At 40.4% G+C, this 144,179-nt stretch overlaps 1 protein-coding gene and 1 long non-coding RNA gene across 9 annotated transcripts; both read left to right on the top strand.

The window, feature by feature from the left end:
- The first annotated feature begins 28,693 nt into the window (after positions 1–28,693).
- Positions 28,694–38,711, top strand: LOC137466268 (uncharacterized). The gene is made up of 3 exons (XR_010995088.1): positions 28,694–29,616; positions 29,944–30,094; positions 38,513–38,711. It is a non-coding gene; the product is annotated as an uncharacterized lncRNA (long non-coding RNA).
- Positions 38,712–59,558: 20,847 nt separating this feature from the next.
- NRIP1 (nuclear receptor interacting protein 1) lies at positions 59,559–133,006 on the top strand. 8 transcript variants are annotated; one of them, XM_068180634.1, is made up of 4 exons: positions 59,559–59,773; positions 66,502–66,586; positions 110,026–110,074; positions 124,168–133,006. In XM_068180634.1, the coding sequence occupies exon 4, from the start codon at positions 124,526–124,528 to the stop codon at positions 128,012–128,014; it is 3,489 nt and encodes a 1,162-aa protein (XP_068036735.1). In that variant the 5' UTR covers positions 59,559–59,773; positions 66,502–66,586; positions 110,026–110,074; positions 124,168–124,525; the 3' UTR covers positions 128,015–133,006. The 8 variants fall into 8 exon arrangements, with proteins under 8 accessions (XP_068036735.1, XP_068036739.1, XP_068036737.1 ...); XM_068180636.1 differs by lacking the exon at positions 59,559–59,773 and adding an exon at positions 60,000–60,025; XM_068180637.1 differs by lacking the exon at positions 59,559–59,773 and adding an exon at positions 60,398–60,615.
- The last annotated feature ends 11,173 nt before the right edge of the window (positions 133,007–144,179 follow it).

The raw sequence follows: 144,179 nt of genomic DNA, 5'->3' as shown, positions 1-144,179 counted from the left end.
TAGCAGCCTTCCTGCCAACGAAAGAGGCTGGGAACGTGCAGGAGTTGGGCCGGGGTGGGAGATGGAAAAGGTGTGTTGAGGTGTCCCAGATTTGAGGGCAGGGAGGGAGAAGAAAAATGCCTCTCCACACCAGAGTGCCATCAATAGTTACCAGGAGAGCATGGAAACTGCATGGGGAAAACACTGAAGGATCAGAAACTGACCGAGGGCTCTATGGCAGAATGTGTATTGCACTTCTTTAGTCTCATTTTTCTTGTGGGAGTGTTAGTTATAAGCCTGTAGAAATGTTTGGGAATACCTGTATTTAGTGTGCTGCAGGACTCACTGCAGTTAAACCCCAATTATTCCAATGGTATTTAGGGGTCCGGTGTGGGTTTTGCAAAATTCATTTACATCTACTTTAAGGGCCCTTTGCACAGGCTGAACAAATGATAACACAAGTGGAAAAAAAGAAAGAAAAAAACAAGGAAAGGAGGAAAGATTGATCTCAAAAAGAAATGAGCTTCACATTTGTGGACCATTATAGCCAAAGGCACAATCACCTAATCTGACTCCTAAGGTAAGCCCTAAATATCAGTGTAGGCAAGTCCCTGGCCAGTTGCCAGTGTCTCAGGGCAGATAACATCAGCGCAAGTCGAGAAGAGGTCTCCAGTCTAGCCTGTATTTTAATATACTATTAAAATAAAATGAGACAGCAATTAGTTTCTCTTCAGCTATTCCACAGCATAACTTCTTTGGTCAATTAGTATGAATAAATAAATATAGGTCTTGAATTATTAATCTGCAAATAGAAGAAGCAACTGCATTTAATATTTCACTGTTCCTTCTCCTTGCTCCTTTGCTTTGCTTGGAGTTTTGACTCAGCTGGTATTATAGGAGTGCTATTGTCTATTCTTAACTTTATCCAAACTTAATTTTTCCAGAGGATAATTTTCTCACTCAAATAACACTTTTAATCTTGGCTCAAGACATATAAAGGTTGGATTATCAGAGGGTATTCATTCACAGAGTTACAGGGAGATCAGTGGTTTAAAAAAAGGAAAAAAAAAATCAGATCATTTAAGTGCCTCAGTGTGGGCTTACTAACTTTAGGTTCCCACTTACTAAAGCCTTCACAGAAACACGGAATGGGACCTTGAAGTTCATCTAGCTCCAACCACCCCCCCCCCACCCCGTCATGGAGGTTTGGCCTTAATCTTTTCTGCGTAGCTTCAGGGGAGTAAACAATGTCTGATTATCCCACCAGTTAATCCCTTTTCCTAGTAAGAGAGGCAGAAAGAGGGGTTGATCAGGGTTAGGATATCTTCTGCTTCTTTCCAAAGACCTGTAGCTACTTTGGTCAGGGAGTGCCAGTCTGACAGATTTGCTTAGGAAACTGGAGTGTCGCAGACTGTAGAAACCACCCTGAACCTTTGGCACCTCAGGTTTCATATGCTGTGTCTTTCCCAAATTTTATCAGAATGTGTGATGAGCAGAGATCAATCTCTTTATTTGCTGCATGGGGAAAAGGTCAGTCCCACCAAAAAAAGGAAAGCCTCATTTTAATTTTAGACTTTGATCATTTTCAGGAAACCTTCAAGAAGGCACTTCTGACTGTTCACATATGGTGGTGTTTCCCTCTTTGGCCACAGGTGCTGATTCTTACAGAAATGGGTCACTACAGTTCTGTACTCAAGAGTGTCTGGATGTCAGATCATGGAAATGGCCAAACAAAATCTTAAGTATTAGTAACATGTTTAATTTTTGTTGATGTAATGTCAATGCATATAAAAGGAGGAAGAAATGTAATGTAAGTCAATAAGCTGGAAGGAGGCTGAAAACTCTCAGGGTATTTTCTCCCTCATGAGAGCACCTGCCTTCTGACCTGTGGTTTTGATTTTGGACCAAATTCACACTCTTCAGTTTTCTATGCTGATGACAAACCTGAGCTGCTTCTGTATATACTTTAAATGTGTTATTTTTTTCCCCTTTGAAGTTGCTTGAGGCACGGTGTAAGCTGAATGCATTCTTCTTAGCTTGGCTCACTGCAGTGTATATTACAATGTTAATTTCAATGAGATTTGTTTTCTATTTTAGTTTGAATGTTGTTTTGCCTTTTTCTGGTCTGCTTTTATGTTCTGGCTTCCTGTATTGCTAGTGTAAGACCTTTGAAGAGCAGAGTTTGGGTATGTTAATAAAACTTTTCCATAGTGCACAGCTTTCAGGTAGAAATCATAAGTGGGTCATGGCAGCAGCCAGGGGAGGATGTGACATACAGTCTTGTGGTTATGTCTTACAGGTGCTGCTGTCTGATCTGCTGCAGTCTGCAGCGTTTTCCCCTGTGCCTAGCTGCCATGGTGATGGGTGACTTGGACATGCCATAAATAGACAAACTAGCAGGGCTTTCATTGAGGCTGGGCATGAGGACACTCCTCTGGCTTAATGCTCTCCAGCTTCTGCTTATGTGCATGGAAACTGCCACTGGAGGCTCTTGCCTACAAAGCCAATGAGGCAAACACCGCCGTGCCTGCAAGTGTATGAGAGCTTTTACTGGTAGGGCTAGAGACAAGGATAGCATACTGGATTCTGGTCAGCCTGAGGGATTTACCTCCTCAGCCCACTTCCAGGCAACATTTTGCAAAAGTGGCACATCTCCACAAGGATTCAGCTCAGTAGAGAAGTGCCACTGTTGGTGTCTCTGTATCCCTTCAAAGCAGAGACAGTGTCGTAGAGCTGGTGGTGTTTGTGGTCTCGGAGCTGAGATGGGCACAACCACCCAGCCCCTCTTTCTGAGCATGCCCCACAAGTTTCTGAAATCCAACTCATGTATGAAATGTGTGCCAGACTATGGGGTAGACAAGTCCCTCTCCAAGAGGCCAGGGAAGGATGGTCCCTGTGTTCCTGCAGGTCATGTAATAACAGAGGGCTTGCAGCTTAAAGCTGCTGCTAAAGCTTGTGCCTTTTTGTGTAAGAATAGATGAGGTGCAGAACAGGTCTTTGAAGAGAAAATTAAACCAGAGATAAAGCGAGGCAAGGACTGAAAGAATAAATCTTGGAATTGGAGCCTGAGACTCAACTCTTGTGTCTGCAGGGCTGGAGTAGTCCACAGCATCATCCCTCACAACATTCCTCTTCTTCCTTGGTTCGAGCAGAAGGGCTCCTTCCCTGCCCACGTGCAGAAGGAAACCTGTGTGTGCAGCTGGTGCTCCTGACCCAAAGCCAGCATGGAGGACTGGCAGCAGCATGGCCAGGGCACCCTGCAGGGACCACCTGCCCTGTGGTGCCACAGGGCTACGAGAGGAGTCCGTCCTGTGCAAGACCATCCCGTGCAGGCTGGTCCCTAACCTGGGAGAGACCACAGAACACAGGCCAAGGAAAAAGGGCTAAAAACAGTTCAAAAGATAGAGGGAAGCAAGAAAAGAAGGCTTTTAAGAAGGGCAATTTTAATGTTATGGAGGTATGCAGAATTAGTTCAGCAAGAGGGAAGAGATGCACAGATGCAATGAGTAAAGCAAGTGGAAGAAATATGGAAGAAGGAGGAAAAACTGGGTAGAAGGACTAAAAGCATTAATAAGGATGGGTGGAATTTTTAATCTATTACATGGGCTGTAAATATGATTTTTCAATAAAGTTAGCTATTATTTTTTTAATGTGTTAGATGAGCTCTTATATATAATTTATTCTGCTCTTTCACATATAAATCTAATTTTTAAAAAGTAATTCCTAAGGGAGTCAATAGGAAATTATCAGATCCAATTGAGTTGGATTTGAGTGCTACATATATGTCAAAATATTTGAAATTATAGCTTTTGCAGTTGTATTGGCCCTTTACAAAGCATAAACCTTTCAAGTATGTGTCAGGTGTCAGAGAAAGAAAAAGAAACCATTCAGAAATTCAAGTGCTTACAAAATAAGAATTTGTAGATGATGTCTTCAAAATGGAGGTGAAAATAGAGACTGTGTGTTTGTATGTTCTTATATTTAAGAGACATGTACACATAAAGTGTAGGTGTAATGCAGTTAAAGATGTTTTAACTAGTGAGATGATGATATATCAACCAAGCCTCTCCCTGAAAAGAAGACAAAACAAGGAGAATGGAAAGAAATATCACCATTACTCATACGCAGTACTTTGTTGTGTTGGGGAGAAGGCATTGGATAGAGCTCAGTGGCTAATTTGTTGCCTGTTAGTCCTTCATTAGTTTTGCTTCCACTTCAGTTTGATTTATGTGCTACATAGTAGGATTTGCTAAACAATTTCTGCAAACAAGTATTTGTTGGAGGAATATAATATTCAAAACTAAACCTACAAGTTAAATTACACAGATTAGTTACAGGCTCTGGTTTTGATCCCTAACTGGATTAATAGAAATTGGATTGTGGTTCAAGTACACAAAGCCAAGACTAGGTTTGAGTTTTAAAAACAAACAAACAATCCCCAAACTCCAACTTGATCCCTTCTCCTGGCAGTTCCTGTTGCTGCAGGTGACCTGTCTGTTGATGGGGAGAGCACACACAAGCACAGAGATGTTCCCACAACAGCTGTGTGTTGAAACACCAAGTGGCTCTGTGTGTGCACACTCGGTGCACTGATTTGGGGAGTCACTTCCACTTCCTTGCTTTCTGATATGCTGGTACTTGCAGCAGGATTGAAGTGCATCCTTATGCTTTCTGACATGGCACCTACATACCTGCTGGGTTTGTTGTTAGGACTTCTTGTTTCTTTCTAAATAAGTCAAAATAGTAACAAGAGGCTTTGTGACGAAAGAATTCGGGTTCTCTAGGGATCAACTGATTTAGCCTCATGTCCTTCAAATACTTTAAGCTGTTGTGCAGTCTCATTTGAGTTCATGAAGTTGACTCATGTTCCTAACTGCTGTATCTGTGTGGCCAGGCCTTGAATCCTGTTCTCACCACACTGGATGAGATTGCTCTGGTAGGGACAAGCTCTTCAAAATATGTTTTTCACAAGGTGGTCTTTTTTCCTTGATAAAAACCCACATATAATATTGTTGAATGATAAAACCGTCATTGCATTTTGCAATGAAAATGTTTCCCTTGTATGGTAGATCTGCATTCAAAGTGTGCTAAACTAAATGTAAATCCAAGTCACTTGATTCTTCTTGTATCAGTTTTGTTGTAATGGATCCCCAATAGCTCCTGCTGTTTGGACGATTTCTTTAATTTTTATTTTATTTTAAATGGCCAGTACCTAATTTTTTTTCTCCCCTAAAATTCAGTGAGAAATCTCCTTTAAGAGATTGGTTGGGTATCCAGGTCATTCTTCTGTGACCTATTTTTCTACTGGTGTTGACTCAAAACATAGATCTGAAGTGAAAATGAGAATAGCTTGTCAAGATCCACAACAGCATGCAAAGCCCTGTTAGTGCGTAAATGTGAGTCAGAAAGAGAGGTTCTCGTGAACCTACATGATTTTTCTTTTCTGTTCTATGTGACAGAATGGTGCTGCATATCGAGGTATTTTTGAGAGAGTCATGAACCCTGCACCCTCTATCAGAGCTTTCAGCAGAAGATGGGAGATCCTTTTAGCAAAGAGGAGACAGACTTTAAATGCGCAGTGGGTCAATTCTGTAAGCTTCATGCTTTGACTCTGTGTCCAGGGAGTCATCTGGGGCACTCTTGCTGAGCCAGGAGGGAACAGGCACTTCCAGTTGGGTTAGTTCTTGTCTGCTGTGGAGGCAGCAGAGGAGGTAATGCATGGAGATGTGGCACAACATCGCGGGCTGCTGTGAGCAGCACAGTAAATCACCAAGCCAAATGGAAGAACTAGCAATTGCCCATTCTCCTGTGGGTATGATGAAGTTCTTTCAAAAATCCATGCAGATGAGTGCTGTAGCAGCTCTCGGCCCAGGAGTGAGGGGGTGTGTATGCCCCTCACCTTACACAGACAAATTGTTCATGGTGTCATCTGCAGTCAAAGCTGAGTTTTCATTTGGCTGCTGTTTGAGTGCTGTCTTAAGCTTCTCTTGAATGTGGTGTCTCTGAGGTGGTTTTTTCATTATTTTTTATAGATACTTTATTTTTTCGATTCTATACCAAAAGCACTCATAAGGCATCTCCAGTGCATGTGTTCTTCCTTCTGTATCTGTAACCTCATGGCCTTTACTGTGTCTGCCACAATAGTCTTTCACTTTTTCACATGGTTTTCTAGCCCAGGTCTGTGTGATATGGTACTGCTGAAATAACCTTTCTTGATAATCCTGTGACATCTGTTTTGTAAAACCCAGAACATATTCTCTGATGCTTCGAGTATTAAATTCTTTCAGAAAAAGTTGTCCTATGCTTTCAAGAGTCTGTTTGACTCAGTTTATTGCTACATGCCAGATTTTTGTTTCCTTTTCTTAAGATTTTTTCCCAAGTCAATGACTAAAGCCCTTATCTCCATCAATTATTTTTTTCCATCTCTGCTGCTTTTCACTTTTGTACTGTATCTATTTAGCTACCATCACTACCTCACAAGTGCAAGTCATAAGTAATTAATATATTGAAAGCTGTTTCAACTGCCCTCCAGACCCCAGTCCAGCAAAGGACTTCTATATGAGAGTAGCTGGGAGTGCACAGATTTCCCCACTGGATTTAATGGCCCAGAGTTTTAGGCAGCTGTGAGCAGTGGTGCCACTACTGTCCTGGAAAAAAACAAGCCCCAGCAGAGCTGGATGCATGGCTGTGCTCTTCCCTACATTATTTGTTTAGCTTCTATATGTTTAAGCATTCAAAATTTGCTTGCCTGCTAGATCTGGGAGTAGGTTTGAAAATGGGAAAATCCTTGTCTGAGTCAGGTTTGATTAAAAGATCTGTGTCCATCTGGGAAATCACAGCAACATCAGTGCATGGCAGCTGCATGTGGAATGGGCCACAAAATAGAGCAACCCTTAAAGGAAGACAAGAAGATACAGGTTGAGAGTGCAGAAGATGGTGGTAGCATCCATATACCGGTGGTGAACTTAAATGATGGTGCCTCACTAAATGAGGTCGTCATCTCACACACCCTCCCCCCCATGCCCAGGAACAAACGCGTGGCTGAATTCTGATGAAATATTTGTCAGTCAGTGGCTGTTTCTTATGTTTACTCCTACAAGTATGGAGGCTAAATCACTTGTGTCAGGATGATATGAGTAAAATGAAGGTCACTTCCAGAATACTTTAACATGCCTTGGAGGCACTGCTGATAAGGAAAAAGACAAAAGGACAAAAAACCCCAAAATTAACTTTTAATTTCCCACCAAAACTATGGCTGTCAGAAATAAGAAGATGTGTGAAATCTCTTTGTAATATACAGCACAGGACTGTATATTCAACATCTTATCTGATTCAGCCTATCACAGAGACAGCACATGTAATTGTGTGTGTGTGTCTGTATAAATATAAATGGATCTGTACACATGGCTCAGAAAAATTTTGGTGAGACACTTCCATATCTAGTTTCAGTTTAAAAATCTTTCTGCCCTAAATTAGGTGAATACATAAACAAATCAGATATATTAATTTTCTGTTGAGAATGCCTTGGTGATTGCTTACAAAGAAAAGTTATTTACATGCTGATATAAGGCATTACTTAGCATAATGAGTGGTAATTTTCTCAGCCTCAAAGGTACTAGACTCCCTTACATGTTATACCCAGCTCTGTTACATGGTTGTGCTGCTCTGTGTGATCCCCTGGTGCATGCCTGGTGTTTGTCTGATGGAGTTTTATGGAGCTGGCGCAGAGCCCCAGAGCCAGCGTGGGGGTACCAGACAGGCAGTGCTTGCCAGCCTCCAGCCCTTACCCCCCACAGCCAGGGAGGCAGAGCCAGCTGTGCCCCAGCACCTCCCTCACACCAGGGAAGGGAGGCAGGGAGGTGCTTTGAGCACCTCCTGGGTGTGTGTTGGTGGGCAGCTCACCCCCCTGCAGGGGTCCTTAATGGATGGGTGCACTGTGGAGCTTGCTTTGGGTTTTGAAGCATGACTAATACCTCCCCTGAAGATACCTGGTGATCATGTTATGTGCTTGTAAGGGATAGCTTCCTCCTCACCCTTTCAGAGTACATTGTCTTCATATAATCACAGAATATGCTGAGTTGGAAGAGACCTATCAGGATCATCGAGTCCGACTCTGGGCCCTGCACAGGATCATCCCCAGGAATCCCACCCTGTGCCTGAGAGCATTGTCCAAATGCTTCTTGAACTTGTCCAGGCTTGGTGCTGTGAGCACTCCCTGGGGAGCCTGTTCCAGTGCCCAGTCACCCTCTGGGGAAAGAACCTTTTCCTGATATCCAACCTGAACCTCTCCTCACACAGCTTTGGGCCATTCCCTTCTGTCACTGGTCACAGAGAGAAGAAATCGGTGACTGCTCCTCCTCTTCCTCTCATGTTGAAGACTGCAGTGAGGTCTCCCTTCAGACTTCTCCAGGCTGAACAGAACAAGTGGTCTCAGCTGCTCCTCTTATGGCTTCCCCTCCTGATCCTTCACCATCCTTGTGTCCCTCCTTTGGACATTCTCTAATAATTAATGTCTTTTTTTTTTGTTGTTGTGTAAACTGAACAGAGTACTCAAGGAGACAAAATATATGTAGAAATGAAGAGTCACAACTGGTAATAGATGTAATGTCCGCTAATGACATTGACCCGGGGCTTTAAAAGAAGGTAGTTTCTAAAGAGAGATTTCAAAATCTTATCTATAAAAAATTATTTTTTTCTGGACTGAATAGTGGAAAGCCCCTTCACTTATTTTGAGGTTTACCAAACAATATGTTTGTGTTCAGAGTCCGTCTCAGCAACATGAGGACCTGTGTTCACACACCAAATAAATGAAGAGGACAGAAAACTAATTCAAATCTCCCTTGACACTGTTTTGGTTTTGCTTTGGCCTTGATGTGGCACTGAAACCACTTTGCCTTTGGCTTTTTGGTTTCTGGGTTTTTCTGAGCAACTTGATCTATTTGAAGGCATTCCTATTCACAATAGAGGGGTTGGAACTAGATGATCTTCAAGGTCCTCTTCCAACCCAAACCATCCTGTGGTTCTGGGGAGAATCATGGCAAGGAGATCAAGTGCAGTGGTGGGATCCATAATGTAGGTGAGAAATAGCATGAGACTTGCTGATTTGAGACAACCAACTTTGTTAACAGTTACTTGAATTCAAACCAAGAATGCTGTGAGCCCTACAGTCACTCTCAGTTTTTTGATCTTAAATTATGAGCTATTCAAAAATACATTGTGTTTTCTTCTTAAATAGTTTTGTCTGTTTACATTTTAATTGGCATGGTGTGTAGGCATCTGCACATGTGGAGGCCATTTTTAAATACTGTATACCAGAGGTGCCTTAAAAATGCATTTTTATTGTGTTACGAGGTAAGAGTTTGCTGAGAATCTTGCCAATCAACAATTAAGCCTCTAAGGCTTTTGCCTGTAACAGGTCTAGGTTCTGTTTTGTCAGTAAGAAATGGCAAGACTGCCTGCCAATGCCAAGAAGATCTTGCATTGAGCTACAACAAGGTTATTGTGCACATGACAGCAGCCAGAGCTTGCCCATGTTCCAAAATGGCATGACCTGGTCTTCCCAAAGTTCCTCATCTGCTCCCATACAGAAGTCCAGGGCACCCACGCCTTCACCTTTACAAAGCACACAGGAGTGGGAGTACTTTGAAGAAGAAAATACCTGCTTTGTCCAGAAATCACATCTCTGACGCACCAGAGAGAAGGCAGGTCTTTATGTAAACCAAAGCCTTGAATTTCCTTCTTTCAAAAGGGCCTTACAGGCATTTAGGTTGGGATGGATATCAAGAGGTCTGTTGTCCAAGCTCCAGCTAAAAGCAGGGTCACCTGTGACACCAGACCATGTTCCTCAAGCCTTTGTCCAGGCAGCTCTTGAAAGCCTCCAGCAACAGAGCCTACACAGCCTGCCTGATGATTTCTTCCACTGCCTGCCTGCCCTCATGGACAACAAACTGCTCTTTATATCCAATCTGACTCTCGTTTCAGCTTTCAGTTGTAGTGTCTCATCCTGCGAGATGCTGATGGGAGAGTGTGGCTCCATCTCCTCCATCACTCCCCTGACAAAAAGGTAGCTGGACATTGGATCTTTCCCCAGGCTGTGCCCCCTCTCAGTTCCTCCAGATATTCACAGGCTAAAAAAGACCTCTTTTGCTTTTCCTGCCTTAATGCCTGTGCAAGGAGGGTAGCTCACAGCTGTGTGACCACAGATGTTGGGAGGAAAGGAGGTGGGAAGGGTAGCACTGACAGGGCCTCTGAAATGGGACACCACCTGTGCTTCTGCAGCTGCGTGGTGCAGAGAACTGGGTGTCCTGGCTTGGGAGCAGAAAGAGGCCTGGGCTGGCTCTCAAGCTTTAAGCCAGAAGTTCAAAGTAAACAAGAGCTGTGTGCACTCAGAGGAGGAGCACAAGTGCGGGATGTTCAGCACCCTCTGCATCCTTGTGCTCCAGCAGCACAGGAAGGTGCTTCCAGCCTGTGTCTGGGAAAGGTAGAGTGAGTATCAGCACTGCTTGTTCAAGGCTTCAGCTCTACCAGGGCACTCTTGAGGCAGGACAGTAAGTGCACAGTACAATCTCTTTAGTTCCAGTATGAATACAAAGTTTTCTCAATGAGTAATCATTGGCAGGTGCAGTTAATAGAAAATCTCGAGAATCAAAAGGCCTGGATTCAGCACAGGAGTACCTGGGTGCTTCAATTTTGGCAAATATTACAGGTTCCCAGCACATTTGGATTTAGTTTCACTCTGATTTCTGTCATCATTTTTGTTCACTGAAGAAAAGGCACTTTCCCCTCCCTCTCCATTCCCTTTGTTTCTCTATTGAGTACTGGATATGCTGTTACCCTCTCACCTAAGCCATTGTAATGTCATTAACTGCTGGCAGACCGTGGAACACAAAAGAGATCTGTGATTTCCAAGGTTCTTTATTTATTTATTAATTTCTTTTTCTTTTTAAGTGGGTAGAGTTTCAATGAGTTCATTGAGGGAGGAAGCTTCTACAGGAAGTCTCTTAGAAGGGTTCAGGAGAAATCTATTCAGTATTCAGGTTCTGAAAATGCTGGAAAAAAAAAAAAACACATTAAAATGAATTGAACTTAAGTGTCTTCTGGCCTTCAACTCTAGAGGAGTTTGTTTTACACTTTTATCTTTCAACTGTGGACAGATGAGACCAGACAGCCAATTAGCAATAGTGCATATCTGTTGACTAGACATCATGGGACAAAGCTACATCTTGTTTAAAATGGTATAATTCCACTCCCTGCCCTGAGTTTTCCTCTGCTCTGGACAGGGACTCTGCCTAGTTAGTGTATGCAATAGAAATGTGGCCATAATTACACCTAGGTCTCCTTTAGAAAAACAAGGCAACCTCAGGAACAGAAACCTCACTGCAGGCAACAATTCTGTAAGAACTGGGACTCTTTGTCAAAGCTGTTGTGAAATAACATTGGGGATCGTGCTATAGCTGAATGTTATTTCTTTCACGTTGTGTGAGAGGCATTCCAGCTGAGCCTTCTCTTGCCTATATACTCTGTAAGGCATTGCCTCAAAAGAGCAGCTCATAAATTTGGAAAGGTGAATCTGTGAAGCAACTCCCACTGGATGTTTCAACTGTTCCTATTTATTTGTTTATTTATTAACTCTTTATGCACACAGGACCACAAAACCATTTATCTAATTTTTGCCACAATGAGCTCCATCCCCATTTCAGTGCAAGCATCAGATAATTTTAGCTATAAATTTCCCTTAAAATCAGTATTTTAAATAAAACTATGGAATTAGAGAAATAGTATAATCGATTAGCAGATGTTAAAAAGCTTCTGCTTTCCTCTTGAGGGATTTCTGCAGGAAAACGGACATATGCACAACCCAGTCTTCATTGAGACTGAGTCGAAGGTCACAATGCCCTTGAAGGACACGAAAGAGGAAGAACACGCTCAGCAGCAGACGGTTCAGGATGTAAAGGCAGACAAGAAAACCACAGTGAGACGCATGAAGAGGAAAAACTAACTAAATTAACTAAAAGCTTAAAATGCGTGCACAGAAGGATTTAACCAGTTGTGTATTAGCTTGAGCGCGTGAACAATAGAACACAGTATAAATATAGCTTACTTCTTGCAATAAATCGGCTTCACTTGATCACACTGATTGTGGCCTGATGTCCTACTCCTGATCCTCTGCACCTTCCAGCATTTCTCTGTTGATCAGTAAGTCAAAATAACAATGGGAATTGCTTGAGTGGAAGACTAACTACAATCATGCATTTAATTTACATCTTAATGCATTGTTGTTGTTTTTTCTGTTCAAGTAAACTACTTCTTAGGATGCACCTGTATAATGAATTTCCCTGGGAATAGCCCTATATGTATTTTTCCTTGCTATGTTTAGGGGGTCTTCCAGAGATTAGGTTAAGATTAAAAGAAATGTTGTCTTGAATACCAGGAGTGAAGTGAAATTTTAATCAAGAATTAGGAGTTTAGGGGTCAGGCCTCCCCTTTTGTTGGTATATCTGTCACCCTCATACTTATGCCTGTAACTGGGGGTTGCAGCAGCAGCAGCATCATCATACAGGCTTTGAGATAGTCTTAAGAGGGGGCCAAGATCCATCAATAAAACACATGCCAACCACAGGATATCACACCTAAAATCTCCTACCTGACTGGTCTCTGTTTGTGAAGTTCTAGGAGAGAACAGGTGAATTTATTTTAAATATATGAGCGATGATGACCTTTTTGACTAACACTGGCTACGGGTCTAATTGACCTTGGCAGCCTGAAAGGGTCATTTCTTGACATGGCTGAACTGTTCTAGAACAATTTATCCAGTGTGCTGGGTACAAACAGTCTTTTCTTCAGTATCAGGCATGCATGTCTTATCTTTCTACCTATTCTTTTTTTAAAGAATCTTAGCTATTGTGAAGCAGGCAAGGAAAAATGTGTTCTCTATATTGTTTGTTCTCCTCAGCCTCTACTATTCTATCTTGGACAATAACATTTCATGAATACCTATTTTTGCACTTTTTATTTTTTTGGTTGGATGATTTTAAAGGAGCCTCTTTTTCTTCTCCAGCACTGCAGAACAGGGTCTCAGGGCTTGTTTTTGTGATGCTGACATTGATGGACCCTTTCCAGTTGATTGAACTGGTTTTAATCAACATCTAACATTGTCTTGTGAATGTAAGGAAAGAAGAAAAAAAAAACAACTTGGTTTTCTTACAACAGCAGTTCTTGAAATAAAGTGCAAACAAGTGCTAATACCTAGTAAGAACACTCCCTTCTGCTTTATTTTTCAAGGAAAATTCCACCTTGATACTGGGAAGAGAGCAGAGTTTTGGAAGTCCAGAATGAAGAATCTAGTTCAGCTCTGCTTTCTCTCTTTGTGGGGGTCTTCAGTTTGATTTGGGGTTTGGGGAGGATTGTGGTGGGGTTTCTTCCAACAGAAGGGAAAAATGGTCATGTCAGGTTTTGGTTCAAGATGAAAATCAATGTTTTCTTCTCTGTGGGTTATCAATGATAGCCTCTAGAACAGACTTACTGAATTAGCCATATCCCAGTGTAGACAGTGACAAATTCAAGTGTGTTTACATGCAAGGTTTTCTTTTTCCAAAGGAAATGTTGTGAAGGCACTGCACATGAAAAATATCTCTGGAGAAGGAAAACATGGTTATGAATTTGAAGGCAGAGAATTAAATTCATATCCTCTCCCAGCCATTCTCCATTTCCCTGGCAATTCTGTTCTTGGTTTGTTTTGGGCTTTTCCCCTTCCATTTTACTGTTTCACTGATGGTTTGAGGTAATTCAGAAGCATATTTTTATTTATTTTATTTTATTTCATCTAGAAACCATCAAACGTTATAGTACAAGAGCTTTTAGATTTGTATTGCTTCTTGTTTTCCTGAGAAATATTTTTGTCCTTGTGATTAATTTAAAATTTTGCATTATTCTCTGTGTTTCTCTTAGAGAAATAGAAGATATAAGTGTTGCAGACAACATTTTAACCATGACATTTTAGGCCCCAATCTAAGGATGTGTAGTGCTAATTTTAATAACAATTTTGGTGGAAGACATCTAATTCCAGTGTAGAGCATGAATTTTAGAAGAAATATACCTGTACAGTCCTATTAGGATGTCCTTGTTTGAAAATCTGGAAAGTAAAGCATAATGCAATTGAAATCAGTTATGTTATGAATAATGTAGGCTCTCCATTATCCTTTGTAAAAAGTTGCACGTGCTTCTCAAGCCTACCTGGATACATCCCTGTTATGTGACCCCCATAGCAATGAGAACCGTGGAATGCCAAGGAGACCACAGAGGATTATGTTTTCCTGGAGTGTTAAGTCAAAACTGCACCTAAATTACACCAGCGTGCCGCTGTGTCCTCACAGTGAGGAGCTTCTTCATGGGCTGTAACTCTTCTCTCTGCAGGTGGAGGGGCACAGGGCTCATGCCTGTGGAGAGGCACAGGGCTCGTGCCTCACTTCCCATGGCTGGGTGTTGGAGCCCCACACCCCCAAAGAGGAGTTTGTTTCTGAGCACAGGGTTTGGCTCACAGAGCTACCACAAGCCTGCATCCCTTTATTGTTTCCCAATAAAACAGCCTCTTTGGCTGAAGTCCTGCAAAGATTTGTGCACATGCTTGATTCTCTACTCTGAGATTAATCTCACTGGTTTCAGCAGGACCACAGAGAGTGTGTACATGTAAATCATTGTGGCACTAATTTCTGAAAATCAGTGTAAATAGAAAATAGATTTAAATGTATATCTGGTTATTCAGCCTTCTTCTTTAAAGGGAGAAGGGACAAAAAGTATTTTCTCTTGATAACAGAGCTTGAAAATCCTGCAGTCAGGCATTATTGCAAAACTGGTATTGGAAGCTGCTTTTAAACAAATTTTGCTGCAAAATAAAGTTGATTGTCTTCTCATCATAATCTTATCTTCTCAGTGACTAGTAGTAGACACTCAACAAAAAAATTATTTTAGTGAGAACTACTGACTTTCTCACTGAACCTGTCCTAATTTTACTGTGCCCTTGTATCTTGTTGTGTAAGATCAGATCTTCAGATTCTTTAGAGAAAGTAATCTTTCCAATAATCAAAGCCCAAGAAGGTGGATTAGGGCAAATATGCCATGGCACTTCTTTCTGCAGTATGTGCTTTCCTGACTAGGATTCTTTCTCATTATATTCTCTGCAGCTTGGGATGTTGTCTGAACACTTCAGCCACTTAATAAGATGCTTTTTTTTTTTTATTTTGTGTTAATATTTTCATTTCTTGGATAAGAAATTTTTTCCCTCCCTTAACTAATTTTCTGTATCTTGCAAAGAGCCAGAGACTGGATTTTAGTAAAGAGCAGACACATCAGGCTTCAGTAGGTCAGCCAGCCTTGGTGAGAGCCTCCTTGGAGGGAAAGAGAAAGCAGGAGGGGAAACACAAACTCATCCAAGCTGCATGTGACTGGGAGGCTACAGAGGGGTTTGGAGTGTACCTGAGGATGCCGGGGTTAGGCTTCAGCGAGGACAAAAATGTTGTTTTCTAATTATCTGGGGAGAGGAGGAGGGTAGGGATCTTCATGGGGCAAGTGGGGCAGGTAGTAAAACTGAGATAAAGAGAACGAAAAACCAAATGCCCCATGTTCCTTTGGACTGCATCCCTGCTTCCTCAGCATCACTTCAGAGTTTGTCTCTACATCCTCTTATTCAGGACTGGTAGAGAATTAGATAAAGGAAGGGAGTTAACCAGTAGAGGAAGGAGGGGCATTGACCTCAGTGCTGGTTACTGAAGGGCTTCTGCTGTTGTGGTATAATCCTTTGCTGGAATGAGCCAAACTCTGTTACTTAATTGGGCAAAGCTCCCATTGCCGTGTGCTTGATTAACAGCCTGGGATCTGGCTCTGTGAAGTTGTGATGAGAGATGCCTCAGCATTTCAGCTCAGCCCGCCAGTGCTGATCCCCCCAGCTGCTGCTTCCTAGAACTCCCCAGCTACTGTGTGTGTACACTATTTGAGGAGGGAAGTTTCTCTTTGAGCAGCTGTAAAATGTTGGTAGTATGCATGCTGAAAGGCAAAGCTATCAGCTGGCAAGAGGGAATGAGGGTTAAGCAAATGGCAGAGCAGAAATCTCTCGCCTTTTCTCCTTTCCAGCCCATGTGAGGTGCCCTTGCCAGAAAAGTTTTAGGGTTGACTTCTTTCTTTCTTTCTTTTTTTTTTTTTTTTTTTTTGTTTGTTTGTTTGTTTGGTGGTTTGTTTTTTTTGTTTTGTTTTGTTTTTTGTTTTAGTGTGATTGGGTTGCTTTTGTGGTTGCCTTTGGGGATCTGTGCAGTGCAAAGGCCGATGGTATTTGGCATTAGCTAAGATCTTCTATGGGTCTGTCTTGATGGTACCAGAAGATGCAGACTTAGGGGGTTGTTTGTTTGCTTGTTTGTTTGTTTGTTTGAATGGAGCCAGCTGACCTGCTTGCAAGCAGCTTTTAGCATCTTGGCAAGCTAGAGACCACCCATGGTGCCTCTTACAGGTCTGTGGTAGAGTACTCTCTTCTCTAAGTAACAGCAGGATTAGAAAAGCACTAGGCTGAGCACACACATGTGGGGCTGCCTAAAATTTTCTTCTTCAGACAGATTGTGAGGTTTCTCCTGATGCTCGCTGTGCATGGCTTTCTGATGGATGCACCCAGTTTGAAAATCTGCATGTGAGGCATGTGCAGCCATACTGTACTGCTGCAGTGCTGCTACCATGTGCTCCTACCATGTGCAGGAGTCACTTTTTGTAGAAAATAGTCTGATCAGTACTGTCTTTTAAAACCAAATATTTGGCTATACTTGTCTCATGAGCACTGGCCGTGTTTTATTGTACATAAACTCAAAGCACCATTCATCCCTTCAAAAAAATAAACAGTCAAACTGTAAAGACTGGGAAAATTAGATTGTGCACAGGGCTGTTATTAAATCACCTCAGATCCCCTATCAGTCTCTGAATTAAGAACAAACAAACAAACAGAAGGCCTGCAGGCTGCCTGGTGTTTAACAAAAGGGGGGCAATAAATGAATTGGGTGTGAAACTGCATTATGATTTTTATGAAAGATTTTGGAAAGGGCGTTAAACTAATGGAATCCACAGCATTTGGCACAGGGTTTACCGGTTTTAATATCACAATCTTCATACATTCTTAACTGTCTCATGGACATCTAATGAACAGAATAAACTTTGTGTGTAGCATTTTCACAGTATCTTCACTTTGTTGTATAAATATGAAATGGTTAAGCACAGAAATGTTAACTATATATAATTTTATTTCTATTACAGAATTATTAATGATATGGCAGATGTAGTGTTTGCATATTCTACTTTGTCATTAAAACCTTGCTGTGTATCTCCTTGATGGTAACTCCTTTTAAGCTGAGCAGTAACGTGGCTTGAATGAAGACTTTAGGGTTTAGCAAATGAGGAATACACAGGCTTGGGATTCAGAGGGGCTGATGCTCTGTCAGCTCTTCTGTGTTGATGGTGATGTGCTCCTGTCATGTTCACTCTCTATGCTTGAGAATTGCCTTTTGAGAGGCAACAGCATCATGCTGGCTGAAATTGCTCTGGGATCAATATCTTTATCCTTCTTTGGGGAAGGAACGTGGATCCTGCCATCCTCTCTATGGACCACAAAGTATTTCCATTCCTTTTAAGACTGTTATTCCTATTGTTTGTTCAGGTTCTTTCCAGTCCAGAAAGTGGTAATGAATAGGACATGAAATGAGCTGCATAAAAGGTTGGACACTAATTCATGGGACAGAAATAGGTATAAACAATTGGATTTCTAAGTGCACTTATCTATTTGGTTTTCTAGGTAGAGGGGCAATATCGCTAGGGAAGTAATGCTGATTTGTTTTGTTATGAAAAAAACCCTGATATTGTGGCCTAATTATCTGAATTTCTGAAGTTATATACCATCTGAAGAGTGATTTATGAGAAAAGTAAGGAATACTTCTCCTTTGTTTTAAATTGGCATCCCCAAATATGCAGCTGTTGTACACACAGAGCCAAGAAAAACAGATGTGGGAAGAAGAAACTGGAGAACATAAGAGCATACAATAAAATAGATTATCCCATGCCCAGAAACTCACATTTCTCCCATATATGATGGATATATAGCTTACACCAATATATAAAGACAGTATAAAGAGAAAGGGAGGGACAAGTGAATTACAGCAGTGCAGTCCCTGGTACTCCATGGCTTTTATGGGGCTGCTATGCCTGGCTGCAGAGGGATTCTGTTTTACAGCATCCACTTCGTGTTCCACTTTCCTGCTGAATTTTCAGGAGTGTTACTTTGATATTGATGTTGTTGGTGAATTGTGGTTTTAATTGGTGGAGACCATACGTGGGGAAAAGAGCTTCTGGTGCATCTTCGTGTCGTTGTCACGGCTCTTTCTTGGTGCCTTTCTACAGGAAATCTACCCCTACACTTCTGACAGTGCAGCTGTAGCAACTGAGCTGATTGATTACATGTAGGTTCACACCAGTCTTTCAGAAAGCAAATCAATTTACATTTCTCAGGGAATGTGCTCTTTTATTATTTTTTTTTAACTTTTACCAGTAGCTGAAATGACTCTAAGGTTTAATGATACCAATGCTATTTTACGTATTGTATCTAGTCTTTGATACACAGGGCATCCCCAACAACTAATGGATTCAAGGTCTGTCCCTATGTGATTAATTCCTCTATTTATGTTTTTACCTTGGTGAAATAATGGAAAAGCATTTAATTAAAGGTATATTTGTGAATCTTCCCTGAGGCTGATTCATGCATAAAACTTAGAAATTATGTGCTGCTCAGCTAGTAACTTTTCAACAGGATCCTTTTCTTTCAGCAGAGAGACCTCTTGATTTGAGGTAATAATTGTCTCTTTCAGATATTTGGCCAAATCAGATACTGGTGGAGATCAGTATCGCTTCATTGCCTGTAGCAGATTAATGTCCATTCCCAAAGCCTAAGGCTTTGACTGCATAAAGGCAACCTTGTCACAAATTAATAGGAAAGTTACACTTGATTTTATGTAACTGGCACTGGTTGGTTATTTGGTTGGCTCTTTTCCAGAATTTAAACCACTTGACAAAATCTTAAAATGTGTGCATGGCACTGTTTTTTCTTGTGTGGGGATTTTTTTCCTATTAAATTCTATTAAATCTTCTTGATATCTATGTTGAGAGACTTATTAAAGTGGTGTGCTGAAAGAGAGGTAGACACAAAACTCTATGTCATTTCCAAAACTTAAAATAAAATAATGGTTTTATCTGATTTACCCTGTTGATACACATGGTTTTGCTTAAGAGAAAAAAACCAAACCCAAACAAGAAAAACATACAAACAAACACAAACCCCCCAAAGCAGAGAACAGGGAAAATATTACAGCTCAGTGGGAGGCACAATACAGATTTGCTTCATGTAGTAATGCCTTTGATTTTTTTCTCTTTCATGTGTGCTGCTATCATTTTTAATGCTAGTTTTTGTTTGCATGTCTCTAACTATGGTGTTTACTCCCAGGAATTGTTTTGTGATGGCTGATTGCCCCAAATAAAGGATGGTTAGATAACCTCATCTTTAGCTAAAAGAGGTTGGGTTTTTTTCAACAGACAAAATACAATTATTGTTAGAATACAAAAATCAAATACAGTTCTTCACCCAGTAACCTGCAGAGAGAATAAAAAGAAGTGAGACTTTCTGTAATAATTTGTAGCCCAATATTCACAATTTTTTTGAGAGATGTGATACTTTTATTGAACTGCTGACTAAAATTTTAGAAGCATATACTTCTGCTTGTTTTTTCCTACTTACAATTATTCAGAGACCCAGTAAAACACTATTAACTTAGAGGCTAAACACCTAATAAAAGGCATGGTTTCCATTTTACACACCAAAATCTTGACTCAGAATAAAAATTTGGGCAGGTTTAGGGAAATACGTTGGCGAGTGAAAACTGACACCTGCCAAAGATGTGACTACTGTCATCATTTTGATGTATATTCCACAATAATTCCCTCTGGTATCCTGTATGTACAGCAAAGATTGTTCTAGGCCAAATCCCTGATAAAAACATGCATAGAGACAGCTGGAGGCATAAAATCCAAGTAGAGATTTTGTTGTTAGACCCTTCTCTAATTTCATCAGGTATGTGTGTTTTCATTGCAGATTTGTTAAATTACTGTGTCACCCCGTTCCAAAGTTGGTATTTATATAAAAAACCAGTGCTGATACAGTGCAAAATGCATGTTTCTGTTTGCCTGAGATTCTGTAATTTTCAGGATCTCACAACTGTAGGAAAAAGAGTAGTGCCGCAATGAGTAAAAGTTATGCAAACTGTTTTCCTGTAGCTTTGTGCTAAATGTGTGAATCTTCTTGTGTCCAATAAACTAACATAGAAAATTTCCCTCTGCAGGAAAGAAAGGGACATTATCTTTCCTCTGTCCTACCATCCATACATGTACAGAACTTGATCAGACAGTATTTTTATAACTGCTACCATTCTGTCAAAACCTCATTGAAATTGCCCTGGAAAACTGGAAGTTATTTTGCAAGGCAGACAAATGGATAGAAGCACCTGTGCAGGCAGCTGTATGAAGTGACTTCCTTGGGAAGGTGGACTGATAATAAAAACTGACTTGCTTAATTCCAGCTGTTCTGACTATGCTGGAGCAGATAACCTGTGCCTCCGTTTGTCACGGAGGGAGGAAGCGAGAGCAGTCCCCTTATCACCAGATTTGATTTGCTGCAACTCAGAAGTGTTATTCAGCTTCCAGGAGATCTCTGAATGGATTTCATTCTGCAGTGGTATCAGCTGGAGGGTGATTGATTTGGTTGTGCTCTTTTTCTTCCCTATTGTGTAAGAGTTGTGGAGATTTAAAAAAAAAAATGTTTCTTTTACAGCATTAGCTGAAAGGGCAGGAGAGAAAAATAAAAATCAACAGCATGTCCCCTCTCAATCCTTTTCATCCACCCACCAGTAAAATCCAGAGAAGCTGATTTGCTGTACTTCAATTTTGACAATGTAATTTTTTTCCCAAATTGTTAAGCTTTCATAGTTGTTTATATTGCTTTAGAAACGGAAAATGTAGTATTGCATTTTGAAACCTCAAAATATGCATACAGTGGAAAATTTTTGAATTAAAAAATATTCCACAACTTCAAGGGTGGTCAAAATGCTGCCTTCTAGGGTGATGTGTTGTTCCTTTGGATCCATATTTTCTGATGTCTGGTAAGGTTCTATAGCTCATGTGGTCAGAGCCTGCTGCTAATAATGCTAAGGTCATGGGTTTGATCTCTGTATGGGCCATTCACTTAAGAGTTGGATTTGATCCTTTTGGGTTCTTCCAGTTGGAATACTCTGTAATCCTAATTATGAATAAATGCATATATATAAATGCTTGCCTGTTCCAGTATTCAGGCTTGGCCAGCCCCTCTCTAAGGAGCATCTCTTGGGAAGTCTAGAGAGGAGTGTGTATCAGGATGGTTTTCCCTTCCTCTCCTTTTCCTCCTTTGCTTTCATTTCTCTTCCTGTAAGGGAACATTTGAGGCTCACAGGACTGGGGATATTTGAATAAATGAGCAAGGTTGACATCACCATCTTTTCTATTGACTATCTACATAAACCTAAACTTCTAGAGTGCTTAACAATCAGCTAAGCTAAACAGATTGCCCAGAGTAGCTGTAGGTTGTTTGAAATAGCTTTTTATCCATCATTTATACATTTGAGTAAGTTTTTTTAAGTGGAGTTGGCACTGCAAAAATTGGTTTAAATTAAAAACAAACAACAAAACAACACCAGCCTCACAGTAAATAATTTCATCCCCCCAGCCTCACAGTAAATAATTTCATCCCCCATATGTACATATCTGTAAAATGTATATTTCTTCTCCCCACACATCACCCTGGCTACAAATATGAGTGCTAGGAGGATAAAGTTTCATGTTGAAACCTTGGCTCTTGGTGACATTGCCCAAGTGGGATCTTCTGAGATGAAAAGCATTTGTGTGTGAGGCCTGATCCATTTGATCTGGCTGGTTATTCAGCAGACTTATGGAAGGAGTGCACAATCTAAGAGAAGCTGTTCATGAACAAAAGAGAAGAGAGATTTATACTCAGTCTTTCCTCTGGGGCCAGAGGAAAGATACTCTATGTGTGTCTTGACAGGAGTCCTAAAGCTGAAATTTCTGTGGCAATACACGGGTGCTGATGGGGCCCTTCAGAGCCATCCTGGGTACTCCCACTGCCACCACCCCTCTTGCCCCTCCACTGCTGTGGAAGAGGGAGATGCCCACTCAGCTGTGTTTCTTCATCTCTCTAATGCTATCCTGCTGGTTTGGTCAGCTGGCTTGTCCCCCTGCTTGAATTAATTTCTGCTATAAAACTGAAAAGCTGGCTATAAAATCTTTCAGGATCTAGCTTTTGTTTCTCCTGTTTAGAGCAGCCTCTCAGGTAGCTCTTTCTCCTGGTGGTTCTGACTCATGGCACCTCTGGATCCTGCTCCTGTCTCTGCTCCACAGGGCTGGGGAACAGCCAACAATAATCCTTCAGAGACAGACGGGGACTCTCTGAGGCTTCTCGCGATGAATAATCTGTGTCTGATGCCTGTGATGGCCTCAGGCAACTCTGGTTGCTTCTGGGTCTTAGAGCTGCTTGAAGATCTTTGCTGGAGCTTCTGAGCCCTGCATTAGACAGCAGCTGATCCCTTAAAAAGCTGCCGTTTATTCAGGTCTGTGGAGCTGTGACGGACTTAGGCAAGCCTGTCTTGCTCTTGGCTAGGGGGATTGGTGTTGTCTGACCAGCAGACACCTTGCATGCATGCAGTTGAAACTTTTTACTGGAGCAGATTTTTGGGAATGGCTCATTGACAGCAGCAGCTGCTTCTGTCTTGTTCCATTGAGTGAAAACTGCTGGTGTGGTAGAACAGCATTCCCGTATCAGTGAGGAGGTCTTCTGGAGCTGCTTCAGACTCTGTAGATGGCTTGCTGGAAGGAGTTGGCTGAGGAGAAGTTGTCCCAAGCTGACTGTAACAGCTAGAGCTGTTCTGATGGATGCTTTGTGCAGCTCTGCATCCGTGGGGCTGAGCCTGGTCACCTCCACGACCTGCTGTGTGCAGGGTCAGGATGACACCTCCACACCACCAGTGATTTTAGAGATTTAAGCAGCAGCAGTTAGCTCTGGAGGATGAGGTACCACCAAGGTTCTCATCTGGTTTGTTTTGTTTACTTCTGATGCTAAAGTACTAGAGATGAGAATCACCAGGAGCTACCCTAAGCATTTCCTCTAATAACTTTCTTACTGTATCTAAGCCTTGCAAATGTTTTCCACTCCATTCCTGTCTTGTCTTCAGTCCTGTAAGAGCTTTATGCTTCACCCAGTTAAAACCTTTCTGGGTCTCATGTGTGGTAAGAGTCCCTATCCAAAAAAATGCTTTAGACTCACAGGCTATTAGAGCATGTGTGTATCAACTTCAGTTACTTGTGTGCCTTTCCATTTAGGTTATCCTAGGCAGCTAGGGAAGGTTCCCTAAAATGGGCTCTTGGTGATAAAAATATTAAAAAAAAAAAAAAGCTCAGAAAATTTGCATGAAGAGTACACTAATCGAGCTGTCCCAGTTAATGACCTCTCTGAGAAGCTTATCAAGCAAACACTGAAGAGTCTTTGAACTTGCCCTTAACACAGGCATTGATATTGGGCTCATCAGTGCTGCAGAATTACAGTATACTTCAGGGAATTGTTTATCACTGCAATCCTCAAAAACAGGATAACTGGCATAGTTAGAGGCAAACACCAGCCATTTTGTTCTGGCATGGGCTGGGCTTTCAAACACTTGAGATGATGAAAGCTGTATTCTGTCTTGCTTTATGGATGTTATCCTGCCTGCTATCATCTTGAAGCATCTGGGAAATAGCATTGCATTTAGATGGATTAACTCAGGATTTCTAAATAAAATAAAAACTATTCCCTGCATTTTATTCTGAAATTTTAAAATTTTTTATTTCCTCTCAGAGTTTGTGGTTGCACATGAGAGGTACATCCAAACTGATGTACCTCGTGTCTTGGTTTCTACTACCTTGGGGCCTCTTTGGCTCTAGACTTTTGTGATTCCTTTACTGAAGTGATCATTTCAAAAGTCAAAGCGCTGAACTTTGAGTTGGGCTTGTTAGAACTTAACAACATCACTGTATTCTTCTCTGTAACTGAACAGTAGTAGGAAGAATACTTATAAAATGCTCTCATAAATTGCTTTTGTTTTCAGAACTTTCTGAAATTAATTCATTGATTACTGATCCTTCAACAGCCAGAGTGCAGCAATGCTGACAGACAAATTTTTGAAGGCAGAACACTGGCACGCTTGCTGTTCACACTTAGGTGCATAAGATGTTGTTGCTGTAAGTGTTGTGGCTGGGCTATTACAACACAGACCTGGAAAGACAAAGAGAAAACAAGAGGTGACATCAGGAGGAGCAGTACCTTCCTCTCTGAAAATGGAGAATTTTATGATCTCCCTCCTCCTGTGCGATTAGTCATTGGGAGAGCAGCTGTTCACCATGTACTGGGCAGCTTTCCAGCAGAGTGACATTATTGACATGCCCCAGTCATCACCCATTTCTGCCTACACTTCTGCCTTACAAGCTTGAAATGTTCCTTTCATCAGCTTTTGGGTCCACAGGAGGCTGGAGCCTGTGTGAAAATGAGATGAGGGTACCTCTACAACAAACAAGACTCCTCGTTTCACGCGTCCTTACTGCGCTTCTCTTCTTTCACTGGGATTACACTTGAGTTAATAAAGCCAACAAGCCAACAAGGGGCTCCCTCATCCTGGGGATCAAGTTGCCATGTAAAAGTTTTGGTTTTTAATTCAGCAATTCTGGGTTAAATAATCTTCAGCAACTAAAATAAAACTCATGTCTTTTTTTTTTTTTTTCCAAGAAGGTGGATTTCTAAGTGCTTGGGTGCTGCTGAGCTACTGAAGGAAGGATTCTACAGATAATCTTAACATTTTTGTATGGTGTCCTGAAAAGATATCTCTCATCCCTTCCCCCTCCAAGGGGGACATAATTTCATCTTAGTGGAAGGGTTTTTGGAAGGGTTGCAAAAATATCTCTTACACTCACTGAAATGTGACTGACTCACTTGGAAATAAAACCTATGCTAGGAAGCCATAAGAAACAGATGATCTATGGCTGTCCCAGATTTTGGATATGCTCTTTGGTCCTTCTTTACATTTCAAAAGCATTGTGTAATTTTCAGAATTAATCAATGATTTACGCTCATATGGAGAAAACTGAAACAGAAAGGTTAGTTGCTTGAGAGCAAAACCAAAAAAAGAGCAATAATCCTTTTCTTCTTAGTCCCACAGACTAGACATATTTGATAGTGTTGTGGCTTTTTCTTTTCCTTGTTATTCCAAAGGAGGGGGACGTCTCTTCATCCCTGGTGCTGCACTCCCACAGACAAGAGTGGGGCTGGCTTCCTTTGTGGTCAGAGCCTGAATGACCCTCGGGGTCGTGAACCACTGGCAGGGGAGGAGCAACTTATGACCTCGTGGGGAAAAATGGAGATAAACATTGTACTCCAACTGCTGGTTATTCTTTCATTGCTCCCTTGGAAAATAAGGATTAATAAAACAGCAGAAGGCTGGCATATTTAGGGTTTGGGTTACCTTGTTTTTCAGCATCTTGGCAGCTCAGTAGCTGCTCCTGAGAGCTCCAGTATCAACTGGACAATCAGTTCTCAGAGAAAGGAGCTTTATGTTTCCTTCAGTATTAAAGGACGAGAGCTACCTGCCTCGCTGGTGAATGTGATTAATTGTCACTTGTCTGGAGGAGAGGAGTTATGGCCTGCTGGCTTTTCAGACTGCCTTGTCTGCCTTGTCTCTCCTACAAGGCTATGGAAAGGAGTGGAGGGGAGGATACTGTAGAATTTGTCAGTATGATGCTGATATACAGTGAAGTGCATGAACATAAATATGCTTCTCCTTTTTGAACTGTTCTGCATCCACAAATAAGCAGATTACAATAAAGCATGGGGTAAATATCTTAATTTTTTTCACAGAGAAGAGCAGTCATGAAACACAGATCAGCTTTCCCAAAACTGCTCCTTTGCCAAATGCAACATTTCTATATATACACAAGTGTGGTCCAATACTGACATCCTAATAGCAATGGAATAAAATTGTCTTTTAATGCCTGTGCTTATTCCTTGTTCCCTCAATAGCTGCTCAAGACATGACTTTGCTGATAAGCTTTCATAAGACTTTGTTTAGAAAAATTGTTTTCTATGTTGTCCCTGAAAGAGAGTCTGGGCAAAGAGGTTCTTGAAATAGTAGGGCTTCCATTTTCCTGAAAATCTCAACTTCTTCTTTTTTTTTTTTTTTTTTTTTTTTTTTTTTCTTTTTTTTTTTTTGTGCATTTCATTTAAAACACCTGTAAAAATAATGAGTTTTTGTTACTTATTTGAAAAATGGAAAGAAGACCTGTTCAAAGATTCTCATCCTCCTCATCATTTGAAATTCTTATTTTTGCTCCTTATTTAAGCACAGAAAAGTCACAATTTTTATAACTAGTAGGTATCTGGCTTATGCCCCAAGAAGTCAAAAATGTAGTCCTAGCTGTGTTATGGGCCTGTGTCCAGATAACAGTGATGATCATTGTCCTGTTTTTATTTGGGGGGTTGTGGAAGACAGGACTGTAGTGAGGCATTGTAAAACCAGAGCTAGGCTTCCCATCGGGTCTTCCCCACTCCAAACTTCTCTCCTGCTCTTCATTTTTACATTATGATTGTTTTTTTTTTTTCTGTGTGTCCTTCTTAGCCTGCTCTCTTGACAGCCCAGCTGGTACTGTTCATAATTGGCAGGCCATTCAGGGCTTAGACAAAAATAGCTGTAAATTAAAACACGATTGACTGACCACTCTCTCCCCTGCCTTGCACCTTCTGTAGATACTTCTATGTGTGGAAAATGAGTGGGAAATTATATCACTTTGTTCTACTAAGATTTTATGCATGCTTTGCAGGGATGTAAAGTAGCACAGACTGGTATTGTTTAGACACAGAGCCACTAATTTACATTAAGGCTTGTGTGCTAGTTCCTCCTTTGGTTCACACTTTCCACTTTTCATGCATTTCATTAATTTTAATTATTTATAATATTAATAATAAATCAGTTTTCCTTCTACTCTGTCCCAGGGGAACCCTATCATGAAAGTTAAAAATTAGGTATGTTATTACTGCGTCTGCTAAGCATTAGGAGCCAGATTATTCTAGATAGTGATATCTGGAGAGTATGCTGATAATTTTAGATAGTCATTCACCTAGATAGTGAATTGGAATTGAAAGAGGGGTGGAGGGTGTCAAGCTATTACAAGCTCTGTAACCACTTCTGGAAACCTCAATGGTGATTTAATAATGAAAAAAAGATTTTAAAAGCATTAAAAAAATAAAAAATCCAAAGCTTACAATGGTCCATACCTGTAATAAGACTGATTAATAAAACAGTTTTGAAATGCTAATTCTTAAGATGAAAGGCTAATAATTAGTCTGTGTAATTATTAACCAACTTTCAGAACTGACCTGACAGCTGCTTCCTGTGTTTTGGAAAGGATGATGGGCAGAGGGAGAAGGCTGCCACAGTGATCCACCCATCTTTACTGACAGACACACTGGGAGGTGCAAAGCCACAAGTGGTACTGCAGCTTAGATAGAAGGAAGGCAGGCAGGTAAGCAGGCTCATGTAGAGTGAATGGGAGATATGCTTAGGTTTGACTTCATCTAATTCACCTCCTCCACTCAAAAATGAAAAGTTCTAGCAAGTTTTTGGCATGGTTTTGGCATCTGTTTTGTTTGCTGTGTGGGGTTCAGAGCCTGTACCTTGCTAAAGGGGCAGTTCTTCTTGTAGCAGGTTTACAAAGGAGTCCATGCCCAATGTTCTGGTCTAGCATCCATAAATGGGGTCACAGCTCTCCTAAGTCTACAGGCTGGTAGAGCTTTTGCAGTAATGCCTTAGAGCAGGCATCCAATTTCTTTTAGTCCCTTCTAGGTCCAGTTGACCCAGGAGAAGAAATTCTTAGCAGGAGTTTTCTGTTCCTCCTCCATCCAGTCATTGTACAAACAAGAACTCAGCCTCTATGAGTAAATGACTGTGTTTGGTTTAAATGTCTTCAGATTTCAGCAAGTTCAAGATGTGCAGCCAGACTTGTTTTAATTCTCTCTTCCCCTCTCCCATGAACTTTTGCTCAGAAAAGACTTTCTGGGATGAGTTTTGACTAGCTTCTGACTTTGCATATACTTTTTTTCCTACTTGCTTTCTGGCATATTTGTAATGTTCACGGGGTAATTGCTGTTCTGTATCACGTGGAGACCTTGATCTGCCACTGAAGCAAATACAGTTCCTGTGCTGAAGGCAGAAGCTTCCTTTTGAAAGTTGTCACAAAGCTCCTACTCTTGCAGAAGATAATAAATTTCAAAGACATCCAGAAAGCTGTCAGAGGAATCAGGCTGAATATCGCCCTAAGGCACATAGATATCTGTTTAATTTTTTTCCTTTTTTAGTTAATTAATACATATTAAAGCTTCTCAGGACTTGGAACATTAGGAGTATCTTCGAAGTGGATTTGTTGGCAGAGGCTGGAATGCAGGATCAAAGATGCATAATAGATTCTTTACTGCATGGCCCAGCCTCAAAGAACGGGGTCTCATCTCACAGTGCGGAAGTCGATGGTGATTTTTTGATTTTTTTGTGTAATCTATTGTGAACACCTGTCAGAGCTCTGTTGTACTGGTTTCATTGAGCAGTGCTTAATGCCTTGGTGACTGACTTATCCTAAGATTGAAAGTATGCATGCTATGTTTTGGTTTTTTTGAACGAAAAGCCCATTTTAGGGTGTAGTTAGCTTCACATGCTTTCCTTGTTGCAGAGGAGGACAGAATTTGAAAATGTGTGCATTTTGAATGGAAAAAGAGAGTTTTTATGTGTTGGACAGTAATTGTTTTCACATAGAGGAGTGCATGCAAGCGCAGAATATGAGTGTTGTGGGACTGAAACAAAGGGTGGAGAAGGAATTAGTGTTTTGCAGGGTGCTGTTGTAAAGCTGATGACTGACTTGCTTTGCAGCTTTTTTTCTTTTCACAGTTTCTGATCCTGGGGGAACCAACCTGGGCTCTCCATAGGGTAAACTGGAACAGAACTTGAAGAGCTGTCCCAGAGGAATGGGGGGAGGGATGTGTGAAAATGGATGGGCAGAGGAACTGGAGGGAAACGACTCCTGTGAGTTCCTCATTACCGCTCTTCTGCCTTTTATATATATTTTAATGGGTTGCTCTTAGTCCTGGTGAGCCTGCTGTATTGGCACTTTTGCCTTTCCCTGCATGGCAGGATGCTTGCTGAAACAAGGATGAGAGATGGGAAAAATATGTTCATGTTGTTTGGTAGTGGGTGAATACCTGAAGTGATTCCAGGTGAACCATCTTCTAGACTGCGGCCACACCTGAACTAATTATCTTCACAGAGATATTTTTATTTACCGTGAGGAAGTCCCCAGAAGTTGTGCTGTCTGTGTAGGAAGAAGAGTTTAAATCATTCTTGTAACACACTCGTTTTCTCACACTCGTTTTCTGTTGGAGTTGTTGCTGTCTGTATTTTCCAGGTAGTATTGAGAGCAAACTGATAATTGTAGCATTGGTAAGCTGTTGGTACAATCACTTTTTTTCTAGGTTAAATGATTTATGATGTTTTACCACAGTCTTATAAACAGGAAAAGCCAGCCTAAAGACTGAAGAGAGATACTAATTAGAGAATGATAGAAATACAAATTTAAAGCAGCCACAGTAAAGCAGAGAATTTAAACAAAAGAGCGTCCCTTTTATTACAACCTAAGCCTTAATTACATATCCTAAGTCCTCTATTATATCCTAAGTTTAATTGCAGAAAACAGGGGATGGGAAAACTAAGCCTTCACAGCCATATTTGGCAGGAGCTCTGGAATAAGATTTGCCATTAGAGGAGAAAGTAGGAAGTGAGCCCTCATGAGGAGAACCTGAGAGACATCAGGATGCTCTAATTTGGCCAAGAGATGAGAAGAACCTGGAGCTTCTGCCACCGCGGAATGGGACAGAATTAAGTTGGTGAGTGCAGGCTGAATGCCCCCTGAAGTAGTTAAGGAAGAAGGTGATGGTCAAATATGACCTGGTCATGTACTTTACTGTTTTGTTATTTAAAAGAAAACCGTTTAACTGTACATTGCTGGTGTGAATTTGTCAGAGGATGTCTTAACAGGCTCCCAAATTGCTTATCAGCCACCATGATGGCATTTTCTTGAGCAAATGTTCAAGGAATTGTAATTTTGGGGGATTGGTAGCATCAGTTGTTCATCTTGCAGAAAGAACATATTTAGTAAATCGTGGAAGTTTGCAGAATGCAGCTCCTTGACATCTCAGTATTTAATGACAGCAAGGTTTCTCTACTATGTGTGTGGACCCTCTCCTGCAGACTTGCTTTGTTTCATTTCTTCCCATCCTCTCCAAAGTGCTCACTGAGGAGGGACATGCCCTGCTTCAGGTGGTGTACAGGGCTATGAGCATCCCTGCAAAGCTGGTCTTTTCTTACAGGGAATCCTGGACTTCATATGTTTTCCTAGTTTAGTTTTCTTTGTTTCCAAATATACTGGGTTGTCTAGCTAGTCTAAATTGAGTGTGTTCATTAAGTCTGAATAATGAAAGCATCCCTTTTTCCTCTTGGCTTAGTACAGACAATACAAAAAAGCCATAACCTAGATAATCATGGAGGCTTAAACTCCCCCTCCCCCAATTCATTTACTAAAAGTAGATTTCTCAAAGTTTCAAGAGTTAGAAAGGGGATTTTTGGTTTGGGTTCTTGTGTGCGTGTGTGGCTTCTGAGACAGAGTCACCTATTGAAAATAGGTGGAATTTTTTTCCTAACAAAGAAAAATGCACTTATTTATCCATAGAATAGAGTCCCATAGAATTTCTGAATAAAATCATTAAGTATTTTGCATAAGAATATTTTCTAATTGCATTCTGTAACCTGAAGTTAAACACCCAGAAAGATGATAGCTATTAGTGGACAGTCTATATTAAAGACTTAATATGTGTCCAGAGTATCTTAATATTTCAGTGCTTAATGTTATCAACCTATATTATCTCTGTAGTCAGAAAATTGTCATCTGTTTTCCCTTTTCCAAAGATGAAGTGACACACAGAGACAATTAGATATGTCTCTTCCCACTTGTTTTTAAAAGCATCAGGACCCAAGTTCATGCAAAAATAATATGGCAGTGTCAGGAGCTAAACTTCACTTTTATTCTTAGATCACATTCCTGTTCCCTCAGCTGAAGTGACTCCAAAGGGGATTTTGAAAGCTTCATATCATGAGCAAAAGCTTCCTGTGGATGCTTTCCCTCCCTTGCTTCCAGTTTAATTTTGGTAGGTGTTCTTTATGGTCCCCTTTAGTAGCAGCTTATGTGAAGCATGGAATTCCTCAGGGAGAGAGCAGTTAGTGAGAAACACAAAAACAGTGTGTGTGGAAATGGAAGAAGGTCTCTACCTCCATTTTAAGTTCCGTGGGTTGTCGTGGGCTCCATTCCCAGCTGACAGAGGCATTGGATAAGTCTCCATGCTACTCCATTCCCAACTCAGTTTCCAGTCTTTCTTCCCAGCATCTGACCAGGAAAACAGGTCTCCATTGCTGCTATCTATTCATGGACATTCAGAGGGTACAGTTGGATTTTTTTTTTTTTTCCCCATACAGAACTAGTTAGGACTTGGGCTTATTGTAGATAAAGAAAATGATAAATTCTTCTATGCTTATATTATACAATTTCACATCTGTAGTGTAAAATACATCGGCAGCTGTGAAACGGCAAAACCTGGGGTGTTCTCTTCTTCTGCCTTTTTTCTTTTTAATGCATAGGTTTGCCCTCAGTATGGGATTTCTTTGTCAAAAACGTTGGGGTGAAGAGCCACGCAGCCCTCACCCTGTGAAAGAGCTTTAGAGCAAACTGCTGCCATGTTCTCCTGGACTGGGAGACACAAAGCTTTCTGGCTGACACCTTTGAGAAATGAGAGTATGTCTCCACATCTCTACCTCCTTTGCATAATCTGTGATATCTGAATTAAGTTTCATGACATATTAACACTTTGAAGTTGAGTTAATATACTGTTTTTGTATAATACATTATGTATGACTTGGGCATCAATTGTGCTGGAGCATCAGCAGCCACAGACTTGAAAATGTCTCTTTCTGTGACAGAAATCCTAAATAATACTGAAACCTAGTTCTGTTGGCATTACTCTATTTTGTATTCTTTGTCCCATCACAGCATCTCTTACTTGCAAAACCACTCACATTCAAGCCATCCAGATTCCTCTTCTCTCCTCCATGTACTTGTCACAAAGTCCCCGTTCCACATCTTTCATATTACAAATATTCCCATGGTGTTGCACGGTTAATTTTAATTTGTAATATCAGAAGTGCTAGGATTATGTTAGCTTTGCTGAGCCTGAGCACTACGATGTGAAGAGGAACAATGAGGGGCATTAACATTTATAATAACGATGTGCTACAAAGAAGAACAAGACACAGAAAGAAGACAAACCCCACTCTGTTTTTCTCTTCTTGCATATTCACATATCGTGCTCTCAAACTGAGCTAAGATAGAACTTGTTTTATAGTCATCTTGTGAGCTATTTGTCAGACTACACTGGTCTGACATTGGATACAGTATATACATATATATATAGGCAAATATGCAGTCACTGGTTTATTGTTCTTAATATACCTCATCTTAAGCCTGATTACTTTTGTTTCAAAATTAGACTCTCAGAACATATTAATTATGGACATATCCCCAGACAACATGGCTGGTCATGGGGGATTTCTGCCCTTAACTCTGATTAGTGTTAGTAGGAGCTACCCATGTAAACTCCTAGAGGACCAAAAGAGAAATAATGTTCTGCTAGCTGTGGGTTTTTGTTTAGGGTATAGAACAATGCTAAAATGTTCCAGGAGGGAATTGGTAGAGTGCCTGATAGTGCCAGTCCGAAACCTTTTCTCTCTTTACATAAATACTGTCAATATTCCTATATACAGGAGCGTGTGGGGACAGAACAAGGGGGAATGGGTTCAAATTGAAAGAGAGCAGGTTTAGAATAGATTAAATATTATGGAAAAAATCTTTACTGTGAAGGTCCTGAGGCACTGGAACAGATTTCCCAGAGAAGTTCAGGATTCCTCATCCCTGGCAGTGTTCAAGGCCAGGTTGGATGGGGCTCTGAGCAACCTGGTCTAGTGGAAGGTGTCCCTGCCCATGGCATAGGGGCTGAAATGAGAGGATCTTTAAGGTCCCTTCCAACTTAGGTCATTCTGTGATTCTCTCTGGTGAATTCTGGAACTGATAAAAGCACATGACAGTACTATACATGATATTGTATAGTTTAAAGTTTGTATATAACATGATAGTCTTTTTCTGTTTGGTTGGGGTTTTATTGTTGTTTTGGTTTTCTAACCTGAATTAGACATTAGGGAATACCTTTTCTTTTATTTTTTTTCCCTGGAAGCACTGAACTGAGGAATGCTACTATTATATAAATAATGTCTGCGTGACCTGATGTTGTATGCCCTAATTATCCACTTGTCATAACTCTCCCACCTTGAATTTCTTGGGGAAAAAATAATCTCATTTTTAGACAGAGGGAGTGGCTTGTGCTAGAAAAACTTAGAGATTATTGGGTCTGTGTTGTCTGAGACTTCTGGGCTGTAGTGGAAGCTAAGCATATAATAATTAAAATAACTTCTTAGTGATGGGGAATTTACTGCATCTTTTGACAATTAATCTCAGTAGCTAATTATACTTAAAACGTGCTTTTTATCTTCAGATTGAACTTGCAAATATTGGATTCTGTTGTGTGTCTGCCCACTAATTTAGAGTCTTATGAAATATCTTCTTCTTGTCTAGTCCCTTAAAGATTATAATCTTGTCTTTGAAGCAAAATACATTTAGTTCAGTGTCTCACTGGAAGGAATCTTTTTTCTTTTCCAGCGCAAAGTCATTCTTGTTGCTCTTCTCAGCTCTCTTTCCAAGCCTATTTATTTTTATTTATTTATTTAAATTAAAGGTATTGTAGTTTCCCAGAGGATTTCCTGCTTTGTTCCCAGAGACATGGTTTCCTGTGCACGTCTGCAGCTGTCCCTAACTAAGCAAATGGCACAGACCTTCCTGCCTGCCCTCATGGAGTGAGGTCTGACACCCCTGAGCTGATGGAAAGAGCAGGCAGGTGCCATCCAGAATCCAGCCTAAAGGGGTTTATTGTCTAGCACCATTCAGAAGCTGCACCCAGGAATAAAGCAGGATCTCTTCCAAGGATCTCTTAGCAGCAGCTAAATCTTATGGTCATGAGGGTAGGCCCGTGTGACTGGAGGGCAGTGTTCCAGGGCGGAGGTGATGAGGAATTCATCATGCCTGCCTTATCTTGGGGGGGCTCCTCAAGGAGGAGAAAGTCACAGCTTGCTGGATATACAGAGGGAAATAATAAGGTGTAACACAGCTGTAGCTGTGCCAGCTGCTCTGCAGGTCATAGCAGGGCAAAAGTAGTCTTACCCAAAATGTAGTAACAGAAGGAAAGTAATTGTGTCATTTTATGGCAGTACGCTCTCTGCAAAGTATGCAAGTCAAACTCTGGGATTCGATGAATGATGATGCTGACAAAGCAGTGCCCTGAAGGTGTGTGGGGGGGTAAACAAATAGATCCAAGTGAGAAAAGTCATGGGCTTCTCTTAGGGAACAGTGGGAGCTGACCATCCTGAGCTGATCACTTCTGAGTCCAGCTAGCCCAGCTCGTGCAAGGGAGTGCTTTGATATCACTTCACATCGTTTATTCTTTACCCACCTGACTTGCTAGATTAGTTGGAAAATTCCTTTTTTGTATCATACTGTTAAATGAAAATGAAGGAAAACTAGGTCAGGTTATGTGAGAGTGTCTTCCTTCATCACAAGGAAGAGAAACAAGCTCATCAGAGAGGCATGGAAGGAAATTCATGTTGAAAAGACGGTAGTGATGAAAAATAAGAAGAGTGTGACTGTGATCCCTCTGTCTGTGGATAATTTATTTCTAATAGGCTGTAACAAATATTATACTTCCAAGTATTTGTTTTATTGTAGTTGCAGATGAAGAATTGTTCAGTACACCTTTGCTTTCTTAATCTTCTTTTGCTGCTCCATATTTTTATGACAACACAAATATAAAGGAGCATTACCAGAATCTTCCAGTACCTTTCTGTCCCTTGGTTTTATTACAGTAAATGCATACAGGCATCTTGAGCTTTTACTGTTGGTACAGAAATGATTAAAGCATCTTAGGTGGAATCTTTCTTGAGGTTTTCATTTGATGTTTAGGTAGGTTTCTGTTCCTGATCAAAGATTTATTTTAGTGAAGGACAGGGCACAAATGTCTTCTCTTCAAATTTGCTGGGCTGTGTGTGTTAGCATATTTTATGATGAAATACGCAGAAGCCAAGCACTGACACTGCTCCAAAGTAAAACTGGTAGCAAAAAGCTGTGCTACTATAAAACTCATGACACTGGCATAAAGTATGGCTTTTTAGTGTGGATGGGCTGACACTTTTCTACTATTTCATCTTTTTAGCTGATTTATTAAGTAAGGTTGAATGTCGCTGTGGGCTGAATTACTGTAGGTATCATCTCAAAAAGTGATCTCTGCAAAGACAGGTCTTAGAACATTGCCTGATTTCTGTATTTAGCTCTGGTTATTAGAACTAATCACTCAGAACAGAGCACACAGCAAATATCTACAGTATTCAGAAGGAGCATAAAATCTTAAATTGATTTTTTTTTTTGTAGTCTTTAACATTTAATGTAATCCTATTAAGGTGGGCGGTGGGTTTTATTTTCTGGGCATAGAAAGGTGGGGAAAAAACCCTCACACCATGCTCTAAAGCCTCATTAACAAAGAACTTTACTCAAGGAGGAGATGTTAATAAGTAATGAAACAAAGGCTCTTTTATGGAGATGCAATGTCCATGTGTCGAAGGACAAAGTTCGTGTTGCGAAGTGCAGCTGTTCCCCTGCTCACAGCCCCAAAGCCTGGGTTCAAAGTCTGCCAGCTTTCCTGTCATGGAGCTGACCGGGGCAAGGTCCAGCCAAGGCTCAGAGGTCAGTGGCTGAAGCCTTGCTGGCCCCGTGGCCCTGCTGTCTGACACATTCGGGATGAGCAACTTAAGATTATAAGTACAACAAACAAAAACTTCCCCTTCCCTTTCTGTTGTGTCAGATTTCATTAAAGAGGGATCGTTTTGGAAGGAGTCACTGAAGTGTTTAAAAATAATGTGCTGCATAATGGAGTGACCTCACCAAACCCCACTGAAGGAGCAGAGCAGGAAAATGATGCATGTGGGAAGTAGTGCCTGTGTGCATTGTCCTTCCTTCTGAGATGTATTTAAATGAGGAAAAATGAACAGCTAATTCTATATATCCAAAGAGATGAAACAACTCTTTTAAAAAAAGAAACAAGAAAAAAAAAAAGCGAGTCCCTGTGTTCCCTTTGTGTCATGGTAACGGTGTTCCACACCATGGGGGTGAAGAGAACTTAATACGTCTCGATATCCTGCTTTCAAATCCTCCTTTTTCACCTCCTTCAGAGGCTTTTTCGAAGCTAACCCCAACTTTCTTATTCATGAGGGATGAAAACCCACCTGTGCAGCTTTTTGATTAGCTGTGGTCGTATCAAAGGCTGCTGTACCCAAGCACAGACCCTGAGTGAGAATGGAGACTGACAGCTGAGAGCAAAGGCTGGTACAAACACCCTTGGAGGAATTTATGTTTCAGGTAATGCTGTAGCTGTATTACAGATAGAGGAAAGTTTCCTATCTGTTGCCACATCCTTTATCATGGAAAGGATGATAAACCATGGGTGGTAAACCAAGTCATCAGCGCTCAGTGCCCACAGTATGCCGCAGGTCTCAGCAGACTGCTGTCATTTCACCTCGCTGAAAGGAACATGCATGTTCAGAAAACTTTCTTAGACATCAGAAGTCTGCCCCTGTTGTATCACGGCTGCTAAATGTCTGGGTTCAAAAAATTTAATTATAGAGAGCCATGATTAAAACCAGGATTCATGGAAGGACTGCTGTAGCCAAAAACGTGAGTTCTGGACCAAAAGATTTGTGTTTAGAAAGGATGATTTTTTCTTTCCTGCAAACATTCATGAGTCCACCAAACACCAGAGGAGCCTTCCTCTGGTGGGTTAGTTCTGTGCTTTTGTTATAACTTCAAGTCTGACCTTCCTCTTCTAAGCAATATATTTAAGAAACTAACAAGGACCCTACAGTGAACACTCCAGACCATGGCTTGTGAGGACTTGGAAAAGAGCATGAGGTACTCAATGCTTAAAAAGAAGTGGGGGAAAAAAAGAGGTCAGCCAAGGCCCACAGATCCAAAATAATGTGTTATAATGGCTGAGCCCTTCCTGGGAGAATGCTGAGAAATAGAAATAACAGGAACTGCACCTGTGGAAACTCAGGAATATTAGAGAATATTTTTTCTGGTACTCTTTGTTGTCTGCATGCAAGCTCTGCAGTGAGCAGACCAAGTCATTGAGACATTGTTGGAAGTAGTTACTGTGGCAGAGGACATCCATAATCAGTTCATTTGGTCTGCACTGATGCAAATCCCTGACATAGCAGCAATGGTGAGTAACAATTTACGTTGCTCCCACTGCTGAAGTTCCACCCGAGTCTCTGGCCTCTCTTTGTTAGGCTGGTTATACCTGGCCTTGGAATCTTTGTTTCCTATGAAACTCTGACTGTCACTACCCTCCCCAGCACTTCTGGCAACTGAAAATACACAAAAGGTGGGGAGAAGATGATAAAATTACCAGCTATAAAATGTGTCCATTGCTTGCTGCATTGATAAAAGTTCTTCAGGTGATAGAGCTCTTCTAGGTGGTGACTATAGATTTGAACCTTGGCTTGCCTCATCTGAAAAGATGAACTCTGTCAGGCCAATACTACCGTGTGGAGTGGGATTCCTTCATTCTTTTCTGTTGGCATTGACCACATATTAATAATAATATACTTGCAGGGTAAGGTATAATGGAAGGAAGGAGGAGAGTGCCTATAGCCCCGTGGTTAGTGAGGTTTCATGGGCCAGGGCAGTAGGCTGAAGTTCAGGTACATAGTCCAAATCAAGCAAAACAGGAACTGGGACTGGGTTTGCAAGGTAGCAGCTATGCTGGTTGTTGGCTCCACTGAAGTAGATAGGTGAATGTTTGCATCTCCCTCTTGCCTTCCCCTCGCCCCATTCTCATCACAGACTCGTGTGCCTGTGTCACCTGGCTTCAGTTAGAAATACAAGAATAAACAGGAAAATTACTTGCAGGTCAATTCTTGTTTTCAGTTTTCTGCTTCTTTATTTTTTTTCTCTTCCCTCCCCCCCCCTTTTTTTTGTTATATTTTAAATTTTTGCCTGGGTGTACCTGCTTTTGTTTGAAGCTGCCTATTTTCTTTCTCAGCAGATAGTTTGAGAATCATCCCACCTGTTGCCTGCCTGAACCAAGAACCAGATCCCAGAGAAGGACTGTGCCATACTAGTTGGTTGCAGATCTGCTAGAATCCTAACATTGAGAGAGATCTAACAGGTAAGTAAAAGTGGGAATTTATTCAAGGTGCTGAGACTCGTAAAAGAGAAGAGTGTTATTGCCCCTTCTGAAAACAAAAGTGGCCAGAAAAAGGTGTATGCATGCAAATATGATTTGCAGGATATTTTAAATCTGGGAACTAGTATCTTTCCACTAAGAATCTGTGCCTGTGAAATGTTTTCTTCTCAGTTTATACACTCCCCAGTCCCTGTTTCAAACCCCTCCAGGTAAGGCTATCAGAAAAGCCCTCCCATCTAGCTTCCTCCTTCTCATGCAACTACAGGTGTCCTAAGAAAATGCTGGGGGATTTCCTCTGGCAGGAGTACTGAAAAAATCCACAAGATTCCAAAAGGCATTTTTATTTGTTTCTCATTATTGTTTTGGTTTTGCTCTCCTCTTAAGAACTTTCTTTTCTGAGCATATTCTTCATTCAGTCTTGACCACACTGGCTGGATAGAGTAAGAGGCTTGTCTGCAGCTACAATTTTACTGCTTTATTCTCCTCAGGTAGTTAAGGCAAACTTTTCGCCGCCCATTGCTTCTTCCTAATGTAGGTTGTGTTATATCAGCAAGAAGGTGCTTGAAGAGATACTTAGAGTGCGCTCTAAAGCAAATTGACATTGATCATATGGCGTCATATTCAGTAAAACTGTTTGCACACTAGGACTTTGCCAATTTAAAAAAAAAAATCATATTTCAAATAAAATGCAAAGTACCCCGGGTAAAAGTTAAAATTAGAAGAGGATTCTGAGTAGCTCATTATTTTATATGTTGTTAATAATGAAACAAGTACAGATTAGATGAGTTATACACATTGTTACAAAAAGAGTGAACTAAAATTAAGTATATATATATATATATATTTATACATTTACTATATAAGGACTTCGACAAACTTCTTCAAATGAGTTGTTCAAAAAAGTAATGTTTCTTTCCTCATATTCAGGTTTAAGTCTTTCCCTGGCAAGAAGCTCAGGTTTTTGCACTTCAGTTGTAGAGCATGGCCTGTGCTGTGTAAAATATTGATTGAAAATAAGCTTTACTAAGAAAAGAAAAAAGACTAAAATACTCAAATTTGCTCACAACATGTGAATTATGATAGACATCATATAAAATATATAAGAAAGGTTTGAGTCTTTATTATGAAAAAAACTTGTTGTTCTTGGTCTTTCTTTCTGACATGAGATTTTATATGAAAATCCAGATTAATATTGCTTCTGTGTTAAGTGGAGGGTTCTGCATGATTTCCCTGTTGTGTGTCTGGCTGCTGGTTTGCCACAGTTATGGGTGGAGATCAGTGGTTTATTGTGAAGATGCTGGTTTTAAATTCAGATTTGAGATTGTGGTAGAAGCTTTTGGTTTGCTGAACTCTCAGTTCTCAAAATCCAATCTCAATAAACTGCCACCTATGGTGGGAGGGATTTAAATATTTAATGATGTTTTGACTGGAAAATGAATGAATGTAGAAGGATCTTCTAGAGTTAACATTGAATTAATTTCTCGCCAGTGTTGCTTTTTGCTTGTTCTTCCTTTCTCTAAGTCACTCTCACACTCTGGGAGTGATCTTTTGTTCCTGCTCTTGCTCCCCAAAGTGCTCCCTGCCTATCAGCACAGACATGGCGTTTTCATCTGTGGAGAATTTTCTAACTTTTTAGTCATAACTGAAAATTTATGTGCTCAGTTCAACTCAATGAATTGCATGACAAATCTGCAGCAAGGCAGACGCCATCGGGGAGACAGAGAGGCTGCCCGTCTGTCTTGCCAAGTATCTCAGCAATCCTGGGACAGCAGCAGCTCCCTAATGTGACAATGAGCCGTGTTGACTTTTAGATCTGTACGGTACAAAGTTCCTGCTGAAGATTCTGCTTCCCAAGCGGCCGTTTGACGCAGCTGGGTATCTCCACCATGCTGCCATATCTGCTGGAGAGGGAGAGGGAGGGCAAAACATCAGGGCATTTCAGTGCCTTATCAGCTGTGCTGGTGGGTGGTGTGCTCCTCCAAAGTGTGCTCCTCACAGACTTCAAGGTGTGTGTAGCCTATTTTCCATAATGCAGCTGAACTGTTCACTAATTACCTTTTCCTTGTTTACATTAATTGAACTTATACACATAGGCTGTTTTGATATATTTATTTTTATTTCAAAACTCTGTGCTATTTTTTATGCTGGATATATAGCATCACCGTGCAATTATTTTCTGTGCTGACAAGCAGACTTGTTTCCTTGTCAGGAGATGAGTTGTTTACTTTTCAGACAAAATATGAACATACTCTTTGGAATGATATTTTAGCATGAACTGGTCTTTTTGAGAGACTGTTAGATACACAAACAACAGGTGCTCAAATTTATTGCTACAGCTAAAATAGCATTTGCTGAAATATATATTAAAAACTCAGAGAATGCAAGAAGGACTTGGAAATGTCTCCACTTTTTTTATTCACATCCCATTTCGATGGCTCATTTTTAAGTAACAGTGAAATTGTTTGGGCTTATTTGGTTTCAGAAGAAGTGAAGACAAGATAAAATAATTGGTTATCTTCAGTTAGGTGTTAAGATGTACTTTTTTCTTTTTCCAGGAAAGATCCTTAAATTAAAAATAAGCCAGTTGATTTTCTGTGGATTTCATCTGAGCCACGAGCTTTAGGTCATTGAGACTTTGATTTATTTTTCAAAATGCCAAATCAATTTATGTGAGGGACAGAGTGTAAGTTTTTATTTCAGTCTCAAGTTTTCTGTTTTTAACCTGTTTTCTGAATGGACTCCTGTAGTCTGGAATATTGGTGATGCAGGGCTTGCTTACTTTGACTAGGACCAGTAGTCAGTCACTGCTTGTGCAAAAAGTGAAATGAAGCCATGGAAGAGAGGGAAAAAATATTGGAACAACAGCCTATGAAATTGGCCACCCAGCTTCCTTGTAATATAATGGTGATGGCAAAATACTCCTGACTCTTACAGTGTTTCACATCCCTGTGGTATTCAGCAGGTGCCTCTGGATACAGTCATTAGAGCCAGCTTCTTTAAAGTGGTGTTGATGTTTTCACAAAACTAAGCAGATATCAATCCCTGGAATGCTAACTGTATGGAAAGGGATAGATGGACTTAGTTGCATTCCTTCCCTTAGAATGTCATAAATGTAGATTTCACACAAGGAGGATAAAACAGTGTTGCAGTTTAAGCAGCTTGTCTCTAATGGTTGGATTTTACTTTTCTGCATTTGTGCCCCCCTTTTTATCCCTTCTTTGCCATTGACTTCTATGGCAAGTAGCTAATGTAAAGTTGTTCGTTTTGATGAACACATCCTGTATATCCTGAGCAGCAGAACAGTGAATCTTCATTTGAGCAGCAAATCCATTCCTATACTCAGGATTTTAGCCAGGGCCACAGGGCAAAACTCTTACATTGCACAAAAAAAAAAAAAAAAAGAAAAAAAAAAAAAAAGCCAAGGGACTTTTAATGATCCAGCAGAGATGATAGGGCCTTGGCATATGAAAAACCCTGATACAGTAAATCAAAGCAGGCTGTCTTGAGTGTAGTAATATTTCTATGCTAATAAATTAGTGTCATAAGTGATTTGTCAATAAGATGTAGAATATGCTATGAGGGAAGTCAGACAATATTTTTCTTTCTCATAGAAAAATAGGGTGAGGTCATAGCAAAATCCTCAACATGATTTTTTTCTAAGAAATATGTGGGTGCTCTGACCCACTGCACAATAGCTGCATATTTAAATTCTTAATGTGCCTAAGATATCCTTACATACCTAAGCAAGGTAGATGAAGATTGGCTAAGAGAATCTCTAGAGAAGAGAGGAGTCTGGGTAGACCTTTTAGTGGCCTTTTAGCACTAAAAGGTGACTTATAAGGAAGATGGGGACAGACTTTTTAGCAGGACTTGTTGTGATAGGACAAGATGTAATGGTTTTAAACTGAAAGAGGGTAGATTGAAACTAGAGATAAGAAATTCTGTATGATGAGGGTGGTGAAACACTGTTACAGATTGCCCAGAGAGGTGGTAGATGCCCCATCCCTGGAAGCTGATCAAGGTCAGCCTGGATGGAGCTCTGAGCAACCTGGTCTAGTTGAAGATGTCCCTGCTCGCTGCAGGGGGTTGGACCTGATGACTTCCAACCCAACCAATTTTACTTATCTTTTGATTTGATTTGATTTGTCATACCAGGCCCTGTTGCACACAACCCTCCTCCACTGCTGCTTCATGCATACACAATTACAGGTAGAAGTCCAGCCTGACCATTTGGCACCCCTATCAGCAGTGATAGTACAAAAACCCTCAGGAATATCAAAGGATTACCAAAACTCTAAGGAGCCATACACTGATATTTTTTTTAAAATTCATTCCTGCTCTTAAGAGATTTGGAAGTTGCATCTTAGTGTAAAATATAGAAATGTTAAGTGGATGTAATTCCTCTGGAACTTTCTGGGTTGGCTGCAGCAGATCTGTAAACCCTCTATGGATCTACCTATAAACAAGTGTGATACTGAGAAAAGAGTTTCCATCTTTCTCAACATCCAGAGAGTTTTGGAGGGTAGAAGGCTGGTTTATTTGCCATGTTTTTCAGGTATAATTTGGTAATCTGTGATAAGACCTTCTTCTGTAGTAGTAAATCAGGGTCTCTGCAGTTTGGACCCATCAGCCATGGCTCAGGAGCAGATCTGAGGTGGAACCATGGTGCATCCTCTCACACATCACAGTGTATATTTTCAGAACCACCTCTGCACTGTGCCCTGTGGTTGCAGTTTCTTCTTGTGGGTTTCTGATTTCAGGTCGTGATTCCTGGGCAGATGCTTATTCCTAACTCTAGCTGCTGACCCTTGGTTTGACTTTCTGGTTCCTGGTTTTTGGCCATGAATGTTCGGCTCATTTCCCAGTTCTGGACACAGGCCCTAACCTTTGGGCTGGATAGCCCCTGCTCCAGTCTGTAATCCTAGACAGCCACCAGGTCATCTGTAGTAGAGAGTACTCTAACTTACTCAATAACAAATGAAATCTAGCAGATAAATTTGGTTGTTTTGTTGTTTTTGATTTTTGGCTTGCTTTTTTTTTTTTTTAATTTATGAAAACTGCAGCTCTCTAACTGTAAACTGTTCTTTTTTTAATTTATGACAACTGCAACTCTCTGTCTGTAAACTGGTCTTTTTTTCATTTATGACAGCTGCAGCTCTATCTGTAAACTGGTCTTCTATTAGTATTTTGCTAGATTGTGGAATGTGAGCTTCTAGTTTCCATTAGTTATTGTATTGTGCCTAATGGCCATCCTTTCTTAGGGAGAATATTGCTATGTCTGAGCCAGTGGAGGTGAACAGAACTGTTAGCATGTATAAACATTTCAAAGTGGTGACCACAAGTTCAATAAATTACACTAGAAAAGGCAGTAGTGTCAGAACTTCCATTTAATTTCTGTGGGACATGTTATAAACATTACTGATGTACTGTATGCGTGTTGTGCTTTTTTTCATGGGAGTTCATAATGTCATTCTAGCACACATGACATAAGAGTGTAAACACACTCAAAATGTGGTCACTCAGACCCATAAGAGTGTCGTGACTGAAACTTGATGAAAATATGAGTTGCAAAGTTCACAAAGTATGAAGATAAATTTCCAGAAAGAGGAAGAATTGAAACTTATAATGTGTGTTAATGTTCGGGTGGAAGAAGGGTCAGGTTGCTTTGGCAGGAGAATAAATGGATAAGGAGTACAAAGCTGAGTTTTAAAATGAACTGAAGTTGATACTTAACCAGTTACAAGTCATATGGTATAGACAATAATGTGAATCTGAGTGAAAAGAAAACTGCTTTTATATATGCTATACATGTTATATTGTTTATACACAAAATGGTGTAGCATATGAATTTACATATATATATGTGTGTTCAACAGAAAATAGAAGTCACAAGACCTGGGCGAATTTAATTTAATTTTGCCCATCAAAAATTCAGGGATAAAACATTCCATGCTGATGCAATGGTTTTGCTTTGTAATATTTTGATGGAATTAGGTATCTAAAATCAAATAATCAATAAGTTACCCACCTGTCCTGTTTCTATGTAAAAATATGTGACAGTTGCCAATCTAGGAAAAATGGGCTATTTTGCTCTAGCTTAAAGGTAAGTTATATTATATTCTGCTGTTCATGGCTGTTTCATAAAAATGTTAACCTTCCTTAATTTTAGAGCTTAAATCAAGACCCATCAATATGGAGCACTTAAATTAACTTTTTTATTAAATTATAAAAACTTGCCTTGCTAAACCCATCTCCTTCTTCGCTTTGACGAGAGGAACTCTCTTTTACTAGAGCAGTTTTCCTCTAGATGGGTTTTTTACCCTGAAGCAGGCTAGCTCAAATAGGAGATAGCAAGATGTTCATGGGATTTAGCTAACAGTGAATTGAGACTCTTTTGCTTAGTAGTAGTGGATGGTGGAAGCAGCAAGCTTAGTGCATTGCTTTGGTGTGTTTCTTCCAAATTGGCCCCATGCATTAATATGATTTTACATACTTTTGTTAAACTATCAGCTCAGAAAATGAAATAAAACAAGTACCTCCTTCAATTTGTTGTTCAGTTAAAATCTGCTAGTATAAAAAGCTACAGCAGAATAGCAGGGCATAGTTTTTAATTAAACTAATTAAACTAATTAAACTTTTTATTTGGTTTAAAGCTCTTTAAGGGAACATCCTGTGAACTTGTATGTTATTCACCATGTATAATGATATCTTTTTTTTTTTTCCCTTCCAAATGAATTAAAAATGGAAAGTACTTCCAGTACTTCTTGGTAAGTACCAAGAAGTCAGATCCCTTGGTACAACAGAAGTCCTTTCTTCATCAGAGGCAGGTAGTTTCCATTATTCATATTCGTTACCATTTAATTTAAAGTCCCACCATTACTTTAAAAGCAAGATATTAATGAGAGATGTTACTGGAGTGCTGTCTTTTAATTTGATATTGTTCGATCCAGCTGTTTTAAAATTTCTAAGAATAAAGCTTCCATTACCTTATATAAGAGAAGATTTTTATAGGCAAGAACATCTAATTTTTGTCTGGTTTTCCTTGATAGCCAATTGCCTTTCTTAAATCTTCACCATTTACTTCTAGAGTAATCCTTTTGCTTTGCTTTAAATAATTTCTCTGATTCCTAGATATCCATGCATTGCAATTAGTTATATATAGATATTTTTCATACCACCCCTATCCACTTAGTTGGTGAGTAGACAAGTAATGCATACTTAGCACTTTTAATTTTACCTCATAAATCAATCATTGTAGCTCCAAAAGCAGTCACATTTTTTCTTAGACCATCATTCAATACAAAGAGTCCATTATGCGTGTCTGTGAATAATACATTAATTGTGTGGTTTAAATTCATAAACAATGTTACACAATTAACTTCATAAAATTGCTCACTTTGAAAATTGTGTAGCTACAATTTCTATAATAGTAGCTAAAAGACAACAGCACTAAGCCAGGAATTGTCACTTTGAATTGCCACTGGTAAATCAGAGGCCTCTTAAATGTGGAATTATGACAAAGTGTTACAGATTCATTCTTGTGTTACAGATTCATTCCTTTAAGTTCTTTCTCAAGGGTTTTCACCTTGTTTTGTGCTGCTGTGCACTAATGGTGTAAGACATGATTACTTCAGGCAATGGCTTTACTAATATAAAGAAATATTACTCAAGGATTTTTTTTAACTGGATTTTTTTAAAAGTATCTTTTTCATTGTGTTTTATTCTCTGTCAGGTTGTTTAAAAAAATTTTGCTCCTTTGCCTTTGGCAAACACTTTTTTTCTTGGAATACCATGAATAGGATCTACAAGAAAAGGGTACACAATCCAAATCCAAAAGGAAGCATATTTATATGTTGATAATAGTTTGTTCCAAGTTTGAAGACTAAACTGAGATCCATAGGCTAGACAGCAGTGAAGGTATTTCTATTGTATTACAGCATTTAGAAAAGGTAGAGAAAGAGTTGAAATAGGCCTTTCACATCTGGGAAACAGAGGTGGGAAACGTGGTGAAGGAATCTGCCCAGCATTACAGAATTAGGCAGGGGAATCAGGGGTGGGAGCTCCTGCCTTGCCATTGAACCGATCTACAAGACTGTATTTATTCTATAATCTGTTTTTATGCTCTTATCTATTTAATCTTCCCCTCACACCAATTTTTATAAGTATGTCTCCACAGAGAACTCCGGTGTAAGGGGTGTTTCTGCTGATGACCCCTGAGGTTTTATAGTAACGCTGTAGAATCAATACACGGGAAGTGCTCGGCGTTAAAATCGTGCAAATTACCATTGGAAGGGACTCGTTCCAGCGCGGGGAAGGAGGGTTTGCTCTCTCTTCTTGCCGCCCTGCCATCGCTCACGGTCGGCAGCAGCCGCTCCTTACATAATGTCACATATGTCACATATGTCCCGCCAGATTGCCCGGCCCTGCCGGGGGCAGGGGAGGCTCCGCGCTCGGCAGCCCCTCGCCGCCCTACTGCTGTCACGGGGAGGAAAATCCTGCGGAGTCCCGCTTGGGATTTTCCCATCGGGCTGCTGGGGATGGGAGCCCGGGGCCAGGCTCTGCGCCTCCGTGCGCGCCGCTGCCAAGCGCAGGGAGCGGGGGATGCTGCCAGCATCGCCCGCCTCCCTCCCCACGCCTGCCTCCCGGGGCCGGGCGCTGCTGGGGAGCTGCTGGCTCTGCTCCCCTTTCCACAGCGCTGTTCACCTCCCTCAGCTTGCGTCGTGCCTCTCCTGCTCAGTTCTCCCCGTCATTCCCCTCCCGAGAGTCAGCGCTGCCCTCCCTTCGCCTGGATATTCGCACACAAGGGCTGCGTGGTCAAAATCGGCGTCTCACAGCCATTCTTAACCTCTGCTGCATAAAAACAAACAAACAAACAAACAAACAAACACACAGGGGAGAAGTTATCCCATGGACTAGAGCTGTGGTGTAGAAATACACTCAAATGAAAGCCCAGGCATGGAATGAAAGGATTTGGTACCCTACTACTCAAAGTAAAACACAGCCTTTACTGTTTTTTGGTACTCTTTAGCACAGGGTACCAGTTACTGCACGTGTTATTTGTTTAAATTGAAGATTCCACCACTGCTGAATTGCACCCTGAATTGAACTCCAAATCTGCTACCATTCCAGATTTATAAAACAGCATTATAGGGAATATAGGCCTATTATTTTTACAGTGTAATTTCTGATTAGATTTTACAGCACCTCTGACGAACTGCATAGATTTTACCCATTAAAAATGATGACAATCCAGTTCTGTCATTTTAAGTAGAATTAAAGCCAGTATTGCCAAGTATGATAATATCTTATGAAAAAAAATGAGCCAACACACACACACACACACACACACATATATATATATATATATATATAAATTAAAATAACCCAGCACCATGTTATTTCTCTATAGGAAAAGGGCCCTTGCCAAGAGCGTGCGATTGTTACCTGTTAGTGCAGTCAAGAGCCTGTGGGTCTGACAGCTGACATCAACAGAAATTCTCCATTCAGGCTGAGTAGGTTAAGTAATGTTTCCTAGCACAGCTGGGTAATGTGTCTGTTGGTAATTAAAAGAGTCTGCCAGAGCTGGTAAAGGAAAAGCATAGTGTGAAGCATTTTCTGTCAGAAAATAGTTTTGTAAAGAATTAAAATCTGTACAATGAGTATGCCTCGTCTTAGAGGAAACAAATTGTTTTTTTAAAGAGGAAGAAGAAATCCAACACTGAAACAGTCTGTTCCTGGTTTATTTTAGATGCAAACTTAAATAAACACCCCCAAAACCAAAAATGGAAGTGTTGCAATATGAAAATTAAACTTCGCTTTTCTATAATGTCAGTTTTAAATTTGGGGAAGGGACTTATTCTGGTTTGACACGTCGCCAGATTCTGAAACCAGACATAAAATGACATTCTCACTTGGGACCTGACTTTCCATTTGCATTTGTAGATGCAAGGTATGTTTTTTAGCCCTGATTTGCTACACTAATCCTGTTGACTTCACTTGAAAAGAATGGCACGTTTCCCACTAACTTTATTAGTGGCAGGATTGGGCCTTGATGCAATACCTCATGTCACAGCAGCAAAACTTGTTGCCAATAGTCTGTCTCAAGGGAGGAGATTTCCAGTAACTGCTCCCTGAGAACTGTTCTAAAAATGCAGCTTTTTTCTGTCCAGCCATCGGGATAATGATATACTCCATCCCTAAAGAGAGGGGCATTGACGGAGCTGCATTGATGGCACCAGAGGTCCCTGCTGGCTTGTTCACTAAACAGAACTGGCAACTGACTCTGAAGATAAAAGTTCTTGACGTTTTTCCAAGCTGGTGGAATGGAGCTGAGTGACACTTAGAAATAAATAGAGGAGGGAATAGTATGATCTTGAATGACAGAGGAGCTTTCATGAAAGGTTTTCATGGGGGAAACGTGGGATGTACTGTTCCAGGCTTGAGTCTAGGGGATTTTTTGACAGTTGGATAATGTGCATGTTTGCTACCACTTGTATGAAATGTAGAGGGGAAACAAGGGGAAAAGCTCCAAATGAATCTTTTATTCCCACTTAAACAGTTAAACCCAAATACAGTATCTATCTCTTCCTTCCCAATAATTGACTCTACAAATTGCCAGTCTCTTTGGAAATCTCTTAGAAGAACATACTCTCTCCCGAAAAGGAAAAGTACTTCATGCAAAACATTTGTCACTTGTCTGTTATCATAATTCATGATCTTATCCTTCATTCTCTTGCTTGTTTAAGCACACAGAAATAGTACTTTTAACCTGAGACTTCAAAGGTAAAAATATTGTGAAAAGGTCTCCATTCTTTTTCTTCTCATCTCTGATCTCAGCCTTTGAACATCAAAGTGGCTCAAAGTTTGGGGTAAGTTCTTAAGGATCCAGTTACTAGAAAGAAATCAATTGATTTTCCATGTTCACATTCACGATAGACCAGAACAAATATTAAAATTCAAGAATAGTTTAATTTAATAATTTACAGCAATTAAAACAAGTTGCTGCTTAATCTTTTGTTCAGTACAATGAAGCTCACTCATTCCATTGTATTGATATAAAAAATCCTCAACTTCTGTCAGTCAGAAGTTGCCAGAAAAAAATAATAACCTAGGAATTACAAAACAATTAAGAATGTAAAATAAATTCCCCAAACAAAGAATGCTGCCATTTTAATTATAGTATCACACTGTCATGTAAAAGTTTAACACTTAAAAGAATTAGTCTTGTACCCTCAATCTATTACCCCTAAGCAATTCTCATTTTCACATTACTTTTTGTAGGCTGCCATCTAAATTAAATACTTTTCAGCTCTGTCAGTTTATACATATTCTCATTACAGCAGACACTAGAGCCAAAATATTTTAATCTTCAGTGTAATCTGTTAGGCTCATATTCTTAGCTACAACTTTAGGGGTTCTACAACTGCTCTTTTCCTTTGAAATGGTGGCAGAATTTTTTTGTGCAGAAATTCTTGCTCTTGTAAGGACTTCCTATAAGCAAGTAAGTTCTGCAGTCTGTTGTGAAATTACCTTTGTTTTCAGTGCTAGAGAGTTATAAATCCTCTTACTCCTCACCACTCTTGAAGTTCTGTGTTCTCAGGAATGGTTCTAATGGCGCTATTCTGGAAGGTTTAAGTTCTGGTAATTTAAAAGCCGAGTCCTGGGAACGAAACTGTTAACATTTTCTTTTTCACAGGAAAGACCAAACTAAAATTAAACAGCTTAGACATTAAACACTTATTAAGCGTTTCATGGCAGCTGTCAGACATAGCTGAAGCCAGAACCCCTCAGAAAACAATGCAAATTGTGAGTGCACACAGACCGTCAGCAGGCAGAGCAGCCCAGAGTGCCTCTGTCAGTCCTAGTGCTCTGATCAGCCTGGCAGAAGGGCGATGACACACGAGAAGTCTTCCTTTAGAAGAGAATCAGACTTTGCAAAGAAACGGCACATATACGTAGTCTTATTTCAATACACAGGGTGTAGCCATGGTGCACAAGCACCAAGATTCGGGGGCTGAAAAGTGCTTCTCAATCTGCCAGTTGGGATACACCAACACTTTCTGAAATATATATAGGATACAAGCAGAAATTCACCACCCAGTGCCCATGCAATAGCTTTAAGATCACAAGAAGACAATATGTGGGTTTACATCCCTTTTTTTTTTTTTGTCTGAAGTCAGTGATAAAGCTTCTGTTACCTTAACCTGGTAGAATCAGCCCCCTGACAAATATCTCTTATAATAAGTCAAAGTTCATGAAAAAACTTGGTAGTACAAGAGCAGTAGTAGCTTAAATAGATTTTGTGGTGTATTAGTGACCACTGTGAGAGAACAGCAGGTATGAAACATGCATTAGTCTCTACAATACTTGCTCTGGAAACAGCACTTGCTACACAAGATGAAATTTGATAATCGGCCTCCTCGGCGGATCAACAAGCTGGGCATTAAAATAATCTAGCTTAGGGAACATAAAAGCATGAGTGAGCAATAAGCAAAGAACATTTAATTCAACTAATAATAGGAAGCCTTAATCTTTTGACTGCAACACTGAAACAAGAACTTTCAATCATAAAACATATAGGGGTTTTAGCCAATGAACCTACATTGAATTTTAAAGCTGGGTTAGAAGTTCAAGTGGGTGTGGGTTGATGGCAAGAGCCAGCCATGAACAGCTCAGGGTTTTTCTCTGATTTTAACTGAAGAAAATTGATGCTTGTAGAGGCTTTTATGCTTACCAGCTTGTCAATATGGTAATAGCATCATCTGAAATTGCTGGTTTAGTTGACAATATCTGTGTCTTGTCAGCATAGAAATTAAATCCAGGACGATGTCAATGACCAACCCTGCTCACAGGCAGCTTCAGATTGCTGAGTAAGAACAGGGCCAGAGTGGACCTACAGAGCACAAAAAAATAATGCTCTGGGAGAAGGACACAAATTACCCTTGAAAATATAATGCAGGTAAATGTTGGATAAATATGATTTAAGCCAATTTAGAACTGTGCCAAACAGGAAGATAAAGCTCCTCAGGCATTCAAGAAGAACATTAAGATCTAGCAAAATGAGAGTAGCTGGTGTATGAGAGCCTGCCTTTAGGAGAAGGTTACATCTCTGCTGTTCTGCTGAAAATTTTAAGTAATGGAAACCCCACCCAAATTATTGAATCTGTTTCCATACTCACTGAAGTCAAAAGCAAATCCTTTGTATCTTTTGGTGTCGCTGATTTCTGGGGATGTAAAATAACACAAAAATTCTTGGAGGGATTTTATGTTTCCTGTTGTGTATCAACTTATAACAAACAGAATTATTGCATGGTGTGGCACTTCTTGCTTTCTTCTGGATTTGAGCAACTGAATAATGCTATTGCTACTCTTTTTTCATTTAGCCCAGAAGAGACAATAAAAAGACAATTAAACCTAATTATAGGATGACAGGTTCTGCAAATCATTATTTGTTAATAAATTTTTGAGAATTTAGGAAAAAAAATCAGTTGGTTGCTTTTTATTTTCTGGTGTAGGTTTTCTTTCTATCAGAAGCATTCTAGCAGGATCAGAAAATATCAGTGAAAATGTTCAGTGATATTTCAACTGTCAGAGAAGAGATAGGGGAAAGAAAGAATAAAAGCTCAGAAGAGAACAGCTGTTCAAACAGAGGAAAAGTATTCTCATTTGGAGTGTCTGGGCCATACAATTTATCTCAAAAATAATAATATTTTTTTTTTAAAGGTGGGGTTTTTGGGTATCAAGGTGGGAACTGGAAAAAAGCTGATGAGTCATAGAAAACAAAATTACATGTCTTCATGTCATGATTTACACTGTGTTTTGCTCATAAATCCAAGTACAGCTTATTACTGGAATTGCAGTATATCTCTGATACTGGGAAAGAATTTCAGTAAAGAATAGTGAGAATCATAACACATTAAATTGTTTATACCTTTTTCTTTTTTAGAAAGGACATGGACAAAATCTATTTACCATTGAAGTAATAACTCTGGAAAGCACATGAAAATATTTGTTTCAAAAATCCAAGAATTTATCTGATTTGTTGTGTCATTTATTAGCTTTCTGTAAGCATCCATATGAGCGACATTAATCAGACAGTGTGAGTGGAAAATTACAAATAACTGGTACATAAAGTGGCTTGGAAGAGGTGAAAAAATGTTTGTGGACTTAATTATTTTTTGCTGTTGCAACCTGGTCAATTTAACTGCTTTATAATTATTTGTTAAATAATTGTAACTAGTGATCACCTTTTCAGGAGTTTAAATCTGCTCTAGGCAAGCCACGCAGACATTTTTTTTTTTCAAGCACATTTTTTCAAACAAATTTTTTTGTATGTTTCTGCTGGTAGACAATGGGCCAGGCCATTGAAATATTTTAGAGTTATTAGAGATGTGGAACATAACATATTTTAGGAGCTGCCTGTAGCAAGCAATGTGAGTCCTTACCCTGATATCAAGAAAGTTAACAATAGTATGATGTACCAAGAGTTTCAGTATGGTTTACATTAAAGAAGGGATTTTAGGGGATGGAATAATTTTAAATGAGTTTTTCACAAAAACATGGATCCATTTGCATTTTGTATAAGATTACAATATTCTGCTTAAATAAAATAACAAAACAAAACAGCAGGTTAGAAAAAGTTCAGCTGGTTAAAGTCTTGTTTCCAAACCAAATAAATATTAAACAGAATGTTCAAATTATTAACCAAATGCAGTTATTTTCTCTACTCAGGCTTTTATTTTTAAGTAGTTGTTTTGGCCACTGTAATGCAGCAAAATGGATGTTGTTCAAATTTATAATGTAACCCAGATATTCTCTGTGCTACGTCATCAAAACCCAGAATGAATTTTCTTCTCCACAGAAAATACTTCCACCTTTTTTTTTTTTAAATCATATATCAAACAAGAAAAAAGAGATGCAATTATTCCAAAATTAGAATTACATATATAGAAACAGGGCATAGTATCTGCTGTTTGTACATGGCAGTATCCTCACGTTCCCACTGCTTTTAAAGCAAGGGCAGTCTTGGCTAGGCAGCTCTCTAAAATATATGCAAAAAGTGGCAAGGGAAATTCCCCAGCTCTGTGAGGGGATGTAACTTATGTGAACAGAGCTGTTGCTTTGTGGTTTATGGTGACTTGAGTCACTCCTATGCCTCTGACAGTTTTATGTCAGATGTAAACTGCTGGTGTGATGATCAACAGCATCAAAGCTGGATTTGTTATATGCCTAACATTTAGTGGAGCTAATGTCTCCTAATAAAACCTAGATATTTGTATGCTAATAAAAATATGCAATGATATGTAGTTGGATCAGTTATAAAAGCACAGCTAATATGATTCTGATAAACTCTTCATCTAAAATACAATCAAGCAGAAACTTATCTAACTTTACATGGCCCAATGATTTGAGTTCTTTAAGTTTTTTGATACACAATTTAAATTTATTTTCTCTTTAGGCATCTGTATGTAAGCAGAAACACTAATTAATCACTTGTGACTAAATTTGTGATGTTAGGTAGGTAAGCAAGAATTTTTTTGAGAATATTTCATCCTCAGAACTGGAACCATGTTTTCAAAACAGTCTCCTTTTAGGTCCCTAGACAAAAAAAAAAAGCCAGATTTTCTTCAGAATTTATTATTTGTACATAAGCTAATATGTGGGGAGGGAAATAGATTTAATAAAAATACATGAGATGCACAGTTTAGTTTAACACAACAGTTTCCTGTACTTGAGTCAGAGCACCGAGTATCATTTGTACTAAAGAATATTTTTGCAATTTTAATATGTAATTAAAGTGTTCATATATTTTAAAATGTTTGTCCAGCACCTGTGTTATTTTGAAGGGGAAACATGGGACACTTAAGCTTTGCTTTTTTAGGTGCTTCCTAATGGTCCTCTCCAGAACTTTACTCATTTGCAGCGTGGTGTTGGCTGCCAGATCGTGTGTGTATAACTCGTACGTACTGTTCATTTCATTTTAGAACATACTGTTTCAACAACATGGCTTGTGTCATCATGAGAACCACGGCAAAGGGTTACCCAGTGCTCATGTTAGCCGGCCAGAAAAATGGGGCTGTGAAACAAAATTGTTACTGAGAGTAACTTCTGAAAGCAGAGTGTGAGAGAGGCCATGATTCTTCAGTCCTCTTTCAATCTGTTGCTGCTGACATGGGGAACTCAGCTTTGTCAGAGAAAAGAGGCAAATTCTGAAAGGAGAATGAACGTTCTGAACAGTTCCAGCTATATGCCTATAACCTTCCCAAATGTTAGCTTTGCATACCCACAAGTAGGAGCAGTGCTTATGTAGTGCAGTCCCTGCTCTCCTGGTACTTTCTCATGCCAGTTTATGAACAGGGACTCCAGCATGGTTATTTTCTGGATGTGCTTTCACACTACCAGGAACGTGACTCATCAGAAAAATGTTCTCAGAAATACAATCTTCATGTTTGTTCAAGTGGGATGAAATTGAAGGAAATTCAAGAGTACAGGATGCTCTCTTCTGGATAAAAAATCCTGGTAATATAATTAATGTAAGGTAGTCATATCAATTTAGCACCACCCTTTGACTCTTCTATAGAAGGTGTAAAGTAGTGTTTATTCCTGCCACTAAACCTAAGACCTGAAGTCTTAGTCCTTGTTTAGGGTCAAAAACCTGCACACCTCTACCCCAAAAACACACATGGCAAAGTGAGCCTCACCCTAGCTCGTGCCTCAGAACAGATACGGCGTGCTGGAGGCACGGCCAAAACTCACCAGATGCTGCAAGCATATGATTCCTCCATGAGAGTTTATATGGTACAGCTGTCTTTAAATGTTTCTGTAATTGAAAAGACTCTAGCATCTGGTCCTTTGCTTATTACTCTTAGAATAAATAGTCACGATCTGAAGTCTACTTTTAAATAATGCAGGAAAAAAAAGTTAATTTGAGCTAGTAAGGGTGCATTCCTCTAGGATGACCTGCTTGGAAGTACTTGTAAAAATGGAAGTAGACTCTGTAATTAAAAAAAAAAAAAAAAAAAAAAGAAAAAGTAAGTGGAAAACATCTCCAGTAGGGAATGATAGATGGATGCATACAAATACCTTCATAATTTTAAATGTAGGTAGATGAAAAAGCAGTGGTGTGTAGTTTTTATAACTTTCAGCTCCAGAGTGTATTACTCTTCCTTTTACATGTCATCGTGTCATTCAACTCCACCACCAACAGTTGCAGACTTCCTGCTGTCACGAGGAAAACAGGAGATGCACTGTGGTACCCCCTGCAGGAACCCTTCCCTGGACCAGTTCTTCCTCTGATAACACTTGTAAGGTTCCCACTGATTTCAGGCACTCCCAGACAGTACTCCTGAAGAACAGCAGACTTTTGCACCTTACTACTTCAGATTTATGGATGAACACTGTTACATGATGATCATTAATTTAAGCAAACCTCCTTTGAAGTCTTTTATTGAATAAACAGGATTCATCATAATGCCTTTTTTCTTTTTATTTTCTATTTTTTGGTGTGTGTGTCTCTCCCTAAATTCTTGAACAACTAGGTGATTTAATCCTCTGTGAAGGCACCTTTGAAATGGTGGCTAATCTGACATATTAGGTGAATTGAACTAGGCTGAGTCAAGGACAGAATTTCATTATTTGTCTATGTAAGGCTGACAAACTATTTTAGAGGAAGATTTAGTCTGGAAATGCATTTCTGTAAAGCTAGCTAGCTTCTCGACCACATCCTAAGCCTCTCATATCATGATTGGATGCCATAAAGCAAGGCCTTAATTATTGTGATTGAAAAAGGTAGTTTCAGAGTGGTTAGCTTTTTGAGAGGCTGAGATAACCTTAAATAAAAATCAAAATAAAAGCAACTGTAGTTCTCCCAAGCTCTTCAAAGCACCTTATGTGATTTAAAAATAAGCTAGCATTAGCTTAAAAATGTTTGGGAATAATAAAATAGCATTTGCATTTCGTTTTTGATAATAATATGTGTCTTTTTACCATATGGCACAGACCAATGTGTTTTGCTTCAGCAAGTTGAAGACAAAGTTTGCTACTGAAGATGCATCTTTGCTTATCTTTTTTAAATGCAATATTGTAATCATCAAAATTATCAAAGAGAAGTTGTAGGTACATCAACTACTTTTTTAACCATTTTTTAAAAGGTCAGAAAGATTAATTTTGTTTTTCAAGAATGTCAGAATCATAGTTATATTTTGGTTTTGATAGAAGTTTTCCTAGGTCAAAAATGTACCTATCTGTCTTGTAAAGGAGGGGGTGCATTATGATGTATTTTTCTAAATATAAAAAAGAAATGGTTTGGTGATATTACCAAAGTATGACACCAATAGCTCTCCACTAAGTGCTTGCAGTTCTGGGAGTGAGTTCTAATGTAAGCTCTATAAATAAGTTTTTCCCTTCCAAGAGTGATCTAAAGGTAGTTTATGCTTCCCTGTCACAATTGGCCTTCCATTGAACAGCATCTTATAGTGATTAATTCCCTTGGAAAAAAAATAGAACAAAGTGTCCTGTTTTGTGATGTCTATAGGACAGTGAAGGTGCAGACACCACCCACAGATGGTAGATAGGTACAGCCATGGATGCTCACCTTTTATGTTTGGAGAGTGTGTGTGTCTGGGTTTGGTTGAAGAATGCTCAGAAAGGACCAAGAAATACACATCAGTACTTTCATACTTCTTGAGAGATGGAATTTACTGTGTGATGGATTTTTTCCAATAATAATAATAATAATAATAATAATAATAATTCAATAATTCAATAATAATAAATAAATAAGTACAGGGTATTTATTTGGTATATTGTTTGAATTCTCACAGTTAAGTAAACATGGACTAGTGGCACCATTCATGGTGATACAACTATTAAGTAGTGGAAATAACCTACTAAATCTTGATGTTTTATTATTTAATACATTCTCAGTTGATTGTATCTTCCTGAGACTTGTGTCCTCAAGCAACTATATGTTACCTGACAACAATCATTTTAACAAATACTCCACACACACATTTTTTTTCTGTTGCTTGTCCAAGAATCCTCATTTTGTAGGTCTCTCATCTACGCAATACATTCCCTAAGGTTAAGAATGAAAGACGTCTTTACTACAGACACTCTTGATTGAAATAGCAGATAAATTGCTGCAGTAATGAGAAAATTTCCTTTTCCCTAGATAACTCAGCTGCTTAGCATTGAAAAAAAATTGAGATGAAGATTCTTTGTGAAATAAAAAAATTAAGGATAATTTCTTTATGATCAAAATTTGCTAATGAGCCTATAATGGAAATGAAGAGCAGACCCATTCTTTTAATGGAAGTACGATCAGGCTATATTATGAGACTTATGCTCTCAAAAAAAGGAAACTTGTATAAACACTCTGACATGCAATGGCTTTAGAAAATGCTGCTGCATGTCTGGAAGAAAGTGGTTAAAAACACATGATGAAGTTAACCTAAATCTTTCATTGGCTTAAAAAAATAGGTCAAGTAACACATTACTAGCTCCACTCTAAGCCTGTACACAATCCGTGCATTCCAAAGTGAAGGAGGTTTTACTTAACATTCCTACATCTACTTTCATTCATGTTATCTCTCAGTTAAAATATTTAGCTTTTCATAAATGTGACTCCCTTTTGCTTTCTTTAAAGTGGAAATTCCTGTGCTCTTTAATATTAGTCTCCTACTAAAAAAACACTTGAATAGGTCATTTATTTTACCTGAGTTTTAAAACTAAAAGGTTGTCATGTGTTAATGCAGTAATTACCATGCAGTTTATATGTGACTTGCAAACAAATTTATTTCTCTTTCGTCAGTCTTTGACTCGTAGAAGTGAAGTATCATGAAGTATTCTGTAAAGTATTTGGCAGACAGTGTGCGACACGTCGAGACGTTTGTTAAACACAGGCACACAGGAGGTGTGATGAAGGTCGCATGCACTTTGCAGCTTCGTTTATACAGCCAAGTTCAGCCTGTATCTCTGCGTGCTCTTTGGTGGCAGCAAAGTCTAAAGAACAACTTGACATTCAGTGCAATTTCTGACAGCAGAGCTTTGGGGGACGTCGCCTACCAAAAGGTAGGGCTGACTCTTCTTGGGAAGCACTTCTCGGCTCCGGGTTGTTCGGTGGGGTTTTTTTTTTGTTTGTTTGTTTTATTTTTTTGTTTGTTTGTTTGTTTCCCTCCTAAACTGTATTTATTTGCTATGTGGCTTTGATGAGCCGCTCTGCCCCCGATCCTGGAAGCGCTTCCCCCCGCCTGTCCTCCTTCCCCGGCGGCACAGGGAGCGCCGAGCGCCCCGGCAGAGCCGGCAGGGATGCTCCCCGCTCCCGGTGGCCTGGGAGGCTGGGGCCGAGGATGAGGAGACGTGCCGGGAGCCGGGGGCAGCGCCACCCCGGAGCAGCCGCAGGTGCCGGGGCCGCTACCCTCCCGTGCCGCCGCCCGCTGCTGGGAGCATCCCGGTTTTTCCTTCAAAATAGCGGTAGCAACAATAACAACAACAACAATGATAATAATAATAATAACACTGAAGTTTCTAGCCCGTGTTTTTTCGGAGGAAAGGCTGAAAACTTAAGCTCTAAACTGACAAGTACTAGTAGCACTAATAGCGCCCTCCCCCCGCTATTATTCCAAAGCAGCCGAAAGGGGAAAGGGAAAAGAAAAAAAAAAAAAACAAACAACAAAAATAAAGTGTTATTTATAAGCCACTTCCATTTTCATTAGATACGGGTCCTCCGGTGCTGTCGCTCGTAAGTTTGTTTCCCGGGGGCTCTGCGACTTCAGTCAGATTAATGAGAGAGGGCAGGAGGGGCTGGGATTCGCGTACGTGCGGCGCGGCCGCCCTGCCCTGCCCTCGCCGGGCCGGGCGGGGCGGGGCGGGGGGCGCATCCCTGCGTGCCCACATCCCGCCCTGCCTCCTGCCGGGAGGTTACCAAAGGGTTAAGAAACTTGGCTGGATAGATGAATGGCGCGGCGCGGGGAGGGGCCGGGTTGCGCCGCGGCGGGCGAGGTGGAAGGCGGAGAGGGAGGATCGCGGCTGCGGGTTAGGCTTTGAAAGTCAGCCTCGCAGGCATTGCAGCAGAGCCCCGAGCCGCGGGGAGCAGCGCAGCGGAGCTCGGCTCGCCCTGTATGTGCGCGGGGGTGCGCGGGGATGCGCGGGGCGGGGGGAACGCGCGGACCCGGGGGTGGCGGGAGGCGGCGCGTCCTGCCCTGTCCTGCCCTGCCCGGTCCTCCCGCCTCGGCTCCGGCAGCCGCTGCTCCCCGGGAGCTCAGCGCCGGGACCGGCCGCGGCACCAGGGCGGCGTGCACGGCGGCTGCGGCCGGAGCGGCTCCGGGGGGCTCGGGCAGCCCGGCCGGGAGGAGCCGCGGCGGCTGCGGGGTGAGTGCGGCGCTGTTCCGCCGGGGAAATGGCCGAGCGGGGCGGGCCGGGCCGGGCCGGGGCCGCGCTGCCGGGCGGCGGCACCGGGGAACAATGCCGGGGTGAGCCCAGCGCGGCGGCGGCGGTCGCCCCGCGGCACCCCCGGTGCGGGCGGAAAGTTTGCCTGGCCGCGGTGGGTTTGGGGGAGCCGCCGGAACGGAAAAGTTACTAGTCCGTCCCCCCGAGACCCGCGAGTGTTTCACCGAGCGCCGACCGCACGCCCGAGCCCCCCTTTCGCGGGGACCCCGCGCCGCCCCTCCCGGTGCGAGCGACCCCCGGGGCCGCCCGCTCGGTGCGCCGCGGCTGCGGCGGCGCGGGCGCAGCACACGGCCTCGCTCCCGGGGCTGCGGGCAAGGCCACGCCGCCCCCGCCGCCTCCCCGGCCCTGGCGCTGCCCGCCCGCCACCACCTGCGGGCCCGCAGCCAGCCCGGGGCTGCCGCCGCCGTCCCCGCTCGGCCGCGGCTCAGGCTCGGCTCCCTGCGCCCCCCAAAGATGCCTTCTCATCGCTTCGGGCTCCTTAGGGACGTCGCTGTTTCCCTTCTAGACTAAAGGTTACTTTTCTAGACGTGGTGGGTTTTTTTTGGTTGTGGTGTGTGTGTTTTTTTTTTTTTTTTTTTTTTTTTTTTTTTGTTTTTTTTTTTTTTTTTAATTTGGTGCGTCCCCGAAGCCCTCTAAAGGTGAATTTTAATATTTTTTTTTCCTCTCACTTCCACCCTTCGTTTCTCCCTACAGAACATGTTGTTAGAGGCTCTTCTTTCTAAGTGTCAGTGGGTGATTAAGTTGGAAGGTAGTGACACCTAAGGAAACGTAGTATAGGCAAAACGGGGGCAGCGTTGTAGTGAGCAGACAGCCTTGTGTCTGTGCTGCACCTTTCTTCTCTCTTGTGTCTCCTGCTGATTTACTGGGCTTTTAATTTAAAGAAGGATTCGGATAACATGCTTGGCACATGTTGAAGGTGTTGGAAAAAAACCAGTGGGATTTCTGGCTTTGCGATTATGTTGTGGTTAAAAAGGCTGAAGTGGAAGTTGTCCTTTTTTGCCTCATCTCTCTGGAATCTGGAGACTATATTATTCCTTGTTTTATTTTGAGGGGACCTGCTGCAGCGTCAGACAGCTCACAGGCTGATTAGAATTTAACTGAGTCATGGCACTATAAATGCTCAGAGATACCGTAAAGCTTTATTTAACAAAGAGTGTGAATCCAGTCTGTGAAGACCTATGGGGAGGAAGCAGTCACTTGTGGAAAGGGGGCGGTGTATTCCTGAGCGAGTAGGGAACATTTTCTTTAATACACAAATGCGATTTACTGCTTCTGGGGCTGACTGAACACATGAGAGAGTGACACATAAGATGCCAGATGACAAAAGCTCTCTGAGCTGAGGATATCTTGTGGTTGGGATCAGATTTAATGGCATGTGAGTAATTCTGCTCTATGGGCATCATTAACTAACATCTCGGAAGGCACAAGTTCTCATCGAGAACAGTGTTCAGGCATCTTTGGGGTTTTTGCTGTCTGAGGCAGCTGTGTTCCCAAACTTGTGGTAGAGAAGTTTGACTTGTTCTGTTAGTGGTCTCCTGAGATAGAGTTGACATGGTCTCGAAAGCAAGACAGCGAGTTAGTCATGAGTGAAATGCAAATGTGAGGGTGTTTGTGTTCCGTGAGTGCCATGGAGGAGGTAAGGAGTAGTGACTGCATGTTTTAGGCAGGGTGAAATCTGACCTGCTGCTAGCCTGGCCTATGCTTCTGGGTTATCTAATGAGCAAGAGCTATCAATGGCTTTCAGGTTTTGTAGGCCATGCATGCACAGAATACAACATGCACTCAAAGGCCAAACCATGCTGGATTGAGGTTTTTGGGTTTTTTTCCCTTTTAGTCTTTCGGCAGAAAATTGCAGATGAAAAGATGCTCTTCTTCTCTGCTTCCCATACTTGTTTCTTTTTCTAAAGTGAAAGGTATGCTAACCAAAATTTATTATAGTCATAAAAACTATGTTGATAAAGAAGTAAAAGTAAATAATGTTTTTATATTGTAAACTTAAAAGTATGATCTAATCACTGGCTGTATCACCTGCAGTGTTTGATAGTTGTGTTTGGGGTAAATTTGTTCTGTAAAAGGCATCAAGACCTTTTTTTTTTTAAGTGATTAAGTTAATTCAAACATAAATTAACTTTATAATGCTCGTATTTGCCTGTAGTTTTGCTTATTGCAGGATTTGCTTAAAATAATTTGACCAAGTCCTTGCTTAAAGCTTGTTTTGTCTCTTCAGAGCTTGGTTTATTTTTCAGGCTTTGAGCATTGGCAGAAAGTTTCTCTAGCGCCAGCTTTATTATCATTAGCGGTGCGAGCACTGTTAATTTTACCAGCGACAGTGCGGGACAGGACTACAATAAAAGATAAAACCTGTTTTGCATTGTGCCCAGCACACGTATAAACTTGCCCAAGGCGTTTCCCCCAGTCAGCTGTCCTTCTCCTAGGGCTGTGCTTGACACCTCCTTGCAGAGCTATCAGAGAACACATGAAGACCATAAGAATCTTTGAATTATTATTGTAGAATAGTTCTTCAGAGCTTGCCTGTGCCTCAAACCCCACAAGTCTTGTGGTTGTGTTTCTTTTTCCTGTATGTGAATGTACAGGGAGTGGAGGAAATCCAGGAGAGAACCTGGGAAAGTGTGGGGTTCCCAGCTGGGTGCCTGGTTTGGGGGCACAAGCCCCTTTTCCGGGGGGGGCTTTAGTGGCCACCCTCCCATGCATGGGGCCTACAGGCAGGGCAGGGATCATCTCCCACTTGCTGAGTGATGGGTTAGGTGGTGAGCAGGAGGCAGGGTTAATAGGATAGCTATCCTGGAATACCCTTTTGGGACAAGAAGTGTAAATTTTGAAGTATAAAGCATTGCTGCTCAGGAGCAGGCAATGACAAACAAGCAGAAAGGTATATAGGTAGGGAATGAAGCCTGAGCAGGAGGAGAAGGTGTGAAAGAATATGCATAAATGTACAAAAAATAGAAAGCATAAATTTGACAGTCTGTCTAAACAGTCTTGAACTAAAGACAAAAAGGTTAATGGTAACAGCATTTGTGGTTTGCTCTTTCTTCCTGCCAGCAGGCCAAAACGATAAGAACAGTAACTCTGAGCTGTGCTGGCCTGCCTGCAGCAAACAAGGGGAGAGCTGGGGGGAAGTGTTTAGTAGGGTTGTAGCATTGCTTTTCCACATTTTGGTGTTAGGGATTCACTAGTTGCATTGGCAAAGACTGAGTTAGAGAGCAGCATACAAGGGTTGGCACTCAGTACTTCTGGGTGAACATCTGGGATCATGTGAAAACTCATATGTTTCCCAGTGGGAAGATATTCCTTGGTAAAAGTGGGCAGAGGGACTCTTTTGTGCCTGCTCTTTAGGGTTTCTGGATTATTTATTTCAAATACTTGGAAATGCTCACAGACCTATTTAGCACTTGAAAGAATTAATTTGGTAATTTATTTGGCTGTCTGTTGCAGGTCACTTGGCTTGATGGTTGAAGAAGGAGAATAGAAACTAAAACTCATGTAAATAAATATTCATGTGCAGAAAGAGGAAGAAGCAGTTGCTAGACATCTTAGCTTGGGTCAAACCCCTCCTGGCATAGTCTTCTCGTACTTAAATTGTTATTGGACTTCATTGCTCTTGTTTAATTGCCTGTCTTGAGTGAAATTTTGTTTTCATACCACTTATTTCTAAATTGCCTTCAGCAGAGGAAAACCGATGTTGCTTGTAGACAAACTCAGATTAAAAGCAGAAGCTACAGATCTTCTGTTTAGTCACTGGTTTCTAGGACTGTGAGTTTAATGTAGGAGAGAAGCTTCTGAGGGGATGATCTTCCTCTTCTCAAGAGAAGAAGTTGTGAGGGAGTCCTTGCAAAGAGATCAGGTGCTAGATGTAAAATGTGTTCCAGTCCTGGATGAAACTATTATTTGAAAATAAGTAAGGGAGTATTTAATTTTCCCCAAAAAATAGTCCATGAAGTTTTGTATTGAAATGTAGCCTAGCATTAAGTCTTGCTCACAGATGAACTGTATTTTTGTTCTCATTGGTTGGTATTGTTGTTCTGACTTTTTTCCACAGCAAACTTCTAAGGTTCATCTCTACTTGCTTTCTGCTTCTTCTCTGCGCCCCATCCCACTGTGAAAAGAGATAGGGAAGTGAACTGAAAAGGCCTTTTCAGTGATGTCAAAAGCAAGGCTTGCCTCAGATGTAAAAAGAAATGATGGTTCTTGCCCCAGGAGATGGCCTTGTTGGTGGTGTTCATGTTATCACCTATCCTGCGTTTGGTAGTCCATAAAACAGCAAAAATCAACATTCCAAAAACCATAATGTGTGTAAAGCAAGTGGTTCAGATGCAAAGAGTTTGGGAGTAAAATATTACTCTAGAAAATTTTTTTCCTCAGTTTTGAAAACATATTGAAGGAATATGGGATTTTTACCAGCAATAACAAAATCTTTTGTTGTCTTTTCACTGAACTCTCATAAACCTTTTGTAGTTATTTGGAGCAATACAAAAAAGACTGTCGAATACTGACCTAAAGGAAATCCCATCTTTACATTGAACCTTGATGGCAATATTGCATGGAGTGCATTTTTGTTTCTTGTTCTGTGTTTTTCCCTACTACATAGCAATCTCTCTTCTCTTGGAAGTAGAAATTATTAAATTCACCCACTTTTTAGTGTTGAAGAACATTTTGTCTGCATCTATAGTATAGAGCAGTAATAGTGGAATTAACCATTTTTCTCAAATTCAGGTGGCGTGTTATTTTAATAATGCTGATTTCCTCTGCTCTTTAGGACCTCTTGTCCTGTTTTTTATTTTCTACAAAAGATTTCACATCCAGCTTATTTGCCTTTTCAGTAAAACAGAGTTGAGAAGGCTTTGAACTGTGTTTACTGTGTTTATTAGCACCTTTGTCACTGTACCTGTAATTTCTTTGTTAATTTTTACTGTGATGGTAGATCATTTTTTCCCCTCCTAACTGAATACAAATTTTGAGGGTTGTGCCCCTTCTGTGGTGCAGCTTACCTTTTCCTTTTGTGATGTGTATGGAAGAAGGATTTAAAATAGTGTCTGCATGTAGTATTCCAGGGTATTTACTTATTTTTCAGCTTAATTGGCTCTATTGTCAGGCATCTTTTTTTGAGTCTTGGTGCTGGCAGTAGTCCAGCATGTTGCTGTTATTTCATGTCCCTGGAAGCTTTGAATAGGTGGTTTTTTTTGGGTGATGACCCATTGATCAACACCTGTATCCTTTTTCCCAGCTATCAAGCACATTGCAGTGGTAAGAGTTAGATGTTTTCTCTAATCTGACTTGCACCCAAGTGATTTTGTGGAGGGAGAAATTGTCAGATGTGTCCCCAGCACACTTCTCACTTCTCACTCTTCCCTGACTATCCTACCCATCTGTACCCACCTGTGGGGTCGTCAGTGCTAGAGAAATTCTGTGTTCAAAAGTTTTTGAATGCATTTTTTAGGAACAGAGGCTAAAAGTGTTGAAATAAGGAGAGGAACTCTCCCACTGCCAAGCAGAAGGAGGGAGGGGAAAGTTCAGCTAAGTGGTGAAGAAAGTCTCTTCTTTTTAATTTTTTAAAGTGTATTGTATTGTATTTGAAGTTGACTCTATGCATAATAAGCTTGCTCCTTTGGTGGCAACTCGAAGACCTTTAATACTGAGGCTTGTCACAAAAACAAAGCTGAAATAGTAGAAATAAGAATGATCTGGGCTAGCTCTAAGTTTGCAACCTTTAGCAAAATTTCACTTAAGAATAATGGACAAATGCTGAGAAGAACTTTTACGCTGGGATTGTAATGGATAACATTCTCTAACTAAAATAAAATAGTGTTATATATGATTCTTAAATCTCTCAAAAGCAAATATTAACAATTTCTGCTGGTTTATCTTTTTCTAACTAATTTTGTTGCATTTAGCATTGCACTCACCTGTTATAGTATACTCTTGTCTTTTCCTTATGTGTATGTAAATTGATGGAGACTTTAGAAACTGATTTTGATGTTCATGGGTACAAGTTTGAAGTGTGAAGCAGTAACCACTACATAGGAAGGAGGGCTTTCATGTCACAGCTGTTTTTTGAATGAAAGGAAGGAAAAGAGGATTCTGGCTTAGAGTTGAATGTGGCTTTTATTCTTGCAGAATAATGTCCCTTAGTACAAGTCTAGACAACATGAGTTGTTTCTACGAGTTTTACTCATGGTTCTGTCTGGAAGATTTTGATTTCTGAAGTTTGGAACTACATTTTTCATCTGATATGAAAATGTTACTTGCAGTTTGTACTAAACAAAATAAAGCATTGCTTTCTGTTACACCAACAGTAAGAAAGTAGATCAAGATCAAGGCATATTAGGTAGGAAGGAATGATTTGTAGAATTTCATAGGGGGATTTCTGCTGTTCTTTTCAGATCAAGCATGAAATTTTTGAGGAAGAAAATTAATGCATCCTTGGACTCCTGAAGGAAGAGCTTTCCTAATGGAACCACATTCAAGGTAAATCATTTGTTTGGGTTGTTTACCTAGTCCCTTTGGTTTGGGGTTTGTTCTTTGTCTTGCCAAAGCTGTCAGACAGCTGTGTGCCATGTATAAGCCTTTCAGGATTCTAATATATTTTGAAGTGATAAATGTTCAAGTTAATCCCTCTCTTTTACTGTAAGAGTTGGGTTTTTTTTTTTTTTTTAATATGTGTGCTGATTAAAGAAAAATAAGTATTTTTGTCATGTCTGAACTTTTTGTATGTAATTTGCTGTTAAGTTCTGAAGATTTAGCCCACTTGTTTGGGAGGTAGCTAAATAGTGAAGAACTTGATTTACATGTAATTTCAGAGTGAAAGAGAAGATTAAATAACACTGACTGTGTTACCATCGCTCATATTTTTTAAATAAAACAGATCCAAATTGAGTTGTGTGGCAAGGGACTGTCACAGTAAAATCATTATTAGATATTGCATTACCATGGCTCATAGACATTTAGCATCGCTGTCATTTTGTTCGGACCTGCTCCCTTGGTTCCCATTTCCTAAATCCTATTTTTTTTTGATACCAGGGAAGTGTTGTCCAGTGGTTGCTTATGTATATGCACTTTAGTTTGTGAGTCATTTTATTCACTTGAGTAGCCCCACTGTCCTCGGTGGGCCTACATGTGTGCCTAAGAACTTGAGAATGTTGATGAGCATAAAGAATACAATTTGGGCATGTAATGGTTGACAAGCAGTTGTTGTTTTGTTTCTTGTCTCTCTTAGGACTCATTTGCATTGCCTCCAGTGGCAACTTTTGTGAGCATTAGTAGGGAAGGTCTAGAAGCTGGAGGCAGTCATACCAAATCCCAGCCTGCGGAGTTTTCTCATATCCATTTTAATGACACAGATTGCAGATGCAAGGATATATTTTTCTCTTCTTTTAAATAAATCCATGTGTTGCTTGACTTTACTCAAATACAGCATTGGTCTGTGTAGTGCTGTTTGAGCATCTCCAACAAAATAGAATATAGCCAAGTGAAATCATTAGAAAATATATACACTTTTTAAATTGCAGGGGATTTGGATTTAACCAGAATCAGTGCTTTGGAAATAACCAGAAATTCAGACTGGAAATCCATTTTTCCCCCACAATGTTATTTCTATTTGACTTTTCAAAAAAAGAAGTTGAATGTTGCTGTAGTGTATTTTATAGTTGTCTGAGCAATTGTATTTACAGGAAAGTTAATGGTATTACTTGCTGGTCTCAGAATCAGTAAGAGAGGCACTTTGGAATTAGAACATAATTAATTAATTAGCAATTTAAAACTGGAGAATTGTTGTGATCAGCAGCAGATGGTCTCTTATAGAACTTAGTAGACAGTGGCTTTTGTGGTAGCAAGCCTTTTGAAATCTTTCACATCTTCAAAGTAATTCAAAGCTTTGGTTCAAGATTGGTTCCTCTTTGTAAAAGGAGTTCTATTTAGTCAGAGTTGCAGAAGCATAAACTGTAAAGAAGGATGTTCCACCTAGTGTTCAACTTGTCAGTAAGGTGCTTAAGCTAAAGATTTGAGAATGTGTGTCGTTGCACACATGGCTGGTAATCCCCCGCACAGTTTGCGTTCTGTTTTCTGTTTCTAACCTGTATTATAAAGCAGTTATTGGCAGTCATCATTGGTTTTTTGGAGTGGGGAATAGGTTTGTTTACTGGTTATGAGCGTTAATTGTGGAATACATCTGTTGGTATACCAAGCTTGCTTGCATACACAGTAAATAGCTTTATTGTGGAGTCCATTAGTGTCTTGATCAGAGGTTTCTTATTGTCACTGGAATTAGAGTTCTTGTTTAAGTCAGAGTTCTGGACCCTTAGGGTAGACTTTCTCCAAAAGAGTACTGCTTTAAAAACAGATCTGCTGGTCTTGTTTATGTTGTGTAGCCTTTGTGAATTAAGAGATAGTGGAGCAAGAGGCAGCCATGCTTTAGTTGAGCTTGCATAAAAGGAAAAGTGTGTAGCTAGAATGAATAAATTATGTCTTTAAGTCTGTGCAAGTCTGAGAAACTTCAAAGGATGCAGCTCACCTGAAGATGCATATGAGAATTACATACTAATAGTAAGTGTAACTATCTTGTCAAAAGAACAAGATAGTGACTCAGTGTGAGGAGAGTTGGCAGAGGCAGCCTTTAATTGAAGAGAAAATGGTCACTGTAAACCAATTATGTCTTATTTTTAATGATGGGTTTCAGAGAACAGCAAATGAGTGCAGTATGATCTTGGCTGATAGCATGTGCTTTTCTTGTTGGATAAAAACCCAAAAGCCTGAGGATATGAAGTTGCTTGCAGAAGTTTCACTTTTTTTTTTCCCCCTTGCCCCGCTCTGAAGAAGAAAAAGTAGGCTATGCCAGTGGAAGTAACTCCACTTTTTTTGTTGTTAAACTGATTAGTGTTCGAGCATATTTTGTCTTTGGGGACTAACACAGGTGTTGGTAGAGAAGGGTAGAGAAGCATCCCTTGCTCTTTCTGTATCTTAGCATTTAATATTAAAAGCAAACTTTTAGGTTTAACATATTTGAACTTGTACTAGATAGGGTTAATAGGCTAGAACAAAAGGTCAAAGCATAAGGCATTAGGCTTAATTAAGGGAGAGCAAGAGTGGAGGGAGTATGTGACAGTTAAATGGGTTTCCCACAGACTAATGTCTGTTACAGTGCAACCATGCCTCAACTTAAGTGGGTTATTTTGTGCAAAGGGCAGCCTCGATTAGCAGTTTGACATGCCAGACGTTTCTGGCCAATCCCATCTGTTTTGGAGGTTAAAAAGCATACCTTTATGAGCTGATAGATTGATTTGTATGCCCGTCTGGTAAAGATTAGGAGTCCAAGGCCAATGCTGTAAATGCCAGTTATGGAATATTGTGCTTTCTTAGCCGCTCTTTGTTTAAACTGTGGTGCAACGGGGCCAGCAGCTCTAGAAGTGACCGCGTGGCAGGGGTGCCACGGTGAGTGTTGGGAACCAGAAACATTCTGGGAGGAACATTTCCTCCTTCCTCAGGTTTGTTTTGAATGTGAGCCTGGAGGCTTTGGGCGTTTTGCAGTGCTTTCCTTGGAAGGGGAATCTGGCTTAGCGCGTTCCCACGTAAGGCTCATGCCTCTTCCTTACTGCAGCCGCTGCTCGTGTGCTGTCCAGAGGTTACCTGTCTCAGCACGAACACCTGTGCAATTCCAAGCACAGTTGGCTGCAGGACAGTTTTGGTACTTGAAAGGTTTCAGCACTTGTCTGAACTCATTATTCTGTCTGTATCCTTCCTCTCTGCTGTTCAAGTGGGACGACACATGCGTATTCTGTTGTTTTTCCTTTGTAGCTCTTACTTTCAGGATAGTTTTTCTGATTGTGTCATGAGGTTGCCTTAGAAGCCTGAAATAAAATAGCTAGCACACAATAAGTTTTGACTGTGTTTCTCACCATCTTTATGACTTTGTAAAGTCAAAGTTACATTACTATTAATATAAGACTATTAATAAATCGTTGATGCAATAAAACTGTTTTTGATAATGTTCAAGGTTCACACACAGTTGAAGGTGATTATCCTATTTTAAAATCAAGTAGAGGTCAGACTGTATTGTAAGATAACTGACTGTGGCCCAAATGGTATGTGATAGCTTCAAATCAAATGACAGTCCTCCTCACTTTAAATATATACATGGTTTAGAAATAAATTGTTAACCTGAGTTGTGTTTTGTGTAAGATGCTGATTGACTTCCAGTGCATTTTGTGAAAAGCAGGGAGATAGATGCATTCACCTAAAAGTTATGCTTAAAGCTCTCATTTTTTAAGGCACTGTGTAAGGTTTCCCTGTTCTGTCTCTTTTCCATTCAAGCAGTGACACTTGTAGCTAAATATAACTGAGACGTATTAGAGACAAATTAGCATTTGGCACCCTACATTTAGCATTTCTACATTAACTTTTAGAAGTAGTCACCTGTCTAAAGTTTCTTGGTTTTCTCCTTGCAAATGTGATTATATTTCCCTTCTTCATTTAAAAGAAAATGAAACTGGATGATAGCAATGATTTGCTATTTGTGCTGTAAAGATTCTGTGTACCTGAACTATATTTTTTCTGTGGCAGCTGTGACCTGTTCCTAACGAGAGTTCCTAATTTGCCAGTATCTTGTCTTCACTTTAGGAAGCTCTGTAAGAGCCACCCTAGTTTTTCTTTTTTTCTTGTGAAAGTGTCTTCCTTTTACTTCTGTTTAAAATGCCTAGAAATATTTACAGTGTCCTTTAGGATGAGCAAGGCAACATCATTATCTTGCAGTTTATTTAGTAACATGGAGCTGAAATGGGCATATGCAGCATCATGTTCTCTATGGAATAATATCTATTTAAATGATTTGGATCTAATACATATTTACATGAAAAAACGTCTTGCCCTTCTCTGTGGGGAGAGAAGGTGAACAAGCATAAATTTTATAATACTCATTGCTTCTCTTGCACTAAATCATACTTAAATTGCAGAAGGTTGCTGGCTTGAGAGTTGTATAAAAAGTGCTTGGCTAGTAAAGTAGGGTGCAGGGAGATTTATTTAATTTAATACTAAGAAAATGTTGTCAGCTGCAGTGTATTGATATTGGACTGCCTAAATCCAAAACCTGTACTTTAGATTTTTGTATATGTATATTAGTAATAATTACATGGTTATAATGCACAAAATGTAATCCTGAAATGATCCATCAGTGCAGCGTGCATGTGTGCTCCATTCTGGCTAATTTGATTGCTGTTGATCATATCTGAGCCATTATCTAATATCTTAGGAATGGATGGATTTTGTCTATACTTTTCTGCTGTTTCAGGGCATGTCATACTTTATGAAGTTTCTTGCAACAGTCATTGTTAGAATTGAGCATTATTGGCATTTCCCACTCTCGGTGTACAATGGATGAAGCAATGAAGGTGTTCATGTAGCATTCTAAAAGTTGCCAACTTGTCAGCTTAGTGTTCCCAAGTATAAAGGCACTGTACCAAATATTCGCTAGTTCTCAGTGATATGAATGTGTTTTTAAAAGTATATTTTATGTTGTGGCTTTCATTTAGAATATTATAAAACATTTGCATAAGGTGTTCATACAGCTGGGTTGGCCGTTAGGCATTAGAAACAATTCTGAAGTGTCCGTTGCTTTCGACTTTGAATAGTCTTCAGAAAAAAAAAAAGAAGAGATAGACTTTGTCTTTGGTGTCTTAGAGGATTTGCTTTTTTTGATCTAATTGATGGAAAGTGAGTACTTGGTTGGTATCCCTGACCTTTTGCAAACTGGGTTAGAAAGATGCTACACAGTCCTTGTGAACTGGCCGACTATGGATTTCTCCTTATTTTAGATTTCCATACTCTTTGACCTTGTAGTTGTTGACTTTGGTCTGGAACAATTTCAAAGTCATGTAAATGAATGTAATTAAGGTATTGCTTATCATCTCAGAGTTCACAATGATGCTTATTGGCTAGAAAGGTTTGTTTACTTAATATGGAAGGTTAATAGAAGGTTAAATTTTACTGTGTAAAATGGCTTCATAATGTTTTTTTTTAGCAGCTGAAGAAAATAGTGTTTGAAAAGGCAAATAATAGTTTTATTTGACCTCCACTTGTTTCCTGATGCTTGCATTATTGGGAAAATTTATCTTCATTGCATAGTCTTATTACAGTTTTCCTTTCTCCTTGTTTTACAAAGGGAACCTCTCAGAACTATTTGGAGGCCTTTGTGTACAAAAGGAGCTACATTAAGGAAGGAAGTGCAAAAATGTTTGACAATAATTGCTATAAGTAGTCCATCCACTTCCACTCTGTCTTTTGTTCCCCCTCCCTGTTTTTGCCAGAATGAGATTCAGGCTTTGTTCTTTGGTGCTTCTTTTGTCTTTATTCCCACTGCTGCAGAAATACAGTGAGAAATCAGCACGAAACAGCAGGGAAGAACATCAAGATGCTGGCTTCTGCCTTCATTTCTCAGGCAATAGAAAGAACTGGGCCTAGGTCTCTATTTTCTTGCCAATAGCCTTCAACTTTGATTGACTGTAGTTGTTTTGCTTATCGCTTATGGAAAAAATTGCTTGCCTGAGTGGGTTGTTTTTTTTCCCCCCTCCACTCAGGAGTTTTTGTAGTTGGCAAAGAGATGAGTACATGACAAGTGTCATGATAAACAGAACAAAAAGACCCCCCCAAAAACTTTTTCACACACCTTTTTTGTCTCATGGTGTTTTTCTAGGATTGCAGCTTCCAGATGGAGAAGCAGACCTCCCTGCTGGGTTGGGGGATCCAAGCAAGAGTGTTCTGCCAGTCCCACACTGGACTGAGTTTGGTGGGGAAGGACAAAGCTGTGTGAAACTGGACACAACTGTCTGCTCAGATTTCTGGATCCATTTGGGCAACAAGGACTGCTGGCTGTGTTTACCTTATTTTGCAGAGTACTTAGTTTTTGCAATTTCTCTTATCAAACGAGAATCATGTGGGCTTCTCACTGTTGAGGTAGCTAACTTTCTTCTGTTTACTTGAATTTTATGTGCTAAAGTAATTATGCAACAATATCCTGCAAATGCTCATTAATTTAGTGAATAGTCTTGTTTGACTGTTTCTAGATTGTGGGGATGCTCTGCAACTCAAACCCAAGAGCACCCCTTGCCCTCCCATTTTTGCAAGAGCTGAAGGTTTCATGTACTCTTGTTCCTAATCATGAAGACAGGACAGATTTTTCTTGAATTTACAATAACAACCATAAATTGAAATGATCTAAAGGTGCTTTCAGAAGGTGGATAGCAAAATCTCTTTGGGTGAGATGTGAGAAGGAAAGAAACTAAAGTTCAAAACCAGAATATAATGATCTAAAAGGCTTGAGGACGTTGGGGAGTTGGAACACAACACATAAGTGTGAAATCCTTCAGTTTTGAAATCAGGAGTGGTGCTGTTGAGTTCTCAAAGTCCAAAATTTCACCTGAATTCCAAGATCATATGTTTAAGTCCTAGAACTCCCAGAATAATGGATCTCTAGAGCTGTGTGGCTATGGGGAGGAAAGGCAAAACCAGCAGAAAAATCCCCATAATCTGTTAGTTTGGATCCTGTTTATGAAAAGTAAGGGAAGAATCTATGCCATTCTATGCATCTTTTCCATTCATTTTTGCTCAGCTAACATACTAAAAGCAAAACTGCTTCAATCTGGTAAACAGTGGCCATGTAAGAGTGCAGAATTTCTTGACTAAAAATTTCATCTTGCCTCTGGAGCTCCAAAGGATTTTTCAAGAATCCGCCCTGGTCCTCTGACTTACTGGTGTTTAAGTCTCTGCTACCTTAAATTTTATCCTGCCACAAAATAAATGCAAAAAGACCATTTAATAAACTGTGCTGATAGTATTTTGTAACCTCTTTGCACTCCCTCGCATAGGTTTAACTGTTGAGATGAAAAGATAACAAGGTTGTGCAGAATCACATTTACTGTTTACTGAACTCTGGCTCGTCTTTAGATTACAATATCAAACATGAAAGTTTGAGCGTGTCTCGTGGATATAGCTCTTGAGCACTGCTGTCTGGACTGCTTGCTCACAAACTTTTTTTTTTTTTTTAAGCTTGTTTGTCATATGCCCAAGGCTGTCTGAGCATGCATATAACCCAACTGGTTTTTGATCTGAAATGCATAAAAGGTTACTTTGCTGAAATTTATCTTCTGGACCTCAAGTTTTACCATTAGTGATACTCTACTGTGAATTTCCTAAATGGAAAAAAGGATCTGTTCAGTGTGCCCTTCAGGCTTTCCAGGCAATTTCACTTTTGCCTTACCCTGCTCTGCTTTTGTTTTCAGAGTATTCTAACACTTGATAGAGGAAGTGAACAGTATTTGGACACTATTTTTGGGGTAATGCTGAGTATTTTGGGTTGCAGTGCTGTACTCCTCTAGCTCTGATGTCTTGTCCAGGCAAATGTCAGCTGCATTCTGTCTCTGCAAAACTGAACTTGAGCGTTAAGGCAGGTCTTAAAATATCCTCTTTGTGCTGATGATCACACTACTTCTGTGTCTTCTACCTTATGACTTTGTTGTTACTTTTTGAGGAAAAATTGTGCATGTTTCACAAGATACCAGAAGCACAAAAACAATCAAATTTCCTCTGTTCTGGCCTTCTGGGGATATCATAGGCCACTGCTGTTCTGATTCTTAAGTAGATTTGGAGCCTCTGATACCAGTTACTCTTCTGGATAATGGACTGTATGAATTTAACATATAAGCATGCTTGCCTCCTTTTCCTGTCCTCTGTAAAGGTCACTGTACAGGAGGGAAAGTTGAGTCATGGGCTATAAACACTTGGAGGTCTGCTATCTGATCTAATTTTTGTTAGCTTATTGCTTGGTGCTGTGGCAGGTGGACTTTGTCAGGTTTCTCCGTGGCACTGCTGCTGACCTTGGTGACCTGCTCCATTCCTGTGCAGAAGGTCCCTTCCCTGCAGGGAGATGGCACAAGTCAGGGTGTGTCATCTCCTCACTCACTTCTGTACCTTGCTGAGCAAAGAGAGTTGCTTGGAGATGCAGCTGTCCTATGTGTCTTAATTTTATTTTTTTTTAATCTAAAAGCTCGTCCGTGTCCCGTGGACATCATCTTCGGGATTCAGAAAACTCTGGCAGGATGTACTGCACTGTAGAAATAGCAGTGGTTGTTTAAATAATTCAGGAAAGTAACTTAAGATACTGCAATATTTCTGAATATTGCAGATGTCACGTTGATAGGAGAGAGACTCTGTGAAAGGGCACATCAAACAGGTATGGTAGAGCTGGTGATACTGGGAACAGCAAATACTTGTAAGAGTGAGAGGGAAGTGATGGATGTGGGACCGTTTTTACAGTTCCTGAACCCCTTCCATCTGTCCGGGATGAAACACCTACTGTGATCAGCTTTTTAGGTGTTGTCAGTTTTGGGGTTTTGTTTTGTTGGTTGGTTTTCAATCCCAATTTAGATTCTGTAATTAAGGTATCAATCAAATGACCTCATACATTCTTGTTTGGAAGAATTAGGGCAAAAAGCTACTTTATGGTATAATTGAACTTGTAGTGATGCAATTTACTTGTAGAAATTTTAGGGGAAAGAATGTATTGATAGACGTTTAGGAAGGGAATTGTGTTTGAGTCTTTGGAATCTCTCTGGTAAGTGAGAGCCATATTCTTTCTGGGTAAAATAGGTCTTGCTTGGATGGATCGAATGTGAAATTTTAAAGTATCATTTGTGGGAAAATTGTTTGGAAGCTACTTACAATTTCAAGAGTTCAAATAATGCAATGCTCTTCAGTTGTAATACATAAAAATGAGATGGAGAAACAAACACATGCTTACCTTTCAGCCTGCATAAACAGCCTTGCTAATTAAGATAAGGGCAAATATCCTTCCTAGTTTCCTTTTTGATTTAATCATTAGACTGTATTAAAAATGTGTAAACATAATTCGTAAACTCACTTTCCTGAGTTCTGACTCCCTATACATGTGCTGGTGTGTTCCAGCACTGTGTTCCTGTATTTGTTATTTACAAGTGAGTCTCTTAAGATAGTAGAAATAACTGGTAATTATGAAAATGAGATCACAGAAGAGAAGAAAAAGATGTAATATCTGTGCTTTTATTAGCTCTCCTTGGTTACCTCGTGTATGCTCTTTAGTCTTTGCAGATTGTTCGTGTGTAATGTGGGAGAACACGTTTTTGTTTGGAAATGCAGTAGTTTATTTGAGGAGTTCAGTGGCCATGGTATGGCTGGGAGACTTGCCTGGATTTGACCTGCGCTGGATATTTTGATACACTGTGGTCTGTGGGCACAGCTTCCTCTCAGTTTACAAGTGCTGTTTACCACTCCTTGGGACTACACACGTAAATATCAGAGGTCTGAACTAATGTCAGATTGAATTTTAGTCCGCAAAAATTGCTCATTGAGCATCTTATGTAAAGTAGCTGGTTAAATCCCTCTCCCCCTACCCACTCCTTTTAATCACCATTGCATTGGTTTTCCCAGATCCTTGTAAATGGAATGGGAAGAGCTGGCTTACTCTAAAGCAACTTACTACTCCTTTAATAGTTCACACTGACATCAATGGTTGCCTGAAATCTGTTTCCTTTCAAAAGATTTGTGATGTATACAGATTTTCAGGTACAAGACTCTTCTAAATAAAAGCATATAAGCAGGCTTGGGTTAAAATTGTCACATTTGTGAGCTAACATAGCTAAAGCTGCAGAATTCTATCTGGTAAAGAGAACTGCCATAAGGTTTAGTTATGTATTTATCCTATAAGGTCTATGGTGGGTTTATTTTCTTAGAGAGATACTGTCAAGTCTGTGTCTGGGCTGGTTACTTTATAGATCAAGGCAGGTATGCTTATTTATACTCTTTTCCTTGAAAGTTGGAGAACAGCTAGTTTTTTCTTTCTTTTTAAGCCTTGCAGCCTTTAATGAGATGGCTTCAAGTCATCATCTACTGTGACAGAAAGTACATGTAATAGCATGCCTGCTGTAGGAAGTTATGGCTCTTGCCCTGTAAGTGCTGTGCCCTGTTCCTTTCTACAGGCTCTCTCTCCTTGTGTTGTTTTTTTTCTGCTTTTAGTCGGAAAGGGTAGGATGCAAACCTGTGGCAGGTTGACGTCCATGTCCTTGCAGCCTGCAGTAGTGGAACAGACTCAACATGGATATCTGGGCAGAGAGAGGGTGAGAAGTGTCCAGACTCAAGTTTAAAAATTAATCTAGGAAGGACATTCTAAAAATAGATTAAAGCATGTGAACATATAGCTGTGAGAAAGGGAACGTAAAATACTTTGGTCCTAAAAGAGGCTTTTTAAAGGGATAGCTGTTTGCATCTCTTTCAACATGCCAAATTTAATGTTTCTGGTGCTTAAAAATATTTATTCCATTTTTAAGGGAAACCTGTCCTGGTTTGCTTTCTGTGCTTCCTGCTCTCATAAGCTTTGACACAGAGTGTGAGAGAACATCAGGCTTAAATGGAACACACCTAAATTTAGGGGAAATAGCCCTACTGCCTGCACAAAGTGAGCTCTTTTTTAGAGGTAAAGGTTGGGCTTGTGACCAGTTCACACTGTTTCTAATAAGCTAACATTTGTTTTAATTGTTCCTTTTAATAGCTACATTGCAGTAAATGTGCCTTTTCCAAGGAGGAGTCAGTCCCTTAACCCCATACTATGTACTAATTTCAGGGGGAACTTAGCAACAAAAATGGTGAAACTGCAGGGTCTTCTGTGAGTTGGTGGTTTGGGTATTGTTGTTTCCTTTTGCTGGAAGGACCTAGGGAACAAGTGATTCCACCCCCAAGTCTGGCTGTGGTTTTCATTTCCTATGCTAATGAGTGTTTTGTAACACAGGAGCACAGAAATGGTGGCTGGAAATAGCACTCCATTGTGTTTTGGAGCAGAAAACCACATGCACACACTAAAACAGGGTAAGAATGGGAATGTTAAAATCTGACAGGCTAAAATGTGTGGAGTTTTAAGTTGGCCAGAGCATCCAGAAGGGAAGTCTGTAGCAAGAGATCCATCCCAGGGTCCCACGGGCTTATGCCAGCATTACTTCAGTTCAGCACTGAGAAACACCTGGTTTTAGTTGCATGGAGCCATTATTTAACAATAGAACACTGGAAAAAGATGCTTGCATAGGACTAGCAGGAAGGGCAACATCTTTGTGGCAGTGCATTGCATGAGATTAGCTTGTGGAGGAGACAGGGACCAAACTAAGGCTAAGTATGACAACAGGTAACCCTCTCACCAGACAGTCTATATTCAGAAACAATAGAGCAAATATCCCTTGTTTTGGTGTTTATGTTTATGTTTTTTCTTGCTAGACTTGGAGATTAGAAGGCACCTGTGCTTTAGCCTGAGAAATTAAAGTACCTCTCTAACATGAGCTCATCCTGTGGAGGCAGAAGCTCTGCTGCCTGTGTGAATGAATGATGCCATCAGGATTCAGTGTTAGCAGTGGCAGTGGTCTAGCACCCAGTACAGAATTTTCATTTTAAACAGCTGTCAAATAATGAGAGATTTTGCTTGCACAAAGGCTGACCTTGCACATGTGAGGGAAAGCTTGGGCATATTCACTTAATTTGATATGGAAATACAAGAGAATAGCAAAAGTGACTCCTTACAGATAAAGACAAAGTACACAGGTTTATATTACAGCTCAGTTTCAGTCCTGCCACTTCACTGGTACAAGCATGGGCTGTCGTATTGCCTTCGTAGGGGCAGTTTCAAAGATGTGCAGTTATTTGTCATATTAAAAGCATAAATGTTTGTGCCATCTTCATTTCCTGAGCCCACTGCAGGATGAGAAAAGAGAGTGGTGTTACTGATCAGAGTTGGGAGAGCTGGAGGATGTCTAAGGAAGGCTTTGGATGAGAGCACAAGTGAAAGTAAAGGAAAGCAGGAGACTGAAAGTGAGGATTTTTGATATACTTTATTGCTGCCTCCCTCCTCAGTAGGCTCACCTGGGCCTCCTTTTAGATAATCAAGAACAGCCACAAGAGTTGGGTTAAGTAAAAGTTAATAAATAAAATGAGCAATGAACGTTAGGTGATTCTCTGAAAAAAATGGTGACTGTTTCCTTCTGAGAGACTGTCAGTGTTCAGAGTTTTCTGGGGGTCCCCCCGCCCCTTTATTTTGTCTTTCTTTTCCATTTTTATTTTTTGGCACTTTTCCAAAGTAAAGAAAATGCATAATCAGGTATTTAAGTAGAGGATGTTTCCGAATCAGGTTTATGAGATATTCTGCTCCAGTTTTGCTAAAGGAAATTTTATTAAAACACAAGCCCTGACTCATCTGTTTTACGTTCTTTCATTGTAAAATACAACTCTGCCATAGTTAACAAATGACTATTCTAGCCTAGTATTGGATGAAAAGGCAGATTTTGCTACAGTAACTTCTGAATGCATCTGGTAATCAAAATTAATTTAAACAAACAAAACCAACTCACAAAAACCAACAAAAAAGAATTTATGAAGACCACTCATTTCCATCTTTAATCTGTGCAGCTGCCTGCATCAGGAATTTCTGTAGGTAACTCCTGGTATTCAAGAGCTCTGCTCTGAAGATTGCAGGAGACCTATCACAAAGTATTGACGCCCTTCTGTGAATGAAGGGGTAGAAAAAGCACGTTTGGATATTTCCTAATCAAAAAAGCCTTTTGAAAAGTCTTAATAGGTAATCAACATTTTTATGACTAAGAATATGTGTATAAAGTCATGGAATGTCTTGATTTGGAAGGGATCCATAAAGCTTGTGGCGTGAGTCCGGCTCCTTGCAGGACTACCTTACACTGAACCACATGACTGAGAGTGTCATCCCGAGGCTCCTTGAACTCTGGCAGCCTTGGTGCCATGACCGCTTCCCTGGGGAACCTGTTTCACTGACTGACTGTCCTCTCAGTGAACAACCTTTTCCTAATGTCCCAATGGGCATGGGAAAGATCTGCTCTAGTCCATAATTGCTGGGAGGGTCACCAGACTTTCTCCGCGTAATACAAGCAGACTGTGGTACTTCCTGTTGGTATACATGGAGAAGTGCCATGCACTTCTTCCTACAAGTACTTTTAGGATTAATTTTGATTGTCATAATATTTAAATATTTTATGCCCTGCCTGGATCTGATCTGTAAAGTAGAAAAACCACCCCAACTTCTTAAGTAAATATGTTTTAGATGGTATGTTTTATATTTGCATTGTGTTGTCGTTATTTATTTGATTTTGATTATTTATTTTTGAGTTGCACTGGCTAGGTTTTAGAAAATTACTCTTGACGTAGCTTTGTACTTGGCCCCAGACTGTTATTTGTAAAATTTTGGACAAAGTGCTAGCTATCTTTACCAGCTAAAGAGCCTGTACGTGGGGGAAAAAAAGCCTTTTTATATGGCCAATGGACTAAATAAGGTGTCAATGGTCCATAGTACTGCACGTGCTGTAATTGATGAATAGTTCCACTGACTGATAAGTTCCTTTTCCTAAATATTGTTCTTGCTTTGAGGAGCTATTTTGACACCTGTATTTTTAAACTTTTGAATAAAATAATACAAATACTGTTGAACTTGCTGTAGACTTTAGGTTTTCCAGCTCTGTTTGGGTCTATATGAGGTTATCAGTTCTATGCTAAATATTAACTCAGAGTCTGCTACTTGAGTATTGTATTACAGTACTGTAAAGAAATTTTATAACAATACAAATGGGCACTTAACCCATATTGTCTTTGCAGACAACTTCAAAAATTACAGTCAGACTCTAATCACATACAGTTATCTATAATAAAATTATTATTTCTGGCACTTGGACATCTAAAAAGCAATAAGATTCAGCAGTTCTTAAATGCAAAAGAAAATATTGATTACAGTTTGGAAGGCTGCTATGAGTTATGGAGCACAGCTATATATTTTCATCTTTTGCTCTTTAAAAATTAATTTGTTCCTTTTATGCTGGTTGTATAAAAGGCTGTGTTGTTCAAAGTGTGCGGAGAAGTAAGATGAGCCCATAGTTATTTTCTGTTTCAGCTATATGAATTGAAAGGGTTCATGGAGTTGTTTCTTCTTGTCATGAACTCATTAGGTACCTGAAAATTGTCTTCATCTGCTGTAAGACATTTTCAGAAATAATTGGAATATGTGGAAGGACATACCCTTCATGTGGTAGCAGTTGTTCCAGAATCTGACCCTCCTTGGCATTGGATTTTCTGAGTAACTGAGTCACCTGGTCTTGTGCTCTGGTCGCTCAAAAGATGACTTGCTTTTCCAGGTAATCTTTCCTTTCCAGTTGGAAATAGCACATGATTTACCTTCAGAGTACGTAGAGATAAAAGAAGCAGCAAACAGAGATAAAGCAGTAAAGGCAGGTGCTACTATAGTTTACCAGCCTCCGGAGCATTTCACCTGTCCTTTTATCTAAGTGTTTTGTAACTTGCTTTTCTGAGGTAGGTACAGCCAGCAGGCCCCCAACCTTCTGCATGAGGACGCAGAGAAATGTACTCAGGAGGTGGCATGTCCCAGGGGCTGCCTGTGACTCTGTGACCTCCGTGTGAAGCCACAGAATCGCCGGCCCTTGGTCAGCGCTCCCCAGCTTCGGCCGGCAGCTGCGCGCAGGGCGGGCAGGAGCGGCAAGAACATGCTCGGGCAGTTCTTCAACAGCTGCCTGGCTTCCTTTTGGCTTCTGGGTGCAATTCAGGGTTTTGGCCTCAGTTACTTTTAAGCCTAATGTGACTTGAGCTCCATCTGAGAGGCTGCCCGTTTTGGTTTTTTGGGTTTTTTTGGGTTTTTTTTTGGTTTTTTTTGGTTTTTTTTTTGATCCAACATAGCAATTAATGTCAACTGGGATACTTGACCTAGATCATCCTAGTTTTTAATGTCAAGTAGCCATTGGCAGGAAGTTCTTCGAGAAGTACTTTGCCTGTGGAATGTGCTCCCAACCTGGTCTGGTGGAGTCGGCTCGCTGGGCGGGCTCTGCGCCAGGCCTATCTTATTTCTTTGCCTATGGAGATGAGGAATGGCTCAGTGCATCTCCTGTTCTCCTTTGCCCCGGAAGAAAAGCAGGTTAATATGAGTTTGTAATCACTGCACCAAGATTTTTCCACTTGAGCCATGTGGGAAGATAGGTGAAATATATGTGAAAGTAAAAATAGCATACATGCCTTAGTATGGAAGGGCTTTCTTCCTGAGAGAATTTAATTGAATGTTTTGCATGAAATGAAAGCAAAAGACGTTTCCTCACACAGACCAGTTTAAAAGTATGGCAAGTTAAATTTAGATAAGTGCTATTTTCTTTCAGCTATGTGAAACACTCTACAGCCAGGCATGGAAAGTTTCCTTCTTGCTGGGAGAGATTTGTCAAACCACTAAAACCATCACCAAGTGCTTTAAGCTTAAATCACCATCTCCAGGTTTCACAGCTGAACAGGCTGTAATAGGGCCCACTTTGCCCCAGGGGAAGGTGTTTGGTGCGTTTTTCTTAGCTGTGCCCGTTCGTCGAAGCAAAATGTTCAGGACAAAAGCAGTTTTGAGGAGGAGGGATTTTGTCTGGAGTGCTACATGGCAACTGCATGCCAAAGCTGGAGCGACGAACTGTTGTAATATAAATACAGTCACAACTTTGGCCTGGAAAAGCTCTGTTCTACAGCTGCTGCAACATGTCTGAGGGTTTGTTGGCAAATGCTCAACAGCCAGCCGAGGTGACTCTGGTTATAGAAGGATACGAGGAAGGAAGAGGGGAGATAAATTTCATCTTAAGCAACTAAGGCTTGTTAGTTCAGTGTGGAACCAATTTCTAACAGTACGTCAATTATCATGTCACATTTTACTCAGGTGAGACACTGCTTGGCCCTACAGAATGAGGGAGTTCAGCTTGCTATGTCTGCTTTGGACAGAATAGAAAAAAAAATTAGTTACCTTCCTTTCCTGAACACATTTTAACCCTTTTCCTGTCAGTCTGGATTCTGGAGAGCTTTGGGAATACGGTTTAAGAGGAAAAAGAAGAGGAATTAGTTGTTAGAAGTAAGGAAAAAAAAAGTTACTTGTTTCTGGGAAAGGTGAGGAAATAAATCAGAAATAGAATTAGGGAACTTGAGAATACTAATTGCTTTAGTTCTTGTCTATCTGGTAAAAATGAGGACTCTACAAGCAAAAGTAAGAGATAATGGAGGTGATAAACCTGAGCAGGTAGCTTGTTTCAAAGTCAAATGAAGATTCACTGGTCTCAGTACATACTGGGTAATATTTGTAAGTGTAGGACAAAAAGAAAAATGTTTAGGAAATTGAGAACTTGAGGAAATAAGGTAGAAGAAAATATATAGGTCACACCTAAAGAGAGAGATCTTTTGGTAAGTCTTTTTTGAAGACTGGCAACAAAAAGAAGTTTCTGTTCTAAAGAGAAGAGTTGCTACCCAGAGTCAGGCAATTCTTGTGACATCTGAGAGGAAAAGTGCTGAAGGAATAAGTGCAAGCTGACAAATAATGTTGAAGTAAACACACTAATTGGAGTCATGTAACTGAAAGCAGTTACGCGAAGGACTGGTGTTACCCGGGATCAGGCACCCTCTGTATTGAGTGGGAAATGCTGGGAACTTACACAAACAGTGCTTTGTTACTCATTTTTAAACTGGGACGATTATGCTGATGTTAGGACAGTGTGGGTTTTGTCTCACCTGTGTTATTAAGGTTTAACTCTTGAGTGGAAGTGGAGGGAAAGCCCTAAATGTATCCAGCAAAGAGAAACAGGTATCTTGGAGAATTCCTGTCGGGCGAGGAGCAGAAGCAGGCACTTGTGGGATGTGATTCATTTGACCTCCTTTTGACATGTTCTGTAGGAGGAGTTCAGTCCAAGAGCCGAGTTCTTCCCACGGGCTGTAAAGGGAGACCAACATGACCTGTTCAGATACAGACACCTACACTGTAAACATCTTCATTTGGTCAAGTGAATCCTGGCTTGGCATCCACATCTAAGAATGGGAAGAGATGGTTGCTCTGTTATTATGGCTTGTGGTTAAGTGTCAGATGCCCTCCATCCTACCTGAGTAAAGACTCAACACCTTTCCAAAATGGAAGTTGGCATTCCAGGGCCTCCAGAGGTCTGCCCAGGTAGGGCCAGCAATTCATGCTGAGGCATTGTGAGGGCATGGCCCTTGTGCCATCTCTGCGTGGGCAGCAGGAGCCAACCCATGGTGACTCCTTGCTGCTCTGGTGTTGGTGCCTGTGGACACCAGGGGTGGATCCCAGCTCTGGAGGCACAGTCCTGGTGAGACGTGAGTGCACGTGAGCAGTTCCTCCAGCTCTGGAGCAGGGGGAAACTTCCAAGAGCTGGAAGCAGTGGCTTATTAAGTGTCCCCCGTAGCAGTGACTGATTTACAGGTGAGTGTGTGCGGATGTGACAGCTAGTCACACGATGAGCTCCATGGGGACACTGTTACTGAGAGCAGGGGGTCTGTGCTGGTGACAGCCCTGGTGCTTACTGTAAATCACCCCGTGCGTGCTTGGTGGGCCATGGGCAGCAAATGACTTATTGAACCTGGTTCCTGGGTGAAACTGGAGCGTTGCCCTGTGTTGTTGAAGAGGGTCACATAAAGCACAAGAACGCAGGTTTTGTTGTTACTAAGTCAGTAGTTTTGGACTATAAGTAATATGCAGATGTTACTATTGTGTTGTTTCTATTATATCCATACAAATGTGTTTTTATTGCTTCATGGCTTTGAGATTTTTGTTTATGCTGCAAAACTCCCAAATAAATAGACACATGTATCTGTATTTAATTGGAAAATTGGGGTTTTTTTTCTCTTGAATTTTTTGGTGTTTTATTTGGAATACCAATATGGTGGCTGCAATATTCTTTCCCTGGGTATGCAGCATTCTTGATGCCTCTGGAAGAGATTTTTTTTTGTGATTTTTTTTTTAAGAACAAAACAGAAAAACTTTACTATTCCATCATTGTGGAATGTATTCAAGTTAAATTTTATGGAAGGTTTTGATAGAGAAGTTAATAAAACCCTAAAATAATTTTATTTTACGTTCTATTAAAATTTAAGGCACTGGACTAATCCTTTTTTAAGAAAAGGAGGAGTGTCACATTTAGTGTCATGACTATTATGAATTATTTTATTCAAGTATATTTTAAAAAGTAGCCTTGTTGAGAATGTCTTCATTTTTATTGCAGAAAAATATAAACATATCATTCTCATTATTGCACCTATTTTCTTAAAGTGCTCATTGTCTCTGTGCAGGCTCATTTTATAATGTATGCATCTGGTAATGAAAATAATAATTAAATTCTTTCACAATGAAACAGTCATTGGGGGGAGGGCAGGGGGTGGAGAAAGCTCAGGCAATAGTAGCAGCTGAATTCATACCCAGCAAAGCTATATATACTAGCTATATATACTAGTATATATATATATATATATACGTATATATATATATATATATACTAGCTAATTGACTAGTAAGGCTGATTCTTCACCTTTAATGTATTTTAAAGCCTAAAGTTACATTTTTAAAGAGATGGTTCTCGCTTCTATTTTCCCTAATTGGCACTTCATATTTGGAAATACCACTTTCCTTATTCCCTCCTTTTATTCTTCCAGTATTTTTTACCTGTTTCATGCTCCCCAGCCCCCCACAAGTCTTGTCCCTATCCTCATGTGTGTTTTCTGATCTTCAGCCATTGAGGAATTGCTCTTGTACTGGGGCTCTGAGCGACCCAGGCACTGACTTTGAAGGGCTTGAAGAAGATGCTACTAGGGTGGTTGGAGAGGTCTGGGAGAATGTGCCTCTGTTCATCCAAAAAATCCACAGGGTTATGAGGCAGGCTGTATAACCAAACCCTAGCAAAGTCTCTCAGTTCTGGGAAGGACAAGGATGTCATCTGGAGCTGAGTAGCAAAACCAAGCTGATGTGGATTCAGATACAGCTATTTGGGTGAGTGCGTGCATGCTGATTGAAACGTAGGAAATAATGTAACATAGCTGACCAAAAGTATTGGGCTGATACACTTTTTTAGTTCGTAATCTCTTTGCTTTTCATTGTATTATTGCTAATTTTATTTGTTTGGGGTGGTGTGCTCTCTTAATATTTTTTTTATCTGGGTTGTTTTTTTTTTGTTTTTTTTTCTCTGAATCCTTGCCTTTTTCCTTTTAAATCTGGGTTGGGTGCTTTTTGATGTGTTTTTTGGGGTTTTTTTTAAATTTTTTTTCTTTATTTATGCCTTGTCCTTAAGTAGTGTTTACTTTGCTGTCTATCTTCCGTGTCTCTTTCATGGCATATTCAAAGACATTTACTCTTCAGTCAGGTCTTGAAAATGATAGAAGCAACATCAAATGTTTTGAGAGCTTAGGACAAACTTCTGACAATGCCCAAGCTCAGTGAGCCCTGGATGCCTGTGTTCATGTTGTCGTGCAGGCACAGAATAATGCTGAAATAGTCTCACAGCCTTGGACTGTGTAATGATTCCTCTTGTGTAACACAGGAGGGAAAATGAGGTGGGAAAGATGTCAGCCTTGGCTGGTATGTGGGATTCAGCCTGGGGGAGCTGTAGTACCAAGGCTCATCCTTTCCAGAATGCCTTTCACTCATATCTGAGGTCTGGGGTGGCCTGACTCCATATCAGATATGATTTTTGGTAACGCCAATCTGATCCATTATGAGTGCTGCATGTTTGGTATGGTGTCAATGTTTCCTACTTGAGATTAATCACTGTTACATCTTCATGAAATGGATGTACAACCTACTTTTTTAATAAAGGCAAATGGTGTACAATATTAAAGACCTAGAAGGTGCACTAAAATGATGGCATGCAATAATAAGATTTACCATGTGTGAACAAAAAGCAAAGTGACTCTATTTGAAGCTGCTGCTTCATCATTAACTTAGAAACTAATTTTGGTTTTCCTTGAACTTCCATAAGCATTCTGTTTCAGCCACCACCTGCAGTAATTCATTCTGCCACCCTTAGCATTTGGTACTTCTGCAGGACTGATATATTTAATGTGTTTTCAGTCAGTGCTTTGAAAATCTGTTATTTCAGAATGTCTTCTTTCTTGATGAGAATTCAATCTGGATCCTTTAACCTCTTCATTACAGACATCTGAGGTCACTCTCACCCTTTATTGTGTTTTGTTGACATTTCATCCTTCTTTAGACCTTAAAGGAGAACCAATATTTTTTCCTGTTTGCCCTCAACAGCTGTATCCATCCCCCCCCTTTTTTTTTAATGTAGTGTGGATTATTTAAAATATACTTCCTCTATTACCTTCTCCTAGAGTAAGTTTTTTCTGTAAACTTGTGGGGAAAAAAAAAAAAAGAAAAATTTGGTGATGAAAAGCCAAGTTTGTCATGGCAAAAGTCTTGAGTTTCTTCAGGGGTTTTGCAACTATGTGTGCCTGTTGCAAAAGTTTTGTTTTGCATGGCAAAACTTGATGGCGAACTGTAAATCTGCAGTTTGGTTTCTGCTGTTCTCATTGGCTGTTACAAGAGAAAGGAGTAGCCCAGGTGCTCAGCTGTACTAGTGGCTGCTCTGGAGGGGGGACCAGCAGATCCCAGGGCTCACCTCTTACCTGCCAGCCTCCATGGTAAGCAGCTTCACCATCTGGCATAGTTTCCCTCTCAAGGGAACAACTGCCAAGAACACTTTCTTTCTTAAATGAATCCTATTTTCAGGGTAGAAGACTGTCTAATCAGTGTTTTTGTTTACATCCACAGAACTAGAGTTAAGATGTCTTACATCTGACGAAAAGGACATATTTTACAGGGACATTATTGAGTTCAGCAAGTTGTAATCATTGCTTGTTAAATTCTTTTTTAAAAGAGATTGTGGGGATGTTTCGTGCTATACGTTTTTTGGCAACAAACTGGGCACGGAGAGAGCAGGAACAGAGAAGGTTCTTTATCACTATGAAAAACTAGCAAATCGTGTTTTCACATGGGTTCGTAAATTTTTATGAATAATTGGTCAAGTTAATTGAAGTATGCATTTATTTCAACTCTGGTGCTTTTGTTTGTTTTCTTTTTCCACACCACTAATTCTCAGGTTTCTAGGACAGGTCATGTTTTTGTGGGACAGTTCATACAATTTATCTCCAAAATAATACTGGCAAAGGGTTTCACTACTTTAAAATAATATATTCTAGTCCAGTACCTTTGTTCCAAAAAGCACATATCAATGAGCCTGCATTGCTGTTGAATTGATGCTGCTTCTCAGTTGCACTCCTTGATCTCATGGGGTAGCTAAGGAATGGGAAGAGATTCATATTTCTGAGGATGGTTGGTTGGTGTCTCAGAGATCTACTTATTCTCCTGTCAGTCATGGCCATTGATCTGCCTTTGAATTTGTGGACTCAAATTGTCAAGTTTAGGGTTTGTCCCATCACATGTCTGTTGTCCCTGCTGCCCATGACTGACTAGAGTTGAGCCTGGTCAGTTGATTAATGGGATTAACCTGCTCTTGCTGTATTTTTAGTGTTTAAACTTTCAGCTGATAAATGGAAGAACTGTGGCTAGAGGCTTACCTGATCATTGTTTAAAAATTCTAGCCCTTACAATCCAGAAAAGTATGTTAATTATGGCAAAAATAACTTGATGCTTGTACTTGTATGTGGTAAAAACAAACATCTGCTTGAAAAGCTTACAGTGACCCAGTTTAAATGGTCTGAACAGCACTAAAACCAGTTCTGCAGTATTGGGATTTTTTTTTCTTTCTCATTTTGAAAGAATTGAAGACAAATGTCTTGCACGTTAAGGAGATGAGCTGTAATAAAGCATATATGGATGATATGGCAGCGGTCCAAGAGCATTAGTATGCATGCCCTGTTGGAGTTGTGGTGGCAGCTAGCAGTCACTCTCAACTTAGAGCTAAATGTTACTCAGGGAGTATGGAGAGCTATCCTCCATGAGCTGGGCCTGTTTTGGAAGAAACTCACCCCAGTTCAAGACATTTCTTGAGTGGTTTGGTGTAAAACGTTGGTTTGTAGAACTAATGTCCAGCTTTCCCAGGGAGCTGCATTGGTGGCAGAGGGTCAGGACTGCAGATGACGGCGTGTGTAGAGGTGTGAATAACTGGGGTAGGGTGTGTACATGGTATGTTGTAACAGAAACGTGTGGGCAGCGCACAGTTGTCCTGACACTGGGCTGGTAGTGCTAGCAGACATGGAGCAAAAGTCACATTTATTAACAGGCATATGGAGATACACAAGCACCATCACTACACGTGGTAATTTCTGCCGTGTTTTTTGACAGAGCAGAGGCTGCAGGCCCTTGTGAAACATAGCGGTGGGAAATCAGATGTGAGGGTAATTCCCTTACCCCCTTCCTGTTTCCTTCCTATATCTAATTAGCCATTGGGGAGGACAGTAAGGAGTGGGCAGCTGGCCAGATGAGTTCTTGCAGTGGATTGGAGCTGGCCAGCAGGCTGCAGCTTGAGCATTCCGGTTTGGATTGCAGAAAAAAAGGTTTATATGAATTTGTATGACTCCAGATTGCCTTGGAAGACATACATTAGATGTTGATGGTTGTTATGTTGAAAGACCAGGCTATTCCTGTGTCCTTGAGTAGCAGGCTTTTGAAAGGTCTTAGTAGTTTCTTTTCCATGATTGTCTATTTATTCCCTTTGCTTAGGGCAGGAGTAATCTTTACTGCTTCTTTACATTATTATATGCTTCTTGCAAGTGTTCAGGCTTTTATTTTATTATTCTTTGGAGACTCTTTCACAGAGAAATGAACCTTGATGTCAGGTGGTAGTGAACATGAATATTCCACTGCCAAAATGTTCCTGCTGTCGACTGCATACATAAGAGAATTAAGGGAAGGAAATTTTCTGTGAGGTTCTTCCCATATACATTTATTTTCTGTTCTTTGGATGCCAATTATCAGTGTAACAGATGAGAGGAGAAGGCTGCCTCATGAGCCTGGGAGATCCTTTGGGTGATGTGGGGGATACACAACATAGAGCCATCTGTGTAGGTGAACCCTATGTACAGTTGTTTTTGTTGGTCATGTTATGCTTTTGGAGAGTACTGTGATGTTTATTTTGCTCTTGTGAGCAAATGAACTGGGTCCTTTTATTTTTTTCTGTGGACAGTAATTTGTTGTTGATGCTTTGTTTGATGTTTGTTTGTACCAACACATAAACGTAGCAAGGAGGAAAGGTTTAGAGTTTTGTCAATTCTCCCCCTATTATGGCTAATCCATTAACCACAGAAAGTTAAGACAACCTCTAGGAGGACATTTGATATTTATCTATACAACTATTTTATAAATTATGTAAGTTATATTTAGAGTAGTAACGTTCCATCTTCCTCTTTTTCCAATTAGTACTCAGTTTGCCTTCTCCCAACGCTGCACTTCTTCTTGTCCGTGGTTTCTCAGGTGGTTCACTTGTATGTCAGGAAAGATAAAACAATGGAAAAATGCTGGTTTTTATGATTATATAGGTTATGTACATTTCTAATAACTCAGACCATTTCTGTGAAGTTCATGAAAGTTTGGAAAGCTGACAAATTAAGTTGCTTTTTGGTTTTGAGGTAAATAGTTGTTCTCCCAGTATTTTAATTTGGTGAATCTGTGTTTTTATGTAGATTCATACCTCTTGAAGAATGTATTTTATGTCTTTGTTTGGCACAGACATACTGTTAGTCATCCGTAAATGAAAATAATTGAAAAGTGACAGGGGTTTTGTAAATGTTTTGAAATCTCTGGATGCATTTAAAAAAGTTGTGAAAGCTTAATATTTCTGATTCTTTAGATCAGCCAGCCTCGGGGTGGTGGTGGTGGTAACAACTGTACTATTGGCAAAATAGTAAGAATTAGACAAACTTGAATGAACCATTGCACACCTTGAGAGACTGGACTTACGTTTTGTGGTACGCACTAAAAGGAAACCTAATGTGTCTTCTGAAAAAGCAGAACAATTTTAGTGTGCTCTCTGCTTTCCTAAGCCAGTAGTTTGGCAAGACCTACTGTAGTTAGAAAAACTGCTGAGAGTATGGAGCTGTTGTGTATTAGTTTTATGGAGGCATTGTGTTTTGGCCGAGGGGTTATGTTTGCTACAAGACAGATCAGAGGCTTAGTTTCTAAAAGGATCCATCTAGTGTTTCTGAGAAAGGGAGAGCAGTTCAGGATAACTGCCTAGGAGCTTTCTTTCCATTACTTTTTGTTATTTGTATTGTTACGTATTTTAAAACTATTGGTTCCTAAGTAAATGAAGAAGTGGTCGTTACTTAAGCTTATGGCTTGACTAGGAACAGGATAAATCTCACTTTCTTCTACTTAAGTTTCTATTAACTTTAATGTGAGATTTGATACCACTTTCGTGTTCTATGCTAAGAAGTAGTCAAGAGGTCTGAATCTTACAAAGGTATTAGAGATTGATAACCATTTGGATTTCTCAGGCTAAAAAAAGAGGCTAATACATTGCAAATTTAGATGTGTGCAGTAAAGTGGGAATATCTGGATTGAGTATAATACAAAACACCTGTAATTCTATATTGAGACTGTTGTAAGGTGAAGTAACAAAATAGCAGGAGAACACTTGTGGTGGGTGGGTTTCTGACACTTGCTAGCTGGAGAGACAGGGAGTCTGAGCCACTGCACGACTTAGGAATTAATGAAGCCTGTTTTGGAGAAGCAAGTGCTGTTGGCAGCTGAGTACGTAAATACATTTAACCAGGAATCGCTGCTGGCTGCTCTTGGCTTCAGCTATTTTGCTGGACACGTGGATACAGTATTACAGTGTGATCATTGCTGGAAACCTACAAGTGTAATTCACTCTTCTGTTGGGCTTCTCTGGTTGTCAGCTTCTCTTCTCAGTGGCCTGGAGTACCACTGAAGTGTGCATGTCTAATGTAGATGCACGCATGTGGAGGTACAGTGTATACAAAACATGCCTGCCTGCCAGACACTTCCATCGTTTCAATTCTCATGGCTAGCTGTATTTTCTGTAATCAGTATGCTGCTTCTTGCTTTGTACTGAGATTTGCACAGACAAAACAACGAGTATTTAAACAAGAGTATTTGAAGATGAACTTTGGCAATGCAGCCCTTCAGTGATGATACAGAGACTGATATATATGTTAAAAAAAAAAAAAACAAACAAACCCAAAACATACTGTAGTCTTCGTTTCCTAGGCTTTTGATGTTTCTTTATCAGTCAGGCGCTGATGAAATACTAATAATATTTAATACAGCACAGTCAGAAGTGTAAATAAAATAAGTGCTTCTTTATATTACCCCCTTCAATCCCACATCCTTAATTATAAGAAGGAGGAAGTGATACAGAAGCTTAAGGAGTTTAGCTGGGGTGATGAAAGAAGATGACTGAAGAATAGGGAATTGTGTTTAACTTTATAAAACCTAATATAAACAAACTTCTGGATTTTTTTTTAATATTGCAAATTATTGTTGAATGTAGGTAGCTCCCCACCCTTACCCCCCTTTTATGTGCAAATTTAGAAAATGTTGTGTCTGGCAGAACAGGGGAAGGAGCTCAAGGACCTGACTGTGTACTGGATGCCTTCAAAGGCTAAGAGTGGGAGGTGTAGCTTAGACGTTGAGATTGCAGGAGTTGAAACTGATTTTATATCATGTTTATACCTTCCAGATATGGGTGGGTGCAGAGATGGAGACGAAATTAAAGCCTATGGTATTAAAGGTAGCCAAGTAGAATTATTAACAGGCAACTGATTAAGGCAACTTTAAAGGATGTTTTTTACTATTTAAAGATGTTTCCAGACATCACTTTGCTCTGAAATCCACTTAAAAAAAAAACAACAAAAAAAACCTGTGCTCTGCAGACAGCCAAAAAGCTGTGCTTGTGAATGTTAAAAATGACCTTGAGCAGAAGAACTCAAAGGTTGTTGGTGGCTTTGTACTGAATAAAATAAACTGGCACAGCAATGAGAAAAACCTGCATTAAAGTTCAGGATCCTGAATCAGCAAAATACAATGTTAAACACTGATACAGTCCTTATTCTTCTGCAAATGCTCATGTAATTAACAATCAGGACACAAGTTAAATATAAGAATAAAATGTATTTGTGAGTGTATGTAGCATGAAGTATTGATAATGTCCTTAATCATCTCAGTATCTGAGATGATTGAAGCAGGAAATAAACACCCCAAAAGTGATTGCTGCTGTCTGAGTGTGTCATCAGCCTTGTTTTTTTGAGATCCACTTTTTTAAAAGATGTGCCAAGTTTGGGAGTTACTGTTTTTGACAGAACATCTACAGAAGATTGCTGCGGTGAGAATTTGAGTCAGTGGGAGACCTAAATTAAACACTGGGCTTTACTAGCAAGTTGTGGAAGATGCCTGTGTGTTAGTTGAGATCTCAGCAGAAAAAGGTTATTTCATTTGTACCATAGGATGATAGAATGGCCTGAGCTGCAAGGGACCCCAAAGATAATCTGGTTCCAACCCCTTGCCATGAGCCAGGGACACCTTCCACTATACAAGGTTGCTCAGAGCCCCATCCAGCCTGGCCTTGAACAATCTGGGGGTGTGGTATCCAGAACTCAGGGAAATCTGTTCCAGTGCCTCACCATCCTCATCAGTAAAGAGTTTCTTCCTAATATTCTGTCTAAATGTATTTTCTGTCAGTTTGAAGCCATTCTTGTTGTCCTGTCACTCCAAACCCTTGTAAATAATCTCTCTGCATCTTTCCTGTGGGCTCCCTTCAGGTTCTGGAAGGCTGCAATTAGGTCACCCCAAAGCTCCTCTGTTCCAGGCTGAACAATCCCAGTTCTCTGTCTTTCCTTGTAGCAGAGCTGTTCCATCCCTCTGATCACCTTGGTGGCCTCTTGTGGAGTGGCTCCAACAGCTCCATGTCCTTCCTGTGCTGGGATCCTAGAGCTGGATGCAGTTCTATATGTGTCTTGTCCAAAGGCTTCTTGAGCTCTGTCAGGGTCGGTGCTGTGACCACTTCCCTGGGGAGCCTGTTCCAGTGCCCAGCCACCCTCTGGGTGAAAAAACTCTTCCTGACATCCAACCTAAACCTCCCCTGACACAGTCCAATTTCAGGCCATTTACTCAGGTCCTGTCACTGGTCACCAGAGGGAAGAGATCCATGTCTGCCTCTCCACTTCCCCTTGTGAGGATGTTGAAGACCAAAATGAGGTCTCCCCCCAGTCTCTTCTTCTCCAGGCTGAGCAGACCAAGTGCTCTCAGCCAGTCCCCGTGTGGCTTCCCCTCCAGACCCTTTACGATCCTTGTGGCCCTCCTGTAGGTGCTCTCCAAATGGAGAATATGGAAAGGATCACAGTACTTGATGACTTAATTATACATTAATCAGTACTTCTTGCTCTTACCTGTTACTGTCAGGTAGTAATTACAATATTAATTTATTTTATACTAGTATAAGTCAGTTATTGCGTACTAGTGTAAGAAGGCCAGCTATATCGAGCATACTTTAAACTAACACACTAGTGATAAAGCTTCTTACAAAGCATATATCTAATGTTTCATAGTAGTGTTAATTTTCATTTTTCTGGTAGACCAGGGACTTCTTTGGGTGCTGCTGGGAAGTTAGGCCAGAAATGTCGGGAGACGTGGTCAGTCACAAAATGATTTTTCAACTGTTTCTACAAATGCTGATGGGATGTATGGTTCCAGGAGAATGGTTTTGTCAGTAGCATCCTTAGCAGATATTTTTTATTTAATAATGGTGTCCAACTGGAAAGAGAATACATTATATTAACTTCTGCCATCTTTATCCCTTCTTTTTTTTTTTCTGCTGCACTGAGGTACACTGTGTACAAATATGTCTTAAGTTTAAAGAATATGAATGTTGTGTATTCAGAATCAACAGAAAATGGCAGAGATTGAGTGGGAAACCTGTATTTGGGTGGTCTGTAAAATGCTCGTCCTGTCCTGCATGGATAGAGCTTGTGTGTACTCCTGTGAGTATCCCTGTGGTAGGAGCAGGCCAGGAACAGCCTTACTCTCTGCAGCTTGCCATGCATGAGAAATTGCAGCCACAAAGATCACTTTCATCGGACGGGTAGAAACAAGTGACTGTCCAGCTCCACAGATGTGACATTGTCACGGTGGCTGTGGTTTGAGTGGATGGGCGTGCTGTGTAACTGCACTCACTGTTTCTGTCTGAACCTCCTAGGGATGGCCTGATTTGGAAAGTTTTTACTGAACTGTTGTGGCCCTGGAAGAAAGCTGCTAATTTGTATTTTTGGCTTTTGGCTTCTAGTTTTGGCAGGGCCACACAACGTGTCCCATACTTGGCAGCAATGACTGTGTGGTTTGAAAGCTTTTGTTGCATCTTTGAGTCACCCTGCTCAGCTGGAACATTGCAATAGGAGTTCTCTGTTTTTGTTTTGGGGGTTTTCACAATACTTGGTGTTTGGAAAAATCATAATGTATTTTTGTCTTGTTACACGTTGGAGAAGCTTAAGAAATGACAGATGTTGCATGGCCATACCATGAAAATTAATTTTAGTGTTTTCTACTAGGCTAACATGTAACATGGGAGCTACTTCTACTGGTCTCTTCTAATCCCTCTTCCTGGTAATTGGGGTGAACTGGGAAGCTTTCTAAGAAGCACAGCATAGAATGCAGTACTGCAATTATTGTGTAATAGACTAAGTGGCTAAACTTTTTCTTTTTTTTTTTTAATTTTTTTTAACTCCCCACAATTGACTGCCTGTATGGCATCCCATCACTGAAAGGCTGCAAAAAGAACACCTTTGTGCAGGAAGATCAGTGAATAACCCATGTGTGCGTCTGGTCAGTCTCCATTTGCCAGGGTCTGTGATGTGTTGGAGAAGGCACATGAGGTGTGTGCCACCCCCAGCCTCCTGCTTCCCTGGGGGAAGAGATGCGGTGGCCGCTGTGGCAGAGCAGTCCCTGAGACTGCTCTTAGTAATCACAGGGGTTCTTCCGACAACCAGGTGCCGTGGGAACACCGTGGCCTTCTGTCCAGGTGCAGCAAATGCCTTGGAAACCTTAGGCCTATGGAAAAGCACCTGTATGGCGCAAGTTCCTCCACTGCTGATGCAGGAGGCACCGTCACTGATGTTACTGAAAACTAATGCTTAAAATTGTTAAAGCCTTCTAACCAGGAGGGTGTTTTGTGAGAAGAGCTGTGGTTCTTGGGAGCGAGGGAGTGAATCTATTTTAGTGGTAGGTGAAGGGTAGTGTTATAGCAGTTGTGACATAACTGCCGAAGCTGTGTCCTTCTTCAGTAAACTTAAATGTGTTTTGTTACCGTGTAACAGACTACAGTGCCTAGAAAATGACTGTACAAAACCAGACTGAAGGAAGCCTTCCGTGCTCAAGCAGAGAAGAATCACTACACCCTCTGCTGGTACGAGTGACTCCTTTTTCTCCTCAAGGACTTGCCTGGTGCATATCCTAGAAACAGTAAAAGATAGATCTGAAGTGTGATGCTGGCTCCTTTTGATTAAGCTGAGGTTTTTTTTAACCCATTTGTATTTATTTTTTTCCCCTTGTAGAAATTGACAGTGTAATCTGACCATTAACATACCACCACTCAAACAGATGGGGGGAACCTGGTGATGCCCTTCTTTCCACATTGGGATATGGGGATCCATGTTGCTTTCTAACTAAGCATTCTCCTACTTGGCAAGATTTTACTGGAGGTGGAGTTGGCGATTCGGTGTGCAAATACACTTCTGACGGAAGCACCCATCCCTTCAGTGTGCCCATAGCTGTATTTCAATAAAGCTGCTAAATCCATTGGGTTAACTTGTGGTTTCATGGAGTAACCATGTGTTCCTAGGGCCTTTCCTGGAGGTTATCTCTGCCTCTGTGTCACTCTGTGGGATGATGAGCAGTCACAGGCAGGCTGGGAATTGGTTTATTTGTTTTTGTTTCCCCTGTGAGTACAGTCATGCTCTCCAACTCTCGGTAGTCCTGTCACATGTTAATCCCCTCTGCTCTGCTTCCTGCTTGGCTTGGGATGACTGAGAAGGAAATCACAGGTTAGGACGAGAAGTGGTCACTTTTTAATTCCTTCTCATAAAACATGTCTGATGCCTGCCACAGCAACCCTCTGCATGTTCCTGACCCTCCTCCTCCTCACCTGCCTGGCCTTAGCATGCACATCATGCTGTGATGGGTGCTACTGCTTCCACCTGGAAGAAGCGTCTTTTTTCCCGGGATATTTGTGGGGCAGCGGAGGCACTGAGCTCCCCTCTGCCTGCGGCGAGCTGGCTCTGTCCCCGCAGAGTGCTGGGGAAATGCTGGGCATTTCCAGCAGCGGGGGAGGCGAGGGGTGGGCTGCCGGTGCGGGGGAGCCGCCTGGGTGCTGGGCGGGAGCAAGAGCCCCGCTCCGAGTAGCTGGTGCCTTACATAACTGGGTTATGAAAGAATTGCTGCGGGTTGAGCCTCCCTCGGTGCGTTCCCAGCGCGGCCGCGGTGCTGCCGCCGGCGCGGGAAGGGTTAAGAGGAGACAACATCCTGTCAAAGACCTTGTTTTTAATTTTGCCTCTCACACTGGCACAGATCCGGCTAAGAGCAGCCCAGATTAGTTCGGGAAAACCTTTGAAGAGATTTAAGATGTCCTTCAGCCAGTTTGAAGGTTTTTGTCTTGCAAATCCAGTACAAGGGCGCCTGCAGGCATCTCGATCCTTGCTGTGCTGCTGATGCAGCTCAAGGTCACAGTAACCCGCCCTGTGACATTCAACAACATACACACAGAGAAATTATGCGGTGAAACTGCTTCAGCATTCAGCCAACCAACAACTTCCTCAGTTCCTCACTAAAGGAAGAAGTATATATTTTTTTTTCTTTTTGTCTTTTTTTTTTTTTTGGCGTTGTAGATTTTTGCTGCAGGAAATAATCCAGGATTTCTGGTGTGTGTGATGACAAGGTCATTTCTTAATTAGAACACATGTAAAGAACAAAGCTAAATGGCTTCAAAACAGCTTTGTAGTTGATGGAGAGGATTTAAATTATTTAAAGAGATAGTCACCCAAGTATGATGGAAACTGAATTCTAAACACATTAACTCTTTCAGTACTATATGGTTTCCATATGCTACTCAAAAGGAAATGTCAAACTGGATGACCATTATTGCAACTGCTGTTAAATGAGCATTTTTTGCATTATTTATAGTTAGTGTTTTATTATCCTGTCTCTTATCAGAGTTATGACAGCAAGATTTTTTTCTTAATAAACAGTGGAAAACTCACTGTCTAGAGATCAAGAGATAGCTATAGGAAATTGCTTGTTGGAGATCAGTGGTCTAATTTCTGCTCTGTCTCATATTTTGATGAATGTATTAGCATTAATATATGTATGCGTGTGTGAGTACATGTATGAAATACAGTGCAAGAATACAGGTATTATTCAGAGCTGCCTCTGGGAGGAATCTGGACTCCTGTCCTCATTGTTCAGCATGGTTGCAAGGCATAAGACCATATTAAAGGTGGATTTTGGGATTAGGGAATGAGAAATGAAAGAAGAGATTTGACAAGAAATGGCAATTTCGTTTAGTTTGAAATGACTGTGAGTTGTCTGGGAAGAGGAGGTGCATTTGAATCTTGTTCTTCAAATTTACTTGTCACTTTGAGTCAAAGCACCTAAATACAAAGGTGTTGGTACCACTGTCTCAGCCATGGTTTCATGTGGCTGTATGTTAATTATTCATAATTTTAATCCTATCCTCCTATTTTTCTGTTCCTTATTTTTTCTAAGCTGCTTATTCTGTAAATGCCAGGGGCTGGTAAGGTGACCACCCTTCTGTGGTTGTCTTGGGCATGCAGAGCCCCAGGTATCCACGGGTAGCATTCTCCTGTTAAAAGGATTGACCTGATGCACCAGAGGCGAAGCTGGATTTACTGTAGACTGAAGGACCTGCCTTTTGGTGCCAGCACACAGTAACTTTCCAGCTTGTCTGCTTAATAAAACAGTGAGGGTAAAAAACCACTTGTGAGTTGTTCACTAAGGGGAAAAAGGCAGAAGAAAAATCATGGAGTCGAAACTTTGCTTCCAGAGTTTGGGCTCTGTATATGTTCAGAGATGTCACTGCATGATTTGTCTGAGAACTGAAATGTGCAGAAATTAGTCTTCTCCTGTCATCAAAAGTCTAGCACTTAACTCAGATTTAAGTGTTTCAAGAGTAACTGACATAAAATTTACTGGGGGATTTATTTTTTTCTGGTTGTTTTTATTCCTGTTTTGTTGGGGTTTTTTCCAGGTAAACCTTATTCAGCTGGAACTTGCAGTGCAGTAAATGTCAGATGTAGTGTGCTTACTAGAAAGAGATTGTGCTGCCTCTGAGGACCTCCTGAGAAAGGAGGAAATTGCATTTTCCAGGATAAAGAGGGAACATAGGGTGCTACAACTTCTTTCTTCTTTGGGTTGCTTCTTTTTCCCCTTTCCTGCACCATCTGGCTCAGGCGAGGCTTGTGAGAAGAAAAAGAGGGAAACAGTCTCCACACAAGGAAGGCACGGATAAGACAAAACTCATGTGCTCTGTGAAATCTGTATATTCCTGCCCTTGCCTGGGGTGTGCTGTGCCCTTAATATTATGGGAGACCTAAGCTCACCTGCTAGTAATTTCTAATTTACTGTCCTAATTCATCGATTTGTTATCACTAATTGTACTTCATTTACTTCTGTGTAGTTTCCAGTACCTAAAGGGTTGAAAGGTTGCTGTAATTGGCACCCGCAGCTGCTCTTTCTTTTGACAGGGGATAATTTTGCAGCCTATGCTTTGTGTGACAGCTGCCTAATTGGGCATTCTCCCCTTGTAGCAAGCCTGCCTCCTCCAGCCTCCCTGCTGACAAATGGTGGTGGATTATAGATGAGGACACGCTGACCCGTTCGACCTTGCTGAGGCAGCGGGGAGGGGCCTCCTGCTACTTGAGGGAAGCTTTGGGTCATTTAAAGGACAAGGTCATGAGCCAGGTGGGGAAATGACATGATATCACATGACAATAGCCCGATGACACGGTCACTATGTCAAGGACAAACTCATCAGTATTGATTAACGCTGCTGTTTTGCTGGTGTCTCTGCAAAGCCACTGATATTTCAAAAATATTTTGCTAATTTGTCCTAGGTAAAGGGGCAGGCATTATTTTGGGGAGCATTTGTGCAGTGTTTTCTTCTCAATTCAGATCCTGTGCAACAGCAGTGTTGTTAAAACCCCACCGATGATAATTTCTAGGCTTCATCTTGATGTTTTTTGGTAAAATGCACATCTGGTTGTACTGGAAGGAAAATGCCAGGAAGGATGCATGACAGGGCAGAACTTGAAGGGGGAAAAAAAAATCTGTGCTTCGAAATTTCAGTGTTTCACTTTTTACTCCTTGAAAGGCACATATGTGAACCTCTATGAAAACACATGCATCCGCATATGTACAGCTGAGTGGAAAGTGGGAAAAGTCTTTATTTAAAGAGAACCAAAGAGAAAAGTTAAATATAAATTGGATGTTTAAAGAAAAAGTCTTAATTATAACAGCTCAAGGGCGATACAGTTAAGATAATGCCCTACCTATTTTAAGAACCAGGACAGTATCCAACTATGTCAGGCAATAAAAAGCTGCTAAGTGGGTTTTTGAAAATGTTGTGAATACAAGTGACAATGTTTTGAGAGCATCTTCATGTTGCATTTCTATGCTAATAAACTTCAAGGTAAATGAACAGCTTGTTTGACATTTGCTATGTTAGACAATAATAAAATGCTTTCTTCTGGAGTAATTAGACTTGATAGATTGATTATGTTAAGAGGTAAAGATAAATATAATCAGAAAGAGAACTCTCTCGAAGGGAGTTAGTGCCTGTTTTTGAACTTTGGCGCTGTGGTTCTGGTTTAGCCAATGCCTGGTGGTGAGTGTCACACCCGTGTGCACACACACACACGGACACATGCACGAACACGGCGCGCTGTGCGTGGAGTTGGAGAAACCGGAGTGGGAGAGGAGCATTCACCTCTGAGCCGGTTCCCTTCTCCGAGAGATCTGATTTGTTGTGGGAAACTGTTGTGTCTGAGCCTCGTCAGTTCACCAGGATGTAATTTTACTCCCCTGAGGTAAAAAGCCGTCAGTGGTAAAGTGTGATAAATTAGTTCACTCAAGTAGATGCGCGTGCGTGTGTGTGTGTTTAATTCTGACCTTGCTGTGCATGTGTTGAGCTGCTCTCGGTGCCCGAGTCAAGCCTGGTGGACGTTTAATCCTGTGCCCTTGTACACGTATACTTGATTAGTAGTTGTGGTTATCTCAGCAGAAGACATTCTGCCCTCCTCCTTGTATTGGTCGGGACCCAGGCACTGGGGAGTCAAGTCGAAGGAGAAAGAAAAGAGATTTTGCATTAGTATTCTATGAAAGCCTTACTGTCTGCAGAACAAATTGATTGCTACAGTGTACCTGTGCTTGGCACCACTGCTGTGAAAGAAAGGTATGGTTGTAATCTGTTTTATTGTATTACATATTGTGACACTCCAGGAATGTTTAACATTCGGCGCTTCTATGGCACATGCTAGAAGTCTAAGGAAGGAAAAATATGTGAATGAATGAAAAGTGTGCGAGGCTGTCGTATCGGCAGCTTTGTTTACTACAGCGAACTAAGTAGCCCCTGCTAATGAGACAAATGTATGCGCCAATGGCAACGTAAGGAGATGATTAACTGAATTCTCTGTATTCTATTCAGTTCCTCACATCAGTGTCAGTAGCTGCTACGTACCTACACAGATAAAATTCTAATTAATGTTTTAAGGGGCTTTGGGTTTAGCTTTTTGCAAGATGATTAATGTGAAATATACTTGAAAATGGATGTGTTTGCCTCTTTAAATGAAAATGTGTTGTTTTTTCCTAGTTATTAGTCTGCTGTGATGGTCCTGCATGTGACGCAGGGTGGGGGTATGTGAGGGGGTTAGGGGAGGTACAAAAACCTGCAAATCTTAGATGTGCTGCTGTGATAACCAGCACAAGAACAAAGCTGAGGAAAAGTCTTAGAGGATTTGAGTCTTCATATCTCACACACACACACTCACCAACCCCCCCTTAGTGATGTGTAAATATGCACTTCTGTTTTAATGGGAAATCTAAGGCTCTTTGTTTCCTTAACCCAGCTGTAGACTTTACATAGTTGATTCTGTGGTTTTATGGATGCTCAGCTGATGTCAGTTGCGTGGGAAGTATGAAGCAGTCCATTAATAAAATTCAGGCTGTTTCACAGAGGGCTGTGTGCTTAGTGGTTCGTTCTTGGCATCACTGAAATTTTGTTGCCGATTATTTGGATGTTTGCTTGTGGTCACTCCAAAACATCTGAACTATCTGCTCTTGTCATGCAGACATTCCTAACTAATTAAGTTTAGGACAGGTGGCAGACTCCTCCTGGGCATTTAAATCTGCGTGTAAACCTAATCTAATAACTTGATGAGAAAATGAAAATCTATCTTTCCTGGTGTTATCACCACGCACAAGCCACAGAGGTATTTGTGAAATCCTCTCTCTGCTCTTTGTCCTGGCAGGTGACAAGTAAATGAGTTCCTTTAAGGAAATGAAGTCCTGAGCAGCAGTCATGCACTGTAATAGTTACTTCTGTCATACGGCCTTGCTGATTTAAGATTAACACTTTATAGATGTGGGGTATATTTATGAGTGTACCTTTGAGCTTCCATTTTATACCTTGCAGAGAGTGTCGGTGCAGCCTTATACATGCAAGTTATTGATCTTTGAGATCCCTTGACAGCTAAGAAAATTTTTGAAGAACCCCAGTTTGGGAGGCTCTGTGATGTGACTGCTTGGACTCAAATATGACTTCAGTTGCAACTAATAAGTCAGAACTTCCTTATTCAAACCAAGTATTTTGTGAATAAGTTATCATTCCCCTAAATTACTTTTTTTTAACACAAACACATGTTGTAACAAAACCAAAAGTTGGTAAGAACAGTTGCACAATTTACACAGCAGATGGGGGGATCCAGGGACTTCATCATATTTAACCATATTTAAGGGCATTTCAGTAATTCTATAGAAATGGTTAATTCTTATCTCAAATCCTGTATTCGTTTTTTGTAGATTTTAACCAGTTGGTGACAGGAGGTTGAGTTCTGAAGAAGGTGTTAGATAAATACAGGGCAATACTGCATTTCAGTGCAATTAACTTTTGTTCATAAATAATTCAACCTATGACTTTAAATAAATGATCAGAGGAAAAGAAAATGACATGTGATTAAATCCAAGTCCTTGAAAACATTTTACCAGTCAAAATTGCTGTGACTGCCTTGGACTTATTATAATTCCTGTGTTGAGAAGAGCCAGTTCTGAGAATTGTGGGGATTTTGTTTCATTTTGTTTTTTGTCAATTCTCAGCGTATCATTAGAGATATGAGGTAGACTTTTCAGATCATAGTTAAAAGAGGACTGATGATGTGCTATTTTTCATTTTGTCTTGATTTTCTTAGTGCCGTGGAATATATCAGCTTGAGTAGCCTGTGATTTTTCCTAGGTTTTTGGTGGTTTTTTTCTTTTCTTTTTTTTTTTTTTTTTTTTTGGTGGGTTTTTTTTAATGGAAAGTAGAAGGATGTTTGCTGAATTAAAACTTCTGCTGCAGACTTTACTGATTGAGCGTGACTGATGACATTAGAATCTTGATGAGAATTTTGGAATACAATTTGGCCTGGGGTAGACTGCTGTATTGTGGGTAGGGTGATGGAGAAGGCACCAAATGAGGAAGAAAACTCAAAACCAAACACCAACCAAATAAATCAGCTTTTAAAAACAATTCTTGCTTATAATGGAAGTATGCAGTTGATTCCAGCATTGGTTACCTGTATTACATAGGTTTTCCCCTGGAAAGACTTAATCTAAGTTTTAAGTAAGAGTTGGTGCTTGAGTGTTATTATCAGTTTAAGCAGATTTTAGAGGTGAATTCCAGATTACATCTGTTTTTGAAGGGTAGCTGTGCCCTGCTTGAGATTGCAAAATGCTTGTTCCCCATCTCCGCTCCTTTTCTTTCTGTTACCATGCTCTGCCATAATAAAGAAGAGAGGAAGTGGAGGTGTTACATAACTTCAAGTAGATAGATTTTCGGTGCAGATACTGAAGGCAGCCTTAACTCAACCAGTGCTGTCACTACCAGAATCCTGCTAATGCTAAAGGCAGTTGTGTAATTAATGGCCTTGTGTACTGAACTGAGACTGCTGCGAAATCTCTGGAGGGAATTATTGTGTCTATTGTGTTGGTTAACTTTCCCAGAAAATGCAGTCTGTTGCTGATAGTTTGTTGGGGTGATGGGGGAGGATTTTGTAAGGCGTGATGAAATACTCTCTGGCATCTTTTTCCTGACCACTGGGCAAAGCATCTGCAGCAACAGAGCCAGGTTGATTGGTTGAAATGGAGCTGTTAATAAAAACTAGATGAATTTTACTTTAGAAGACAAGTGTGATAAGAAAATAGAAAGCTGCACTTCAAACTTTCAGTGTGTTTTAAAGATATTTTTGTTGTAAAATCATATAAAGAATTTAGACCTGCTTTTGATACTAGCACCTTACCTAGTGCAGCAGTGGTAAATGATCTAAAATAGATGAAAATTATTCATAGTTTTTTTGTCTAACCTGTTTTCCTGAAGCCATTTATAAAACCTTGTTAAAAGTTCCAAAACCCTTGTTTTTTCTTTCTTTGGATCTTTGTTTCTGCAGCATCAACCATAGGTGGCACTGACTATTAGCAATTAGAGGATTTGAGATGCCTCCCCTCCTCCCAGACTTAGATGCTTGAGCCACTGGCAACTGCTTGATCCATTTTCTCTCACTCTGGCAAAGAGAAGAGTGAGGCAGGTATCTGTGAGTTCTACAAATGAGTAGGTATAGGAGCCAGTATAAGTTACTGACTGAGTTTGGTCAGTTTGGAAACTTCCAGCTTTTGAAGCTAGAATTTGAGTTTGTCCAAACTCATTGGGGCAAAAATGCTAATATGGATGACTGGGGGGGAGTACACTCGTTTTTGCAGGCTTAGTTCTAGTTACTTAGGACACTTGCAGAGGAGGCTCAGTCAGGCTTGGAGTAATACAGGATTCCAGAGGCTGGGCACCACTGAGCAGTTCAGCACAAAAAAAGCTGTCTGTCTGGATTCACTTGCTGCTGCAGCATCGGTTCTTTCACTGCTGCTGGCACAGGCTGCTGCAGTTCTGCCTTTTCACTGGTGGAACCAGGGATGAATACACACCCTGTGTTCTGGTCCATCTGAGCTGTGAGTGTATTGCAGCTGAATTAGACTGGCAAAAGCCAGGTTTTAACAGCTTTCTAAAGCAAGGAATTAAAAATGGATCTGTTTGGGCAGGAAGTGCTTAGATATGTGTGCAGACATACTTGGCTGTGAGAGAGACCCTTGCTTCAGGATTGAAAGGACTTTATTGTACTTGGTTAGGAAAGAGACTGAAAGTGATCAGTGGATCAGAAGAGCTGCTGTGCAGTGGCTTTTGCAGCTCCAGTCCATGTAATAGTTCTTGCCCAGTTTATTAGGACTGCTTCCTCATGTTAGATCCCTGAGAAATAGGGAAAGTTGGTGGAATTACATTTTTGATCATAATACCATCATTCATGTTTACTTCAGTTCTGATACTTTAGTTCAGTACTGACATGATGTTTCATTGGAGAGAATGTTGTTTCAGCAGGTAGAGTGGAACCACCCATATTATTGCATTTGACTGACCTACATCTCCACCTGAGGGTGATGGGAATGCCAGTAATTTGTCTCATTTTGGAAGAGAAAGGCATTTACTGTAGTGTGCAATTCCTGCTCCTTTAGTTTAAGGTACCCAACTGTTGTTTGGTTTCAGTAGTAGGGGGAAAACGCCCAAAAATCAAAACACCCACAAACTGTTTAGAGAATATCTTGTAACTCAGCTGAAATTCAGAAAATCTTTCTTTATTTGCTATGGATATGGAGTTAATGTGCTACTGGCCAGGCTGCTTAATCTTCTCCTGTCTTCGCTGTTCCTCTTGAGTAGAGTAGCAATATTCCAAAGCGCTGCTGTGATATGTTCATGGATGTTCCTAAAATGTTCTGTTTTGTTCCAAGAAGGAATCTCTTTTTTCTTGCAATTTTGGCAGTACCCAGTAGCCTCCAACATGGTTTAGACCCACACAGTGCATGTAATGAGAGGTCCTGGTGAACAACGGAGGTGTGAAATTACTATGATCAGTCTGTAAATAGCAGCAGCCATCTAACATCAGATATTTAGATGTCAGATTGAAACAGGTCTTTGGTAGCTGAAATGCCTCTTACTTGTTAGTTTGCTTGTGAGTGGGGTTTTTTAATGACCTCAGTTTATGTATAAGCAATATGTAATTTAATTCTGTAGTTCACGCAAATCCAAAATAGTTTGGGATTTTAATTCCAGATTCACGTAGTGAATGGAAAGTCCTTTCTGTACTTAGGATGTTGCTTATACTCTGCAGCTTGGTGGTGGAGTACATTAAGATTATTTTTTTATTGGTATTATTATTAAGTTTTTAAATTGTGGTTGTATGTTTCATCAAAAAAGCCCCTGATGCTTGGTCAGTTTCGAACATTTTCTTCTTCTCAGCTTTTCTACCTGTGACTGTCATTTTACCAGAGAAAATAATTTCATGGAAGGGTAGTTCAGATGCATGTTTCGTGTAATTTGCAAGTGTGGACACTTGCACATAGTTACGGCTGACAGAGTACAGTCAGCAGTGGAAGAAGTATCTTACCAACAGTTCCCTGCTCCTACAAAAATTTCTTCTGTTCTCCAAGATCTATGAGGTTGTGCTGTCAAAGGTTTTTGTAGCATTGAGCTAGTCGTGATGGAGTGCAAGCCATTTTGAAATTAAAAATGGTGGGATGAGCTTTACTGTGCAAAAATTAAGCTCATGCTCAAATATGCCAATTATACAAAAAGAAATGTTAAACAAGGGAGATTTTAGTACCTGCAGTGGCAAAGATTATGCATACATATCCCTATCAAGTTGTCTGGGTTTTCTGGATGTGCATTAGGAAGACTGTTAGCTTTCCTTTGATTATTATTTGTGAGGAACATGGATCATGCTTGCTCTTGAAAAATATACACTTGCTTCAAGTAACTGAAGTGAAATACAAGAATTTGTGGAAAACCACAAGAAAAATGTTTTCAGATATATTAGCAAAAATGAACTTGTTGTTACTCTGTGTTCTTGAATCATTCATGTCTTAACAAGCAGCTGGCAAAAATAAGTTGCATAAAGTGCATGCTTTATATTTTACATGTGGAAGGGAATTGTAAGAATGGTTTAAAGTCTGTTAATTTTTGTTTTGGAATCTTACCCCAAATGCTCCCATAGAAGTGGAGCTTTTGGTCTTGAGTGGTGATGGATACGCAGTAATTTACTGGTTTTTCTCCTTCTTTCCATCCCACCTGTTTTTCAGCAACAGATTAGAGTCAAGATGTTTTAGAGGTTCCAGTCCTTCCTCTTGTTCCTTTGGTCAAAATCACCGTAAAAACAGTCTAAACCCATGAAAATTCTGGACTTGCCATGCATATGCATTGTGACAAAGTTTACTGCAGTTCAGTGGAAATGCTTCCTACAACATGGTAGAGAAATACAGCTGTTTTTTTAGGACCCATGCTACCTAGAATTTCACCTCTGGCTTTATATTTTAGTGAGGCAAATTGATTATTATGTTTTACAGTGTGCAGTATCCTACCTTAACCTGTTTCTGCTTGTCATTTTTTACAGTTTAGGACTCCATGCTGGTCAGGCAGCTTGAACAGTCTCACAATCTTTCCTGGCATTGATACTCTCTTCCTCTTTTATACTTACTTTTTCCCTACATCTTTCCTTTCTGCTTTGTTATCTCTGCATCTCATCTCAGTTTGTAAGCACTTGGGGGTAGTAGTCCGAATTTACAGGAATATAAAACATTTTACAGTAGTAATTATGCTAAATGTCAAGCACAGACAGACTTACTCTCATGAACCCGGCAGCATATAAAGAAGGCAAGTGGAATTTGCATCCTGGTAGGTTATTCTTGGTCAGTCAAACTGTTCACCTTCCAAAGTGCTACAAGCAAGCTCTGGTTTACATGATTTAATAGAGATACGAGGCGACTTTGGAAGCAAGGGTTACGTTTTATTTGCAGTAAAACAGAATTCAGACATAGACCCAGTAAATCAAACCACTCTGGTTTGACATGGAGAAGTTATGTTCAAAAAAATGGAAACTTACACTATTAAGTCTGCTGTTTGGGCTGAGAAGGTTATTTCATGAAGGCAGCTGGGACACAGAAAGCTTCCTTGGTTTCATTGGAGGAGGTCTGGGTTTATGCTTAGCCAGTCCCTGGAACAGGTGCTCCCTCAGCCTTCACCTTGCTCCTCAAAGTTTCCTCATTCTTGTCATTAATGTGGTCATGATTCAAAGTGAGTAAATAGTTACAGTCTCTCTGAAAAGAAGTATCTCCTTTCTTTCCGAGGAGCAATATTTTTTCACTTTCTGATCTTTCTTGCATCTGTGCCTTCTGAAGTGAAAGCAGACTCCATCAGGGTAGGGATATTGTCATTGTACCAGCTGGAGAAGTGAAAGAGCTTTCACTGGACTTTTTACAAGTAGCAGCTGAAGAGAAGGGGAGCCCTTTGATGCTGTATTTTAGCCCTTCCACATTCTATTTTAGGCCTTTTGTACCCTTTTCTTCCTATCATTAGTCATTGTGTTCTGTTGATCTTTTAGGGTATATCATTCTTTATTTCCCTTCCAATCATATATAGTAGAAGAAAGGTATTGGGTTAAAACTGTTATTACACCAGCACGTATTGTTGTATTGCAAAACCAATAAATGCATTTTTTTTCTTCTGTAAGAGGAAGAGAAAACATACTTATTTTGGAGGCCAGTGTTGCTCTAGGGCTTCATTTAATTGCTGTCCAGCTGAACTTGTCAGCATCTCACAGGTGCAGATGTATTTATTTTAAACTTCATATAGACTATGATGAGGAAAAGGGAACAAACAAGTCTGTGAGGAAGGGCAAGCAACATATATCATTTGTGTTTTGGCTTGTGGTCTTGCAGGAGGTATTTTGGTGGATTTGGATTAATTTTTGCTCTGGTAATTTACTGCTGGAGGAGAGGAAGAAGTAGCCTCCAGAGTGTAGATGATCTTCGCCTGGGGAGCAGTGCAGAAGCGTAATGAAATTTCCTGTGTGAGAGATGCCTGAGTATTATAGTAGAAACAAGTGTTTGTGGAAACAAAAGGGTAAGGAAAAAGGACACAATAAGTGGTTAGGTTATGTGGATAGAAATGGAAGTTATTAATGTTCATAGAATTCAGATGAGAAATTCTAAACCTTATCTAGAGCAAGAGAAAAACAATTGAAAAGTTGAAATAAAGGGTTATATGAACAGAGTATCTTCAGGGGAAAGATTAAAATAATAGCTGTGTTTTGTGTAGTGTGGAATGGTCTTTGGATGTCATTAATGTACACAAGTGTGGGTTGTGGAAGTAGGGAGCTGAGAGAAGATTGAATGAGGGTAATGATGAGAGTAGGAGAAAATGAGTATGATTCTAGAGAAGCAGAATGCAGTGCCATGGGTGTGTTGTGTGTTCCTGGTTTCTTTCTGGTTGTTTGTTTGGGGCTTTTTTTTTTTTTTTTTTTTTTTTTTTTTTTTTTTTTTTTGTCATGGTGGGTAAATGGATAGTGGGAATAAATGGATAGTGTTAGAATAAAGATAATCTTCTGATGACAGCTATTTTTACAATGTGGGTAGTATTAACCATGCAAGGAGAGCTATCCAATCTCTCCTGGTAGGTTACCTTTACCAGCTTGCTCAGCTCAGTTTCATTTGTCAAGTTCTGATACTCTCACAAATCAACCCACAAATATAACCAGCTTTTGGGGAAAACTTTATATTAGTCTGTTCATACCCTGTTAAGAAATAAGACAGGCTCCCTTTTGTGAGCTGATACTGAATTAACAAAATTACTTTCCTGTTACTGTAAAAATATAATTATTTTCCACCAGAAGTTTCTACATCCTGATTATAATGTATTTATTTTTGGCAGGGAGGAGTGAAAACCAGATCCACAAAGATCCTGCACTGACATTTGAAAGGTATGAGTTTCTGCCCTGAACTTGAAAAGTTTATTAACCTGTATTTTTTTCTCACCCCGGACACGGAGTGGTAACTTTGTCTCATTCACACTAGCTTTGGTCCTTATCCCTCTCAGGAATTCCCAGTCAGAAGATGATTCATTTCATATCCCTGTATAGTCCTGATCTCATTCTCCTGACATTGCTAATGAGAGTGCTGAGGTAACAATCTGCTAAGTTTCCTGAGAGGCTGAAGACATGTTCACCTGCCCACCAGCACTTCTGGCTTTTTCCCAACAAATGGATTTGAAATTGTATGCTTTTAAGAGCATTTTGAGAAAATGTTTTGGGTTGTGGGTTTTTTATGGCGTTTTTTCCCTCTGGTATTCCATTGTGGCCCTCTTTGGCTTGTACCTCCCTTTCCAATACGATTTGCTTCAGCATTTATTTGGTATTTGGTAGTTGTTTATGATTCTGTAAGATTCTGCAGGTACTCACAAGTCTTAACTGCTGTTGAATGAAATCACATTAATGTGTTTGAGTTCTTTTGGTCTCACTCACTGATGAAATTGAGCAACAGAATTTGAACGAAACCATCCTCCTTTAGCAAGATTATGTATAAAGTGAAAAAGAGAAGAAACCAAAAAAATGTGCTTTAGTAATAATGTAGGCAGTCAGGGAAACTTACCTTCAGATTATTGACAAGGCCTTACTACATATTGATTTAGAAAACACTGGCATTACTTATATTACATTGAGCTGGGAAATGACTCTTCCAGTTACATCAAGGAAAGATGGTTTTCTATAACACAAAGAACATGGGTTGTGACCTGTCAGCCATGTCCAAATCTCTGCTATGGCAGGGTAAACTGGAAATAATCCATATCTGATCAGCTGAATTGATAGAGTTGTGGTTAAAATAATAACTCTCAGATAATGACTTAGTATATATCATACGTGGCTTGAGCTACTTTGGTGCAATTTCACCTGTTTATTTGTTAGATTACTGACTTTTAGGTCTTTTGTTATGACAGCTTCCCCCACTCTCACGACATTCTTTCAGTAGTTATTAAGTGAATAGATTAAAACTGTAATTCTGAGATATTTCCCAAAAGGCTGAGACAAGATTTGCAGAGAGAAGTTCACCACCTACCTCCCACTGCCTTTCATTGTTACAAATTTTATTTGATGATGAATCAATATCAGACTTCCAGCATGTGGGAAACCAAACCACCTGCAATGGTTGCTGTCTGTTAAAGAACTTGAGGAAAGGGAACCATGGAATAACTGATGTTGCACATCTTGGAAATGCTATGCTGTGTCCTGCATGATAGAAGAACACTGAAACTTTAAATGTTAACTAGTTTGCTTTTAGTAGTCATGATGCTTAAACTGGTGATGTGTTACTGGGTTTTAGCATGGCAGATACCCCTCTGTCCTATGCATATATCTGTAACTTTAATATTTTTTGAATAATTTTGACACCTTCCTCATGAACATATCTATGTGTGCATAACCTTGCCATTATTTTATTGTCCCGTTAAAATTCATAGGTGTACTTATGTCACGGAAAATAAGTAAGCAAAAAGGAAGTACAAAGTTCAAGAACTTACCACTGCACTGTTCATCAATATGGTGTTTTAAGATTTTTAGAAACTTACTTGACATTTCACACATGTAAATATAACCATAAACAATACTTTTTATAAAAAATAAGTAAAAATTTTACCTTTACAGTATTGGGGATTGATAGCCATCCAGTCATTCAACATAATCCATTGTTGTGGACTGTTTTTGACTACTGAGTTGACCAGAAATGCTTTTTGCTAGCTGTCATATTTTTGGTTGTTGCTGTATTGGCTGTTTGTTTGCTCCTGTTTGTCATTACCCCCTTTTAAAAGACAGCACCCTCGAAGTGCTTGACATTTGGATCACTGTGTGGAAAGATGCCTGTTCCAGCTCTCCAAAGAGGAATGGATAAGAACTGGATTGCAGATATGTTCTACGTGATGTCACAGCCAAAACCACCACTGGCTACTGACAGCAGCCTGCACATCCCTGCTGCTCGATAAGTGGGGGATTTAATCAAAAGTTCAGAATAAGCAGAAACCTCTTGCTTCTGTAGGTTATGTGTGTAAAGAGTGTGAGCTTGTATTTAAAAGGAAAAACCCCAAACTCACAATGGCTGCTGACTTGTTTTATCAAAGGTTTGGTTGTGAAGATTAAAGAAGGTTTTTATAGTATAAGCTTGAGAGAAGATTTGCCATGACACTGAATGAACAGTTACTCACTGTAATGCAGCTCAGTTAAAGCAAAGGCTTTTTCATGTGTTTGTAAACTTAAAAAAGCTATGTGACTCCAAATAAATTTGCTGTAGAGTTTCACATGTTGGGCAGCTGTACTGCTAATAAGCTGATGTGTTTCCTAAAATGTTTTTAGTTGTGAAATGTCCTATATACACATTTTCATGCCTGCTTGGTTCTCAGAGTAAGCTGCTGATTTGTGGATGTGGAAGGAACTATTGTTGGTTTGTTGTAATCATTGCCTGATTTACTTTCTTTTATTTTTCTCTTTCTAACTCTTCAATGCAGTGGGAAGCTTTATCAGTTTTTCACAAAGCGGGAAGGATAGAAATTCCACTTGGAAAAAAAAAGTAACCAACCTTCCCTTTTCTCCTATTTTGCTGAAAGCGTTTACTAAAGGGGAGCTAAGGAAGAGCGGAATTGTATTGCCCTGGGGTCTACAACTTAAATCGATTTGATCTTAAACCAGTGACTGTTTTAAGGTCTGATGAATCACTATCAGAGTTAAAAGCACCTATACCACAGTGCTGAGAAGCTGGCATCCCAGGCTTCAGGAGTGATTAGTATCTGGCCCTAGTAGTTCAGGCAATACTATTAGCTTAAAAGGGTGACAACCTAATTCTTGTGAAGGATATTTTCAAAAAGGAGACAAGTTTTTAAACCATTTTTTTTTCATCTGAGGCCTTTTCATCAGTAGCTGAGACAACTCAGTCATACAGGTAGAAAGCTGCAATTGTACTACCTCCACAAAAATGGAGGAAAATCAGTAAACAAATGTTAAATAGCTGAAACAAGATGCAGGAGGGTATGTGATGGCATGAGGGTTTTACTAGCAATGTCCAAGATGCCCACTAACTAGTGAGCTATGCAGGTCACCCCAAATGGGTTCCAGTAAAAGCTTTAATATTAACATAGTCAGTCCTAGTTATAGACATATCTCTCTGTCTAAATATAAATTGCTCCCACTCACGTCTAGACTAACATCGGAGCAGTGCTGGTGTTGAAAGTGGGGGTTAAGAATTAGGAGTACAAGCCACACTATTCTTTAAATTACTGCCTATTACAATAAGCATCTAAACTTTGTGGTAGCAGTGCAGCTTTGAATGCCATTGTGTCAGCCAAGACACCTCTTCCTCGTGTTTAGGCACCAGAAGGGTTCATGTGGTAGATGTGACCTGTAAGCTAAGTACTCTCCTGCATGTGTTTAAAGCTTTGAGAATGTATCAGTGCGTGGATGGATGGCTAGATCAGTAAATGACTTTCATTGCTGACTATTTTCAGCAGCTGAGTTTTAATGAGTCTTTCAACTGTTGCTACTGTGTTTAATCTGCTCACTTACTCAGCGTTCAGCATTAGAGAGGCTTTCTAGGAGGTAAATGTTGTCCTGATTACAGAAGAGGTTAGTTTGATTGTGTTCTGCACAGACCTTGAGGTTTTTTTGTTAATTGAGAAATATATGCTGTGCACACAGATAATTAGGATGAATAAGCAAGTGTTGTGCTTGGAAGTGCACATCCAAATATACAATTGTTATATATGATAAGTGTCTTGAACTGCTGCAAGTTAAAACCTGAGGTCCTAATTCTGTAGCACTGGTCTTGCTATGCGTTTGAGTGGGTTTTCCTTTTAGATTTGTAACTTAATGCATATTAGCAATGGCTGAATAGAGTGAAAAGGATGGCAAAAAGTGTCTTTTTTCATTTAACATAAGAGCTTTTCCTTAGTTTATTTGCTGTGCTGCCTAATAGCTCTTATCAAAATAAGGACAGAGCAGCTGCTCTTAAATGTAGGGAATACTTAAAACATGTAATGACCAATGTGAAGAAAATGAAGTGTAGTGGTATTTCTGGTAAGCGTACTAAAAAAAAGATATATCCAGAAGATTTGATCAAATGCCAGCTCTTACATCAGTCCTCTTTGTAATCTTTCTTGCTGATCTGTGACCTTGACCTTGTGTTTGTGTTTGTATGTCAAATCTATTTTAGGGATGGACAAACTAAGTTCAGTTTAATAGAATTTATACTCCAGCTTCACAGAATATCTTAGTAAAATATAAAAATTAAAATATTTGGGTCAGTTAAATTTTCAGTCATCTTTTAAGATTTCAGTGGGTTTGAAGACATTGACTTTGTAGTTGTTGTTCTTGGGAGATGGTTCTTACAAAGACAACTTTAGCTCACCAATAAACTCTTGTAAATTCAGCATGAACCTTCTGCCTGGAGGTTGGCTTTTCTCTTCAAGCATCTCACCAGTGCCTCTGCTTTTGTTTGGCATTGAGTGAGGTTCAGCAGTGAAAGTAGTCCCTGCTCTTTGTCTTGCCTCATGCCACTTCTAATCCCTGCTCCCAGAGGGAGAACTGCAAAAACAGATGCTTGGCAGGATCGTTGGGGTTTCTTTGGACTTTGACAAGATCCTCAGTCTGGCTTGCCTGGTAGGAACTTTGTGCTATGTGCACTCAGCAGATTCTTGAGCATAGCTCTTATTTTAAACATGAGCAAACAGGGCAGCAGAGTTGGTTGGTGTAACACTGGCACTTTGGGTATATGGGTTCATAAAGCCTTAGTGACTTTGTTGATTTCATGGGTATTGTGAAATAGGGTCCCAAATTAGCTAATACTTATGTGCAGGTATGGAGTAATAGATTTATTTTTAACAGGTCTTTTATTTCTGGGGTAATGTTCTTTTATGTAGGAAATCACATGCTTTCTTCAGAAAATCAGTCACACATCTATGTTACTTTGTTTTATAATTTTTAATTTGGCATAAGCACCTGTTTCAACTTGACAGTTACAAGCAATAATAAGTAACTTTTTTTTTTTTGCTATTGCAGTTGTTTTCTCCATGAAGAACTCATTAAAAACTGATACAAAATGTTTCCATTCCACAAATGTTTGATGGCATATTATCTTCTTAATATGCATGGCACCATTATCAGCATAAATTTTGAGAAATTATTTAGAAGAGTATGTCCTTACAGTGAGGGATAAACACCTTCCCTTACCCACTATCCATTGGTTTTGCTATACCTTTGTGGCAGTAAATGTTATTTTCCCTGGTTTTGAATTAAGTTTGTATTTTAATTGTTCTTATTTGATTGATGACTAGAGGTGAGGTCCTGTTCTTTATGTGTGACGGTCAGATGATCGCCTCTGTATACATCTATATGACTTCAAGTCCTTTTAATATTTTACTTAGGGATTTATGTTGTGAATGTTTTTAGATTAACTCTGGCATCATGATAAGGACTCTTTGTCCTTTTGTCTTTGCAGGATGTTATGAGCCCTTTCTCCCAAGGTTTTACTAAAGCTGGTTCTTACATTTTATCTTCAATTTTGCTTGGCTTTATTGCTGTTTTGGAGAGAAAAAAAACCCCATAATTTTTAAATTTGAACTGAGCTAGTAGAGACCATCTTGCTAATGGAGATTTTTCCTTTCCCATTTAAATGTAGGTATATGAGCCTTTTCAATGTCCACAAGAACCTTTGTAAACATCATCCACAATAAGCTGAAATCTCCTATTACAACAGAAGCTGTACTGTCTCCTCTAGCTGTAGTGTAGTGATTTGATCACAAATCATCAGGGACTCTAACATGGATTTATGGGGGGTTTTACATATAGCTGAATGCTATGTGACTGTGATCCTGTATTTCACCTTGCCTGGAATTCCTGTGTATTTGTGTTCAGCTAGCTGAAATCTATTCTGTTGAGAAGTCTACAAAGTGGCTTTCATTCATAACCATGCTTTGTCCCAAGTGAAACACAGCTATTACTGTCAATAAAATGCTTTTTATTGCATTACTTTTTAGTCCTTTGTTGCACTCTGACATCTGAAACCCATTCTTGGTTAAAATAACATAAAGTGACTTAACATATGCCAAACCACCTAACATAGTTATTCCAAGAAATACACTGTTTTAGAGTGCTGCTATCAGTAAATGCCTGTATCTTTAGATCCCTCTAACAAGCAGGAGGTCAGAGTTGTGTGGAAATACATTATCTGCATGCATTGATCATAACTCAAAAGCATTGCCCAGGAGAGGACATTGATTTCTTCAGTGTATATTAATCACACTTCATTCCTGGAGAGTTGATGTAGAGTTAAATGCATAATCAGTGATTTGGTTTTGTAGGTGTCAGAGGGAATGGAAATCTGTTTGAGTTTCCTTTTAATTGCTTATTTATAGGCCAGTGGTTTACCAAACACTGGAAAGGTGCGTCCTCTGTCCATTCTGTTGTATATTGTCCTCCTCTGTTCTGAAAACAAGTCTTTGAATAGATTTTTGTATGTTTTTTGCTCTTGGTCTCTTGACTAAGAAGACTCAATTAACCAAAAGCCTTTCTGCTCACTGTGTTTCTGAGCTTGGATCAACACCCTTTCCCACTTTAGTTGGGATTCAGTGATACATGCTATTTCTGGATCCCTGTCCTTAATGGATGTGCGGTGAGGGTGTAACTTCTCTGCATGATCTTTTAGTTTCTGCCCTTTTTGTTTTCAGCAGCATTACACCATTGAGCAGTGACTAATGGGACAGGTTTAGGTGTCAAATACTTGCTTCCTTCACAGGTGGTGTTCCTAAGTTGAATGTCTGTTCTTCCTCATTCCTTACCATTAGCAAAGACTTGGCAGAGTGTGTTTCTAAGTTCATGTCTGGAGTGTTAGCTGGCCATAATCAACAAGTGAACTCAAAGATGTCCTTTAGAGTGCTATTAGAGAACAAAATATAAATATTCCTACAGTAGTATTTGTAAGAACAGATATGTACGCATGAGTCTGGGTAAGGAATTGACTGAAATGCCTGTGAAACACCAGGTGAATCGTAAGTTATACAAACGGTATGGGGGAATCTGTGTCCGGGAGTGATTATTTCTGTGATGTTCTGTTCTTGTGCTTGTTAGAATAAGAAATACTTCCTAAGGTAGGCTGAGCTATTGTTTGAACTGTGTCCAGACTTTGCACCAGGAGGTTTTGATGTGCAGGCCACATTTGGATTAAGCTGTGTATGGTGCTTAAGTGTACTTGTAAACCTTGGAGAGCTGCTACTAAGGCTTTCACAAACTCAGCTTTCATGGCAGTTGTCTGCTCCCCATTTCCTCCTTTCCATGTTCTTCATCTCTTTTGGGGGTTTCACTGGGTTTGGGATTATGTTGGATGAGGGATTCTTTTTATTTCTCAGGTAGGGGGTTTGTTGGTTTGGCTTTTTGTTACTTTTTTTTTTCATTTTCAGTCTCTTTCCCACTCCTTACTGGTAGCTTTATGAAGTAAGATACAAAAACACAAGGCACATGTAACTTAGGGAGAAATGTCTGCCTGTGGCTTTCTGCAAGCTGTGATGTGGCTGGGATGGGTTGAGCGCCAGCATCGGATGAGTCTCGGTGTAGCCAACAGTGCTCAGAATTTGGGTTTTCCACGGGGCAAAGCTTAGCCACAGAGCTGGAGGTGTTCTGAGTTGCGTGTCTCCCTTGGCAGGGTGTGCAGCCTCGCCTCGCCACCTCCCCAAGCAGCCCTCTGCGTGGGTATGGAAATCTCCTTGACATTTCCACACCTCATTTCAGCACATGCTGGAAATGTCGTGCTCCCCCTTCGTATATATTACATACTATCCCAAAGCTCCTCGTTGTTGTCATGGGGTGGCATTCCACGGTCTGAGTGAGGCACAGATTCCCGGACTGGAGAATCCCATGTGAAATCTGAGGAGTGGAGGGACACTTGAGATGAGGCGACTGAATCTCCCTTTCCACACTCCAAATGGAATGCTTAGGAACAGCCTCCCCTTCCTTATGTGCCTCTGGCGCTGCTATTAACAACAGGAGTCATCGCTATTCACATTTTAGTGGTCTCTTAAAAGCTGGAGTAACCACGACAACACAACAGTTGGGGTTTTTTCTTCCCCACTCAGTTGTTGGTTCGCTAACATTTCAGTCCAGTGGTCTGTCAGGTCTTGGAGGAAAAACTGTGTCTTGTGCCTGCTGTGTTCTTGGTTCTGTGTTTTGTGTGACTTAAAGACTTCTCAGTTCCTCGGGATTTATGCACTTCTGTAAGACAATTTTGCATCCTTTTGAACTGTTTCATCATCTGTTATGGAATTGGTTTGCTCCAGTGTTTTTCAAAATCCTATTACTGAGACTGCTAAAATGATCAGAAGGTTTTGATCAGGCTGGTTTGGGTCTGATCCCTTCTACACACCCCGTCCCACCGCTGCCCCGTCCCCATAGTGAAGGAAACGCCTCTTTCTGTTGTCTAAAACCTAAAGTCGGGTCGAAGCTGGGTTTGGCAGCACACAGCTTAACAAAACACAGGGGCAAAGGCTTTTCCATTCCCGTGCTCGTGCGGAACTTGGCCGTGGAGCCGTGGCTGTTGATAATCCTGCATTATCCAAGGGGTGTTTCACAGAGGGAGCGGTGCTGCCGTGTGCTCCGTGCCAGCCCGGAGGGAACAGCCCCAGCTCGGGGTGGGGAATGCCAGCTCTGGTGGGGTCAGAGTCTCGGGAGCCTCTGCACAATTCCCGGCAGCAGCAGGAGCTCCCCATGTGCCCTCTCCTGACCGAGCTGTCTGAAAGGGATAGGCTATCCTTCCCATGTTTCAAATGGCTTTTGGAGTCAGTCAGCAGGTCTAGGAGGAGTGAATAATGTGCCAAGCTCCTGGGAAGAAGCTTATTTTTGCTTTCTCAAACTGATATCCCTACAGTTGTAGGAGAGGAGCCTGATTTATTTTATTTAAATTAATTAGTTGTAAAAAAGGCTTCTGGATTCCCAAGTTCTTTTGAGTGCAGCTGTGGGAGAATTCACCCACTTGGTGCTGAGTTTTGCTCCTCCCCTCTGATCATTTCTGCCTTTTTTTTTTTTTTTTTTTTTTTTTTTTTTTTTTTTTTTTTTTTTTGTCTTTTGCTAAATTACATTTGTAAAGGGAGCCTTCAAAATGTCTTGGCTGCCTGACTCAAAACTGTGAAGAGGTCTCAGCTGCTCCATTCATCTGAACAGGTTTCTGACACAAATAAAGCGTGGATTTCAGAAAGCAAAGCACTTAAACACTTGATTCTCTTAAAGCACGTGCTTAAGTACCACTGAAGTACCTGCTCCTGTGTGCAGCTCTGTGCATTAGGTGCCGGGGTTGTTGATCAGGACTGTTTTGCTGCTCAGAACCTTTGCAACAAGAGCCAACTGAAGGCTGAAGTGCTTTTACCAGCACTCTGAAAGCATCCTTCCTGCTGAAATTAAAGGTGCGCAAATTGAGCTTAATAACAAAATAATTCTGAGACAGCAAGTGTCATTACCCCCACTCATTCTTAGTTCACTGCAAGATTCTCCTGCAATTCCCAGTACATCTAGGAATTTTTTATTGAGATCCTAATTTCATCTGTGCTCTTCAACATTTCACTGCAGGCAGCCATAAGGATGGGGAATCACTTAAAATCCTGTGTTTTAGGTACTTGCTCAGTGCTGGTACTGGAGCTGCTGAGTAACATACGGCCTTTAATATATTTATCCTCAATTGTCTTTCTGAAGTTCCCATCTATTATTACTCCATCTGGGAAAACAGGGTACAGAGAAGTAAAACCAGAAGTCAGACAGCCTGTCTGCAGCACAGTGAGTAATTGGACCCCTGGATCCCAAGCTGCCACTGTAATCACTGTACTGCATTCCTCAAATCTGTAATAATTAAAATGACAGTCTGAGCCATTGGCTGATGTGGTGGGCTGGAGCCTTTACACTTGGGAATATGAGAATGGGAAATCAGTGAAGCTAGTAAGAGGCTTTTCCTGACTCTTCCAGTAGTAGCTAAGCATTAGAACACCAAATTTATTAAGTAACTGAAGATTTTTATTTCACAGACCAGTTTGATTTTTAGCTTTACAAATGCATGTTTTGATTCATCTCAACTTAAAAATGGAACATAAAATTGCTATAGGAGTTTAATAGTCATGAAAGAACTCTGAAATGTAGTGAATAAAAATATTTTATCTGTGTGAACATATACTAATCTCAACCTCTATTAATCATTCTAACAATGTGCATGAGTTTGGGTAATGTGTCTTCTAATAAATGTTCATGTGGGCAATCTGCTAACCATTGCCAATTTCCTAAATGAATACCTTAATGGTTTCTGTAAGATTTTTTTTTTCCTATGATCTTCAGTTGATGCTGCAGAAGAAGACACCTTAATAATACCAAGTTTTTTGAATTACCTTATAGGTTATGTAACCCTTGTACTCAAATACTGTTAGTCTAGTGTTGTTAATTTACTGTGGGTCTCTGTTCCATTTAGCAGAAGGATTTAACTGCAAACGCTAGTCTGAGATATTGGAATGTAGTTTTACTAGTTAAATTGTGAACTTCTAGAATTTCTTAAATAGCAGGAATATCTATTGGGTGAACTAAAAGTCTGCTGTTTCTTTAGATTTTCAGGTTTGCAGTTGAGGTTTTCATTCATTCAAAGAATTCATTAAAAATCAAAAACAAATATCCAGGAGCAAAAAGCAATTAGTTCTGTTGCACTTACATATTAGAGGCTGTGTTCTGAGATTGCATTATCTTTTGCAGCAGTTATATATGGTAAGCAAAGGATCTTGAAGTTTGTTGTTATTATTCCTTTAAAATCTTTGTGGTGGATAAATATATTTGTGGTTTGCAAACAAAGAAAAGCTTCAACAACTGCAGAAGTGGAATTAATTTTCTGGACGTATGCAGTTCAGTGAACATTTTAATATTCCTTTATTTTCCCTATACTGCCTACAGTTTCTCCTTAGGCACATTTTAAAAGGCTGAAGAACTGATTTCTCATGGTGGGCTTCACTTGGGGAGTGTCTCACCAGGTTTCAGCATTTGTGCTTTGGATTCTGCTGCTGCTTTAGTTTTGTCTAGGTAAACATGGCTTAATGAGCTGTAATCGGTTGGTGCTCCTGGAGGTTCTGCACAACAGTGGGGTTGTTTATTTCTTATGATACGGAAGTCTGGGAGAAGATAGTAGAAGTGACAAAAAAGGTGCATTTAGAGTAGTTGTGGTCAGGAAAGCACATGAATTAACAATTTATTTTGTCATAGTAATTAAATACAATATTTAGGTCTAGAGAGGCGTAGATCTTAGCAGTTGCTTCAGCTCTTGGTGGGAAATAATAATAAATTTGTTGCTGTATGACTTCTCCTTTCTCACTCCTCTGCCTTTTCTTTTAACTTTCTTTTCTTTTTCCTTAGCACTGCTCTGGTAATTTCTTAAATATTTAATTTAAAGAAAAAATATTAACATTTCAGTGGGTCTTGGGAAGTTCTTTTGTACAGTTTGTATGTATTTAGAAGTTAGCTGAATGGTTGCCTTAGTGTTCTGCTGAACATTAATTTCCGAAGCTGGTTTGGATTTGGCATGACTACACCTCAGATGGACATTGTTATGTGAGATTTTAACACTGTAATATGTTACAGCACTAAATCAAAAGAGGCTTTTTAAAAGGATTGCTGATGTCCTGTTCTAATGTGTTAAGTGCTTTCCAGATTTCATTATCTTTAAAGAGGCTTCTTTGTGGCAACCTGATTTCATTAAATTTATCAGTATTTCCCTAGCACTGGGTAGTTAAAATAAAATGTAAAAAATGAAAAAGGTGGCAAAACATTTCTTAGAATAGTTATTGTATATAAACTGTACTGGCTACAAGTGTCATCTCCTGCAGGAGGCTTTTGGAGTACCTGAGGGATTTGCATAAATCTTTATGTTGTCTTTTTTGAATTACCCAAAGGTGTAGTGAATAAAGTTGTACTGAATGTTGGCTTAATGGTGCATTTGTTTAGGACTATATCTTAAAGGTGTCCTGTAAGCCTTGCTTTTACCAGATAGTCAGAAATCCTGACAGAATTTCAATTTTATTGTCTTAAATGCAATATTTTTGGAAGCTGGAAAAATATATTCTCCAGATAAAGTGTATTCCCAAATATTTGAAGCAATCATTCTAATTGTATTGCTGTTACTGTTGGTGGATATTTGATGTTTTCATTGGAAATCTTATTGTTGGGTTTTTTTTTTAGGGATTTGTTATTTGTGATTTTTATTCTGGTTTTGGGTTGAAACTCTGTAAAAGCCCACTCAGAGTTACAGAGGTTTTTGAAGGAACAGTAAGATGATCAGTAATTTTCAGTTAGCTGAATCCACATTTAAGTTGTTCCATGTTTGAAGGAACACTGTCTTCCACGGGTAATTCAGTAAATGCTGGTTCATGTATTTCAGAGAGAAGTACTGAGACCTCAATAATAGCTGAAAACTTTGCATTTGATATTTAAATGCATGGATATACACATTTACACTACAGTGCATTCATTGCTGGTTAGATTTTTTGTTTGGATTTGTTTTTTGCTTTTTTTTTTTAAGATAGCTCAATTTTTAGAGTTTTTCTAGATGACTTAAAACCAAGTAAGGGAATATTTGCCCAGGGAGATTAAAAGTGGTTAACATGTACAGCTATTTAGTAGTTCTTATTCTACCTTTTTAAGATCTGATTATTTTCTGACTTCTAGTTGCCTTTAGGTTTTGAATTAAAGCTTGCCTCTGGGAAATCAATCATAAAATATTCATTCACTTTAAGGAGACAAGGATTTCATCTATGTACATCCCTTTTAAACTTGTAAATACAAATTTTCAATGGAGTTTTAGCCCACAAAAGCAAATTACAGAGCTCAATATGCAGAAGGACACTTACCTTTGCTTGTGTTGAATATTTATGTAAGTTTAGTACTGAGTGAGTGAAGCAAGGTGCACGTGTGGTGTAATGGTCTCGTTATTGAGGTGTGGTGACTGAAAGGTTCGTGCTGCCATTGACCAGCCCTGTAAGTGAAACGGAAGAGATGCATCCAGCACAAGTGCCGTTGCTGTGCGTTTTAAAACAGCTTTTTCTTCCACACTGCCCCATCCAAGGAGGTATTTCGTAGAGATATTATAAACTCTTGAAGAATAACAAGACTTCAGGGAAGAACTGGTTCGGTTTGGTTTTGCCATTGTATGTTTCATGTACAGAAAGAACGCAAAGGTGAAAATCCTCCAGGGAAGGGAGGATTTTGATGCCAGGATTTATGTTGCATCAGAAGCATAAGCAACCTCTTCCCCACTCTTATCACAAGGTTGTTCTAATAACTTGTGGTGTTTGGGTGTTGTAAGAATAATAGATTTCACCCCTGTTGTGTTACCATACTGGATTTTGCATTGGTGCATAGTCCTGGGCAGCACTAACAACTTTGTTTCTACTTTCAGCAGTATCATCCACCTGCCAAACAGAAATGTACTCATGTATATGATGCTGTCTATTCTGTTATTTGAGAGCTTATGCAATGTGAAACTAAACATTGACTTTAGGCCTGCCTTTTCCTATTAGTTCAATTTAAGAGTGATAGGCTGCGTGTCCTGTGTATTTCCATTTACAGAAGAAAGGTTTATGCAACTGTGAAGTAAAATTCAATGGATTTTTTTAAAAAGCTCTGTTTAGAGTGATATAAGATTTTCCTGTCAGGTTTGCTATTCCTTATTTTTAGCTGCAGAGTAGTGAAATTCAGTGAAGACTTGTAGTAGCTGTGCTTATGATAAATAAGCTTAATTTTTGTGTAAAACTTCATCTCAGAATTGTTTTCATAATGTTTTTTAAATTGGATACCATGTATTTTAGCCTTTATTTGATTTTTAGTTTCTTCTGGAATGTGTGTGGTGTTTATGTATCATGAATCTCTACCTAAGACAATGCATGGGGGGTTGGGTTTGGAATTCTTTTTAAGGAAAAAAGTCTTATATCTTAATCCTAAATATTTTCTTTCTGTTTTTTTGTTTTGTATTTCTGACTTAGGAATTTTATGTGCTTGGTGGAGATGGAAAAGGAAGAAAAGCAGGCTGGCCTCCTGAAGAAAGAAGGCAGCAAATATTTAATGGAACTTTTTTTCTGTGAAACCATATTTTGAGTGTTCCTCCTAGACATCGTCCACAGATATCCTAGATATCAGCTGATTGCTATGACTGGAAACTTGGCTCGTCAAACAGTGTACACTGGGAGAAGCCTGCCGAGGATAATAGATTTTCTTTTGTTTCTGAAAGTCTCTAAGAAAGCACTGTAGACATCTACCTGTTATTAACTCTGCATCTTGATTGAGCAAAACTAGTCTTTGAAGTGAGCAGAAACAGAGCCTTTTTGGAAACTTTTATTGAACATGACTCATGGAGAAGAGCTTGGCTCTGAGATGCACCAGGATTCTGTTGTTCTAACTTACCTAGAGGGATTACTAATGCATCAAGCAGCAGGAGGCTCAGGTACTGCAGTTGACAAAAAGTCCACTGGGCATAGTGGGGAGGATCAAAACTTTAAGATTTCTGGAAATATATTTCCCAGCTGTCAGAGTAATGGTCCAGTTCTTAACACAAGTACGTATCGGGGATCTGGCATGCTGCACCTCAAAAAAGCAAGACTGTTGCAGTCTTCAGAAGACTGGAATGCAGCAAAGAGAAGGCGATTGTCTGATTCCATTGTGGATTTAGATGGAAAAAAGGAAGCTTTGTTGGCTGGCATGGTTGAAAATGTGCCTAAAGGCAAACAGGATAGCACATTACTTGCCTCTTTGCTTCAGTCATTCAGCTCTAGGCTGCAGAGTGTTGCTCTGTCACAGCAGATTAGACAGAGTCTTAAGGAGCAAGGGTATTCTCTTAGCCATGATTCTTTACAAGTGGAGAAAGATTTAAGGTGCTACGGTGTTGCATCCAGCCACCTGAAGACTCTGCTGAAGAAGAGCAAAGCAAAAGATCAGAAGCTGGACAGCAGCCTGCCTGACATCACTAAGAACCTCCCCAAAGAGAGGTTTATAGAATCTCCTCATGCAGTGCAGAGCAGCCCTAAGGTGATGAATGAGCCCCTGTCATGTGCTGCAAGATTACAAGCTGTTGCAAGCATGGTAGAGAAACGATCCAGTCCTGCTGCTTCACCCAAGCCCAGTGTAGCATGCAGCCAGCTGGCTTTGCTCCTTTCCAGTGAAGCCCACTTGCAGCAGTACTCCAGGGAACATGCTTTAAAAGCACAAAATGCCAATCAAATTGCAAGTGAGAGACTTGCAGCAATGGCCAGGCTACAAGAGAGTGCTCAGAAGGACATGGGCCAGTTTGGTTTGGCCAAAGGAATGACAAGCCATCTCAATGGTCAAGCAGGATCATCTCCCAAAACAGTCGCTAGCAAAGGCAATATGGCACCGTTTCAGAGTTCGGTGGGAATCGTGCACTCACCTCCCAAAACTGTGGGATACAAAAGTACTGTGGAAAGGAGTAACCTGAAAACCTCTCCCAGCAACAGTTTGCTCTTACATCTGCTGAAAAGCCAGAATACCACCAAGCATGTGAAAGGGCGTGAGCAGAATGAGAGAGCCAGCATTTTTGAAGACAGCAGCACACCAACAACTGTTGATGAGTATTCAGACAACAATCCCAGTTTTACAGAAGACAGCAGTGACGATGAAAGCTCCCATTCTAACTGTCTTCCTATAGACCTATCCTTTAAACAGAGGACAGATAAACCAGATGCAGGTGCACCTGCATCACTGGATAACCTGACTCAGTCCTTGCTTCGTAACTGGGATCCAAAAGTTTCCTGTCCAGAGAACAAGGAAGAGAAAGACACTCCGAAAGCTTCTAAGCTTAATCCCCACCAGAAAGTAACGCTACTTCAGCTGTTACTTGGGCATAAGACTGAAGAACAGGTAGACAAGAGTAATGATCCTCAGGGACCACACAGTGCAGCTGATGTGGCAAAATTCACTGTACAGACTGGGAAAAGGACTCCTGTTACTGACAGTCCCAGTGCCAACCGAATGACTCCATTAAGCACTCCACCCTTGCTGGCTGCTACAAAAGCAGACTCTCCTATAAATCTCTCACACCAGTCGCTGGCTGTCAAGCGGAGCTCGCCACCCTATGCCTGCAGCATCCAGCCAGACAGACTGATGAATTCTGCATCTAAACACTTGATAGACCTGTCCAAAAGCAAAGAAATTCAAGGAGCTAAGCTGAGCAGGACCGATAGTCCCCAGAACCCCTCGGCATTCAGTGCCAGCAAGCTGCTGCAGAACCTGGCTCAGTGCGGCATGCAGAGTTCCATGTCGAGTGAGGAACAAAGAGCTAGCAAACAGCTGCTGGCAGGGAACATGGATAAACCTGTGGGCTTGATTGACAGATTGAACAGCCCTCTGCTTACGAATAAATTGAGTATGCATGAAGAAAATAACAAACTATTCAGTTGTCAGCCCGCACCCGCTGAACAAGGACTTCCAGGTTCGGAAATAGAAAATCTCCTTGAAAGGCGCACTGTCCTTCAGCTGCTTCTGGGAACTCCCACTAAAGGTAAAAATGAAAAGAAAGAGAGGATGCTTTTAAGAGATGAAAGTTCTCAAGAACAGACAGACAAGGCTTTGAATGAGCAAATATTGACGGTGAAAATAAAAACTGAACCGTCTGACGAATCAAATGTTCCTTATAATTCAAATGCACAACAAGTAAGAGAATGCAAGGGTAACAAATTCCAAGGGTTTGTTCATTCACTGCAGAGAAACACAGCTGCTTCTCCAGCATCCGAGGAGGTGAAATCTGAGCCTATTTCACCTCAAGATTTCTCTTTTTCCAAAAATGGCCTGCTAAGTAGGTTGCTGAGACAGAATCAAGACAATTACCCTGCAGATGAGCTGGACAGGAGTCACCGAAACAACGAGCTGACACACCTTGAATCCAAGAGTCTTTGCACAGTCCCGAAGAAGAGGAAGCTTCATGCTGAGCCTTTGGAAAGCCCATTAAAAAAGATGAAAAATAATGTGTCTGATGCTGGAAACAATCACGCTTCTCCTACCGAGGCTCTGTATGGGCCTTTGCTTAACCAGCAAGAACTGAAATTCAGCAGAAGTGATGCTGAATTTAAATATGCTGTAAGTCATGGTTCAAATAGTGAAACTGAAAATAGGAGTTGGTCTAGAGATAGTAAAGGCTTTAATGTGTTGAAACAGCTGCTTCTCTCTGAAAACTGTGAGAGAGATCTGTCACAACATAGGAATAACATACTAACAGAGGGCAAGAAAAAAGGAAACAAAACCAGTGCAACAATCAATAAACCTGAATTCACCATTTCTTCAGTAAGATCATTGGTGGGAAGCCCTGTGCAGCAGAACAATTGTGTAGATCACAGAACATTTCAGTATCCTGTAGCAGTAAGAAGTCCGGCCAGCTCCCCCTTTCCTGAGCATCTGGGGAGTACGGTGTCCAGACTGGAGCCCGACCAATTTAGCATGTGTTCCGTGCCCAGTGAGAAGGGCCCCATCAGATGGGTGATCACGGGCATGGACAAGAATGATTATGAGAAAGACTCTCCAAGACTGACCAAAACCAATCCAATATTGTACTACATGTTACAGAAAGGTGGCAGCTCCATCAGCAGCCAAGAAGCACATGACAAAGAAATTTGGAATGAGCCTTCATTTACCGAGAGTTCAACTCGTGTTACAATCAAAGAGGAATTGACATCTGACACAGAGCTTAAAACTCCTTTTAGTAACTTAAGAAGCCCTTACAACAGCCATATGGGGAGTAACACCTCCCATCAGCATGGTGGTGTGAATGGAGAAGTGCATGGACTTCTGGAAAAAGTGCGAACAATCAAAAAAGAGCCAGAATAAACTGCAGCCTCCTCAGTGAGTTTACAATCAGCAGTTTTGAATCTTTGTTTAAAAAAAAAAAAAAAAAAAAAGAAAAAAATGAGTATGAACTTCACTACTGTATAAATTGAGCATGATTTTAAAAAAAAAGCATGGTCTAATTGAAACGTTTTCATTTGATAAACTTTTTATTTTTCTGGTGATGTTATTTAAAATACATGTAGATAAAATTTGCTTTACAGTAGATTGTCACAAGGAAACTAGAAGGGTTGTAATTTGTAAAAGACGTTTCTGTATGTATCAGATTAAGTTATGAGTACTCTTTGATCAGAGTCTTATTTGGATCTGCAAGCTTTTGGTATAAGATAAAGTGTAAGCATACAGCCTAGGTGGTGGTAATGCTGCGTTTCCTCCCTCCCTGTAAAATAATCCTTATTTTTTTGAAGCCTGAGCATAGAGACAGTACTTTTTTTTTTTTTTTTTTTGAATGTTTTATTATGTTTCGTGAAATTTTAAGAATAACTTTTAAGAAGTGGAGCAGTCCATCCAAGGTATTAGCTCGTCATATTGGAAAACCTGCGTCAGTGTTAATAATTGAAGTGCACTGAAATGTATTTTTTAGTGCTTCCAAAATTTATATTGTTATTTTTAAATCTTGTTTGTGGTCCTGCCAGAATAGTGGTGTAAAATCTATTTTTCTTCCTTGCCCTGCTCTCAACAAATGCCTTCCTCAGAATTCTTAGCCATAGTTATGAGTTACTAGTTAGAATTAAGAGGTTTTTCTAGGTTTTTATAAAAAAGGCAGATTTTCACAGGCCATGCAAGTACTGCATGAGTCCTTTTGTCGGCACATTCCTGTCACTTTCCTGCCTAAAAGGGGAAAGCCAAAATGCCTCTTGGAGTAGTGTGATTGAGAAGGCGTAGTACATGTATTCAGTGAGGAAAATGCTGGAAAGCTTGTGAAGGGGATGAGCAGAATTGTGTGTTCAGCACCATCCTGCTTCCCTGTGGAAGAACACCAACTGCACTAAAGCAGCACATCAGACTTCCACTCAAAGATGGAATAGGATTTTAATGAAAAATGTGTTGGCCTCTTCCTACAACCAGGGAAAAGAATCTATAATCTGCCAATATTTATTACTCTCTGAACAGCTGATACATGGTTTAATGCACTGCCCTTTCACTGCAGAAAATCTGGCTTTAGAATAATTTTCCAGGTGGCACTGAGGATAAAACTGTGGTTTTGTCATGTTCTGTAATGGATAGTGGGATATATCTGAGAAATCCTTCCCTGCCCTTTTCCTCAATCCCCACCTGTGCTGTGATTTGTAACATCTGGCAATATCAGCCTGAGATGGGAGGAACTGAAAATTGCAGTCAGAGCTGAGACATCTTAAAAGAATTGCTGGCTGGGGAAGAGTCGCGTGGCTCTGCTTTCCCATTAGCACTGTCAGTGTTAACTCCATTTGCGGCCCTTATTTCTCTTGGGGCAGGAAGAGGACAAAATCCAGTTCCTCTAAATTATATGTATTATTGGCAAGCAGAAGTTTTGCTGAACTTTTTACTCCCCTTAAAAAAAAAAAAAGTTCTCTTTGGCTTCCTGATTTTGCTGATAATCCTCTCTGCCATCAGCAAGCAGCTAAGGAGTTGTCTTGCACAAATAATCAAAGCTGCACTCTGGTTTAATTTTGTCTGTTTTCTCCATTGTGAGCCAATGACATGACAAAACTGCTGTTTCTGTTCATCCCATGTCTGCATAGCAGACATGAGTGATGGGACATTTTGCTCTTTTCCATCTGGTTTGGTTTCAGAGATCCTTTTCCCAGACTCCTGGCTTGCTGAGACAGAGCAAGCTGTTGTCCCCTTCTTGTCCCTGTCCCCAGCCCAAGATCAGTTCCTCCTCTTTCCAGTGCCGTTCCTACTGAAAAGGACTTATTCTGTCTGACAGCTGGAAAATGCACCACTATTCTGTTTTACCTCCCTCCGGGGGACACCTTCCTTTAGGGAACACAAATATTTGGCAGTATCTGGTATAAAACATTCCCCCTGATTTTTATGAGAAATAACAGAGCAATTTAAAGATATATTTTTATGTTACTTCAGTGAAGCATAATATATTAATGGGCTGTACAAAGAAGATTTATATTTTAAAACCTTCACACAAATCTAATATCGTTTTAAATGTCATTGTCTGAAGTATAATATAAAAATAAAATTTTGTTTGTCTTTAATATTGCATTTATAAGTAGCCCAATGACAATTCAGATGTCTCATAGTATAATCATTAATGAGATAAAGTATATTTTGGATTGACAGTGGAACTGAATTCTTTTTATATGAGTCGACCCAGCAGAAATATTAAAAAGATGGTATTTGTCCATCCATTAAATGTCTTTTAAAGTCTTAATTGATTATTTTTCTTGAAACAATGTGTATATAGGTAGGAAATATATACAGTATAGAATAATAGATGGACCCCAGACTAAATACAGGGTTATAATTTGCTTGAAGAGCTCCACAGGAAAATGCAGCATGAGAGGATGTGGAATTATCTGGTTGAAAAAAACTTCTCCAAAGCTAAGTTGAGATGAAGAGTGGGGAAGAGATTCTAACCCTAACAAAAAATAATACTGGAATTGAGCAATGTGCTGACCTTTGTATTTATTCTAGGGTAGTCTATTGTTATAATATATACTTTTGAACATTTAATTTTGAAAGTTTTGTAAAACAGTTAAGTTAAAATGTTAACAGTTTGACCAGTTAAGGATTTAGCTTTCTTTTTAGTTGATGTTAACAAAAGGGTATGGCCATTCTCACAGACGTCAGTAAACTCCAATATACAAGAATTTAAGTTTGGGACATCGTGTTCATGGAAGAATCTTATCTCTTGTAGACATTGCACTCTCAAACAGCAGGTAACAAGGCTGAGGCCCTTGAGAGAGGGCAGGACATGCCAAGGGAATGCTCAGTCAGCTTCTAAGTGGGCAGCTGTCCCCTCCTATATGGACTTCTCCAGTATCACTGGTGTTACCCCCTCCCTAGGGAAGAGAGGTCTTCTTTGAATCTACCCCATCCACATTTACAGCATTGACACCTTAGGACCAAAGGCTCTTTAATTATTTTTTGTCTTGTAGCATGGGTGAGTAAAAAGGAGTTGCTATTTTTTTCCTTGGGGACTTTTCCATCAGAAAAGAGGGATATGGGAGCTGCGTTTGTTGTCCCAGGAGGGACTGGTAGGGCTGGCCACGTTTTCCCAAGCAGCTCTAAGATCCCTGATTTCCAGCAGTCCCTGTAGATGAATTACAAACCAAGATCATCTCTTGAGTAGCCCTCAGTACTCTCAGCAACTCCTGTTTCCTCTAGGCCCTTAGACTACAGATTTGAAGCAAAATGGGGTCTTGGCAGATCTTGGCAGCAGCAGCTGTACGAGCAGAGCAGTGCAGGATCAGTGGGTGCTGGTGTGCGATCCCACCATCAAAGGAGCAGGGAGGGAGGGGAGAGCACATCCCAGTTGCAGCCAGCAGAGACTGCTGGGGGAAAGCTGCCTCCTGCTCTCAGACCCGTGAGGAAGGGAGTTAGGGAATTGTCTCTATACCACGCTAAGAGTGCAACTGCCGCCTGAACTTCCTGAATTAACTCTGGCCCCACGTAGCTGGGAAGGGCTGGGGCTGCAGCAGTTGCATTGTGGAGACCCCGGTGCCTTGCTCGAGGGGGTGTCACCAGTGCCTGGTGGAGCGCCCAAACCCGCTGAATTTGGGGATTGACTTGGAATTGCCATGCAGATATGCCTTTTCTTTCCAGAGGGAAGTTTCTGGGACTCAGATATCCAGGTTTCTAGTGTCTCCTCTGCCAAAGCTTGAGGAAAAGATGGTGGGTAACACTTGACCACAGAATCAAAAGTGGAGAGCTGGAGGGCTTCTCTACTGATACCACATAGCTGGGCAGCTCAGTTTGAGAAGTTTATATGAGATCAAAAGGGAATTCAGCCATAACTTTTACTTTTCATAGCCATTTACTCTTAGTGATGTTTTTAAATCTTTAATTTACACATGTTGTTAAAAGAAAGAAATGAGTGGTTTAAATTTTCCCTGTTATATGTTGGTGAAAGTATTACAGCTCTCATTGACGTCAGTGACATGATATTACCAGTTTGTTCTCTGTCACATCTTACAGAGGAGTAAACTGGTAAGTATATATTATATATATATATTTATATATAATGTAAATATGTTGACTTGTTACGCCTATAATATGTTGAAATTGGTTTTTAAAAGGTGATGTAAATAGTGGTTTCCTTAATGAAAAATACATATTTTGTATTGTTCTAATGCAAAGGAAAAAAAACCTTTTAATCTTTTTTGTTATGTATATTCCTTGTATAAGTGTAAATATGATCACATAGGTTTAAAAACTTTTGCATGTATGTATACAGTTGCAAGTCTGGAAGAATGTATAGAAAAATTCTTTTATTTAAAGTTGTGATTAACTGCTGCATGAAAAATGCATGGGGGACCCTGTGCATCTGTGCATTGGCAAAAAAAAAAAAAAAGTCTTAACAAGTCAGGTCAGTTCAAAACACAACAGTATTCCACTTCTGGACATGACTTCTGCTGTGGTATTTTAGCTTTGTGAAAGAATGTGCTTCAATTCAAAAGGGTCTGGAAAAAAAATGCAAACCTACTTTTAAAACATGAAGTGCTCATACAACTATAATAAGTCATGCAAGTTCAGGACTCCATTTTGCGTAATTGAAATATTGTACCTGGACTATTCCATCCCTATAAAGCAAAGGAGTATTGATTTTCATTGCCATACATAAGAATTTGGATTTTACCACAACCAATTTTATTGTGATGTGTCTTCAGTAATTTAACTGGTCTCATTTTTTTTATTAGAAATTAATTTCCTCATGTGATGTCACAAAACTGTACATACTGCAGTGTGAAGTTTTTTAAAATCTTTCAGTGTTTACTTCCTGCAGAAGATTTGAATAAATGAGAAAAATGCATTGTCTTGATGGTTTTTAAATCTGCTTTATTTCATGTTTACTTTGCATTATTGGAATGTTAGTGGGCTCTTTGCATCAGTGCTGTTGATGCAAATTCTGACAACAAAAGTACCTCAAGGAACTTAGGCACACACAGCCTTCAGCAAGGCTACTGACTGGAAGCTGAGTGTTGTGGAGCTGGAAATGAAGCAATCTAAATCAGATTAGCAGCTTTACTTCACAAAGCTCTGTATTATGTTTTATTTAAATACCCTTCTGCTTATTAACTTGAAATCAGTGACCATAAACTGAAAACCTCTAAGTGGGAATTCTCATGTGAAAATAATTTTGAATGTTAAAACATTGTTCAGGTCCCTTGTGCAGGGCAGAAAGATCTGTTTTCCCACTAAAATCTACTTTGGCTCATATCACAAAGAAGATTTCTCCATTTTTACATGTTTGCTTAAGAACATAAATAGAATAATAAGTGAACACAGTTTGCCCATGAAGCCCACACAAATGTTTAACAGTGCACTTCCGTCATATTTTGGAGCTAAGTCAGTTCATGACATTACTGCAAATGATGGATTGCATCATTAGTGCAAGTGCTATTTCTCCAGAAAATTTTTGTTCCAGGGTGTCCAGACTGTGTCTGGAGCTGTACAGTTGCAAGCAATCACATAGGATAGGTCATGACTGTCTTGGGTAACACTGACAGCTATTTTCATGAATCATCCTATGCTTCCTGGTCTCAGCAATAAATTGTGTGCCTGAGGTTCTTTGGAAGCGTTTTGGAAAGCAGAAGATACAATACATAAAGGTAATTTTAAAACAGTAATTCCGAGTTCATAGACCTCAGCTAGGGCTTCCTGAACCGTATAACTGAGCATTTTAATTGTTCAGTATCCAAAATGGAACAGCATGGGGATGCTGTCTCACTTTGGATATATCCCCTTGCAGTATGGGTGTAATGCTACCAGTGGTGCTCAACTGTGCTTCAGAGGGAAAGGACCCTGACCCAGCTTCTGCACAGACTCTTCTCTCTGTAAGTAGGCTTGATGTGAGGGAATAATGGCTGAGCCAAAATCCAGCCACCTGAAAAAGCAATACCACTAAGGAGCCAATCTCATCTTCTCATGGCAGTGCAGCTTGGAAATAATTTCTTGAAATATGTGGTTTCATCACTGCTGTGGTTCTTTCAGTTTTGAGTCTGCTCACCAAGCAAAGCCAACACTCTACCTCTGTTTCTTAAGTGGTGATGCCCTAGGACAGTTCCCTGGAGCACCTGAATATCTCTGACTTTACTGTTACTACTTGATGGGGGTTTCAGGCTCTTGTAAATTCACTATATTTACTCAGTTGTGCTGTAACACCAAGTAAAACTTGCATAGTGTCTACCAGAAGAAGCAGGGCAATGGAGCTGAGGGTATGGTGTGCTGGACAGCCTGTGGGGTGGTGAGGATGTGGAACGGGTGTGATATTCCAAGAGCCATTCCCCTCTGAGTGAGTGTGAACAGCATTTGCTTGGTGATTCAGAATGGACTCACTCAAAAGTGCTTCATACTGCCAGTGAACTCTTCACAGACAGACTTGTGGTCACATGGAATCTTCTTGATCCCCATCTTGTTCCTCACAGAATGAAAATTGCATGTGGTGTTGGGTTTTTTTCCACAAAACAGCTGCTGGATGAAGGAATTTTCATTTCTGCTGCAGAGATTTCCAAATTGGTGGGGAGGCAGGGGACAGCAATTGTGTTCGTGAGACTTGGCACCCCAGTCTTCTCTGCTCCTGAGTGAAATGAGCTGCAGTGTCAAGGACAGGTGTGGACTCTGATAGATCATTTGCAGGGATGTGCATTGTGGAAGCCTCTGTAAGAGTAGAGAAAGTTACTGCAGTAGTACAGACATATCTTTAAATAAGAAAAGTAAAGCAAATTATTCTTCGCTGACTGTAAACTTGCCAAGAAAAATGTGTGTTTGAAACTAAAGAATACAATGACAATGTTTTGCTATATGGCACAGCTTGGCACATTAGGGCTGTGGAATACACCCATGGGAATGTCTGTAGGGACTTGATACGAGCCTAGAGCAGAGGCTGGGATATGCAGGCAGTAATTGCTGATAATATTTTTCTTTCCTTTTGATTGTCAGAGTGACTCAAAGGGAGCATGGCACGAACTGGGGGCATAAAAATCCTCTCTGCTGGTAGCTATCAATGCTGCTAATGAAGGAGCATATGCTGATCCAAGCTCACAGCAGCCCACTTTCATTTGGCTTTCTAAGGAATGCTCACTCTTAATGAATAAAGAGATTTGTCACTATTTCCAGATTACTTTTCTGGTTAAATTACTCAGAATTTAGCTGAGTGCAAAACAAACATAATTGACTTGTGAATGTGCCACTTAGATAAACTTGATGGCTGCTTCCACAGTTAAAGTCACCGTGTGCCTTCAGTGCATTGTGGTGTGCATCACTGGGGAGAGATGGAGAGAGAACTGTTCTCATCCACAATACAGATGATCTGGATTCTCTTCATCCAGTCTAGTTTGGGAAGGTGGTGAAAATTTCTCACTAAACAGGAGGCAAAGTGGGCTAGTCTCTTAAGTTAGTGGGGGCTCTCTGGCCCCAGTCCTCACTGAAGCTGCTGCTGACTTTGAGAGTCATACCCTTTTGTGTGCTCAAGTTCCTTCAAAAATTTCAGTACCGAGCTCAAAGGTTACTTCTGCAGATGAGTCCTGGGTAGCCACTGAGACAGATACATGGAGTGTGTTGTTACCTCTCTACATTTGCCTATCTGCACCTCTGTAACTCCAGCAAAAAATACAGCTTTTCAAGTGCTGCCTGACTAGATTCCATGCCCAAATCTCATCACAGGTACTGAGAGAGACTAAGTGATGAAATTCAAGGATGATTTGGAGTTGGATGCCCTGCCCTCAGTCTTTTGTATGCTGTGACTTGGGAAATGGCTCTGCTAGAGTTTCTGTGGAAGAGGGAAGTTCCTCCAGTAGCTGATATAATTGCACATTTCTTTTTTTCCCTGAATTCACATTTTACTCTGAAAGAATCCTTTGGTTTGGTGTTGGGTTTTTTCAAGAAGCCTCATTGACTCACACATGGCTCAATTATTCACATTTAGACAGCCAAAAGAGCCTGTGTCCCTTCAAGTGATGTATGCTGTCCCCACACAAGTGTATCTGTGTGCCTGTCCTCTGTGTGTGTGGTAGGGGACCGGTGACTTGGGGCTCTTAGCTTTTGTGCCACAGTTATTTAAAGTGAAGAAGGAAGAAAGAGAGTGAAGGGGAATCTAAAAATGGCAAGATGCTATTATTCCCAAGTGCCTTTTACTTTCTAATCCCACTTCATTTTCTGCTATTTAACATGGCCATAGTAAAAAAAAAAAATCCTCATTAGCATTTGCATCAAGAATTAGATAGATCCAGAAAACAAAAATCTTGCACAGCTATTCATGTCATAGGTTGTAGACTCATACAATGGCTTGGCTTGGGAAGGAGCTTAAAGATAATTTCATTCCAGCCCCCCTGCCATGGGCACGAACACCTTCCACTCAACCAGTTGTTCAGAGCACCATCCAACCTGGCCTTGAACACTTCCAAGGATGGGACAGCCACAACTTCCCTGGGCAACTTGTTCCAGTACCTCAGCACCCTCACAGCAAAAAATTTCTTCCCCATTTCAAATCTAAGTCTACCTTCCTTCAGCTTAAAGCCATTCCCTCTGTCCTATAAGTACATGCCCTTGTGAAAAGTCCCTCTCCAGCTCTCCTGAAGCCCCTTTAGGCACTGGAAGGTGCTCTAAGGTTTTCCCATAACCTTCTCTGGACTGAACAACCCCAGCTTCATCACAGCAGGGTTGTTCCATCCCTCTGATAACCTTGATGTCTCCTCTGGCCTGGCTCCAGCAGGTCCCTGTCCTTCCTGTGCTGGGAGCCCAGAGCTGGATGCAGCCCTGCAGGTGGGGTCTCAGCAGAGCGGGGCAGAGGGGCAGAATCCCCTCCCTGCCCTGCTGCCCACAGGGCTTTGGATGAGCCCAGGACACGTTTGGCTGAGTATACAGAGATCAGTACCACCACTGAAATCATGGAGTATTACTGATGCAGGTTTGCTTACTTCCTAGTCCAAAATCTAAAGAAGCTTTACATTTCATTATGAACGAGTACCAGGAGCTGGTTGGTCAGCATGTAAATATGTTTAAAATCGGAAAAGAACAGTTTAGGTAATCCTTGCATACTGTGATGTCTGTCTCTTGTGTAAGGAACTGTTAACTCTCATGCCATTTCCCCCCTTCCTCTTACCTATTATTTTGAGTCCTTTCATCTCATCTTTAAACTATACAGGAGCCCAGTCATCACCCATGAAGGGCAGAGACAAAAGAAGTATATATTTTTAGACAACTCCTTTGAAGTAAGTGTTTGCCTAAGGTACTGCGTTATGCATTGGCTGTACTGAATGCTGTGTCTTGGTCTCTCCTCTGAAAGCATTCACCCAAGGCATTGCACAGTGCCTGCACACTGAGAAGAGAGGTGATGACATCTAACAGCAGCTATCCCCAGCACCCCCTTTCTTTTAGAATGCTGCTTACTGTGGCAGAAAGAAGCCAAGTGTATGACACAAAGCTTTTTTTCCCCCAAAAAAATTGCTTTTGAAAATGGCACAGAATGAAAACTGCAGGTTCAAGGTCAGAAAGGGAAAATGAGAGGGGAATTTTTTTTTTTTAAGTGTCCTCCTCAGCATGGTCTAGCTGTCAGCCTGTTGCCTGGTCCCATCCTGTCCCATCACCTGTTTCCCAGAGGGAAGGCACTATGGTGGTGCAGGCAGTGGTTGTTTCCCAGGGTGCCAGATTTTGCCATTTGCATGAGATCTGACTCAGAGAGCTGGTGGCAGCTGCTCCCAACACGGACAAAACCGTGGCAGCTCCTGATAAAGAAGAAAAGGCACTGAAATCCCCTGCTGAAAATGTTCACAGCCCAAAGAATCATCCTGTATTTTTATATGGCATAGATTTGCAGTTATTAATTTAGAAGTGGAAGGAATAATTGTCTAGAAACTGACAGCAGCTATCGTATTGAATACATCTCTCTTTAAAACTTAGAAGGTCTGGGGATAAAGCTAGTTGCATAAGAAAAAAATCAATTTTTATGTATTCAGTGTTTTAACAGATTTTTTTCATTGTCTTCCAACATCTGCCTAGCACTTGAAAGCTTAGTTCTCTTTAGTCAGAAAGGTACTATTCCAGTTTTCCTGCCATCTTTATCTCTTTTTGGTTTTTACCCTTTTTGTTGTGCTACTATTAGAACAATATGGCTTGCTATCACTTCTTTGATTTCAAATTATGCCTGTAACTGTACAATGCTTCTGCAAAATGTCTCCTGACAGTCCCAGGAAGCTCCTGCATGGAACAGAAGTCTCCTCTGACCCAGGCTAACTGCTGTGCCTCGCTCCTACGGTGCCCGGAGCAGTAAATGGTAATGTTGGTCATGTGTGATTCTGAGCACTGTGTAAATTTCTGCCTAGTTCAGTTTTTCAATCTCCCACTTCAGATCAAGGGGATATTGAGATTTTTGGCAGTACATTATGGGCTGCAGAAGTAGCAGCTGGTTTCCAGTCATCTTCTGTGTTCCTGTTAGCCTACATTAATGGTGCAGCTGTGCCAGTGTCACCCTTTGAGCCTGTGCCCAGTTGGCCTGAAGCAAACACAATTCCACAGGAGACGGTGCTGTCCCTTTTGATGTGGTACATGGCTGCCTGTGGCATGGAATGCTGTGCCTTGCAGGGAAGTAGAGTCTTCAGCAGAGGAGATCAAGTTCTTGACAACTCTGGAAACATCTGTAGGGAAGGGCACAGCTTCTTGTTTTTTGTAGTTTCACTCCGGATGCTCAGAGTTCACTCTCCTCTGCTCAATCCAAGTATTATTCTGGAGTGGGAACCAGGAGGGGAAGAGTCAGATGGATAAGAACAGCATTTGTGGGGCAAAATTCAGTCCCTGGATTGAGGACCAAATCTGAGGGTGACGAAGCACAGAAACCTCTGTTCAGAAATGCCTTAAGGCCAGGACACAGCTGCAGCACTATATTGGTCAAAGGAGTGCTTAGAGAGATACTCTTTTTGATCTGATATTCAAATTCCTGGGGCCTGACAGGGATTAAAAGAGGTTCTATAAAAGGGGCAATGTAATGGAGCCCTGCTGGCCACAGGAGCTGCTGCTGCTCAGTGGGGTTGGGGGGTACACAGTGGCCAGCTGGGCAGATGGTCCATCCCGAGTCTGGAGGGAAGGATGGCTGGGTTGAGTTCACTGAAAAGGACCTCAGGAGAGGTGTTGTGGTACCAGGATGCCTTGCTTCAGCATCTGAGCAAACAAAGCCAGGTTATAAAGGCAAAATGGTAAGACTCCTGTGACAGTAGGAATTCTATTTGCTGTATTTTCTTTTTCCACAGCAGAAGTTCCAGATGCTATCTCATCTCTGTTTACTTGGGCTCTGCAGCAGCTGCTGCAGGTTTTCCTGCCATGAGCAAGGATGGCTCTTTCCAGAGCATCTATGTGAAACAGATCTGTGTTGCTTTCAGGGGTTGTCTGTAACCTGTTGTGACTTGTTGTGTTTCCTACCACGATCCTCACAGAGAGGAGAATAGGGATGGTCTGCAAACTATTACTGAGGAACCCCAGATTTGCATTGCAGTTGACTCTGGAGGTTGATGAAATTTCAGGTGGGGCTTATGGTCATACTATATGTCAGGATTTCTCTGCAAAATAGGTGGAAAAAAGAGTTCTTGTTTTAGAGAGACTTCAGTGCTAGTGGAGTATCAGCTGCACATATATGTGACATAGACAAGAGAGTATAATTTGCAGTATTTCAAGTTTGTGTGTGTAAAAATGCATAGAATGTGGGTTGGCCTTTGAATTTAGAGCACCTGAATGTGAGGACTCTATCAGATGGCAGCATCCCTGGCAGTGATGGGACTGCTATGATGTGGTCAGAAACGTCTTGGCAAGTGACAGATCACAGAGTAGACAGTGAACTCCACAATTCTGATGCAGCTTCCTGTCTGCATTGGTTATTTAAATCACACTCTCTAACCCTGCCTGCCCCTGCTTGGGTTATCTCACCTGAGACCTTTGAGTAAAACTAGGTTAAAATGTACTTGCAAGAGAAACATTTTGGAAATGTAACTCACTCGAAGGGCATTAAATGAGCAAATTTAAAAGCCAACGTGAGTGAAGAAAATGAGAGAAAGGTTTCTGAAGCCAGTGAATAAGCAAAGCAGAAACAGGACACTGGCTGTAATTTGTACCTGAAACCTGTGAAAGCTGACCCCAGGCTTGCAATTGTTGAGCAGGTCTAACCCCTAATAGGCTTGGACAAGTAAATAAGACCTTGCAGCAGTGAAAGTGCCTTATTGTGACTGTGCTTCTGGGAGCCAGTGTTTTTCTCAGCCAGGCTCCACCTCACTGTGTTCTCCTCAAGATAAAGCTCTTTCACTTAGGCTTAGTTCCAGTATTCAAGACTTCTGTGTAATTTTAGCATGTTGTTTATCATCTGCTATATATTTCTTATAGCAACAGCAGGGCAAGTTAAACATGGGGTCTTGTGTCTAAAATAGCTTTTCTTGGAGAACACAAACAGTGATTTTATGCTCTCTGGTTAGGTATTTTTGGGGGGAGAAAAGGGGAACTTTTATGAAAAAATAAGTGTAGAATAAAATAAATAAAAGAATAAAAAAAGTGGAAAATCTTTGAACCTGACACTCTACAGCTAAATCAAACTGGTTATATTTATGTGCAAAGTAAGGAATTTTGGTGCAGAGGGTTACTTTAGCATTTCTTTCTGTGGAGAGAAATGTCAATGAGCATGAATGTGTATGTACACACACAGAAGATGGGTACAATGACTCATGCAGACAAAAGAAAAATGAAGAAAGCTGACAATGCAAGGGCTGGTATTTAAAGCAGGAGGGGTGTGTAGTGAGCATTCTTGTAGAGTAGCCATTATTTATTAAGTAGAGGCAGAGTGAGTTGAGCTATACAAAAATATAATGAGACATGCTTCAAGGAATTTGCAGCCCATTACAAACTCAGAAAAAAACACTGCAGGCACATAAAGTACATTAAGTGCTGGTACAAGTTAGCAGTAGTGAAGGAATCTGGCTGAGGTCATTGTTGAAAAGCATTGTGAAAGGAATGAGTCTGGAGGAGGAGGGGAGGGGAAAGTCATCTGAGGTGAAATTCTTCGGAAGACTTAAGTGGACCTGACACCAGCTCCTCTGTGTGGGGTGAATTTTATCCTTGATGCTGGAGAAAGATGACTTCCCTCTTGGAGGGGCAATTGGGGGAAGGAGGAGAAAAGTGAGGCAGGTGGGACTGGAAGAAAAGGTTTTATGGTGGGAATTGAAGGAGCTTTTGAAAATCAAGACAGGAAGATAAGAAGGAAAGGGGAAATAATTTAGATGTATGGAACTACAAAATGACAACTGAGCTTGATTTGGAGCTAGTCAAGGAACACTGGTTACAGATGGTACTGAGATGGTTTTGGGAGCTGAGTCAATCCAGAGCATTCAATACCATAGGAAATGTAGAAAAATTGTAAATAAAACAAGAGTAGATGAGGGGAAAGCTTTATTTAATTAACTCCTTACCTGAGTATTGGTTATCTTTATTTCAGGAGTGTGTTTCTTAATTTGAAACAAGAGTGATTATCTGTGGCCCGTGTAATTGAGGTGATCAGAAAACAGAAGGGGACCTATTGCTGTGGGGTTGTCCAGTGATACCTTAAAAAAAAATCTATGAACCCAATAAGTATGAAGGAAGAAAAGGGAAGATCAAAGGTGGGATAAAAAAGAAGTTGTTTGTTAAATTGCAAAGAGGAAAAAATAAGTGTCATGTGGATTTGAAAAATGAATAGTAGTGGGATAAAAGCAGGAAAAGCCATGTGGAGGGAGCTGACTCCGAGTGGCCAGGTGCCTCCCTTTGTTTATACTTAGTTGGTTTTAACTTAGACAGAAGTATATCCTGGTGTGGGGGTGGTCCCCACACAGAACCCAAGGCTAAGCTTTGCTTAGTTAAAGGTTAGTGCTGACAGTACCATCTTATCACAGCCAGCTGGAAAAGAATGCAATGGGACTTCCTTGTAGTGAATTTTAGTGAATCTTCCTGGTTTCTGGTTGCAAGGGACAAGAAAATAACAAACTGTGGCTAGTATAGCATGGCTCTTGGGCAGGTTTCAAACCAGCCAGGGTTTTAAACAGAGGCTGATGAAATAGAAGACCTCACCCACTCTATAAATTGTAAAAGAACCTCCTCCCACCTTCTCTTTTTTCTTATTATTACTGTGTACTCACTGGGGCTGCACACTCACAGGGGAGCCAAGTTCCAGGTACCAGATGATCCTGGCTGCCCTCTAAGCAAACTAGGGAGAGAAGAGGCAGACAGTCATTCTCCTAAGATCATAAATTTCAGGGAGGAATTCTTTATCCTTTTCAAAAATTGTGCAAGAACATCTGACCCTGGACCTGTTAAGCTGTGAATGCCCAGCCTTAACTTTTGCACTGTGAAGACAGAGCAGCCCTGTTGCTTTTGGGTGTGAGCTTTGGCTCTCCTGTGGCATAACTTAATGAGTGTGGTAACACCTCATCTCTGCAGCCTGACCTTGCTTGCCTTTTGTGTGGAGGACACCGAGGCTTGGACTGAAGAACAGTGCATTTAGTTCAAATAAAGGTATAGTTACAAACTACGGGCTGTTCCCCAGATATCTGAATATGCACTTGGGAGCAGGGAGGGAGAGTTTGCCATTGTCTTCAGTTTCTGCATTCCCCAACTCCTCAATTCAGAGCAAGGGTTCTGGAATTCATAGCCTCCTACATTTATTTCATAACAGTGCAGATGCTTCTAAATCAATGAATTCAACCACCCTGACAATATATTTGCTTTTCCCAGCTGTCTCTTGCAGGGATGCTTAGAGACCCCGTGGCCCTACTTGAAAAAATACCTGTTGTTGAGAAAGTCTCTAAAGATTATTAGTGTACCATGAGCAAATACTTGATGAAAGAGATATTTTTTGAAATATTTACTTGTATACCAGATGACCTTTCACCTGTTTAAGCATGGTAGTTAGTGGGAATATACCTTCTGTTTATCTCCTCAGCAAAATCTGGTTTAGAACATTCCACACAAATCTGGAAAGAGAAACCTGTAGTTTGGGGAAAAAAGATGTATCTGTGGACTGCTGCCCCTGCCAGTTTTCAGGAGTTTATTACTCTTAGGGGAAAGCTTAATAGTCTGTTAATTGAGAAGACAGAAGATCTTTTACACTTGGCTGCACACTATTATTAGGAGCATAGCAATAAAGGGAACAAACCTTAGCCCACATATTCAAGCAAAAATTTGCAAAATAGGTTTAACAAGATAGTGATGAATTATCCACACTACAATGTGTAGCAGAGCACAAAAGGGCTAATAGCAATAAAAGCATTGATTACTGAGAGACATTCTGCTCATTTTTATTTTTTCCATTGACAAGGTACTTGTTTCTGGTGCTTCTGACTTAATTCACAGGTTGTAGAATTGCAACTCCATAATGTCATGGCAAGGTGGAGTCCAGCCTAGCTTGCAGAAAATTACTAATTTTTCCAAAATCTCACCACTTTTTCAGCTTTGGATCCAGACAACTAGATCAGAGTGAACACTGAGTTCCTGGGAGGTACAGAACAGTTTGTTCTGAGGTTTTGCTTGCTTTGTATGCAGGCGAAACTGCTGCTTTTCAGAGGGTGGTCTGATGGTGCTGTGATTCACACGTAGTAGCAGTGGTACCATGACAACTTCCAACTCAGCCGTGCCTGTGAATTTCATCTCCAGTGCCAGCCCCATCTTTTATAATTCCCATGGTGGCTTTCTTGGTGGTTTTTTTTGGGTTTTTTTTTTTCTTTTTTTTTTTTTTAATAATGGCACAGTGTCACTCTGAACTGTTCCTAAGATTTTAATGCAAGTTGTTATTGTCCCAGCTTAAATAAAGAAAATAACATAACATTAAATTTGTGAACACTTCTGGGACTTACATTTTTATATCAAAGTAAATTATGGCTCTGTAAACAAGAAATGATTTGATAAACTCTGTAGTGATTGATCCTTATCTATTTAAAAGAAGTCCAGCATGCAGCCATGCTGCGGGTATGGAGTCCCTGAAATTCTGATC

Source organism: Anomalospiza imberbis, chromosome 2, assembly GCF_031753505.1.
Source record: "Anomalospiza imberbis isolate Cuckoo-Finch-1a 21T00152 chromosome 2, ASM3175350v1, whole genome shotgun sequence".
Taxonomy (NCBI): Eukaryota; Metazoa; Chordata; class Aves; order Passeriformes; family Viduidae; genus Anomalospiza; species Anomalospiza imberbis.
Note: the sequence above shows the minus strand (reverse complement) of the source record. Positions and strands in the feature narration are given on the sequence as shown.

Bases quoted from the DNA above. Each gene is read 5' to 3' on its own strand.
- NRIP1 (XM_068180638.1), top strand. From the start codon at position 124,526: ATGACTCATGGAGAAGAGCTTGGCTCTGAGATGCACCAGGATTCTGTT.